This window comes from Pelodiscus sinensis, chromosome Z (assembly GCF_052426305.1).
Source record: "Pelodiscus sinensis isolate ZL-2025 chromosome Z, ASM5242630v1, whole genome shotgun sequence".
In the NCBI taxonomy this organism is placed as follows: domain Eukaryota; kingdom Metazoa; phylum Chordata; order Testudines; family Trionychidae; genus Pelodiscus; species Pelodiscus sinensis.
Genome location: NC_143085.1, coordinates 3,949,409 through 4,051,544, shown reverse-complemented (window position 1 = coordinate 4,051,544; position 102,136 = coordinate 3,949,409). Strand labels below are relative to the sequence as shown.

The window sequence follows — 102,136 nt, the reverse complement described above, 5'->3', positions numbered from 1 at the left end:
AGAATTTTTGCACAAGAACTCTTCCGCAAAAGAGTTCTTGCGCAAGATAATGCCACTGTAGACATAGCCTGGGACTTTTCAGCTTAAAAAAGAGACTAAGGGTAGATATGATTGAGGTCTATTAAATATTACTAGTATGGAAAAAGTGAATAAGGAAAAGTTATTTACTTGTTTCCATAACATAAGAACTATGGGTTACCAATGAAATTAATAGGCAGCAGGTTTAAAACAAACAAAAGGAACTTTCTTGTCACTCAGCGCACAGTAACCTGTGGAACTCCTTGCCAGAGGATGTGGTAAAGGCTAGGACTTTATCAGGGTTCAAAAACAAGCTAGATAAATTCATGGAAGTTAGGTCCATAATTGGCTATTACCCGGGATGGGTAGGAATGGTGTCCCTAGACTCTGTCAGAGGCTGGGAATGGGTGACGGGAGAGGGATTGCTTGATGATTCCCTGTTCTGTTCCCTTTGTCTGGGGCACTTGGCATTGGCCATTGGTGGCAGGCAGGACACTGGGCTAGATGGACCTTTGGTTTGAGCCAGTACGGCCATTCTTATGTTCAAACCATTTATGCAGGATCTTGCAGGTTGACAGCTAGCTGGGCTAGTGTGACCTCCCCCCCCCCCCCCCCCCGCTTGCCGCAGTCTGCTCCCAGATGTCCATTAACCAGTTCCCAGTGAGAATCACCCTCAGTAAGCCTCACCCAGTAAAGATGATACTTATCAGGTAATTAGCTAACTGGTTACTTTTTCACATCCCTGATTCAGGCCTGAGTTAAAAATCTGTTTCATTCTGGTAAACAACTTTAGGTAGAGATTTATCATTTAACTTTTATAAAGCATCTTGCCTACCATGGGGCCTATATAAATAACACTTATCCATTGTCACATGATAGTTGGCTTCTATACCGGGCTAGCTATTATGTTAGTCCAAGTTGCCAAAATATTATTTGAATGGGAGAAAGCTGGTTCACATAGCTTTGTGTAATCACTGTTCTTACTGCTGAGCATAAAATTAATCAATGCAACTTTGAAAGTGGTATGGAAGAGATGAAGCTGAAGGGCAAAAGCAGAATAAGAAATGTAGACTTGCATCGTAAACTTATCTGCAAAAGCCTTTAGGATATCTAGATTTTTCCCCTAGCTTATCCTCTCATATAGTCTGGACTACACTAGTCCTTTAGGTCAGACTTAGCCTCATTAGGATGATTTTTCTAAACAATTAGTCCACAACACCAAGCCTGTTCCATTGACATTAAGGACCATTAAAATCTGTTTTGGTACTCTTGCTTTTCACAAGGAGTTACATGCCAAGTTGACACAGGGCATGGCATGATGGAAAGAGGCTACACCAGGAACACCCAGCAGTGCTGTATAAAAACAAAGGAGCTCAGGGCAGGCATCCCAGAAAACAAGAGGCAAATGGATGGTCTGAGTCATCACTGGAAACATGCAGCTTCTATGAGCAGCTTCATGGGATTCTTGGTGGGGTGCGGAGGGGAGTCGAGGGCAGGAGAGAGAACCTGACCAGTTTCCCAAGCCATGATGGGACTTTTTTTTTCCTTGCCAAGCCTGGGCTCACAGGCAAACACACTTAATGCAACAGGCACCTTGTTAAGTGCAATGCACATGACACTTGTGTCTCTGGTCATTCACAAAACTGTTTTTCAAAGCCTCTCTGATTTCCAGTGCCACTTGCTGTGGTCTCCTTGTCCAGGTGTCTGGCTGCTCATCATTAGTATCTAAGCACGGTGCCTTGGCCACCCACCCTGGCATAAAACTCCCCCTTATTTTCACAGATATTATAGAGCACACAGCTAGCTGCCACAATGGGAATGTTGCTTCACTGAGATGTGACCTAATCTATAAACTGCAAAAACTTCCCTTTAAGTATCCAGAAGTACTTTCTACCACCATTCTGCACTTATTCAGCTTGTAATTAATCTGCTCCTTGTGCAGTCTAGGCTGCCTGTGGTCTATGTTCCCTAAGCCATGAGAGCAAGGTAGGCTGGGTCTCCAAGGATTACTATTGGCATTTCAGCATCTCCAGTGGTAACTTTCCGGTTTGGGAAGTAAATTCTATCTTGCAGCTTTCTGAAGAGAGAGGAGTTCCTAAAGATGCACGCAACATGAATCTTTCCTAAGCATTCCATGTAGATTCTGGTGAAACAGCCTTTGTGATCCACCAGTGCTTGCAACAACATTGACAAGTTCCCTGTGCGGTTATGTACTTTGGCAAGGTAGTTGGGTGCCAAGATGGGGATGTGTGTTCCATCTGTTGCCCCACCACAATTAGTGAATCCTATCACAGCAAAGCCATCCACTATGTTCTGCACGTTTCTCAGTCATCATTCTTCGAAGGAGAAATGTATTGATTGCCCTGGGTACTTGGATCACAACAGTCCCCCTTGCAGATTTACCCATTCCAAATTGCCAACTTCCAGTAGCTGTCTAATGTTGCAAATTTCCACAGCATTATTGCCACTCGTTTCTCCGCTCTCAGAACGGATCTTATTCTAATATTGCTGCACTTCAGAACAGGGAAAGCAATTTGCAGAGTTCCACAAAAAAGGCCTTACGCATGCGAAAGTTTGGTAACCCATTGCAGCTCATTGTCCCATTGCACATATAACTATGCGCTTGCACCAGTCTGTGCTTGTCCCAAAGCCCCAGAACCAGTGCCAATAGGAACAAAATGCTAGTGGCATTTGCTAGTCGCACAGTTCAAGTGCTTTACAGAAAGTCATGTTCATGGCCTCCCAAGATTCTTCCTCATTCCAGCAGGCCCTGGATACGCTGAAGGCATGAGATGGTTAATAGGATTGCCATAACACTTTGCTGCTGAGTGGGTTCTATGCTTACCTTACTATGGCATCTGCACAGGTAACCAGGGGAAAAAAGGCATGAAAACACTGCCATTGCTTTCAAGCAGGGAGGAAGGGAGGAGATGAGTGCTTTATGGGATGTTGATGACATGTACCCAGAACCATCCACTGCACTGTTTTGTTCCCCGTGTGCCCTGAGCATAACCAAGAAAGCAAAGGGGCAGGAACTGTGGGATAGCTACCCAAAGTGTCGAGGAGTCCTGTGGCACCTTATAGACTAACTGAAGTGTAGGAGCATAAGCTTTCGTGGGCAAAGACCCACTTCGTCAGATGCATGTAGTGGCTAACACGGCTACCCCTCTGATACTTGATACCCAAAGTGTGTCGCTCTCAGAATTGATGGTAGCCACCCTGCTGGGGATGAACTACATTGATCTATATTGAAAATTCTTGCTCCCAGTGGGGACATGCACCTTCAACTTTATGAAAGTGGGTGCTAGAAAATCGATCTTAATAAAGCTGACTTTGTCGCGTAGTGCTGACAAGGCAATTCGTGGCATTCTGGGCCAACAAAGGCAGCGTAGCTAGCTGTGATGTAGTGGGCAGACAAGAGTGAAGACCACAGAAGTCACTCTGTGCCGGCGAGTTGCTCGGTGCCGCTGAAGGGCATGGTGCTGAGTGGCGACTCGGTGCCGGCGGTGCGCTCCGTGCCGGCAGCATGCTCCGCGCCGCGGGCTCGCTCGATGTCGAGGTGGGAGCCGGTGCCGTTAGAGTAGCCTGTGCCGAGGTCACTTCCGGTGCTGGAGCGGCGGGTGTTTTCGGTGCCGCATGTACCGACGGTGCCGGGGAAGACTTCGGTGCCGACGGCAACTTAGCCGCAGGAATAGTTGCGGGCTGTGGAGCCGAAGTGCTACGGCTGTGCTTCGCCTTAGAAGGGCCATGCACGTCCGAGGTGCCCGGTTTGTCCCCCACACTAACCCGCGTCGGAGGTAGAGAGTGAGAAGGCGAAGGTCTTTTCTTGGCTCTCTGTGGGGATGGCTTGGCTGAAGGAGCAGGGAGGGATCCGGGAGTCGCTCCATCTTGTGGCTGTAATGCCCTGTTGAACAGGAGCATTTTAAGCCTCATGTGCCTGTCCTTCCTCGCTCTTGCGGTGAGTTTAGAGCAGTGAGGACAGTTCTGGGGTATGTGTCCCTCACCCAGACACCTGATGCAGAGACTGTGACCGTCGGAGGCAGGCATTGCTTCCCGGCATGAACCGCACTTCTTAAATCCAGACGAACCCGGCATGATGGCCCCTGTCTTCCTGTGACTGAGTCAGGGGGAGAAACTATTTACAGATAACTTGAGGGAAAAAAGTTTTTTTTTAAACTAGAATGACTACGACTAATAACTAACTAATTATCTGGAAGAACTAACTATTAAATAAACCAAATGTAACCAATTCTTCCTCTCTCTCAGTCTGACAGGGCTGAGGAGAAACGTATATTCCGTCCACAGCCGAGGACAGTCAAGAGGAACTGGCGGGAGCCGGACCGCGCGAACACAAACAGCACGAAAGAGCACAAGCCGCGCTTCGCGCATGCGTGGTCCGGCAGACTACGGCTACAAAAGTTCTCCGATCTGCGGTGCCGGGACAAGCCCGACACCTATAATGGAGCACCCACGGGACACTTCTCGAAGAAGTGAAGTTCTGAACAGCATTCCAACTGGAATAAATGTGCAGGGGGGGAAACTAACTAGTTCTACGACTAAACTTAATGGCTACGTCTACACTGGCATGATTTTCCGGAAATGCTTTTAACAGAAAAGTTTTCCGTTAAAAGCATTTTCCGAACAGAGCATCTAGATTGGCACGGACACTTTTCCACAAAAGCATTTTTTGCCAATCTAGACGCGTTTTTCTGCAAAAAAGGCCCGATTGCCATTTTCGCGATCGGGGCTTTTTTGCAGAAAACAAATCTGAGCTGTCTACACTGGCCCTTTTGTGCAAAAGCTTTGTGCAAAAGGGACTTTTGCCTGAACGGGAGCAGAATAGTATTTCCGCAAAAAGCGCTGATTTCTTACAGTAGGAAGTCAGTGCTTTTGCGGAAATTTAAGCGGCCAGTGTAGACAGCTGGCAAGTTTTTCTGGAAAAGCGACCGCTTTTGTGGAAAAACTGGACAGTCTAGATGCAGCCAATGAGTGTATGAAGGAGCTGGTATGGTGAGATTGTCTGTAATGGTACAGAGATCTTTGACAGATATCTTCTTTGGTCATCAATGGGGGAGGCTCTGATTCACTATAGAGAATTGTACCATGGGGCTATGTCTACACTGGAAGCTTTTTGCGCAAGAAAAACTGTCTACACTGCATGCTCATTCTTGCACAAGTAAATTTACAGTACAGTGTCAGAAAATAGGGCTTCTTCCGGAAGAGTTATTCTTCTCCCCACGAGGAATAAGCCCTCTTGTGCAAGAGCTCTTCCAGAAGAAGGCCGTGTAGACAGGCAACATGAATTTATTGCGCAAGATACCCCTATGGCTAAAACGGCCATCAGAGCTTTCTTGCGCAAGAAAGCGTAACAATCCACACCCCACCATCAATCTCAGCCTGGACCATTCAACACGAGAGATCCATTTCTTGGACTCTACAGTACAAATCACTAATTTAAAATTAAATATCACTCTCTACAGAAAACTCACTTACATGCTTCCAGCTTCCACCCAGGACACACCATACAATCCATCATCTATAGTCAAGCCCTTAGGTACAGCCACATCTGCTCTAATCCCACTGACAGAGACCAGAAACATCAAGATTTCTACCAAACATTTGTAAATCTCAATTACTCACCCGGGGGAAATAAAAAAACAAATCGAAAGAGCCAGACGAATACCCAGAAACCATCTACTTCAAGATAGGCCCAAGAAAACCAACAGTAGAACACCACTTGTCATCACCTATAGCCCCCAATACATTATCAATAACCTACAACCTATACTGGAACAGGATACTACACTCCGAGAGGCTCTGGGGAACAGACCCATAGTCTCCTATAGACAACCACCTAACCTCAGGAAGATTCTTACCAACAACCACAGGACATACCATATTAATACCAACCCTGGAACTTTCCCTTGCAACAAACCACATTGCAAACTTTATCCACATATTTACTCTGGTGACACCATCACTGGACCTAACCATGTCAGTTATATAATCAAGGACACACATTCCTGTTCGTCCAAAAATATAATTTATGCCATCATGTGCCAATGCTGTCCTTCTGCTGTGTATATTGGACAGCCTCTCAGACACTTCGCCAAAGGATTAATGCCCACAAATCAGACATCAGACATCTTCACAAGGAAAAACCAATTTCTTTTCATTTCAACCTACCTGCACATAGTCTTAACAACCTTACTATATGCATCTTACTTCAAAGAGACTTTAACACCAGATTACAGAGGGAAATTTACAAACTTTCTTTCATGCTTAAATTTGATACTTTACGAATGGGCCTTAACAAAGTGTTATACCAATAAAAGCAAGCAGGATCTTATGAGGGGGATAAGGCAAAAAGCCACATTTATTGTAAAGATAATAATAAAGAATAAAGAAAAGATAGACGCAAACAATGTTGTTTAACTACTTAACCCTTATACATATAAACATTCATTCATTCATTCAGGTTCTGTGTATTTGTTACAGTTACCAGCCTGGAAGTTGCTTGTGACAGAATACTGGCCAGGTACTCTGTACACAAGTGATGGTATTGGGGAGCGAAGTCCTGATCAGATGCGCATCTGAAGCTCCTGGTAGGCTGGCAGCAGAACCTTGGACTCCATAGTTTTTTAGTCCAGTTCTTATAGGAATTTCTTCCTATGCCAGTCTATGGAAATTGCTGCATCATTCTGATGTCCAGGGTGGCTGCCAGGTGCTCTTCAGTGATCTCATCGAGTGGACCTCCAGTACTTGTTTTTCTCCACTTGACACCTTTTGGTTGCACTGGCACCTGACGCCTTCTTCAGCCCTTTGTTACTGCATTCTCAGGCTGGCACCTCTCAGAACCATTCATTCATCGTCCAAGCACTCTATCTCTTACATACATTCCCTAATTAATGTTTCCCACACAGTATTTTGTATAATAACAACTTTACATATTCAAGAGTTATAGTTACAAAAAAGTCACAAGTTTCTGCCTGGCATTTCTTGAAACATTCTCTGTCTGAGTGCTGAGTTAGTTACAGTTACAAAATGCAGGACAGTGTAGCTAGTTACAGTTACAATGAGTTAGTTACAGTTGCTTTGAAGAGAACAGGCGTCAATTATGTAACAATGCCCTTAATCAATTACAGGGCTTGGCTCCCTGGGACACAGAGAGGGGAGCTGTTTCTGGCTACATAATTATATTTTTAACAGTTTTAAGTTACATGACCTAATATTACATTCCTAACAAATTATATTCTAAAGGGACAATAATAATAAATCTAAACATTTAACAATCTTAACAAATAATAATAATAATAAATCTAACCACTTATATGCTTATGCTACTTGGACTTTAAATTGTGGGGAACAAATTATGGGGAGTCACTTCTACTTGGGGGAATCATTTTCAATACATTAATATGTTATCCCTACATTTTGTTGGCCTCCGTCGGTTAGTTGACCATGGATGACGTATCCTAGTTCTCGTCTTGGTTCGTGTCGGATTGTCTGGGACAGCGTCGGGGACAGCGTCGCTGGTGGCTGAAAAGGCCAATCCGGGACAGTTGAAGCAAAATGCAGGACAATGTAGCACTTTAAAGACTAACAAGATGGTTTATTAGATGATGAGCTTTCGTGGGCCAGACCCACTTCCTCAGATCAAATAGTGGAAGAAAGTAGTCACAACCATATATACCAAAGGATACAATTAAAAAAAAATGAACACATATGAAAAGGACAAATCACATTGCAGAACAGGAGGGGGATGCGGGGGGGGGGGGGAGGAAGGAAGGTAAGTGTCTGTGAATTGATGATATTAGAGGTAGGGAGAGTGGGATGTTTGTGAGTTAATGGTATTACAGGTGATAATTGGGGAAACTGTCTTGGTAATGGGTGAGATAGTTCAAATGTTTGTTAAGTCCTTGTTGGAAAGTGTCGAATTTTAACATGAATGACAGTTCAGAGGACAGGCATTCTTTGCCGCAGAAGTCGCAGCTGTAGGTGGTTCCCTGGCTGTTGTTGTTGCGTAACTTCCTGCGGGCTCGCTTTTCTTCTGATGCACGCATCATGTTCGTTTCGCCTGACTTGAGCTGTGTGGTCAGGGTGCCCCTCCACTTCGGGCGGTCTGCTGCGAGGTCTTCCCAGGACTGCGTGTTTATGTCGATGGCTTTCATGTCCCTCTTCACAACATCTTTAAATCGCAGGTTCGAACGCCCTGTGGTTCTCTTCCCAGATGCCAGTTCCCCGTAGAGGATGTCCTTTGGGATCCTCCCGTCCTCCATGCGGCGTACATGACCAAGCCAACGCAGGCGACGTTGTCGGAGCATGGTGTACATGCTGGGGAGGCCGGCTCGAGTCAGAACTTCGAGGTTGGAGACTTTGTCTTCCCAGGTAATGCCCAGGATGCGGCGCAGACCTCGTAGATGGAAGGCGTTCAGTCTCCGCTCTTGTCTTGCGTATGTGGTCCATGTCTCGCTCCCGTACAGCAGGGTGCTGATGACGCAGGTGTTGTACACTGCCATCTTTGTTGTGGTTGTCAGCCTGGGGTTGGTCCACACTCGGGTTGTCAGGCGGGCTAAAGTAGAGGCTGCCTTCCCGATCCTCTTGTCGAGCTCAGCGTCAAGGGAGAGATTATCGGTGATGGTGGAGCCCAAGTACGTGAACTGGTGGACGACGTCAAGCTGGTAGTCGTCTACTGTGATGGCTAGTGGAGTGACAGTGTCCTGGCTTAGGACGTTTGTTTTTTTCAAACTGATAGTCAGCCCAAAGTCTTTGCAGGCCATGGAAAAACGGCTCATCAGCGACTGTAGTTCTTCCTGGGTATGTGTGACGACTGCTGCGTCGTCGGCAAATATCATGTCCCTGATCAGTGTCTCGCGTATCTTCGTCTTGGCTTTGAGGCGAGAGAGATTGAATAGCTTGCCGTCCGATCTGGTGCGGAAGTAGATTCCTTCCGTTGCTGAGCCGAAGGCATGCTTGAGGAGCAGGGCAAAGAAGATCCCAAACAATGTGGGGGCAAGAACGCAGCCTTGCTTGACGCCGCTGCTGATGCTGAATTAGCATACTATGCTAATTACCTTAACCATTACAAGGATAGCTTCCCACTTAGCACCCCTGATTAGCCATTCATGGACTCAAATAGCAATTCCCTCCCCCCTCCCCCACCCCACCTTCTGTACTAAATCTGATTTGTCAGTTTAATAATGTGTTTACTTTTTTCATTGTATTCCTTTGGTATACATGGTCTTGCCAATTCTCTTCCAGAATATGATCTGAGGAAGTGGGTCTGGCCCACAAAAACTATTAAACCATCTTGTTAGTCTCTAAAGCGCTCCCTAGTTTGTCCTTTTGTTTTAGCAAGATCAGCTAAACACGGCTACCTCTCTATTGCCACACTGCCATGGACGCGCTTGCGTAAAAGCACATGGCGGTGTGGACGTGCGCTTGGGGAAGACCTTTTGCACAAGAACTCCTCCCAAAACAGCTCTTGCCTGCAGTGCAGAGGTAGCCCAGGAGCGTCTGGTTGATGACCTCTGCCCAGGCCCGTGGGAGCAGGAAGTGATTTCCGGGGGGGGGGGGGGGCAGAGAGAGCTACAGCCCCTGCCTATGGGGGTGGCTACCCCCAGATTTAAGGACTGGGACCCAGCAAGGGGCCTTGGTGTCTATGGGCGGATATAAGGGATATGGACCATCAGCCCGAAGCGCGCTGCTCAGGGCCCCTCCCACTGCGGGGGAGAGGCAGGACGGTTCCATCCCCCACCGCTAGGGGGCTTCCCGCAGCGCCCCAGGCCCCACAGCTGTCCAGGCAGGCGCCTCATCGTGCGCATGCGCCGCTCCCGCTGCCTCTGGGGGCCACAGCGCGGCCCCTCCCCCGCGCGCTGAGCCGGGCCTCGGGCCGGCTCGATCCCTGGCGGGTGATACCACCCTGCCCCGCGGCGGGGGGAGACGGCTCCCCCCCTTCTCGGGTGAGACCATTGTGGGGAGGGCGGCGCCCGGGCGACCGGCCCTGCTACTGTGGAGTGTCGCTGTCGCCATGGCAACGCGGAGAGCCGGCGCCGGGCCTGCGGCGAGCGGAGCGGGGGGAGGCTGGTCCGGCCGCGGGTTCGAACCTGGGCCGGGCCGGGGCGGGGTGAGCGCCAGGCGTGTCCGGGGCGGGTGAGACCGGCGGGGGGTGGGGGAGGGGCTCTGAGCCCTAGGGGTGTGTGGGGGGGAGGGGCACTCAGCCCTAGGGGTGTGTGGGGGGAGGGGCACTGAGCCCTAGGGGTGTGTGGGGGGGAGGGGCACTCAGCCCTAGGGGTGTGTGGGGGGAGGGACACTCAGCCCTAGGGGTGTGTGGGGGGGAGGGGCACTGAGCCCTAGGGGTGTGTAGGGGGAGGGGCACTCAGCCCTAGGGGTGTGTGTGGGGGGAGGGGCCCTGAGCCCTAGGGGTGTGTGGGGGGAGGGGCTCTGAGCCCTAGGGGTGTGTGGGGGGAGGGGCACTCAGCCCTAGGGGTGTGTGGGGGGAGGGGCTCTGAGCCCTAGGGGTGTGTGGGGGGAGGGGCTCTGAGCCCTAGGGGTGTGTGTGGGGGGAGGGGCACTCAGCCCTAGGGGTGTGTGGGGGGGAGGGGCACTGAGCCCTAGGGGTGTGTGGGGGGGGAGGGGCACTCAGCCCTAGGGGTGTGTAGGGGAGGGGCCCTGAGCCCTAGGGGTGTGTGGGGGGGGAGGGGCACTCAGCCCTAGGGGTGTGTGTGGGGGGAGGGGCACTGAGCCCTAGGGGTGTGTGTGGGGGGGAGGGGCACTGAGCCCTAGGGGTGTGTGTGGGGGGAGGGGCACTCAGCCCTAAGGGTGTGTGTGGGGGGAGGGGCACTCAGCCCAAGTGGGGGGTGTGGGGGGAGGGGCACTCAGCCCAAGTGGGGGGTGTGGGGGGAGGGGCCCTGAGCCCTAGGGGTGTGTGGGGGGGGAGGGGCCCTGAGCCCTAGGGGTGTGTGTGGGGGGAGGGGCACTGAGCCCTAGGGATGTGTGGGGGGAGGGGCCCTGAGCCCTAAGGGTGTGTGTGGGGGGAGGGGCCCTGAGCCCTAGGGGTGTGGGGGGGGGAGGGGCCCTGAGCCCTAGGGGTGTGTGGGGGGGGGAGGGGCCCTGAGCCCTAGGGGTGTGTAGGGGGAGGGGCACTGAGCCCTAGGGGTGTGTGTGGGGGGAGGGGCACTGAGCCCTAGGGGTGTGGGGGGGAGGGGCCCTGAGCCCTAGGGGTGTGTGTGGGGGGAGGGGCCCTGAGCCCTAGGGGTGTGTGGGGGGGGAGGGGCACTCAGCCCTAGGGGTGTGTGTGGGGGGAGGGGCACTGAGCCCTAGGGGTGTGTGTGGGGGGGAGGGGCACTGAGCCCTAGGGGTGGGGGGGAGGGGCACTGAGCCCTAGCGGGGTGTGGGGGGAGGGGCACTGAGCCCAAGTGGGATGTGTGGGTTGGGGCGGCTGAGCCCAAGTGGGGTGTGGGGGGGAGGGGCACTGAACCCTATAGGGTGTGTGGGGGGAGGGGCACAGCCAAAGTGGGGTGTGGGGGGAGGGGCTCTGAGCCGTAGGGGTATGTGTGGGGGGAGGGGCAGCTGAGCCCTAAGGGGTGTGGGGGGAGGGGCGGCTGAGCCCAAGGGGGTGTATGTGGGGCAGGGGCAGCTGAGCCAGGGGGTGGTGGCAGGATGTATATGGGGAGGGGTGGCTGAGCCCAAAGTGTGTGTGTGGGCGGATGACCCTCAGGGTGTGTGGGGGGGCAGGAGAGGGTCTGAGCCCCAAAAGTAGGGGGTGGCTGACCCTGGGGGAGGGAGGACTGAGCCTAAAGGGGGTGTATGTGTGGGAGTGGGGGGCTGAGACCAAGATATGTGTATCTGGGGGAGAGGGTCTGAGCCCAAAGGGGGGGCGAAGTGGCTGACCCTGGTGGGGGCAGAGGGGCCGGCCCCGTGTATCTGGGGGAGTGAGTACAGGGGAGCTGAGCATAGGGTGGGTGTGTGTATGTGGGGTGGGGGGGCTGAGCCCAGAGATGTAAATGTACCTGCAGATGGAGGGAGCTGAGATAGGTGGGAGAGTAAGGTGGGTGAGCTGGGTGCATGCGATATAAAGGGTGACTGAACCTAGGTCCTGGGTTCAGCCTGCTAACTCAATGCTGACTTAAGTTCTTATTCTTTTGCCCTCTTTCCCCAATCCATTCTAGGTTGGCAGCTGTAAATGTGAGGCTCCTGCAGAAATGGCTAGTGATGGTGAGGAGTGTTGGGGCAGTGATACCTGCCTTATCCCCATCATCTTTTGAGGAAGTTACATAGGACAGAGGTGCACAGATCCATAGTCCACCTGTCCCCCTCAGAAACACTGAACAGAAGCTCCAGTGTTAGGGCCAAGTCCTGAGGTGACAACCCCGACACTGAAACCCATGATGTTAGGGTCACAGTGAAGGAGCATTTGCATGCCAGGGGTTCTAGACAAATACAGGGTCTGACCTAATAGAGATTGAAGCACATTAAACATGGTCACAACCCTTGTTCGCCTTCAGAGTATTTCTGGCATTTCGTCAGCTACTCTACTGAGGGGCAGTAGACTGCCTGTGTAAACCTAGCTTGAGTTAGGTAAAAAAAAGTATTTTTGTACCAGGACTTTTGGGGATGTCCAATACAAGTTTGCCTCCGTTGGGGAATCTACCACAGTGGTCAAGAGTAGGACGTCTGGATAAATCAAGCCATCTCCAGCTTGATAACCAGGATAATCTGGAACATCAGCCTAACTCTCAGTCCAAACCTGTTCAAGTCTGCAACAAAGACCGCGATAAACTAGTCATGGACTTGGAGAAAAGCCTGGCATTCTTGCAGCAGCAACATGCTGAGACCCTAATGAAGCTTCATGAGGAAATTGAGAATCTCAGAAGGGAAAACAAAGGTGAGGTGACTTTCCATGTATGACTTCCTATAGATTCTGAAATTATTATATGAGAGATTAGGTAATTGCTGCTGTAAATCAAGAAATCTTTTAACTTCTTTTCCTCACAAATGCTAAATTGTGAATGAATTACAATGATTGTAGGTTTTTTGATTCTGCAAAATCTGATTCAGTATCCCCCCTTTTTTTCTTTTTTGTCATCTCTTTAAAGACCACCCTGATGCCATTTGTTTAGGCCTACCATTCTTTGTGGTTTTTACAAGAGTTTTATTTTGAAATTGTCAGAACACATTTCCTAACATTGAAGATTATAACAGGAGATACAAGAAGGGAATGCTAATGATTTTGACTGAGGGCTAACAAAAGCTACATGACAAACCCAGTCAGACACTAGACTCCAAAGCCAGAAAATGCACAAGAAACTACTAGACAGCTTAAGGAAAGGCAATGAATAAAGTCTTTTCACACCTAGTAGGCCACCAGTTCCATTTATCAAAGGGTGGATACGTAGTACAGGTTGTACTTCTAGTTTGGCATCCCCGGGGCCCAACCAGTGCCAAACCAGAGAATTTGCCAAACTATGGGCAGTCAGTATTGTAGATGCATTACCAATACTTCCAATGCTTACTGGGTCTTAGAAGACCTGAGTTATGCTATACAGACAGTCCCCGAGTTACGCGGATCCGACGTATGTCGGATCCGCAGTTACGAATGGGGCTTTTCTCGCCCCAGAGGACGGGAGCGGCGGGACGCCCAGATGCGCTGTGGTCCGCCGCCCCCGTCCTCCAGGGTGAGAAAAGCTGCTCCCCGTCTCCCTGATCTGCAGGGAGACGGGGAGCAAAGCCTTGGAGCACGCCCGCAGCGGGACAGCCCAGGTGCGCATGAGCTGTCCCCCTGCGGGTGTGCTCCGTGGCTTTGCTTCCTGTCTCCCGACCAGCAGACCAGGGAGATGGGGAGCAAAGCCTCGGAGCACGCCCGCAGTGGGACAGCCGCGGCGAGCCTGGGCTGTCCCGCTGCGGGCGTGCTCTAAGGATTTGCTCCCCATCTCCCTGCAGACCAGGGAGACGGGGAGCAAAGCTGCAGAGCACGCCCGCAGCGGGACAGCTCAAGCATGCCCGGGCTGTCCCGCTGCGGGCGTGCTCCAAGGCTTTGCTCCCCGTCTCCCTGCAGACCAGGGAGATGGGGAGCAAAGCCTTGGAGCACACCCGCAGCGGGACAGCCCAGACGTGCTTGGGCTGTCCCGCTGTGGGCGTGCTCCGCGGCTTTGCTCCCCATCTCCCTGGTCTGACCAGCAGACCAGGGAGATGGGGAGCAAAGCCACGGAGTATGCCAGCAGTGGGACAGCCGCAGCGTGCCTGGACTGTCCCGCTGCCCGCGTGCTCTGCGGCTTTGCTCCGCATCTCCCAGGTCAGCAGACCAGGGAGACGGAGCAAAGCCGTGGAGGACTTGGGCGGTCCCGCCACCCCCGTCTCCCTGGTCTGCTGGGGGAGGGGGTGCAGCTAGTGCCCCCTCCCCAGCAGACCAGGCTTTTTTTGCCTACCCCTGGGGTAGAGCAGCTGGGGGCTGCCGGGTTGGTCCCGCAGCGCCGCTCCGGACCAATCCGGCAGCACCCCAGCTGCTCTGCCCCAGGCGTCCTGATTCAGCCGTTGCTGGTCAGTTTCAGCAGCGGCTGAATCAGGACGCCTGGGGCAGAGCAGCTGGGGTGCTGCTGGGTTGCTCCAGTAGCGCTGAGGAGTTGTGCTACTGGAGCAATCCAGCAGCACCCCAGCTGCTCTGCCCCAGGCGTCCCCACGTCAGCCACTGCTGAAACTGACCAGCGGCTGACTACAGGAAGCCCGAGGCAGAGTTGCTCTGCCCCCAGCTTCCTGGAATCAGCCGCTGATCAGTTTCAGCAGCAGCTGACTTGGGGATGCCTGGGTTTCTTAAGTTGAATCTGTATGTAAGTCAGAACTGGCGTCCAGATTCAGCCGCGGTTGAAACTGATCAGTTTCAGCAGCGGCTGACGCCAGTTCCGACTTACATACAGATTCAACTTAAGAACAAACCTACAGTCCCTATCTTGTACGTAACCCGGGGACTGCCTGTAGTTTGCCTTAAAACTACTGACATGTTTCTTCTGTAACTTTTTCCAATCTCTACTCCCATCTCAGTATTATTTAAATGTTATGAACTCTTAAGTTTCACATTATAGATGGTCCCTCACCCCTTGTACAATAAATATATGGGCTTCATAGTTCCCAGTAAGGTGTGCACCTGTGCGGCCATGCACAAAAAATTCTTCCCCTGCCCACCTCCTCTGGAGAGCCATGCAGCAGTACTTGCACAGCAGATGGCTGCTTCAGCAGGCGGAGCTGGCAGAGATGGTGGGGTGAGGGGCTGGGACTTGCTGCAGTCACTGGTGCTGGGTTTCTGCTCTGGTGGCCAGGAATGGAACATGTTGCATGGCTGAGGGAGAAGGCGGAAATCTGCTCTGGTGGGTGTGAATGGGACATGCTGCATAGTGGAGGGAGAGGAGAGGGTTTCTGCTCTGGTGACCAGGAACATGTGTATGTTAATAAATTGGGTGCTATGGTGGCACACATCCAAACCAGTGCACATGACCTGGTGCAGAAGCCAAAACTCACTCCACTCATGGTTGGCAAAATCTTAGAAGGAACACTCATGGGCTTATATTTTTGATGAAAAAATCTTCAGTCTATTAGAAATGTTGAAAGCAGATGTGAGGGGCATTCTCTAGGGACAAGCTTGGCTTACTCTACAATAGGAAAAGGGAAGTTGGGTTGGAGAGAGCTCAAACTAAATTGTGTTCTCATTTGATTACAGAGCTTCATTATAAACTCATAATGAATGAGTCACTGCACAGGAGAGGTATGCTATTCTATTTCCTGTTCTAGAAATAAGATTATATAATGTGTCTTGTCTGCTTGAAATCCCTTTTTTCCCCCTCAGTAATTTCATTAGTAATAGACAGTTGCATTGGTGCTTTGTCCATTTACCAGCTCCAAGAGAGGATCTTGGAAGTGTCAGCTTTCCCTTTGCAATGCAGAATTGTTAAGTCTCTGGTGACTGAATACTTCATACAATGAATGCAGTCTTGTTGCTTTCATATCAGAACTCAGTTTTCATGGGTTGGTAGGGAGGAATGGGGTAGCTAAACATGGCCTGAATTTCATTATTCTGATCTGCCCTAAACCAATGTGAAGGTTGACATGACTGACAGTTTACAATCTGAATGGGTTAGGATAACCAGGAAGCATACTAGTGATGCTGTAAGAACTTTAAACAGTACTTGCCAGCACTATAATTCACTTCCATTCAGCTTATGCTACAGTTAAGACCCTAAGGACCAGTTTAGACTAGAAGCTTTTTGCTGGTATAACAAGAGCAGTTGAATGTGATTTTGGGGGGGTGGGAGAGAGGAGTGATTTGGGGAAAAGTTTATACTAACAAAAGCAATTCTGTAGATGTCGTAACACAAGCAAACATATTTTTGGCAGTATAATTTATTTCCTCTCCAAACATAAGCTAGACTAGCTAAAACATTCTGTGGTTGGCATAAGTTGCATACTTTGCTAGGAGAGTTTGGACAATATAGCTACAGTGGCAAAACTTTCACAAGTACAGAATGTATCATAATAGTTTTTTCCTTTAAAGCTTGGGGTTCTGGCATGGTAATTACATGATATGTTGATTTAATTAAAGTTTCTAGCCCTCTTAGGTCTAGAGCAGAGGTTGACAACCTATGGCTTGCAAACCAAATATGGCTCTCTAGGGAACCAGATATTTTGGAGCCCCAGTTCAGCTCCCTCTTGCTCCCCCCACAGCAGGGAGCCTGTACCGCTGTGTGAGGAACAATCCAAGCCAAAATTGGCTCAGTGCGCTACAGTTTTCCTTGCCCTGGTGTGCGAGGAACAAGCGGAGCGCACTGCTGTTTTCCTTCTCCCAGCTGGGGGCCAGCCTTGCAGGGACACACTTCCTGGGGCTTCCTTCTGGTGAATGGGAGCAGCAGGAGGCTGTTACACATACGATGTGGAAGCAAGTAAGTGGCCGCATACACCCTCGTGCCTAGACCCTGCTACCCCACCTCCACCCCCCCCCACCCTACCCCCAGCCTACTCCTGCCTCCCCCTTGCTCCTGCTCCCTTCCCACGGCCAGACACTCCCAGCCTGCTTCTACACCCTACTTCCCACCCAGACCTCGCACCTTCACCCCCTCCTGCACTCCCATCCCTATCCCATTCACTGGCTGCCCTGTCCTGCACACTTAACCACTCATTTTTGGCCTCAGCCCAGAGCCTAGGGGGCCCATAAAATCCACTAACCGTGGAACCTCAGAAGAGCAAATCTTGCTTGATGCCTTGAACCTCAGTCCTCCCTGCCCCTACCCCCACCATGGGACTGGGCTAACGGGAGTGTGGTATTTCAGTTGGGGCCAGTGAGGGTTGGGTTTGGGGTTTTTTTGCTTCTCACTTGTGTGGTCCCAAATTGATTTTTCTGTGGGTCAGTGGCCCCTGACCCAGAAAAGGTTCCCCAATCCTGCCATAAGTAAAGACAATGATGAAACCTTTTGTGTTGGACATATTTTACTTTATTTAAAATGAAGCCTGGCCAACAAGCCCCCAACTGAGGTCCAGCCCCCATCTGGCTGCAGCATCATAACACTCCTGCACCCTCCCCCACACCAAACCTGAGCCCATCATACACCTGAACCCCATGCCTTGAGCTCTTTATACCCCCATCATCTCCAAACCCTTGCACCCCCACATCTCCAGTCCCTGCCATAATATACTTCCACTCCCCAACCTTTTGCCCTAATTCCATCATGCACCCAAACCCTCTGCCCTGAGCCTCTCACACACCCCAATCCAGACTCCTGTACCCCTACATCACCAGCCCTGCCATAAGATTGACCGAAGACAGCCTGAATGTGTTCATGAAGCTGGCTTTGACCAGTTATGTTGTAAACTTGAAAGAACTATGCAAAAAGATGCAGCAGCAGAAGCAACAGAAGCTTAAATAAAGTCTGTGAGCACAATGTTTCAGTTGTGCTATTATTAATCATTATGTCGATTAACAGTAATATTAGATTGCATCTTTTCAGTCATGCAAATGGGCATTCTTATATGGCTCTTTGTGGATGGATCACTTGTTCTGAATTTTGATGTAGTTTGGCTCTTTGGTTTGAAAAGGTTACCGACCCTTGTTCTATAGAAGCAATGTGAACAGGAGTCTTACAGGCTCAAAATCTAGAAGGGAAATAAAAAGAAGCCCTAATTTATTATTTTGCAAAGTGTCATGATGTGTTAGGGCTTGACTTACAACTTGAGAATGTTTGGCAGATAACAATACTGAATCTTTCACTCATGAGGCAAATCTATAGGCAATCCATTAACTAATTATATACAAGGTCAAAGTTCAGATCTTTGTGAATAAATAGTTATTACTTGTATGTATCCATCATGGACAACTGAAGGGATTTGTATCTCCACAACTTATCATAGAGATGATACATAATCAGATGTTCAACCTAAATTACACAATGTGCTTGCACTATGCTCCGAAGGTCAGTACTCACTTTGGCAACTAGAAAAAGCAAATTCTGCAGTTAGGAATCCTCCCCATAAAAATGTCTTGCCACATGTTCTCAATACTGCACATCTAAGATGTCAATGGGAGTGCTTAGCTTACCACAACTACTGTAGTGGTTTTTGGGAAAGAAGCATTCATGGAAATGGCTGGGTCCCAAGACAGGTTCAATTTATAGATTATTTATTTGGTGTATAAAATCCAGTCAAACTACAGCTTTTTTATCAACAGTGTAGAAGGCATGAAGACCTCCAGAAAGTTGAGACATGTTGCATTCCTCAAAAATGTGTGTCTCATATGGATTGTAGCTACCCTCGTTGATATAGTGGACAGTCTCTAAAATGCCACCAGAATTCTACTGTAGCACATATTCAGTGAAACTGGTTGAGACTGTTTTATTGCCTTTGGTAAATAAAACCCATATCGATATTAGAGTCCAAAACAAGATAATTTCTTACTTCCTTTGCGGATCATGAAGCTTACCACACGGTCTCTTCCATAAATCCTTCACCTGGTAAACTTATCCACAGTGGGCGTCATGAGGGCAAAAAACCATCGGCAGTAGATACAAGAGGCAATGGGAGGTAAATGCATTCCTTAGGCCTTAGTGCTCTCCCCTCTTTTTATCCCTATTCTGACAGTTCCTGCAGGTTCCCACAACAGGCTGTTGCAGCATGATGAGTCTTCCTGGGAAGAGGATCGAGTAACTTAAAAGTGAAAAAAAGTCTCAGAGGATGGCCATGTCAGTCTATAACCGAAAAAATGTAAAAAACAATTAATAGTTCTGCAGCACCTTAGTGCAGGCCTGGGCAAAATACAGCTCGTGGCTGGATCTGGCCCACAAGTGGCAGTGAGAAGCCCTATGGAGGCTCCCCTGCTTACTCTGTACGTGGCTCAGAAATACGGCTGCGTGGCACTTTCTCTTCGAGTCTGGATCAGAGGAGGGAAGATTCAAATGCTGTGCCTGTCCCCAGCACAATCCAATTGGCCGGTTTCTGGACAGAAACTGGCCAATGGGAGCTGCTTGTTTGTGTAACAGGCAGCCACAAAGCACAGCCCTCCTGCTCACTCACTCAAGCACATAGCCGAGCAGGCAGAAACATTTTAAGCTCTGCAAGCCTTTAGCTCTGCAGGCAGGTTTGGCTGATGAGTCTCCTGGCCAGAACCAGCCTCTGGCACCCCAGTCCCTCCCTTCCCCAATCCTCTGCTCCCCGTTTCTGTCCTGCTTCTCCACGTGCACCCATACCCCCTCCCAAATCTTTCACCCTAATCTCCTGCCTGAGATCACAATCCCCTCATATCCTAGGTCACATCCCCAAACTCTGCACCCCAGTTCGCTGCCCTAGGTCACAACTGCCTCCTTCACCCAAACTCCCTCCCAGACTCCAGACACCCTCCTGTACCCCAAGCTCCCTTCTGCACCCAGCCTTCATCCCTGATCCACAACTCCTCCATTAATACCATGGAAGAGTGCAGCCCTCAGCCACTTTCCAAAATCTTGGACTGGTCCCCCATCAAAAATTATTGTTCACCCCGCCTTAAAGGCTCACAAAAAATGTAGGTGGTATCATGAGCTTTGCCCATGAAAGTTCATCATACCACCTACATTTTTGTTAGTTTCTAAGGTGCTGCAGAACTATTCAGTGTTTTTAAAGTTTGTTTTTTTAAAGTGAAAAGCCTTCCAGCTTGCCAGACCTATAAGAACATAAGAATGGCCGTACTGGGTCAGACCAAAGGTCCATCTAGCCCAGTATCCCATCTGCCGACAGTGGCCAGCACCAGATGCCCCAGAGAGGGTGGACCAAAGACAATGATCAAGCGATTCGTCTCCTGCCATCCCTCTCCAGCCTCTGACAAACAGGCCAAGGACACCATTATCCCCTGGCTAATAGCCTTTTATGGATCTAACCTCCAGGAAATTATCTAGCTTCTCTTTAAACTCTATTTTAGTCCTAGCCTTCACAGCCTCCTCTGGCAAGGAGTTCCACAGGTTGACTACATGCTGCGTGAAGAAGAACTTTCTTTTATTAGTTTTAAACCTGCTACCCATTAATTTCATTTGGTATCCTCTAGTTCTTCTATTATGGGAACTAATAAATAACTAATAAATAACTTTTCTTTATCAGCCCTCTCCACACCCCTCATGATTTTATAGACCTCTATCATATCCCCCCTCAGTCTCCTCTTTTCTAATCTGAAAAGTCCCAGTCGCTTTAACCTTGGACCTGTGAAAGAACCGTTAAATCCTAATGAAGCCATTTAACAGGCAAGCCCCAAACTGGAGGTATGTACTGTCAAATTCTGAATTTACTGACAAAAATAATTGTGCATTATTGAAATATATAGAGAGGATCTCATTTTAAAATTTGCTTTAAATATTTCATTAATTTGTTGCTGAAGAAGATAAAAATCACATCTCTAAAAAGAATCCTTGCATAGATTTTTAGATGCACAATCTGAGTATTTAGCCTTAAATTCTTGTGTTTTCAGGCATAGTTTTTAATTGAATTCTTCCAACCGAAGCCAGAAATAATATGAATAAGAGAATTAAGTTGTTCATTGATCATCCTTGTGTGACATGAGCAAGTCCTTACCGAAAGAGTGCCAAGGCTGAAGTGTAACATTTGGACATCAGCCCCTCATCATTTTCTAGCCAATTTTCCAAGCAAGTTGTTGCACATTTTGACTTTAGTGGTTGTCTTTTTAAGATGGTCATGATATGTGAGAATTCTGTCCAACATGATGCCTAGATAGATGGTATGTGAACCATGCTTTATTTGCTGGCCATTGAGAATTATATTGAAATGACTATCCACTTGTGTGTCCAGTTCGTGTGCGGGGAGAGGGGGCACATTTCAGGAAAGACCTGAACAAATTGGAAAAAGTCGAGAAGAGCAACAAAAATGATTAAAGGTCTAGAAAATATGACCTGTGAGGGAAGAATGAAAAAAATGTGTTTGTTTAGTCTGGAAAAGAGAAGACTGAAAGGGGACATGATTCATTGAATGGTTTGAGACCCACGCGCCTTGAAGGGCCCCACGCGTCAGGGAAACTGGGGCCTTGGCGGCATGGGGGCCAGTGGCAGTCGCTGGGGAGAGAAGGGCACGGGGGCTTTAGGGAAGGGGCAGAATGGTGGCAGAGACAGGGTGGAGGTTTGGAGGAGAGCAAGGTGGGAAGGGGTGAGCCATGGGCAGGGACTTGAGGGAAGGGGTGGAGCAGGGATAGGGCTGGGGGGAGGGAAGGGTTGTCTCAGGCCCCACACCTGGTCTACGTGGTGCTGGGCCCTGCAAAGAGGTCAGGGGACTAGACTTGATGATCTCTCAAAGGCTATGTCTAAACTACACTCCTTTGTCGGCAGAGGGATGTAAATGAAGCACTTTGAAAGTGCAAATGAAGTACATATCCCGTGCTTCATTTGCATAATCGTGTCATGGTGAGTTTTTGAGGAGTATAGGATCTTTTGAAAAGGTGCCCCGTTATGGAAAAAAACCACGTCTAAACTGTGGTTTCAATTTTGAAATGGCGCTTGTTCAAAACAGTGCCATGACATGATTATGCAAATGAAGTGCGGGATATTTAAATCCCTGCTTCATTTGCACTTTTGAAGTGCTTTATTTACATCCCTCTGCCGACAGCGGGGTGTAGTTTAGACGTAGCCAAAGTTTCTTGCAGACATGTAGGACCTGAACCTATTTTTAAATTTTTCAACATTTTACCCAGTTCCAGACTAGTGAATGGATCTATCTTATTATTAGCTGGATTACTTAGGAAACGCTGCCACTTGTCATGTACCTTATTGTTTGGCAACTCTATTAACAGGAGTTTTGGTAACATTCAACTGCTGACTGGCAATCTGATTTGGAATAACTGCTGGCCTGCTTTGCATACATGGGCATTTGAGCTGCACCTAATCAATTCAATTAAGCTCCAGCTCTTCCAAAGTCAAGCATCATTGTTGCTGCCTCCCATCAAGTCCAGCAAGTGGCATCCAATGATGCTGTAAGATGGTCCATGATCTCCAGATTACCAGACTGCTCAAACTGCCTCATCCAGTCTGCACATTCCAACAGGAAATGTACACTGGTAGGAAGCCACATGGAATTGTTGCACTTGTATGTTTGAAAAGGACAACAGAAACAACAGTTTGTATCTTTGTTGGCGATTATATTTAATGGGAGTGTCATGATGCTCCCTCCTAATAAGTAGAGTGGCTGTGATATGCCTTCCAGAAGTTCCATTTAGGCTTTGGTACACTCCTTATAGTTGGCAGACTGAAGACACATTACCATCTGAATCACAAGACAGCATTGGTTATGTGGAAAATCATTTGGCAAACAATGTAATCAAAGACAGATCTGGGCAACAGAATAGTCCCTATTCCAACATGTTGAATAGAAGGTACCATACTACTTACGGTTATGGGCCAGTGTGAGATCATTATTAGTTGCCCACCTTTTTTTGTGTGTCTGCAGGCACATAGTCATCACAGCGAATGGGGTTAAGTTGCCAATATACCCAGCTGGATGCATAAGCCTTGGGAGAAAATGTGGTCTCCATATTTTATCTGGTGGCTAATGCATTTTTGACTTGAAACTCACCAACCTCAGTTGTGCCACAAAAAGGTGAAGATTCAATATGGACAACTGATATCAGTATGTGTGTGTATATCGACCATGTTTTGCATGAAGTCTGTGACATAACAGATTGAATCCAGTGATCTTAAATGACATGTTTCATTCTGCATGAGAGTTTCTTGTAAGCAAGTAATGTCAGCTAGGGACTTCCTTTGCCAGAACACCAACAAGTTCCCTCTTGGCAGCAAATAACCCTTCGGTTGGGAGACCTTAAGTGCCAGACCTATGACTAGAAAATCCTTGTCTGAAAGCTTTATAGATTAAAACGCACAACTTCATTCAGAAGTAAATGAGGACCGGTGTATTTCGTAGCATATTAATACACTCTTGCTGATTCACAATGAAGTAGATGATATATTTCACATTCTACCTTAGCTGAAGCTTCTAATGTATGCAAAAGTAATAAAGGAAAGTTGTCCAGATCAGAGAGGACAAAAGAAATGACTGATTGCAGAGAGATTAGCCTTAGTAAAAAAAGGCTGCAGCCTCTAAGTTAACTGCAGATGATATGAATCTCTACTGCCATCTAAGCATATAAATACCACCATGAGGCAGCAACCAGTCTTCAGTGTTCTTAGTTGCCTTACCTTGCCCCCGAGCTTCCCCCCTCTTCAGTGATTTTGTCCAGGTCTGTGCGCTCATATGACGAGTGTAGAAAACAAACTTTCACTGGTTAAACCAAACAGCTGTTGTGGTACTATAGGAAACAGTTACACTGCAGCTTGCTTTCAGCAATCCTACATGGAAAGAGCCTGGCTCTGCAGACCTTAGTTTACCTGTGTTTCCTGTTCTAAATGGAAGATAATATAACCTCCTTGTTGGTCAGCTTGATGACCATGATGCCTAATTCATCACTTGTTCTTCTTTGCAGATGGTAATTTAACTCCCGTCTCCTCTGACAAAGTCCATTCAAGGGTCTGTTCAGCAGGTAAGATAGCTTAAAACTGCAAGATAAACTTAAGGGTAGCAGGACTGTAAAAACTGGATATAGGAAAGAAAGCAAAGAAATTATTAACTGAATAGGTATGTAGACCCAGATAAACAAGCAACAATGTAAAAAGTCAGAGTCCCTCTGAGATTTGTTTTAAAATCTCTTCTTAAGGCTCTTGATAATGATCATGAGTCCTAGTATGCCTGTTTTCCACTTATTTGGATCATGAGTGTTTGCATACACATTCATCATCACTTTTACATTGTTAGTTACTAAGAAATTGGAAGCGTAAAGTCTAAGTCTGAGCTGCTTCTATTTGTGGTTGTTAATGTAAACATTGTCAAGAAATTCTCTTTACTATATGTTAAAGGATTAAAATAAGCTATACAACAAAACTGTCCAACTGCTCCCAAAGTAAAAAAGAGAGCATGGAATACTCTGAACTGCTGTGGAGATGAAGGTACTTAAAGCTAGTATCTACAAAGTTGTGAGGTCTCTGGCCTGTGATACAGGAACTTGAATTCCCCCCCCCCCCTTTCCTTTCCCCTTTTCATGTTTTGTCCAACAGCTGCTGCAGCAGCAGTTTTTAGGTCTTCACAGACAAGCAAGCCACAGATAGATCCATCCAAACAGCAAAAACAGAATGAAGAAGAGGTGGTCAGTGTGGTACAAGGAGAACCAGAGACTCTCAGTCCAAAGGAGGAGAAGCGACTACAGGAGGTTATTTCTAGGTAATAGCAGATTATTAGTACGTAGCAGTTGTAGGGGTTTCTGGGGTGTAAGCATGTGTGGGTTTTTGAGTCTTTGACCATGTGGATCCCATTGGTGGAACACATGCTCCTTGCCATTTCAGTCACATCAAGTACAAATTTCGGAGGGTTAACAATAGATTATTGTGAGCAACTTATTTTAGCAGTGGTGTTGAAGCTCTATGGGGATAAAGTCTTCAACTGAGTTGTCATTGTGTATTGCAGTGGGCACAAACAGAAGTACAGATTAATTCAAAGGAAAAACTCAGGACTAAAGTGTACTGCACTGCACCTTACTAGGCATAGAATACAAAAAGTAGTAGTTTAGCTACAGAGAAGGATATTATCTTGTGGAGCGAAGATTCAATGGACCTGCTTGCCATGTTTCCATTTCCCGCTTGTGAAATAAGTTTATCTACCTGTACCACCAAGCTCTTGATAACTGTAATCCATGTTTACAAATGTTTTGGTGAGGTAAATGCAATAAATGCTTTTTGCTATACCGTAAAATCTCGAGTATAATGCACACCTATGCATAATGCGCACCTACCTTTTAAACATCAGAAACCCTGAATAAACTGAACTCTTATCTATAGTGTGCACCCCAACTTTGCTGTATGTTGTCTTGCCTTTTTGTATTGCTGGGTATATAGTGAGCACACGAGTATATAGTGCACGGCGTTCCATGCTCTCTTTGGGATGCCATGAGTTGTCGGCGATCTTACACGACCTCTGAAAAACTGAAAGTTGTTAGCTGTGCTGAGGCTCATGGCAACAGAGCTGCCAGCCGTGAATTTTATAACATAGCAGAGTCTAACATTCGGCTTTGGAGACGGCAGAAAGAGCGCCTGCAAGCGCTGCCTAGGATGAAGATGGCTGAGCAAGGTAAAAGCACTGCATATCCTGAGTTGGAGGCCAAGCTGGTTGAATGGATTGCTGAGCATAGACAGCAAGGTGGTGGTGTTAGCATTGCGGAGGTTAGAATGAAGGCTTTGACCATACCAAAACGTGCGCTAACACAGCTGGGTTTAAAGCTTCATATGGCTGGGGTGATTGGTTCATAAATCGCCATGGCCTATCAGCTCGACACCGAACAACAATCGCGCAGAAGCTACCAATGGACACAGACACCAAGTTACTGCAGTTCCAAAACTTTATCATAAAGCTATAGAAGCAGCACTGCTACGACCTTTCATTAATTGGTAACGCAGATCAGACACTATTAAATTTCGATAATCCCTACGACAGAACGCTTGAACTGAAAGGTGCCAAGACAGTCTCCATTGCTACCACAGGCCATGAAAAGTCTAGGTTTACCGTAATGCTTGCTTGCATGGCCGATGGAACGAAGCTGCCTCCTTATATTGTGTTAAAGCGCAAGACAATGCCAAGGAATGTAATCTTCTCGAACAGTGTTCAAATGAGTGTTCACCCTAAAGGCTGGATTGATGAAGCTTTAATGCTTGATTGGCTACAGACAGTTTGGGTGAAGCAGCCAGGTGGACTTATGAGAAAGCGGTCTCTAATAGTTTTGGATGCATTTCGGTGTCATCGTATGCCATCTGTCAAGAAAAGGCTTCAGCAGGACAATACAGACTTGGCAATTACTCCTGGTGGAATGACCAAAATGTAGCCGCTTGACATGACAATTAACAAGCCAATGAAAGAGGCACCATGCAAGAAATGGAACACCTGGTTGTTGGAAGGTGAACATACATTTACTGCGGGTGGATGTATGCGAACACCAATGCTGCAAGATGTTACTCAATGGATAGCAGATGTCTGGCTTGAACTTGATCCCGCTATGATAAGGAAGGGGTTTCTGAAATGCAGCATCTCTAATGCCATGGATGGCAGTGAGGAGGATGCCCTGTGGATGGATCCGAGCGACGTGAATTACCGGTATGCGAAGATGACAATGATTTTTATTACCTGGATGAAGATGTCGAAGACCATACCCCGGAAGATATTGCTCAACTGTTTGAGGAAGATTCTAACAAAAGCGAATTTGAGGGCTTCGAAGATGAGTAGATGATCAATTAACATATTGGTATTTGCTTCTTTGCGCTGCAGTGTTGATTTCATTTGTTTAACTTACCTTTTTGAATAAGGTAAGCAACTGTGTATATAAGCAACTGTGTATATAGTTGCTTGTTGATGCTAATAATCAACTTAACCTCTGGTGTCCTGCGATTAATTAGTTGCCGCAGAACTGCCAAATGAAAACTTAAAAAAAAAAACCTCCTATGGATAATGTGCACCCTGACTTTAATGCTAAAAAAAGCCGGGAAAAAAGTGTGCATTATACTCGAGATTTTACAGTAGTATCACAAGGGAAATGGTTTAATTTATTCATTAATTGTGATCATTTTTCTAGGGAGGAAAGAGAAGTCTGTCATCAAATGACATCTCCAGTACTTTCACTGCCAAGTCATATTAGATCTAAACAAGCTCAGGTACCACCAGCCTCCTCCAACCCTTTCCTGGTGAACGTCCTCCCTTCCCACATCCGGAAACCACCTACATTGGAAGAGTGTGAGATTGTCATTCATCAGCTATGGAACATCAATCACATGCAAGCACAGGAGGTGAGGCTGTTTCACCCCAGGCTCACTATTTTATTCACAGCTTTTAAGATATGGTATGTTTGTGGTGGTGAAATAGAAAATAGATTTTCAGAGGCAAGTAGAAAAGTTATTTTCTCCTCTCTGTCCTTTAGCTAATGTATTTGAAATCCTATCTGGAGGACATCCACAAGAACAAAAGGATTCCTGAAGACTATCTGCTAGCCAGCCAGATTGGGTAAGCTGTTTTGAGTTACGGTTTCAAGGCTAGGCTATGGGCCAGATTCTAGCTGAGTCCACTGGTTCCCTTTCTATTTTGTAATAACGTGAATTTGCAGAATAGAGGCCGTATGCAAGATACCTAGATAGAGGCTGTTAGCAAGCTTTTTGACACTTTAGGGCTTCCCTCCTTAAGTCACAAGGGAAAGTTAACTTTGAGACACCCTTGCCCCTATCAAACTTTCCAAAATGTGACCTGTTAATCTGAGGTGAGAGGGTTTTAATGATATATGCCTTTATGTATGTCTACACACAAGGGGCCCCTGTGTGCTATATTATAACAAGATTACTGCACACAGCTGTTAACACCACTAACCCAAATGGAGGTAAGTGTCCATAAAACAAGGTACAGAGAAGACATGTCAGTTTGTTCTGTCAGAGCACTTAGGTTCATTTAGCAGGGCAAGCGTGGACCAGTCAAGGAGGTGTTGGCACATGGTTAACAGAATCCGCTCAATCCAACTGAGTCACGCTCTTCCACAAAGGAGATTTCTGAGAGATTCAGAGGACCCGTGCTTCACTGGCTTATGTTTAAGGAAAACAATCATATATAGAATGATGATATGTGCAGACCTCATTTGGGTTGAGGGCTGTATTGTAGCAGGCAGTATATTGTAAGTTCTTCAGGGCAGGAACTGTTACTGTCTAAACAATGAAAATGAGCAAGAGATTACTAGGGCAAAAGAGATCCTGGGTTCTCTTCCCTCCCCCCCATTATTGCCACAACAGTTCTCCAGTTATACTCTGGGAGGATGATCAATAAGTCTATTAGAGTAGCATTTGCTGCAGCCAATTAACAAGGGGTGCATATTCAAAAGATTCCAAAATATCATCTAGATTGGTCTGAATACCAGAGGTCATTAAACTTTACCATGTTACCCCTATTATTGCACCAGCAACTTGTTTGACTAAACATCTTTTCCAGAAAAGGTATCAACACATAGAGAATCCATCATTTCTGTTGTTAGTTTGTTCTCATAGTTAATCATCCTTGCTGTTACAAAATTTTCTGTGTTCAACTTGCAGCCCTGGGTTCTTGTTATACCTTTCATTGCTAATTGACGAGCCCTGTATGTGGTATTTTCACTTTGTGAAGGTATTTGTGCACTATAATTTAGTCACCTCAGACTCTGAGGAGCTAAACAACTAAGCTTTTTAAATCTTTTTCTCCAGATCTTTAATCATTTTGACTTCTTTCTACACCCCCTCCAATTTTCTCATCTTTTTTAAAAACATAGATATCAGAACTATAGAGGCATTTCTACGGAATATTCCCTACTACTCCCATGCATACTTCCAAAGATTGCACCGTAGAGCTCTTCCACAGCATTGTATGGGGAGCGCATGTTGAGTTGCATGATTCTTGTATCCTTTTCACAGGCACTGCTTTCTAGGATGCAATCCCCAGTTCTATAAGTATGGCTTATATTCTTTGTTCCTAAACGTATAGCTGTTTATTTGGCTGTATTAAGGTGCATTTTGAATGAATGGTCCCAGTTTATCACTCGAGCCAGATACTATTGTATGACAGATGTATCCAGGTGCTATTGTGAAGCTATTCCTGTTCTCCAAGTTCAGCATTTACATGCAGCAAGATTACATTGTTTTCAAATATAAATTACACAGACTCAACTCACACAATCTGTGCTCTGCTACTATTCTACAGAATAAAGTAGCCAAGGTATCACATCTACAAATATTTTTTGCTTTAGGAATAAAGAAGTTTCACGGTTACCCAGAATGCTAAAAGATACAGCTAAGAAATGGTAAGTACTTCTACTTTCTTTAGAGACTAACACGCTTCATGAGAAGCCATGCTAGCTACATCCACTGAGCCAAGCATGTGATACCTTTAGCAAATATTATTACATCATGAAGTAAAAAAAAACAACCCTATTATTGGTTCCCCCATCTTTCACCCCAATTCCATCATCAGCTATAAGATTTTCCCCACTTCTTTTGATCACCATTGCCTAAAGGTCAATCCATATGCTCTGCTCAGAACAGATTTTAGATTTCAGATTTTAGAAGAGATCACTGCAGCTATCTGGCTTATTTCTGTGCCCTAGTATTATCACAGAAGAATCTGCACAAAGTGTCAAATCATTTAGGCAGTGTTTACAAAACGAGATTTAGGTCAAATTTTTTTTTTAGCACTCAGTTTTGTAAAGCTGAAAGTGTATGTCCACACTGGGTGCAAGAGATCGACATAGTGCACCCCCAGTACAGTGGCTACCTTTGACTATGACAGCGATGTCCTGTGGATAACTCTCTCGGTTCCTGCCACCCCTTTTCATTATAGGTTAGACTTTCAGTGCCTGAGAGGACAAAACACAGTGCAACCAGTTGTTCATGATACATATTGTCAGCTGCCCCTGGTACACTTATCTTCACCCTCCCCCACTTGATGGCAATTGCAAACAGTGTTTTTGCGCCCACTTTCTCCTGGTTATCTGTGCAGGCGCCATAGCAGGGCAAGCATGGGCCATGTTCAGCTTCAAACTGCTGTGGCAAGAACACCTCACACTTTCTGCAGCGGTATGTCCAGGGCCTAGCCAGGAGCCAGGAAGAATGTAAGGAGGGTTTGAACACAGACATGTATGAAACCATTCAGTGGAACAACTGGCAGATGCTGGAAACATTCAATCCCGTTGGCACAGTGCCATGCCAGTTTTAGTACCGTGAGACAAGCTGGTGGGACTGCTTAGTTATGCAGTTGTGGGACAATGAGCAATATCAGACAGCTACCAGTCAGCTGGGAATTAATTTGGACTGGGTAAATATACAGTAGGGACTGCTGTAATTCAAGTAGCCAGAGGAAGTGAGCAGCAGACTCAACTGTTGCACTCACTGTAATGAAAAAAAAGGACAGACTTAGAATGCAAAAGTTAATCTCTTGCCGTGGATGAATGTCTGTCCAAAACTATAAGCGTGTGTTATGTACAAGTGCAAAGTTAATGTTTAAGCACCGAATAGGCAGCAGGTACAACACCCATCTTGGGGGAACAGCTGGACATGGTATGGCAGGTATGGTAAGGAACAGGCTGGGACTCTTGCTCTTTTGCTTCTGCTTTGAAAGCATGAGTGACCCAGTGGCTGCAAATTGCAGCTCCCAGTGAGGAAAGGTCAGCATTTGTAAAGAGGGTCCCCGGGCACAAGAGGCTGTGCTGGTGAGGGAGATGCAGTTGTGGTTTATGTAGTCACAGTGTGTTCAGCACCTCGTTTCCCTTGAGTGCCAGGGCGGAGGCTCACATGGCCAGCAAACCATGCTTTGCTGGGGATGAGCACACAGGTATAGTGCCCTGGTATCAATTAGTTAGTTTTCCCTTCTTCATCCAGGTCATCCTGTGCGATATCAGTTTTCTCCGACTCACAGAGGGACAGGTAGCAGATGCCGACTGAATGGGGCCAGAAACCTGGACCCTGTGCTGCAATGACACCAGACCTCTTACTGCTGGCTTCGCATGGCGAGGTGTCCTACAGTGCAGGGTGGAATAAGACAGGCGTCCCCAGAAACCTTGTGAGAAAGATTCAGAGATCTCATCTAGAGAGTTTTTCAGAGATGTGCAGGGAGGAATCCAGCTCCATCTCCACAGCCATTAAACTGTTCCAGGGAGCCCCCGCTGTGTAGGCAGATCATACCCAGTTGTCATAACCTACTTGGTAGCATGATTAAAAATGTGAATTGTCCTCCCTGTCACGAGTGCCCGGGAGTAACACATTCTGTGAGGAGGGGATTGGCTCCAGAGTTGACAAGGTCCTGGCTGTCGGTGGCCTGCTGACCATTCTTCTCCTCAACAATGTCCTCCCCATTGTTACCCAAGGCTGCCTGAAGAGTCCCTTGGGAAGTATCCACAGATGCTTGTGGGACACTGGGCGGGTCCCTGCTAAAATCCCAGGCAGCTGCTCATAGAAGCAGCATGTTTGCAGCTCTGGCCCAGACTGTCCATTTGCCCTGTGGAACTCCTGCCTGAGCTCCTTTACTTTCAAATGACACTGCTGGGAGAACCTGGTGTGTCCTGTTTCCACCATGCCCTGAGTGATTTTGACACAGTAGCAGCATTTCTTCGGCTGCTTCATAGGTCTGAGTTCAGAAATTTACTTTAACTGCCCTTAAAAGTCAGTGGAATGGGCTTGATGTTGTGATCTCATTGTTTAGCAAAAATCAATCTAATGTGTCTAAGTTCAACCTAAAGTCGTAGTGTAGACCAGCCTATTTCTTTGAGGTTTACTTTTGCATATCCACAGATTCTTCTCTAGCTCCCCCTTTAGAATGATTTGCTGAGAGTCAACTGCAAGGATAGGTTCTGCCCATAACATTACACACATGTATTGCCGCTGAGGAAGCAATCAGCAATTTTAGAGTGTAGTGGGATTTAAAGCAGTACTGTGTTTTGTAAGAATTGCATAAAAGGGAAATAGAAAAGTAATGCTCTCATCTTCCACAGTCATTTGAACAAGACAAATAGTTGGATTAGATTGTAATTATTTACAGAGAAACAGGTATGCAATAAAGTCATACAAGCCCTGCCATGAAACACAAAAGCTCAGTTCAGAACTCATCCTGTGAATAGGGTTTCTCCATTCCACCAAGTCAGAGATTACAAAGCCAATTAAAGTTTTCCACCTATGAAATAATGGGAGGAATAAAGATTCTAGATTTTCCAGCAGCTGCAACCACAACACAAACCCATTAAAACACACAAGTGACAGATACAGGTATGTCCCTTTAAAAAGCTGAAGTGAATTGTGGTTATTGGTAAAGGTTTTTCTGCAAGTTAGACTGCAGGATCCCCATTTCATGTAAAAGTTTATGGGGGTATTGAAAAAAAAATCAGGTCTCTGCTTTAGCTGTTCATTAACTACCTGAAGACAGGACTAGTCTCTTCTTTTAACATGAGATGTTAGCTACTCAAAACAGAGGAAGAAACCCAATTTCATGTACAGGCAGTCCCCGGGTTATGTACAAGATAGGGACTGTAGGTTTGTTCTTAAGTTGAATTTGTATGCAAGTCGGAAATGGTACATATTGTAGGGGAAACTCTAGCCAAACATTTCTCCAGAGCTCAGTTTTATTCTCCCACACCTCACTTCCCTCAGTCCTTTATTCTCAAGCTGAGGTGTCTGCTGAGAAAAGCCGCTCCGCATCTCCCTGGTCTGCTGAGGGGGGCGCTAGCTTCACGTCTCCCTGGTCTGCTGGGGGGAAGCAGCTAGTGCAGGGTTGCCTCACCCCGTTTGTAAGTAGGGATCCGATGTAAGTCGGATCCATGTAACCCGGGGACTGCCTGTACTCAGTGTTACAGGAAAACTGAATTCTGAACTTGGATTTTAGCAAGTAATGAGCCATTCCCACTTAAAATACCTATCTGACACATAGCACTTTTCATTTGTTGATCTCAAAGCATTTTACAAAGGTCAGTATTACTGCCTTCATTTTACAGAAGGCAATGGGAAAATGTCTAGCTGAAGGACTGTTATCAAAAAGGCTGCTATGTTTCTAAATGATCACTAGCAGGACACACACTCAAGTCTCATGGCACTTGTATTGAAAACCACTTCTTTTCCTCATTTTACTAGAGAAATGTAAGCACACTGAACGGTAGAGAGAGTTCTTACCACAGAAATTTCAGTCAATGCAACAGAGCGCTGTTAAGTCAACATGTAGAATCACTAGGATGACTAATGTGAAGAGTAACCGTAATGCAGGAGACCTTGGTTAAGGAGGAAGTGATTTTAAATCACATTGCCAATCATCCTTTGTCCCACTCTTCTCTCCAGCTTGATTTTAACTCCACTGCCAGCTGCTGAAAGGGCAGTTCTGCCAGCACTGAAGCAAACACTGGGAAACAGATTTGCTGAGAGACAGAAGAGAACTCAAGCTATTCAGAGAAGCCGTCTTCGTCGGACTGTGCTTTAGTCTGGTTGTTTAGTGACTGCATTACACATCTCCTCAAGTGATCCAGTAGCTATAGCACTCCCAGTACGTGTTTGAGTGTACATTGCAGTTTCAACATAGATTGGTTTGCTACTATTTCCCCCCATTTCAAGTAAAAATGAATTATGAAATCAGAGTCATTTATTCAGAAACAAAGGAGCTACTTTTCTTTTGTTGCAGCCTTGCCTCATTCATAAATGGTTTCTGTGGGTACCACTCTATTAGTTCCTTCAGAACTAAATTGAGAGAGTTAATTTAATGATGAAAGCCTGTAAGATTGCTGTTTGATAAGCATGCAATTTATCAAGCATGCCACAAACTTCTTTAAAAAACAGGACTATGTAGCACTTTAAAGACTAACAAGATGGTTTATTAGGTGATGAGCTTTCGTGGGCCCACGAAAAGCTCATCACCTAATAAACCATCTTGTTAGTCTTTAAAGTACTACATAGTCCTGTCTTTTGTTTCAGCTACACCAGACTAACACGGCTACATTTCTATCACAAACTTCTTTAGTTTGTCAGACTGTTTAAAAGCAACATACGTTTATATTTTATGTAGATACAGGCTGCAGTTTTACAAATAACACTAAATCACTGCTGATCCATCCATAGAAAAGCTGGAATCTACAAGCTACATTGTGAGACTAGCCAGAACAAGATTTCACACCCTTCCATGGCTTTTAGGTGAGAAATAACCTGAGTTTAGTAGTCTTTTATCAGAAAAAATTCTGATGCAGATCTAGAACCCTCTGATTAGCAGCAAGAGGCAGTCGAAATTACGGGGGCTCAGATATTATGTTGCTCTAGGTTGCTTATTCTTTACTCAGAATCTGTAACATTCCATAATTTCATCTTTGCTGTGGGCCAGTTTCCATTTCACTCACAGCAACATAGCACTGACTACACTGCAAACTAATATATGTATAGCCAGGTATGCAAAATCTCCTATTCCAGGCTACTGCAATGCATCACAATCTTATTCCCAATGGAGTGGTCCTATGTTTGTTGGCACCACAGTAACAGATACCTTAAAAATGTCTAAGAATGAGTGTCTGTGTTCATTCAGCTTCAGAGGGGTAGCTGAGTTCGCTGTTTAAGTTTTTCCAGTTACAGACTGGAATAGTTAAAAGAGGCTGGTAAGAACCATTAGTTTGCACTAGGAAAGGAAAAGTACTAACAACAGATTCTACTCAGACATCAAGAACCACTGGCACCTTCATTGTTTGATTGTTGATAATGTGCAAGCTATCCAATATTGCGATTTAAACCATTTTCATGAGTTAAACTTGAGAATGAAGTGGAGTTCCAATCCTTCTGTGTGTATTTGGCTTGTGGAATTGGTCTGAAACAAAACAGCAACATGGAGGGAGATCCATTAATGAGTGTCCAGGGAGGTTAAAGTGTTCCCCAACAGGTTTCTGTGTGTTGCCTTTTCGGATATCTGATTTGTGTCCATTAATTCTTTCCCATAGGAATTGTCTAGTTTGTCCAATATATATTGGGTTAGGAGGTTGTCTATAAGTGAGAATAGGGCCTTTTCCCCCAAGGCCTCTGAGAGTGAGGAGTCATTTTCCAAGATAGATTGTAGATTGTGGATAATGCATTGGAGGAGTTTAAGTTGAAGACTGTAGTAATAAGTGGAATTCTGTTTTCTCTCTTGGGCCTTTCTTAAAGTAGCTCATGTCTGGGTACTTTTTTGGCTCTGTCAATCTGTTTTTTCACTTCTCCAGATTGGTATTTCAATTTTAGGAATGCTCTGTATAGTTCCTGTAGGTGTTTCTCTCTGTCTGTGAGCAGTTATCAGCCTCTTTTTTGTTGTTTTTTAAGTTTTTCCTGTTATAGACTGGCTCAGCTGTCCATTTTAAACTTATCTACCCAATGTCCTAATCTCCCTCCCCCTTTCCTTATTTATTCTTGGTTCTGGACTTCCAACACTTCAGTCATCTGCAGAAGTGGACTATGCCCACAAAAGCTTATGATACCATCTACATGTTTTGTTAGTCAACAAAAAATGGTCTGGCAGCATTTTATAAACTTGATTTACAGGAAAAACTTAAAGTTCCAAAGCTTCCCTGTGTATTTGGCTTATGGCCTGAAACAAGACAGTGACTGTAAGCTCCATTAATGAATGCCAGGCAGGTTAAAGTGTTCTCCAACAGGTTTCTGTGTGGTGCCTTTTTGGATATCTGATGTGTCCATTGATTCTTTCCCATAGAGACTGTCCAGTTTGGCCAATATACATGGCAGAGGGGCATTGCTGGCATAGGTCACATTAGTGGATGTGCAGTTAAATGAGCCCGATTTGGGGGCTGATGTGGTGGGGTCCAGTGATGAAATCACTTGTGTAGATGTGTGGGCAGAGTCGGTACCAGGGCTGATTTCAGGGGTGGGTTCCTGGATGATTACGATGGAGGTGTGTTGCATGGGTACTGGAAATAATTTGTTTGAGGTTAGGTGTTTGTCTGTAGGCAAGGTCTGGCCTTTTCCCCAAGGCCTGAGAGAATGAGGGGTCTTTTTTCAGGATCACCATTTCCATGGTCACCAACCCATGAATCGCGATCGACTGGTCGATTGCGAGGCCTCAACCAGTCGATTGCAAGGTGTTCCAGGCCCCCCATTTACCCCCACCTCTAAGAAGACCCACTACCTACCTCCAGCAATAATGGAGGTAGTGGCAACTTCCCGCGGAGTGGATGGAAGTCTTGTAGATGCGCATCACTTCTGGGGGTTCTGGAAATGCACTGGCTGCTTCCTTGCCCCAGGTCTATGGCAGGCCGGAAACTTACTGGGGGAGTCCCCAGAGATGCGCGCACGGATGCCCCTTGGCTGCAGGAGGGGGGAGTTGGGCCCAGAGGGGACGTGTATGTGGGCTTCCCTGCTCTGTGGGAGGCATGCACCGGCCCTGGAGAAAGCACATGATGGGGCTTCCTTCCGCCACAGGAGGGGCCGGGGGTCAGCCCTGGAGGGGCCACATGTGTGGGCTTCTCTGCTCTGTGTACGCGCAGGCCCCGGAGAAGGTGTGCAACAGGGCTTCCCTTGTCTGCTGGGAGTCCTGGGAGGAGGCAGCTGGAGGGGACTCTGCCCCCTGCTGAAGAACCCTGTCCCCTCTCCTCTGCCCCCAGCCACAGAACCCTGCCCCCACTAGCACCCTTCCCCAGTACTATGTCCCCTGCTCCCAACACAGTTGGGGCCACATTAGTGAAGCTTGGGGGCTTTGGGGAGGAGATTTTTTTCTTCATCTCACTTGTGTGGCCTCAACTGGCTTTTCTGTGGGTCAGTGACCCCTGACTCAAAACAGGTTCCCTGCCATGCTCAGAAATAAAGACAATGCAGAAACTTTGTGTTTGACACAGTATTTTATTTAAAAATGAAGCCTGACCAACAAGCCCTTATCTGGCCACAGCACTATAATACTCCTGCACCCACCCTTCCCCCAGACCCTAGATCTGAGCCTCTCATACACTGGAATCCCCCTGCCCTGAGCCTCTCATACCCCACCCAAATTCCTGCACCCTCACATTCACAAACCTGTGGCTTGCTTAGTATCCCAACCCTCCATCTGACCTCAACACTGCCCATCCTGGAGCCACCTCTCCAAGCCAGTGTCCCCTTCTCCACCACCTCCTGCATCCAGATTTCCTCCCAGAGCTTGCACTGCTCACCCATTCCCACACCCAAATCCCTCATTCCCACCCCAGAGCCCACACATCCTGTCTCAACCCAGTGAGGCTATGGCTAGACTGCAGGAGTTTTTCAGGATTCCAGAGAGATCCCAGAAAAATTATTCTGCATCAAGGGATGCATTTGTTCTTCCGCTTTTTTTAGTGGAAGAGCAAACATGCTCTTTTGGTCACCCCTATATTCCTCTTTCCATGAGGAATAAGGGGGCTTCTAAAAGGTTTTATTCTGACATTTGGTCCAGTCTAGAAGGCCAAATGTTGGAAAAACCTCTTCCTACAGAAGAATTGGGGGGAAAAGCAGCAGTATAAGGGTTGGGGATAGCAAGTGATGGAGAGGAAGAGAATAGAGAGGGTGCAGTGGGGCTTCAAGGACAGGGCACTAGATCGTGGCTTGTTCTGTCATTTAAAAAGTGATCTTGGGTGTAAAAAGGTTGGAGACCACTGCTGTAGATTGTTGATAATGCGTTGGAAGAGTTTAAGTTGTGGGCTATAGGTGATGACAAGTGGAATTCCGTTGTTTTCTCTTCTTGGCCTGTCTTGAAGTAGTTTGTGTCCAGGTACTCTTCTGGCTCTGTTGATCTGTTATTTCTCTTCTCCAGGTGGGTATTTCAGTTTTAAGAATGCGCTATATAGATCCTATAGGTGTTTGTCTGTGGGACTGGAGCAAATCCGGACGTACCCTAGGGCTTGGCTGTAAACAATAGATTGAGAAATGTGTCTGGGATGGAAGCTAGAGGCATGAAGGTAAGTGTAGCAGTCAGTAGGTTTCCAGTATACGGTGGTGGAAATGTGTCCGTCATGTAATTGTACTGTTATGTCAAGGAAATGGATCTCGCCTGTGTTCATTCAGTTCTTGTCTTCTCACCTGACTGCAACAAGCATACAAACTAAGTTGTTGTCTTTTCTAATATGAACATCTGTCCACTAATCCATTTCACATAAGCACCTGCACCTATATTAAGTTAGTGAACTGGGTTAGATCAAAATTAAAAGTCTTTCACTTCTATATAACATTTCTATTAGCAATCTTTTGAATCTCTCCTTCAGTCGAACTCACTTCTGGGAGCAGAGATTACAGCTTCTGCTAGGACATATGAAGTAACCACCAGCCTTTGGTCATTGCAGGGCTGTTGCACAAAGACTAACATTGGAATGAGAGTAGGTTAGTTTCAAACACAGAAATAATAATAAATTTATTATGATAAAACAAACAGGTAATGCATTAGTTCATGTACAAAATATTGATACCACTCGGCTGCCTCAATCAGTGCTTACTAAGTATCCACATTTTAAAACATCCTAAAACTGATGACACCACACAGATTTACAGGAGGTCACAGCAATTTCTTGACACCACTGTAAGAGTCCAGCTGCTTGTCAGGGACTGTTGCACAATACTGGGGGATGGAGCAGGGTGTGATATAAATACTTTAGACTTTGAAATTCCCTTACATCTGGGAATTAAGAATGAATGAACTACAAAGAGAAGGCCAATTTAAATGTAATCACATTGCATATAGAATCACTGTGACTTATAGCAAGTGACTTCATTTGCATTGCCTCACAACATAGCAGCTGATAATCAGTCTTCTGATCCTAACTGAGATTACCAGTAATACTTTCATAGTTAGGTGCCCCTCAGTGCCTGAGGCACAGAAGTTCAGCTGTCAAGTCTCTGACCTGAGCTGTGTTCAGTTTTTTTTTTTTTTAAACTAAACATTTCCCATGAGTTGCATCACTTCCCAAGAAAGCCATCACCAAGAGAATTGCCAGGTAAATATAAATGCAGATAAGTAGCTGAAGCCCACTGGATTCATTTACAGTGCTGCTATGATTAAATCAATTGATTTTCCCTGCACTCACAGGGAAATCAGTCAGCATGCACACTGAACACACTTTCTTCAAATTACCCAACCTTCTAAGTGAGAGAAATGTATGGTCCGTGCTAACCGAAAACTGTTTATACAAAGTAGTGTTTAAAATAAGCTATAAAAATTTTCCTATGGTTGGTTTTATTCCTAAACATAATTATTCAGATTAATCTGAAACAGTAGGCAGGCCCTAAAAATGCCCTGATTTCTTCCTTGTCTCCAAATTAAATTACCAGACTCCTGCAACCACAGGAAAGTTTGTGAGCACATTCTAGTTGCAGCTGATTTATTCTTGGGGCAATATCAAGTCACACAACAAAGAGTGTGAGGAATACTGGCATCAGGCAAAGTCTGAAGCAAATTAGGACATTCTCTCCTCTCCCAGCTATACCATTCAGACTCCCTGATGGAAGTCTACAAATAATTTCTTCTCTAAGAAGACAATAAAAGCCCCTTCTAATACAGTCTCAAGAACCATATATACACATGTTCTGTATATGTGAAAATGCTGGCAAAGTCCACAAAGGCAGAAGATAAAAGCATGAAATCTAAATCTAACGCCAGGTTCTCTATTGAACCTGACACCTAGAAACAAAACAGTATAAGGCTTTTTCTGGAGTTCCCTCCCAAAATGCCTGTGATTCTTCTAGTGGCCATGGGAAAGGCCAGCTGTTGAGACCCAATTTCTTTACTTCATGATTTCACAAGGTGAGGGTTGGGGACAGTTATGCAGCTGAGAGGCAGGCTTGACGAATACTCTGTGCCCAGGTGTTTAAGAGTGCTGTGACTGAATGCTTGTCTGGAAGTTGCAGCAATTTTGATGTCATGTACTGATATACCGATTGCAAGAAGGGATTGGCTGCTGGAAAGAAAAAAAAGGAGACAGCCCAGATGAATACAGTTGCGTAACTGATTATCACATATTGATCCCCCACTTTTAAAAAGCAATGCCATCCTTTTGTCCCCATACCATATTGCCGAGAGTTGTCTATCCACAGAGGACTCTGATCTGGATAGTCAGCTGGAACACTGAGCTGTAGTGGTGGGACATTTGGAAGGTTCTTGTCATCTAGGATTCAAACATACTTACTTTAACCAAAGATATTTTCCATCAGGGCATCAGAGTCTTCCCTATGTCTGTTCATTAGATCTAGTCTCTTCCTATCCAGTCCAGTATCTAATCTTTGAAAAGAAGCAAGGCTAGGAGTCTTCATTTCTGAAAAGTTCACTTTAAAAATGGCCTCTGCTTGTTGGAAGCACAATATAAGACTTCCAGCTCCACAACACATTCCCACTCATCAGTCTCAGTCTTTCATCTGAATTTGGTTTCCTAAATTCAAAACGTCTAGGCAAGGGTGGGGAATATTCTTTGGGTCGGGGGCTGCTGACCCACATAAAAAAAATCAGGTGTGGGGGCAGTGTGGGCTCCTCAGTGCTGGGGGAAGAGCCCTGAGGAGCCAGATCTAGGCAAGCCAGGGACAACATATAGCCCCAGGGCATTACTTTCCCCACCCCGGTCTGGGTACTGTCCATAATACACACAGAAGTCAAGAAGAGAGCATTCCCATGTTTTGTCTTGTACACATTAAAACCAGGGATGTAAAATCCCAGTTTAAAAGTTAAACATTAAGTTTAACTGGTTAACCCACGATGTGGGTGGGGACTGCTCCAGTCAGGCTGGGCGAGCCTGCCACATTGCGGGCTGCGTAGCTCCGACTCACCACCACCATTCCCACTCCAACCTACCAGCAAGCACCACATTATCTTTTTCAGTTAAAGGGCAAAACAAGTTCACTTGAAGATATATTCTATTCTTGCTTGTTTGAGAAAGAAGGGCAAAGACTTACACCCTTCCTCACTTACAAGACTAGCTGTGACAATTAGTGGTGAACTAGGAAAGACATTTTCAATTCCAAAAAAACCAGACCTAGTTCCTCTATGTCCCAGTATCAGATTTCAAGGTGCTGAAGGCTTTTGTCCAGACTACACAAGGCATCAAACCATTTTCTAATACCAGGGAAGGTTGAGCCAAGGGTGAGAAATTGTTATCAGCAAAGTACACTTATCATTGCAAAAGGCAGGATTTTTCATCTGGGGAGCAGAAATCTAACAAGATCCAGTTGTACAATTAAATACTGTACTGTTTCATTCTTGGGATTCTCCCACGTGGCAACAATTACCTGGTCCTATTTATTTCTCACATCCCAAACAGCAAATTTCTTGAAATACAAAGAAAAAGGAATGTAGATATGTTTATAAATAGGCTACTTCATACTATCAGGAATTCAGATTACCTGGAGAATTTGCTTGGATCCCAACTTAGGGAGCCAATTAAACGCACACATTTAGCCACAAAAATCCACCAATATTCCAGTTTAAAAGTCCCCCACCCCTCCCCCGGGGTTAGAGGGTGCAGAAGAAAACAATGATTTAGCTTTAGAAAGATTATTTCCCAAGCTCCACAGAGCACATAATGCACTGCCACAACTCTGGCAAGCTGAAGAAACACCATGATGAAATTGCATGTTGGCAGGATTTACAGTTGTACATATTAACAGGAGATAAAAAATTAATACCCCTTAAATAGTCTTCATTTCTTCTCAGCTTACCTAGTTTGCATATGAGGTGGACTGTACCATTATTACTGCAATGGGAGGGATCCAGATTCACCAAGAATTTAGGATTTAATCTTGCAACTTCCCCTTGTAATACATTTGGTATGGTCTGCCTTTCATCCTCTTCATATTTACGCTTTCGAGGCGAAGCCATTTGGGCTCTGCATAAAATACATCCACAAAAGAACTCAGAATGGGCACCATGTTATGCCACGTCCATGTTTTTCAATCTAAGATGATTTTTCAAGTACCTTACAGATGACGAAACAGCCACCTATCCATCACCCCAGTCCATCATTCCAACATTTCAACCAAATGATTAATTTCGCTAAAGCAGATAACAGGGCAATGATACATACGTGATTGGAGGGCCATGTATTGCAGTCATAGCTGGTACAAAGGTACGATAAAGGGAATGGTTGAAGACTGGTGAACGAATGTTTGCCAAAACAGCATCCAAAAGTGGCTGGCACAAGTACTGCTGTTTGGTAGGGGGCACTGGTGGAGGTGGTGGTGTGGGCTAAAGTACAAAGAAGCATATCTTATTTATGTGCTGTAGCAAATATTTTAGACATCTTGACATATAATTCATTACGCAAACTTTCAGTTCAGTATTTCTAATACACAGAAGAATTCCTTGCATTCTTCTAACCTGTTTTATGCTACTCTAGAAACATTAAATGCTTGAATACATAGGGATACTCAGGAATGCAAATTCAAATTTAACTAGTGATAGAGATGTAGCCGTGTTAGTCTGGTGTATCTGAAACAAAAGACAGGACGATACAGCACTTTAAAGACTAACAAGATGGTTTATTAGGTGATGAGCTTTCGTGGGCCAGACCCACTTCCTCAGATCAAATAGTGGAAGAAAATGTGACAATTTTCTTCCACTATTTGATCTGAGGAAGTGGGTCTGGCCCGCGAATGCTCATCAACTAATAAACCATCTTGTTAGTCTTTAAAGTGCTACATAGTCCTGTTTCAAATTTAACTGAAATTTTAAATGGATTAGTTAAATTGTATTAAACCTCTTTACGGGTACACTCACTCAGCTTAAACTCTGAAAATCATTAAACTAAACCAAATTAAGACCACTAACTCTGAATGGGATTGTCCATAAAGATATTTAATGCAGTTTTGGATTCACGCTTTTAATATTAATTAATGGTCTTGATTGTCCTCATGTAGACAAACCCACAGTAACCAAAAGTGACACGTAAGAACAGCCAGACGGGGTCAGACCAAAGGTCCATCCAGCCCAGTATCCTGTCTACCAACAGTGGCCAATACCAGATGCCCCAGAGGAAGGGAACACAATAGGGAATCCTCACGTGATCCTTCTCCTGGCATTTCATTTCCAGATACTGTCAGTATCTTTCATGTAGAAAGCCTTGTTGGCAACATCTGCTCAAGACAAGAACAAGAATCATTCCTAGGTGCTTGTACAAGACAGGAATACCTGAAAAGAATACCTTGTACAAGAAAGGAATACCTGATTATTCAGTAGAATAATCTTTAAAAGGTGTGCAAAAGACACTTCTGTTGAAGGGTTTAAACAGTTTTCAATTTACTTGCTCAGTCCAGCACTAACACAAATAATCCTGTTGTGACCATGAAGAGAAGGGAAACAATTCTGCTAAACTGGTGCCCTCTGTGGAATACACTGCCAGCCTGACTCTCCAGTTAGATTAAAAGTAACTCTCATTGCTTACTACAGCCATGTCATTCTTGAGCTTCTCTAGAGCAATTTCACATTTCTGTAGCGTCTTCAGAGGGCATCTGAAAAGAAAAAGGAAAGAGTTAGCATAATCCTCTCTACTGTTCAAGATGAGGATTTTGTGATATCTGAGCCACCCATCAACATTATTTCAATGCTGATGTGCATGAGTGCTATTCAAAACAGGAACTATAGCTCTGCCTCAGGGAGCATAAATTCTAAGTTAGATAACATGATTCAGACCTAACATTCTGGCAAAAAAGTGCCAGATCACAAAGTACTTAGATTTTTAAATAACTTATCTGGATCCTTTAAAGGATTTGCTGAAGGGCAAGAAAGGGAGTGATATAACAATGAAAGACTGCAAAAACAAAGACATTCTGATTAGAATTAAGAACTCCTAATTTATTGCTATGTCTAGATACTAATATTGCCACAGAATGGCAGACTAATGTCTGGGACACCACTGGTAGCCTAGGTATTCTCTCAGACTCCTTACAGTGGTCTGGGAGGAACAGAATTCACTGGGGAGGTGCTGATACAAGCTGAACAGAAAAGGAAGTCACCGTTTTGAAGGATCAGTCAGGATATCCAAGAGGCTCTTCATCTTACTTAGGTCCTTCTTCCTATCTGAAAAAAAATAAAAAGGACTCATGAGAAATGCATGCAATGACTGCAGAGCTGGAAACTCTGACCACAGTCATTAACACAAAAATGAGGAAGCTTGGGAAAACCAAAAACATGACCCATATAAGGAGAACGCAGAAAAGGATCTATGATTCTCCATCTTTTCCTAAGGAAGAGTGGATCAAAGAAAGTGTAGTTATAGTAAAGAAAAACAGAGGTCCTGAAGAGAAAGGGATTTGGAGATGTTGCCATGCTTCAGAATTAAGTCACTGCAACCATGAGCGAGGAAAACAATAGACATAGGCCTGGTCCTGCCAGAACACCCAAAAGAGCAGTACACAGCTGTCTCAACCAAAGGCTGACAACTGTACAGTGAAATACAAGGGGTCACACCTTCATTTTTATCAATCTTATTGATCATCCTCCGGAGTGGTTCAATGTACTTTGACAGCTGTTTGAGTTTCTCCAGGTACTGCTGTTCCTCAGATTGGCTGGAGCTTGCTGGACTCATGACAGAATTTGGATTTCCTGCACAAGGCAAAAAATTGAAAATTATACATCACTTGACAGAAGGGGTCAGGCAAATCAGCACATTGGTTTATAAACCGCTAGCAATTTCCAGCTGCATGAAATCCCAAAGCCAACAGGCTTTACATCCCCTTAAGGTTATCATTTTTGTTTTGTCAGAAAGTTATGAAAACCCTCATGTAATTCAATGACCAAAAAACAAATCAACAATAACATCAGATTAGAGAATCCCAAACAAGCTAAAGACCAGAATATCCTCCTTGCTGCACATGTAGTGCATATATCAAGTCAACCACTTGACTACTACTCACTTGGCAGAGCCTCCATAAAGCCAAAGGCACAACTGTGCAACTTTAGATTTCTCTGTATATGTTTTATTTGCTGAGATGCATCACTGGATCATGCTGTGCAGCACAATTCTCATGGACGACCACAGGAGTTACCTGGAGTGTTCAAAGGACCTGGAGATGGGACACTGAAGTTTTGTGGTGTTCGTGCAGCTGCTGGGCTCTGGGATGGTTGAGGAGATGGACTAGGGAGGAAGCTGCTAGGAGATGGGGCTGGACCGGAGCTGGAGAATGGAAATGAAAGTCAACTCATCACTTAACATGTGGATAAAGCAGCCTGTAAGATGCTAGCAGAGAAACAGTCTTAGCAGGTGTGTTTTACTAACTGCTGCTGCTGCGTTCTGCAGTCCCCACGGGCGGTTACTATTGGTGAGTGCCTATCCCACCCATTTGCACTGGAATGAAATTTACAAGTGTTCACACTGACCTAGCCCTGATCCCAGTAAACTCTGTGGTTAAAATATCATTGATTTCAATGGGAGCAAGGTTAGATAGATAATGCTGACTGCTTTTGAAAATCCTACCCACAGTCAGAACCAGGGCCCACTGTGCTGATCAGTGCAGCACAAACTGGTCTCTTCCCCAAAAAGCCTACAGTCTAGAACTGACCCAGTTTTGTGGCAGTGTCAATGCCACTGCTGCAAGGTGAAGAGTCAGAATTCCCTGCCAGATAGCTTTGATTACAACAATCAGGAAAGATTCCAAAGCTAACAACATTGAATCGTGGCTTAGTGAGAGACTCACAGCTCTAGGGAGACTGAATTGTTATAGTAGGTTTTTAATAACTCCAGAGGTCTCTGCATACCTCCTCCATCAATCTAGGAGCAAGATGGGGCCTTTCTCTGCAGACCAAGCAGAAGCCTTGGATTTATAGCCACTGCCTTCTGCTTTTGGCATTCCATTCAATCCTTTAACTCCTGCCTTCCATTATGCCACACTAGGCATGGGAGTGAGTATCTGTATGTGGCTAAACACAGAGTAGCCTCAGAGAAGGTGACTAAGGAGGGGAATGGCAATATGAGCATGACTCCTCCTGGTTCCTATGACACGAAAGGCCAACAAGTTCTAGTGTATGCTATGCTACAACCTCAAGGCATCACTAGGATTAGAACCCCTTCTGGAAAACGCAGGAGGACAAGCACCTATAACCACTTTGTTTTAACATTCATTCATGTTCAATTGCCACCTGGTGAGAGCATCTGCAGCTGCCACTCATCTTAGGTGGTTGCATTCCTGCTCACCTGACATTTGAGTTTGGCTGGGAAGTTGGCTGCCCTGGTTGGGGCGATGGCTGTGGCTGAGGAGGCGGTGGCATTGACTGGGGTGTCTGCACTTGCTGGACAGGTGAAGGAGACGACATCATGGTAATGCTACTCTGATTGACCTAAAGTTGGAAAAAATACAATCAACCAAGAAGTGAGCTGGCAATGGGAACCTATCTAAAAAGGCTTTGGCTATGGTAAGAAGAGCATCCTTTGGACTCTATAAGAAACAGAAAGTGTTAGTTTCCTAAACCCTTCCATAAAGAGATCACTGCCAGTATCTCACATTTCCTTTTGAGGTCCCCAGAGGAATGTTACATACCAAGATTTAACAGTTAAAACTCAAAATGCAAGCATTATTTGAGTCAGAGATTGCATTCCTCCTTCCCTAAAGCAACAAGCTTAGATTAAAATAGCAAGAGTTTTATCTGAACTGGCATTTCCTTTATTAAAGCTACAATGAACAGAGTCATGAAGAACTGGCTTGAGAATTTGTGATCACAATAAAAAACCCTTCTTTATTTTGGCTTTCAACTTAAGTCTTCAAAGCCTTTTCTTATTTTTTGGCTACTGCCTCCAAATCTGTTTTCTTTCAGAGAAGGGGTAAGGAAAAGGCAGTATATGAAGAACGAAACACAGGACTCTTACTATTCAAATTTGGGGAGCCAGAAAAGATTTCAAGGGTTTGGGATGGGATGAGGAGGGGGCAAGGCGTGTTTATTTATTGGTCTTATAGGTGGGGTTGCATAAACCTAAAGGATGGAAGGTCAAGATGGGGAGTATTCTAAGATGATGCAACAACTTCAAATCTACAGTCCTTAAGAGGAGAAATACTGGGTACAATAAAGTTTATTCAACTTGTAATGGTAAGATGATGAAATTAAGGAACAGAGACTAAAATAAAACAATTTATTCCTACTGTCTCGGAGTGTTAACTCAGATAAAAAAGGTGATTTGATCTAGTGTACAAGACAGCATATCATTAATTAATTTACCATGTGGTCTTCTAACAGGATCTTGATAATAAGCCAACTTCTATCATATGGAAACCAAAGAACACAAAAATACTATTCCACACACTACAGGGGCTCTGTAGATTTGCTCCTTTCCCTCATTAACTCCTAGCCACTCCATTATTGCTACAGGCCATATTGACTCTGGCAAACACAGTATGGCATAATTCACCACATGCACCCACAGGTAACCAGGTATTTTTGGCCTGGAACATCACATCTGCAGAGTACAAAGAGTTGAACTTTTATTATCTCTCCTCTCACATTCTCTACCACCTCTTACACAGCTTACAATGAGCCATAACATGAAAGTTACTATAATCCTATATGCAGGGCTCGACGATCGCAGCGAAAACCACTCGCCAGCCCCGCACTGCGCATGCGCGAGACCCGCATTGCACATGCGTGAGACCCGCATTGCGCATGCGTGAACTGCCGGTGAACGGGGCGACCGGCTGAAATCTACTTGCCACAGGCGAGTAGATAAGCGGATTTGTGGAGCCCTGCCTATATGTGGTTCTCCAAAGAGTTGGATTTTAGTAAAGTGTGCTCTCCACCCTTCAGCCAGCGACAGGGCACAGCAAAATAGCAGAGAACAAACAAAAGCAAAACTGACAGTTCTGGGATTCCAGACAGGCAAAAGTAATGAGCCCAAATGATTAAGGTAAGTGGAAATCCAGGGCCTCTTTGAATGGACACTTCAGTTGATCATCCACTGAAACATAGCTTAAGGGTCATGGCAATGCAACATGTTACGGTCTCATTTCTACTTCCAGTAACTCCATTCCTTTCCCACCCACTCCCCCATGATTTTAATACATGTTTTCCAGGCCTCTCTTCCCAGATGCTTTGAGACAGTTACTCCCCTTTCCTCCAAAACAAACAGTGAGGCTGTGCTCACTGGTTTTCTTGGAGAGGAGGGGGCTATTTGCCAGGTTCCCAGCAGCTGAAGAACGATACTTGGAATTAAATGGCGTAATTCTGCCTCTGTTGGTACTTGTCCCCAAAAGCTCAAGCAAAGGAAGAAAAACATTTCACAGGGGGTTCCCTTTGTTTTAACTTCCAGTCTGCCCCAGTGCAGAGCTCCTCTCTTTCTGGCAAGTAATCCTTCAGACCACATCAAATACAACTGTCGGAGAGCAAAGGACCGCATCTGCAGTGCTCTTAGCTCAGGATCACATCCTCATCTCCTATGTATGGGGTCCTTCTCTAAAAGACTGTATATCCATCGTACAGTGCCCCTACAACACAATGGAAAAATGAATTAATGCTTATATCCCGTTTCCTTTAATAGCATATCCATTCCCACAAGTTGCTCAGAGGGTAGCACCCTTTATGGGACTCTTCCCAAGGAATGAGGATACTTTTGGTGTAAAGGAAAACTAGCAATCAGTTAACTACCAATATTTTTATTTTTAATGCTTTGCCAGTGAACTCATGTAACCTGTAGTAAACTGTTTTGACGTTCATCACCAGGGGCCCCTGAAAATTCTGCAAAAACTTCAAATAAAGCTTACCACACAGGTTTTCATATTCACAGCTGTATGAGTATCTGATCTATTTAATTTCATATTCAATTCATTTTTACTTTAATCCTAAATTTCCAGTGTGCTCAAGATTTCTGCACAAACACTTCGTAAGTGCTTTATAGCAGTCAAAGCTACTGAAGATTATAGAGGATCAGGCAGGGAAGATGGGGATTTTGACACCAAAAATATATATTACAGACTCTGCTTGGGATGAGTACACTGGCTCTTATATTAATAGAAAGCTTTGGCTAAACATTATTAAAATAGAAGAAAGCTATTTAATCTGACATTTCAAATACAGTCAGTAAGCTTCACAGTCAACCCAAATGAGGCAAATGGGGAAGCCCACACTTCTTAGTTATTGTTTTAGACTTTGCAAGATGCCATTAGGTAGGGATGTGGAAGTATAACCATGTACATGGCTAATCAGCGAGCCTGGGCTCGTTGGTTAACATTCACAGCATGTTCACTCCTAGCACACACTGGCTTTCCTGAGCATATTGCACCACCCTGCGTGTAACTATGTAACTGCTGAAATTTTCAGCAGTTACAGTTACAGTATTTTCCGGCGTATAAGGCGACTGGGCGTATAAGACGACCCCCTAATTTTCCAGTTAAAACACAGGTTTTGGCCTATACTCGCCGTATAAGACTACCCCCCCTTCCGAGGCAACACCATTTAATAACATCAGATTTGATTTAAATAATTTTAATTAAAACGGTTTTGACTTACCGGTACTTAAAATCCTTCAAAATCCTCATCATGTTCATACAAAGCCTGCTCGGATTGGCAAAGGTTGTAATAGCCCGCCTCTCTGACTCAGCCAATCCGAGCAGGCTTTGTATGCATTAATAGATGACACCGCTTGCCGTGATTGGCTCAGCGCGGTACATACAGTATCAGCACAGGGACGTTCTGTATGTAGCCGAAGCTACAGTACTGTATTAGGGCACATCCAGCGGGCTAAAAGGTAATAATAGGGACGTTCTTTATGTAGCAGAAGCTACAGTATGTTTTTACCCGGCGTATAAGACAACCCCCGATTTTTGGGGGATGTTTTTTAGTATAAAAAGTTGTCTTATATGCCGGAAAATACGGTACTTAAACGTTTTGCAATGTCCTTACCACTGACATTCAGTTTGTGCTTCATAGCCCTTCAGTCACAAGGGCTAGAACAGGTGCCTAACTTTTTTTAGATGAAAGTTTAAAAAAAATTGAGCTCAATTCTGAATTTGGCAGCAAGTTCAATTAGGGATGTTAGCATGCAGTTGTTTATATGATTAATTAATATGCCTGTATCAGAGGCAACAAGGGGGGAGCTGATGCATGCAGAGCTACCTGCCCTCCCGGCGCTGCTACCTCTGTGGCACACAGGAAGCCAATTTTCAAGCAGGCTCTCCACACATTTTGGCTCCTGCTGAGCCGCTTCTTTATCTTTAAAAGCCAGCTCCCCACAAGCACTGGCTCCCACCTCCGCCCCACCCCCAGCAAAGAAACGTGTAACCGCTAAAAATCCAGCAGTTAGACGTTTACGCAAAAATACACAAATACATATTAACATCTCTGAGTTCAACAGCCATGAAACTGTTGAGTATTAAACCCTAACAGTGATTAACAGTGCAGCTGCGTGCTGAACAAGATCCAGAAGGGACTCTGCAAAGAGTCTATCAAGCCTTATAGTGACAGGGGCATGTGCAGGTTTTGTATCGCGTAGGATAAAAAGAAAGCACAGCCTGGACAACGAATATTTTTATACCAAGTCTACATTTAGCCCTTTCTTGGAAAAGGGGTTATCAAATAGGATACCAAAATTCTTAACTTTAGCACTGTTTCCCATTTAATCTTTCAATTACTGAGATCAAGATGATAGACTTATACAGTACCAATAATCAGAAACAGCCATAAGCTATTTCTAGTGCTGCTTTAACCAAGAGCAAGATGTCTGAAGACAAGATAATGGCGACACATTCGAGTTCAACTAACAGTATTATTCGAGCATTTCTCTAGGATACAGACCAGAACTATGTTTTCTGCCATCTGAATTGAATTTGGGGGGATTGTTTTTACTAAAAAAAATTCACACTTTGGGTCTTAAACTACCTAAACACCTGCCAAATCAGTTTGCTTTTTAAACATTCTTCCCACCACTGCTAACCGATTGGCTGTTCGTCCCACTATTTTCATTGCAACTAGTGCCACACATACACATTCCCCTCTTTCACTGACCTACACTTCTCCAGTAGACAATACTACAGGACATCATTTTTCATGAAACTGACATGTTCTGCATCTGGTTCATTTCATATCAAGAGTTAATGCTTCCCAGCAACCACTAGCACAATATTAAGAGATCAATATGTAGAACAGACAGTTGGAGAGACAAGTTAAGGCTCTCTCTCCATTTAATGGATGGATGAGAGATTCAGGGCTATTAATGTAGCACCACCTACTGACATTCTTCTTTGACTCAAGTAATCCCAACTACAGAACAATTAGGAGGAGTAAAAATTTCCAGCTCAAAACCAAGGAAAAAAGGCAATGAATAAACATGCCACAGTCTCTGGTGTATTTCTGGTCACTGCATCTTGCTACAGCACATGCCACCTTCCCGACACCTTACTTTAACACTAAATGTACCTCATAAGTGTGAACTTCAGCAGCAATAAATACACCATGCTAAGGACTCAGGGTCTATGGGTCTCACACTCCAGAGCTCCCAGGAAACTCAACTCACAACACTGGGAGAAATGGGAGAAGCCATTTGTCACCTGTTAATAAGAGAAAGCAATATGGAAACTGGAGCTTCTGGGCAGGAATCAGTCTGTGAAGGTGACAGCATGAACATGTAAGACATGCAGCTCATGGAGTAGTCTGTCTTTATACATGCAAAGCCAATCAAGCACTGGATGAGCAGTAGAAAGAGTTGATCTCCGCTTCAGGGTCACTGCATAAAATAGCTTTAAATCAAGAGATTCGGATAGAGCTGAGCACTATGGAACAGTAGTGCATGGTTTTATAACCAATTCATAGAGCTGAAGAGGGACTTTGTTATTGTGACAATGCTAATAAGTAGATGTACAAAGAACTCCCTTTCTGCTTCCGTTTACTTTACCTCCTTTCATTCCTGGAATGACATATACTGGGGCAAGTGAAACAAATGCAAGAAAGGCTAGTGTTGGTCCTATTCTGTTACAGGAGGTATAATAATAGACTCATATTTCAAAGGTCAGAAGGGACCATCATGATCATCTAGTCTGTCCTCTGCAGGCCACAGAACCTCACCCACCCACTTGTGTAATATACCAGGGGTTCTGGGTCTATTCTGATCCAAAACATCTCTCAAAATCAACGGGATAGGAGCCTTGTGAGCCTCTTCATTATTGCAGTTCCCACAAAGTGCAGCTATGCTAATTCCTTTTTTGTACCTCTGAAAGGATAGGAAGAACATGGACAATTGTCCTGACTGTGAAAGAGAGGTAGGAAATGTAGCAGAAATCTAGAACTGTGATTTGGGGGGCATAATCGTGCTGTTTGCCATAGGTCCATATTTTATTTTATTCAAAGATTGTTTGCAACTTGCAGCTTTGCTAGGAATTTTTAAAGTATTAATTTTTTTCTTCAGTTCAGGGTCATTTCAATTAGCTCTGTATTTCCTGCATCATGTCTTAATCATCTCAAACTGAAATTAGCCAAATTTGATTGCTCGTGAAAGGGTTGAATGTTAGCTAGCATAATGCATAACATGAGGAACTATCATGCAAGCTTCTTAATACAACCCAGCCAATGCCCTAATACTCCTGACCTATGACACATCAGTCCTGGGCCTCTCCAGAGCAAAAACTATCCATGCAGTGGTTTTGTGATATGTGCAAAGAATAAGCAGAGACCAAAAATGGTGATTCATTTGAGCCCTGAACCAGATATGAAATGGAAAAGTTTTAAACATTCAAAATAATGTGAATTGTGTAACTCTTGCAAAATGTTATTTAATAGCTCAAGTTCTCAAAAAAATCTTCATTTAAAGGGAGGAAGGTACACTTGGACTATCGTATTCCCCCCTTCTCCCTCCCCCAAAAAGCCCAGCAGTCAGTAGCTAAGAGCAATTATCTGCACACAGTATCCTGAGGAAGATAAGTGAACTTCTTTTAGTCTGATGAGCACTAAATATAACCCAAGTACTGAACACCTTGTATAATTCCTGACACAATGTGCTTTGACTCAGTAAATACCTGTGGCATTTGCTGTCCGCCCAAAGGAATGGAGCTTGGAGGCGTGGCAGATACAGCGGTGGTAGGCGGGAACCGTGGTCTTATTTGCATCCCACCTCTGGCCATAGTTGCGGTGATCATCTTTGAGGACAGAGGGACAACAGACAAAAGTAATCGCAAAACAAGAAATGCAGTGCACTGGCAGGATGAGAAGCACATGCAACCTCCGGGATGGGACTTGAGTGAACTCTTCTCCTGACAAGCCTAAGGAGCTAGTTTATTGACCCAGTTCCCTGCTTCATACCCTATATCTCCACTGTAGAGGGTATCTATTGGACCCTAAAAAATTATGTGGGGTGACATTTAGATTAAGATGTATGAGAAAGGCCAATTATATAGAAGTATGATTTAGTTGAAGGGGTTTCCCAAATTTTGCCTGACATCTTGAATTTCTAACTTAATATTAGAATTAAAGGCTCTAAGACTGCTATCAAAAATGCTTTGTTCAAGCTTCTTCAATCATGGACTGTCGCAAGTCTTTGTTTCTCATGTCCACCACCACATTCTGGATTCATCTGAGGATTCATAGTAATATTGGTACGTTACCGCTTTCCACATGAATGGAACTGATTGGTATGTCAACAGTACAGGCTGCACCTCTATAAACCTAAATGTTATGGTCCAGCAACATCAGTTAAGTCCACCAGGACCATGGATGTTCCAGGATCAAAGAGTCCCACTGCTGCAGAGTGTGTGTGAGAGGGGCCCTGAAAGCCTGGCACACAGCCCAGCTAGATTTAGAGGGGAAAGGGAGGGCAGGAAGGCCATGTGCAGCTCAACTGGGTTGGGGGGGGGAAGGAAGTTGGGGAGGCCGGTGCCTGGCCCAGCCAGGCAAAGAGGGGATCAGAAAGCTCAGCATGCAACCCAGCTGGGCCACCTGGGGAGCTGGGGGGCCCGGTGGGCTGACAAAGCAGGAAGTGGTATCAGCAGCAGGGACCAGAAAAGACCTCCCCAGGCTGGTCCCAAGGGTGCCAGAGCAGAGATGTCCAGCCTGTAAAGGATTGATAAGAATCCTCAAATGAAGCCTGTGATTTAGTGAACAAGACTTCAGAACCAATCAACCTTTGGCAGTATAATGATTCTAAAGAAAAGACTTTCATCATTCCAACAGAAAGGACTTCTAGGATTTAGATAAAGTACTTCCTGCCACCTCCAGAATAGGTGAAATTAATAGTCAAAATTAAAAGTTTGAGCTCCCCTAGGATGAACACCTATTCTCTCTCTTAAATCAGTAACCCCTTAAGGATGAGGGCCATAAAGTAGCCTTTCCTCAGGTACATTTATCTAAACCTTTACTCAGAAGAATCTGTTGGAATATAAATACTACTAAAGACCAATTACAAAGGTCAGTGCTACAATTAGGAATGTGAATGTGTATCTGAATATACGGTTAACTGATTAGCCTGGATTCATCAGTTAACCCTCTAGGTTATATGCATCCTGCCCTGCTGCATGTTCCCACAGAGCTGCCTGTCCCTCCCAACCCCATGCTACTGCCTCTGATAAAGAGGTAGCAGCAGGGAGCAGGAGGGGGCATGCAGGTGGGAACCAGTACATGCAGGGAACCAGGAGGCAGCAGTGCATGGAGTGGGAAGCCAGTACTCGCAGAGAGCTGGCTTTTAAGCTTCTCTTAAAAAGCTGGCTCCCCACAAGCACTGGCTTTCCTCCACCCCTTGTGTAAACGTGTACCTGCTGAAAATTTCAACAGGTGCACATTTACACAAATAATGCATTTCAACATCCCTACCTAGAATGCATTTATTTTTAGAAATGGTCTTAGGGATGAGCTATTCTTGGTTCCACAATATTCAAACCTCCTTGCAGGCTGCTGGTTCTAGAAACCAGCCAGTTTTAGTTATGTATACCTGCATGTTGGTTTTTGTTTAATAATTGCTTTCAATTCTGTAACTGCACAGAATGTGCTATAGATCAGAAGTCTGATACAAGAAGTGAAAATTTAGCATTTTGTGGCACATTGTGCTATTGATATTCAGGAAATGAGGGCTATCAATGGGGAAGAGCTCTTTTTCACTTCTTGACAGAGAGCTCCAAGTTCCCTTTCTCTAATCTGCATACTACTAGTGGTTCTAGCAGGACCTAACTAATCCAGGTATGAAAAAAGTCTCATTTTATTTCAATGGCTGTGGGCAGTTTTGCTTAGTTTCTGTGTCAATGGATTGAAGCAGCCAGCAATATGTTTCTAGAGAGTGTCAGAGAATGCATGTGCTTACAATTGTTAAAATAAAATTAAATTACAACACAAAGATTGAGAAAGGAAAGCAATAACTGATAAAAAAACCAGCATCAAATTCAGCACAGCTGTTAGTTCACAACATTAGAGCAATGACATCTCTTTCCATCCAAGCAATGAAAGATGGCCAGAGACAGTATTTCGGAAGATAAACAAATGAGAGAATTTCAGACACTACACACACACATGCACATGTACAAACACAGCATGCAACAGCCACCACAAGCAAAAAACTGAGCACTGGCACAAAGCACAGGTGGATGCTACAGAGTGCAGTGAAGAGCTATAGTATCAACGTAAGAGTGTGTGGAGCAACACAACCCTAACGAAAAGGTAAGTGCTGGCAGAATACATGTCCCTCGAAGCCCAGTCCATACATCCCACAGACTCACATGTACACACAGGAGGATCCAGTAACATATGTGAAAACCCATGTATGCCATGCTGAACTGCATGTACCATCTTGGTCTTACGTCTCATCATGCCAAACCACCAAAGTGAGTGTATCATATCTCCTTCAGAGTCAATGAAATCAGATGCAGATTCATGGTTAAGGCGTCTGGCTAACCATGAAGCAACAAAAGGGAGACATTCTGATTGAAAGGCTCACAGCTGTTTGATGATTTGTTTTGGATTAGTTTGTTTTTTAAGCACATGTTGCTGGAGAGGAAGGGAATGTACTGTTAAAATTATACCAATTCCATGACCAGGTGCTCACAAAGTTCATGACAGTATTTCCAGCGGGCATGTAAGGAACCGCCACCCTTGAGGATATGAGGGAGGGAAAGCAATTCAAGAGACTGCTGTTGCTTTGTGCAAGCAAATACAGGACATCAGCATCACAGTTACAAGACAAGATATTGCTGCTCCTGAGACAGTGCTCCGGGACTTCTGGAGAAAAATGTATACTGGAGGCAAAACAAACTACTCTTGAGATACCCTCACTGTAAAAATCAGGACAAGTTAGCTTGAGGGAAGGGAGAGAATCCTTCTTGAGAGAAGACAACAAGGATAATAAAGAAAGGATTCTTCCCCCAAGACACAGATGAGCCAGATCCGGCCCACAGCCCACCCAGCAGCACCCTCGCCTCCAGGCTAATCGAGACCGGGAATGGGGGAGTGCACAAAGTCCTTCACCTCCCCCTACCAGGAGTCCATGGCATTCGGTTCAAAATGGCTGGCAGTCCCCTCTGGTGCTCCATGCCCCTGGTGGGGTGGGGGCTGGAGGGAGAGACTTCCTGTGGTCTCCTGCCCCATGGGAGAGCGCACAAAGCCTCCTTCCCCTGACTTGTGCGCAGTGCCTAGAGGAACTTATTGCTCTGCCCAAACCCCAACCCCTTCTGGGGCTGGCCAATATTGGTGAAGTGGCCCCTCTACAAAAATTACTGCCCACCCCTCTCTTAAGATATAAATCCCATGATTTAATAGTATCAGTCCAGGTATAAGAACCCACAGATTTGCTCCAGATGAAGTCTTGATTCTTTCGTTAGAGGAAGGGGCAGCAGATTTAAAACAAAAGGACGTTCTTCTTCACACAGTGCATAGTCAATCTGTGGAACTCCTTGCCTGGGGAGGTTGTAAGGGCTAGGACTACAACAGGGTTGAAAAGAGAACTAGCTAAATTCATGGAGGTTAAGTCCATCAATGGCTATTAGCCAGGATAGGTAAGGAATGGTGCCCCGAGCCTCTGTTTGTCAGAGGGTGGAGATGGATGGCAGGAGAGAGATGGCTTGATCGTTATCTGTTTGATTCACTCCCTCTGGGGCACCTGGCATTGGCCACTGTCGGCAGACAGGCTACTGGGCTGAATGGCCCAGTCTGGCCGTTCTTATGTATTCAGAATTCCCCAAATGTCTAAGTTGGCATGATGTTGGGATTACTAGGATAGCTCCTTATTTTCAAAGAGCAACAAGCAAATCTGCATTCTGAGCATTAACGTTTGGAATAAGTCAAAGCAGAACAAGAGAGGCTCAAACTTTAAACTTAAGTTTAGGTCATGATTCCTTTGTGTGGTATCCAGTGTGATCTCATAGCACTTCATGTAGGCTCTTGTCACTAGAACACTGCTTACTTCACTATCCGCTCGATCTGTGAGCACCGTTACAGTCTCAAAGGGTTGGTTCATAAGCAGCAGAATGCTTGTGTCTGAACAAAATCAGTGAACTTTCACACTTGAGGCATGTTAGAATTTAGGAATTACTTTAGTTTTACCTCACAGAGACTTAAATGAAAATGACACATATACTGGTTGGTACTCCTTGGTGCTAAAATACAAATAATAGCAGCATTGATCCCCGAGTCCCTGACCATTTGACAACTACAGGACATAGGGTATGTTTATAATAAAACTTCCTCACAACAGACTCTAGAATTCAAGGAAGCCTTACAGAAAATTTTAAGGAAGCATTGTTAATTGACTAAAAGTAATCGATAAAATTTACTCCCCAAAAGATGTTATTTATAAATCCAGGAAAATCCAATCAATGCTCTGAAGTCCACAATTATATGGAAATAAACATTTTACTCTACAAGGTACATGAAAGTAAAAGAACATGTTTAATTACTAGACAGAAGAGAATTAATTTAATTTATTTACCTTGTCTCAGTATGGCTATACATGGAGCTTCATGAATAAGCTTGCCAGGGGGATTCAGAGAGCTTTCAGCAGCCCTACTGTTGTGACAGATACTGAATTACACCTTAGTTTAGTTTATCCCATATGTTAATGTAGCGTGGATGCAAAACCAGCTGTCAACCACCATCACCAGAAGCTTTCTAGATGCACTATGGTATTAAGTCACCTGTATGAGGAATTCATTTAACCAGGGCAGGAAGTAGAATGCCCCCCATATAAACACAACCCATTTGACGGACAGCAATACTAAATTAATGATATGACAGCTATCCTGCTTGCAACCTTAACTCCCTGTAGCGCCCACCTGGAGATTATTCACAAAACAAAACAAAAAACTTTTATAAGCACATGTTTAAACTGTAGTGAATAGGTTCGGTGTCATTGCCACTGTACTTACCATTGTTCATCTTTCATCTGGTGTCAACATAACGTAAGAAATATAAAAGGCCCAGTATAGAAACAGAATAATGGCCTAGCAGAACTACAGCATCAATAAGAAAAGTGGCTTTCAGTTATCCTATTCCTAGCACAAATCCTAAGGGATACAGGTGAGACAAGCCACCAACTGTTACAGCTCACCATCTACACAAACTTTAAACACTGACAGGGTATAAGATCTCTAGGCCATTACTTTTGCACTGGAGACAGCATGATACAGTAGACAGGGAGTCAAGGAGAACCAAATTCTATTCCCATCCGTGCCACTGACAATATGAACAAGTCACTTCATCTATGTACTTCAGTTTCCCCTCCTGAAAAATGGTGATAATTATACTTACCCACATCAGTAAAACAGTACAAATGACAAGCACCAAGCATTATATGAGATCCCTAGGGAGGATGGGAAGCATGGTTCAACTCAAGCCCAGATAGTCTTCCCTTGGTGCTGGGCACACACGGGAGCACAGGCATTGAGGCTGGAGTATACTGCAGGTTAAGGAAACTGAGTTGTGCACTGGACAAGTTTTCATCCAGCACTTCGTGCTACTCATTTACATGTACCATTTATCTTGAGCGTTCACATTCAAAACAAGAGGTAGCAACATCTGTCCACTGTACTAAGAATGACAGGGGGAAGGAAATAATGGAACAAGAAAAGTGTGGTTGGGGAGGGAGGGAAACATGCCAGAAATTCCTGTATTACTACTGTGTGTTGAAGATGGGGAAGAGAAATCACATCTGAGTATAGACCAGCAGTCACCAGTTCACAGTAGAGAAATAAGTCTACATGACAAGACAGTCTCCTCAGAAACAGTTTTGGAAATAGAAGTGAAACACTCCAGGAATAAAGTTAGACTTATCGCATGACCACCAAAGACAGTCTTAATGTGCACTGCTAGGTCACTCCAGGCAGCAGTATCTGACCTACTAGGGACAAGCGTGCACAAAGAAGATGTCAACGAAATCCTGCCTCTGACTCACTCATACCTCCTTTGTAAAGACAACTGATCTTAGAGTCCTCCTCAGACAGCCACCAAAAATCCACCTCCATGCTCAATTTTAGCATGCACTTGCTACAGGCCTGCACTACTAACGGTGACTCCATGGGCCCTTACCTGTCCTGACGCTCCCATCTGAGCAGCCTGGGCCTGAGCTGCTTGGGCTGCTGCTGCTGCCTGCTGCTGCTGCACCAGTTGAGCTCTTACCTGGAACGTTAAAAAGAAGTCGGGAGTAAACATGTGTGCTGATTATGGGAGATGGAGCAGCCTATGTCCATGGGGAGGTCGGGACCAGTTGTGGACAGAGGCTGCTTTGCAGCAGCCTCCCCTGCTCTCCACACCATGTGCTGCCTGATCGAGCAAGCACTCAGGCGGCGAGGGGGACAGGCAGCACTACAGCGCCTGTGCTGGGGGAACCAGCTTTTAAGTAAGCTCCTCCCAGCACCAGCTCCTGCTTCCCCCCCTTCCTGTCTCTGATACAATGGCAATGGGGGAGGAGGGAGGAGAAATGTGCATCGTCAAGATTAACTGATAAACCCAGGCTTATAGGTTAATCGTCTAGTCAACATCCCTAACATGTATTAAGGCATTCGATTAACTTTGCTCATGTTCTAGCAAGATCAGCATTCATCAGAATTTAATGTTATGTCTATATAATTGAGATTTCTCATCTTCTTGTCCCACCAATGGCAACAGAGGAACTGCATTTCAAACACTAGCATCTCTCTTTAATACACTGAACAATTTCATAGACTTGCTCCACAACTGTTAGCAAAGCACTATGCTGAGCTGGCAAGCAATAAAGCAATGCAAGTTAGTGGTTAGCACTCTTAGGCATGCACTAGGTTAACAGGTAGCCTCTTAACATGTCACACGATTTCACACCTCAGCTATTCACACTAACAAGACTTATTATTATTTATTTTTCTATTTCCCTAGTGGCTCTCAGAGCACACAACCACTGGCTTTGGGTCTTTAACGCACTCACCTGCATGGCTTTTAACTGCTGCTGGGTAAAAGTGACAGGCATAACCTGATTAGGGAGCTGTCCTGAGATTGCCTGTGCTTGAGAGACCATGGGCTGGGGCTGTGACTGCGGTGGAAGCTGAGACTGCTGAGCCTGAGCAACCTGCTGCTGCTGCTGCTGCTGCTGCTGCTGCTGCTGCTGCTGCTGTTGTTGCTGCTGCTGCTGTTGCTGCTGCTGCTGTTGCTGCTGCTGCTGCTGCTGCTGCTGCTGCATCTGTTGTATCTGCTGTTGCATGACTTGCTGAGGTGGCTGCTGCTGTATCTGTTGCTGTGGAATTTGTTGCTGCTGCTGCTGCTGCTGCTGCTGCAAAGCCTGAGCTGCCTGCTGTTGCTGTAACTGCTGCATTTGAGCAATTCGCTGTAGCTGTTGTTGCTGCTGCTGCTGCATCTAAAACAGGAAAAGCCAGGGTGCTAAAGTTTCCAGCAGTGTCTTTGGTTTTAGAATGAAAGCCAGTGGCAGGCAGCATACTAACTTAAAGCACTTAGCCCAGATGAAGAATCCTACACTCTGAAGCCTTAGGCTTCAAACACCTCACCTGTATCCTGTTACTATTCTCAGTTCCCTTTCCAGATGGGCACAAAGCCATTTGACATTTGTGTACCTCAATTTTTTTTTGAGTTACAATGAGTAATTCACACAACTGACATAAAACAGCTCCTATTTCTAGAGGGAACTTTGGGGAGGGGAGGGAGGGAGGAAAGCAGGTTGTCCACTATTGTTCTCTTTAAGCTGAGCACTTGTCCGGCCACCCAGGAGAGATTCAAATGCCACCCAGCTGATTAGCAGAGCGCCCACAGCCAAAGGTGTGTGTTTATATTGGTGGTGCACATCCACATATACCTGAGTACACAGAACTGAATTCATTTTGTGCATCGTGACACTTGGACTCAAACAAGAAGGCAACAAAATCCTTGGCTTTTTCCTTGCTATGAAAGATCAGTCTGATCAAGAAAAGAAAGAATCTCTCTTCTCTAGAATAGAGCACAATTGTTGCCAATGAACTCTACTAGCCCAAGCTGATGCCTTGACCATGAGCAGAAGCATGTTAATTCCCTTTGGGTATGTCTACACTCACTGCTGACATCAAAGTTCTGGTGTTCAATTTAGCAGGTCTGATTTAGGCCTGCAAATCAAATGCTGAGCGAAGCTCCAACCAGCTCTCGTATTCCTCGCAGTCATGAGGAGTAAGGGAAGCCGCCCCTCACTGTGGGGACGCCGCCAAGCTCAGTTTACGGTAAACCGACTCCAGCTACGCATTCTACATAGAGTAAGCCAACCTGCCTGGTCTAGTGTAAACCTGGTCTTAGTGTGGAAAGCTGATACGTCATATGGCTATGCAAGCCAGAGCTCTGGAAAGGGTCCATTTGACAAGTGGCTGAGGGGCTTTATTGGTCATCCATGTGACTGCTTTGCTGTTCATTACCTGTTGCTGATTTTGCTGCTGCTGCTGCATCTGCAGTTTCAGCATATGCTGCTGCTGCTGGACTGCTTGCAGTTGGTGCTGCTGTTGCTGCTGCTGCTGTGCAGCTGCTGCTGCTGCCGCTTGCTGCTGCTGGACCTGGAACTGCTGCTGCATGACTGACTGTGCCTGGAACTGTTGCTGCTGCTGCAAAGCCACCTGCTGCTGCTGAAATTGCTGCTGCTGCTGCTGTTGCTGTTGCTGCTGCGCCGCCATCTGTTGCAGTTGGAGCTGTGCTGAAAGCCAGAATGCGGGTATACAATGTGACAAACGTGGACAGCTATCTAACAGATTGGTAATCTCAACCTAACTATTTTACCGGAAATTTAAGGTACCTTGGTTTCTTTTCCAGCACACATTCATGCTAGTAGCAACCGTGGATAAGCTAGTCCATTAACTCATTATAACCCCTCAATTCCAGATGTATGTTATAACACATCTGAACAAACTGTTATCTGCACTGTCATGGCATTTCTTACTTCTATTTCATCTAAGCCTCGATGCTTTGGCTGACTCTACAATCTAATTCAATATATTAAGAACTGCAGTAAGGAGATGGAGAAGCGTGAGCTCGTTCATACCCTTGAAAGGAACAGAAGGAAAAAGTCTCACACTGTTCTACAAAGAAATCTTTGGTCAAAGGAGGAGCAGTTCTGATGGGCTCAGAATACTCCACTTCAGTCTCAAATGCAGTAGCAAATGAATCCACACCCAAGTGGAAAGCCACAAATGTTACATATGGATAGACAAACAAGCTGAGTGAGGTAATCTCTTTTATGGGACCGACTTCTGTTGGTGAGAGCCAAGCCTTCAAGCTTACAGAGAGCCAAAGAAGAGTTGGTCCAACAAAAAATACTACCTTCTTTCTCCTTCACTCTAATACTCTGCAACCAACACAGCTACAGCACTGCAAGCAAGTCTAGGCAGGACATTTATTGTGGGAATGGAGGCATTGTAAGGCCACTATCTCTTTCCTCAGCCTGATTTAAATCTGTTTTTCCCATATCAGTGTTTTTCCCATATCATATTCCCCAAACATCCTGCCTGAAGCAATAAAAACAGACCTAAGGAGTATTTTGTAATTTTTTCCTCCTTTCAACCTAGAAAAGGGTTCTGCACTGGAAGCCTAAACTAACTTAATTTCAGAGGATGGGAGCATAGCATATACTTACTCTGTTGGGTAGCTGCAGACACACCAGTCATACCATGAGGGGCCATCCCAGAGGTTCCAGGAGGCTGTTGCCCTGGAAGGCTCATCTGTTGCCCCATTGGCCCAAGTCCACTCAGCCCACCCATTGGTGCTCCTGGAGCTCGTGACGCCATGCCCATTCCAGCTGCTCCTGCTGGGGGGCCGCCTGTTAGATTCTGCAGTGCATTCATAGGATCTGCCAATACAACATCAGTACTAAGTGAACAAGATGAAGACTTGTCCACAGAATAGTGCTCTGTGCTGCGGAGCCATAAGAAAGTTTTGGGCTAGAGGATTCAGCATCAGACTACAGGTCCAACTTGAATTCTACACTCATAATTCTGCCACTGAGTCAGCAGCTCTACATAAGTGTTGCCATCTGTAAATTGTGGACAACAGTGTTTGTGTATTTAAATCACTTCACTAATTTCTAAATAACCCTCAAAACACCAAACAAATGCTAAATATATATAACAAAAGTGAAATCATTAGTCACTTCTCAGATATCTAGGTATACAGACAAGACATGGCAGCCACAGCATGCTATCAGCAGAGCTCTGTGCTACCACATGGGATACGTTGCCTTTAACTCCAGGAAATAAGAGCACTCTGATGTGATGGCTCCCATTTAGGTCCCTTCTGTCCTGGGAAAGGAGTGAGAGTGTTCAGAAGACCAGGTGTCCAGCCTGAGGCGCCTTGCAAGGCATTTCCTCTAAACTGCACACTGAAGCTCCTTACACTCCTCAGATTCCTATGGTCAGCACTCCTTCCTCAGAGAGAGGGTGATAAACTAGGGAAAAGCATCACCAGCTTTTCAGAACAACATCACTGTTATTTATCAAGTAATATATGCCTGGTTTATAATAATATAAGCAGCCTGGGCTTTTCCTGTGTAATATGCGCCTTCCTCCAAGGGCAGAGATCGAAGTGGACATAACTTTGGAGCACCTCCAAGTGCTGGCATTACCATTACTGTGCAGCACATCTTCCATCCATGCTGGGAGGAAACAGCAACAGACAGTGCCTTGCTATATATTCCCTTACAGGAGATTAACAATTCCAGAGGAGACTGTTTTAGTCATATGCAGAGTCCACCAGGACATGTTCCAGTTGATGGGACTACTCCACAGACTCGTGGAGGTATCAGGTATCAAACTCAAATACCAATGAGGACTGCAGGAAGGTAAGCTGGGAGGAACTCAGCTGCTCCCTGCTGAAGAGTACATATCACAATATTGGCATTTGTTGCATAGGTTTAATAATGATAAACACTAGTAGACAGTACAGAGGTAGAATCAAAGGCATGTTCCATGCAACAGCCATATGTGAAGAGTCCAGAAGGCTCACTAGAACTTTCCTCCTCATCACAGTATGATTAACAGTTTCAGTTGCCCTCCTTTGCTGCAAGTATGCAGTATTCCCTCCCCAGTTTATACGTCACCAAAAATATTGACAGTTTTTTTTTTTTTTTTTTTTTTTTTTTACTTAGACTGAAAAAATGCTCTTACCACTGACTGAGGCCTGAGATTTCTTATTGACTAGAAAATAGGAATGAAAACATACACAAGTTATACATTTTGCTGTACTGCATTGAACAGGTGATCATAAATACATGGCAATGTAAACTTTTGTTCCCAACAACCAATACATTACCACCACAAAAACCTGCTTTCTGTTAGTTAGCCCAATGCCAATATGTCTCCAAACATTTTACCTAGATTCCTTAGCACAGGCAGCAAGCTACAGAGCTTGTAAGGTTACTTCCTCATCAGGGACTTAACATCCCAGCTGAGCACAAAGTGCTGCTGCAGACAGCTCTGTAATGTCAATTATTGCTACCAATATCCCACACAGTTTGTCAATTTAAGAGCTCTACAAATCAGATTTCACACTCAGGCTTCAAGACTAACGCTTGTTTTGTGAAATTGTCTATAGAATGGGACAAGCATCTAAAGCAGCTACTCTAAATAGCTTCCTGGTTCAGTGTATGACAGGTGGCTTCCTATAGCAGTTCCACACAGAGGAAGACTCATAAGCACTCTGAGATGTTTGTTCCATTCCAGAAACTTATTTCAGAAGGAACAAAACTCAAAGGAAGGGCAGATACCCTAACTACAGGGTCCATGCCAAGGAGAAAATGTACTTGATTTAAAAAGCACCCAGCTGTGAAACATTAATTTGTAAATCAAAGTAAAGCAAATAAATGAAGCACAACCACTTTGAAGCTCTTCAGCATTCTGGCCATGATGAAAACAAGAGAGGGTAAGCTGAGAGAAAATATTTGGTAAAATGAAAATGTTGCTTATTGATAACTTTCTACTGGGTTCTTTAGTTCTAGACATCGTGAAGATGGTTACACATTCAGGAGCTGGGCCCAGACCCCATAGAGAAACCACTAGAATAACTCCTGCCCCAGTCAGAACTGGCAGATTCAAGCTACTCATGAACCTAGCTATAACTGTAACAAGAAAATCCAAGGATTACTTACGAATGTCTCGAAAGTGGATAATAAGTCTGGCAACAAGAGAAAGATATTCCTCCTAAAATTGAAAACAAGTCATAGATTAGCACAACACGGGGAAGCAATGCACTCCATCCCTCAGTGTTTCCCTTCTTCACATTCTTACACTGATGGAGTGGCAATGTCCATCCTCCTGCAGGACTGGCATACTTTAACAACAGACCAGGATCTACTCAGGCTCTAAAATGGACAGTTCTATTAAAAAAAGCATTGTGTTTAACTATGCAGGACAGGAGGAGAACAGTGAATGCTCAGTAGAAGGTGGAGACAATTGCCAATACAGTTACATACTGTAGGTATGTTTATACAAGAACAAAGGCTATGCCTACACTTCAAGTGCTATTGTTGCATTTTCAGTGTAGACACACTATAGCAACCGGAAAGGGGTCTCCCATTGCTGAAATTAATTCATCATCTAGAGAAGCGGCAGTGCTGTCTACATTAGGGGGTTACAATAGCATAACTACATCTCTCAGGGGGTAGATTTTTCCTCATGAGAGATGTAGCTATACAAATGTAAGTTTTCAGCATAGACCACCCAATGCCTATACTTAAACCAGATCTACACTTAAAAATTATGTTAATCCAGTTACACTGCATGGGATGGCAAAAATCCTAAGCAGGGTAATTAAGTCATGCTAAGCTGTACATAAAGTGCAACCCCCTTTGGTTTCCTTGAACATTAAATGGCTCCTGTTTACATTTAACCTCGTTTATGCAAATGTTCTGACCAGTGTTGATAGACTGACAGGTTTTGGGCACTTGGCTTATCTACTCCCAGAGACAGACACAATTGGAAATATACGGAAGTGCCTTACCCGAGTTTTGGCTTTCATAAAAACATGACTCTCCATATCTTTGCTGGATTTATTGTGGGCTACACCAGCCTTCCTCATGGCCTCATCGCTGCAAAACAAGAGACAGAATCCATGAAGCCCATTAACTGGGGCCAGCAGAGTCATCTTGACCTACCAAGGGAACAGATAGATGGCAACTTTTCACAATGAAACACTGACAAATTCATGCATACATCACACACAAAGGAAAGCAATACTGTTGATTTACATGCACATAAATCTGATTATCAACAGCAGATAACCAGGCTAGGGATGTTACATGTTGAGTAACTGACCAATCGAATAGTCGATGCATTTAGTGTAGCAACAGTCCTAGCTGCCCTGAAGTGTAGCAAAGGCAAAAGCGTCATGTGGAGCCCAGGGTCAGCTGAAGACTTCCCCACTGATCCTGGGTTGCATGGGGCGCTGACGCTTTGAAATGGCACGGGGCCCCAGTGTCAGACTCCACGTGGCGTTTCAAAGTGGTAGTGCCGCATGGAGCCTGGGATCAGCAGGGCAAGTCCCCAGCTGTCCTGGGCTCTATGTGGCACTGCCGCTTTGAAGTACCCCTCCCCCCCCCGCCACTCTCCCCCCGGCTGCTTCTTTCTCATAGAGGCAGCAAGGGGAGAGAGAGCAACTAGTTGACTAGCCTGTAAACTATCTGATAAGCATTTGCTTATCTGGTAGTTGACTAGTTATTCTCATCCCTAAGACACATAGACAAATTAGTTATTTATCTCCTTGATAGAAAGGAAGAAATGGAGGTTAGAAATACCTCCAATCAGATACAGATGGTATGCAATTCAATAACTGATTTCATTTCAAGGTGTATAGGAGATCATCATCTACGGTCAGAGGGATAACATAAACACCTTCTGTGGTATGGGGGCTGCATACTACTTTCAGCCCAGTGCCATTTAAAGACACTAATTTGGAAGTAGAAATGTTAAGATGTGGTTAACAGGCTAATCAAATAGTTGATAAAAATTCTATCAACTACTCAATTAGTTGATAAGGGAAGGCAGCCCGGCTAGGTCCTGGCTCAGGCCAGGTCCGGGACCTACTCCTGCTGCAGCTCTGTATTTTAAATGTAGTAAGAGCCAGACTGCCTGCCCATCTGGCTCTTAGTACATTTAAACTGCAGAGCTGCAGCAAGGGTAGGCCCTGGACCCAGCATGCGCCGGGACTGAGCTGGGATGCCTGCCTGGCCAAAGCAGCCTCTGTCCACAGCCGAGCTGCCACGGACAAAGACTGCTTCACTTCAGCAGTTCAGCAACAGGGGTCCCAGTGGGAAGCTGGGACACTCTACAGTCAGGGGCGAGGGAAGGCACCGCGGAGGCAGTGCTGGGGGGAACCAGGTTTTAAGCCGGTTCCTCCCAGTACCAGCTCTTGTTTCCCCCCACCCTAGCTGCCTCTGATACAGGGCCGGGGGAGCAACTAGTTGAGTAGATCAGCAATTCCCAACTAAGGATGTTAAATATAGGGTAATTGACTAATTGAATAGTTGATGCATTTTTGCATCAGCTATTCAATTAGTCGATAGGGTGCTTCCGCCTTTGAGGTGTAGCAATCCTAGGGCTGTTGCTATTCTTCAAAGGCGAAAGCACCGAAGCCCAGTCAGGGTATGTCTACACTACCCTCCTAATTCGAAATAGGAGGGTAATGTAGGCATACCGCAATTGCAAATGAAGCCCGGGATTTGAATTTCCCGGGCTTCATTTGCATAAAGCCGGCCGGCGCCATTTTTAAATGCCGGCAGTTCAAACCCCGTGCCGCACGGCTACACGCGGCACGGAGTAGCTAGTTTGGATTAGGCTTCTAATCCGAACTAGCTGTACTCCTCGTGGAATGAGGAGTACAGCTAGTTCGGATTAGGAAACCTAATCCGAACTAGCTACTCCGTGCCGCGTGTAGCCGTGCGGCACGGGGTTTGAACTGCCGGCATTTAAAAATGGCGCCGGCTGGCTTTATGCAAATGAAGCCCGGGAAATTCAAATCCCGGGCTTCATTTGCAATTGCGGTATGCCTACATTACCCTCCTATTTCGAATTAGGAGGGTAGTGTAGACATACCCTCAGTGGGGAGCCCTCAGCTGCTCTCAGGCTCCACACAGCACTGCCCCCTTTGAAATGCCACCACATGAAGTGCCGATGCCGCACAGAGTTCTCAGCTGATCCTGGGCTCCAGGTGGCACTGCGCTTTGAAATGCTGGGAGCAGCCCGAAGCCAGGCTCCCCACAGCATTCAAAGTGGCAGCGCCATACAGAGCCGCTGACCCTGGGTTCTGTGCGGCACTGCTGCTTTGAAGTACTCCTGTCTTCTCCCCGCAACTTGCTGCCTCTGTCTGATAGAGGCAGCGGGAGGTGGGGGTGATGGGCGACTAGTCGACTAGCCTGTCGACTATCTGATAAGCATTTGCTGGTCTGCAGCAGCAGCTGGGGATTTTGCCCACCAGCAACGCTGGGGCTGAGACAGCGACAGAACAAGAGGAGCCTCCTTTCCTCGTCCCACGCAGGTAAGATGGAGGACTGGCTGCGACTCCATGCTCTCCCCCACCCCCCGCCACCTTTACTCATGGGGGCATGAGATGTGCTTGGGATGGAAGGGGGGTCAAAGGAGGAGGGAACACGCCTACAGCCACTCCCCCTGCCCGCATGGCCAATTTTGTCCAGTGGTAGCGTTGGGCTGAGGTGGCACCAGGAGGCACCTCCCTCCCCCTCTCTCCAAGTTAGATGGTGACACATCCGGGACTCTACACTCCTCCACCCCCGGTCTCTACTGCAGAGGGACATGGTCACAAACACGGAAGTGACTGAGGAGTGTAAGTCATTGAGAGTCAGTAGGTCGGAGGCTCCTAAGTGCCTCAGTCACTTGTGAAAATTTTACCGTAAGTGACTTGCCAAAGGATATGCAGGAAGTTTGTGGCAAGACAGGGAATCCAGCTCCATAGGAAACCTTTGCTGCCTGGAAGGGGCGTTAAATATGCTTGGAGAGGTAGGGGGCGCAAAGGAAGAGGGAGTCATGCACTGCCAACAGCCACTTCCCCTGACTGTGTGGCAGCAACAGCCTTGTTTCTTAAAGGCAGCCTTGCTCCAGGGAGTGCGGGGGATGGGATGGGGTCAAAAACATGTTGGGTGAGGGCATGGTAAGGTCACGGGGCAGGAGGATGTTGGCATGGGCTTGCAGCTATCTACGTTGCCCAATGCACCTCTATGAGAAGCACAGCAGTGTCACAGATGCAGTGGTCCCTGTTCCAAAGGGTTAATAATCAAAAGAGATAGATGATGTTGGAAAAGTGGAAGGAGGGGTACAATCAGTGTTCCAAAGAGGGATGTAATTCATGCTTATATTCGACACTTTACGCCTTGGTCTAAACAAAGACATTAATTATCTTACCCATTACAAAGATAGCTTCCCCAATTATCACCTCTAATATCATTAGCTCACAGACATTTACCTCCTCCCCTCATCCCCCTTCTGTTCTGGAATGTGATTTGTCCTTTTCATATATGTTCATTTTTTTGATTGTATCCTTTGGTATATATGGTTGTGACAATTTTCTTCCACTATCTGATCTGAGGAAGTGGGTCTGGCTCATGAAAGCTCATCACCTAATGAACCATCTTGCTAGCCTTTAAAGTGCTACATAATCCTGTTTTTTATGTCAACTAATCTCTGATGTGTAGACTAGGCCTGACTTTTTGTTTCTTTCCAACTTCTCTCAGATTGGCCACCATCTGTTTCCTGATAAGTTCCTCCCTAATTCTAAACAGCTCCAGTTTCTTAGAGGATCCTATCAATAGTTTGGTATGGAATTTATTCTATTCTAAATGTAAGGACTGTTTTGCACTTCTATTGTTTAGGATTGCTTCTTTTCGGCTTGTGAAAATGGCCAAACCAGAGCACAATGCCAAACATGCTAAGGCCTGTACCTTTCCACAATCTCCCCATGCCTTTTCAGTAAAATAATGCCTCAACTTATCATAGCCCTGCACCAGCAATGAATAATCTATTATCTTTGATTCAATCTAGGGAAGATCAAAGAGTTGGGATAAAGAAATCTGGTTTCCTAGACAGTGAACCTCAGTTTGCTTAAAGCAGAGGCGGGCAAAGTCCAGCCTGCCAAATTGCTGGATCTGGCTTGCAGCCCAGTATGAGCCTCAGGCAGACTCCCTGCCTGCTCCATCCCTGCACACCGCTCTCAGTGGCTGGACGTGGGAGCCACATCCTCTTTGCATACCACTGGGAGAGGGGCTTTGTGCACTGCCTATGTCCCCAAATCAATACTCCAGCTCCCACTGGCCAGTTTCCAGCCAATGGCAGCTGCCTGGGCTGTGCTTACAACAGGCAGCGTATGGCAAGTCTCTCCAAAAGGGCACCCAGCATGCAGAGAACACGTGGCCCCTGCACCAGGTCACAAACCCCACCCAGAACATGCATCCCTATAGGCAGGGCTCGCCGAACCGCAGCGAGCCCCGCTTGCCAGCCACGCTGTCCAGTGATCTGCGCATGCGCAGCTCGCCCGAACCCGGCTCTTCCGGGTTACAATCAACTCACCCCAGGGGAGTAGACTGTATTATTTGTCGAGCCCTGCCAATAGGCATGTTAACGTCTATCTGTTTACACCATTAACTGATACGCCTGGGCTTATCAGTCAATATATACACACACACACACACACACACACAAAACGCCTTTATATCAGAGGCACCAAGGGTGAGGGGAAGATGGGAGCCAGTGAGGAGCAAGCTTTTAAGCTCCCATAGAGGCAGCAACGCAGAGAGGCAGGCAGGAACCAGAGTTCAGAGGAGCCAGCTTAAAAACTTTCCACAGAGGCAGCAGTGCAGGTGGGGGGAAGAGCAGGCAGAAACTGGTACGCATGGTACCTCTCCTCCCCCTGCATTGCCATCCACAGAGGTAGTTGGGGGGTAGCTGGGGCCAGTGGGCACCAGCTTTCAAGCCAGCCCCCCTGCACATTCTGGTTCCTACAGAGCTGCCTGCCCCCAAATTGCTGCCTCGCTATCAGAGGTAGCAGTGGGGGAGCAGGTGGGAACTAGTGCTTATAAGCCAGCTCTTCTCAAGCACCAGCTCCAGCTTGCCCTCCACCCCACATGTAAACTAGCTATGTTAGATAGTATGTAATTGAATAGTCATGTAACCGCATGTAAGGCAGAGGCAGCAGCGCCAACAGAGGCTGCACCAGCATCCCGTGGAACATAGCTCCACCCAGTCTGTCCCGCAACCCGCGCTGCTGCCTCTATCCTGTCCGGTCTATGTGCATGTCAGGCTGCTGAGAAACAGAAACAAAAGACTCAGCTTTCAAGAAGCAAGAGTTGGTTGTTAGGCTGGACAGATCATTAGTTCATTTTTATGAGACTATACGTGTAGATATAGCATATTTGTGATAAGATTTCATTGTAACATTTTTTTAAATAAGAAATGTAGCATTTCATTGATAATTAAAAAAATAAAAACAATTTAAATTAAAAAATCCAATTTTTAAATCTCTCTCTATAAAAAATGTTTCAGTGAGGTGACAGAATGCTATGTCAACAGGCGAGGTTGGGGGCGGGCAAGAGGGAGATTTTCCCTAGTGATGCTGCAATGCCGGGGAATAAGGAAGCGAGGCGGTCCTTCGCTCAATTTGGGAAGGAGCCCTGGCTGGAGCAAGTTGCATCCCGCTGCTGGGGGAGCCAAGGGAGCTCAGAGCACCTCAGAGAGGAGAGGAAAGCCCAGCTTGGCCGCAGACCACACACTGTGGAAAAGCCCTGGGTGCAGGGCAGCAGCCGTACCACAAAGGGCTCTTTGTGTACTGTCTGTCTCCCTTGCAGGCAAAGTCAAAGAGGAGGGAGCCCTGTGGGCAATGACAGAGGACATGGCAAGCTCCCCGCTCACCCTACTGTTGGCTTCCTTGCTCTTGCCCCTCCACCCACCCCCTTACACATGAGCTCAGCCTCCCCTGCTCCCACATGAGGGAGCCCATGCTGGCACTCCAGCCTCGCCTCCCCACAAGCTGAGACGCTGTACTTCCATCCCCCTCACTCACCACCCTGCCAAGCAGCAGGAAAAGCCTCCTTTAAGCATGTCTCTGTGCCGCTGTTCCCTTCCTCCTCTCTCGGCTGGAGGAAGAGGCAGCGCGCAGGGAGCCTCGGGGGTCTCCCCAACCCCTGCAGGAAGCTGGCACTGGCACTTCAACCTAATGGGGCAGGGCAAGGCTGGAGCGCCAGTGCCAGCTTCCTGCAAGAGGCAGGGGAAGAAAGCCCCAAGGCTCTTCATATGCTGCTGCTTCCATTCCCCCCCCCCCCCGGGGGAACAGCAGCGCAAGGACGTGCAAGGCTTAGCCCACTGCTTGGCAGGGCAGTGAGGGGGTGGGGTCTCAGCTTGGAGAGGGGGCAAGGCTCAAATGCCAGTGCAGCCCCAACCCACTCACTCAACACCCTGCATGACCCCACACCCTTCTCACTCATCCCCTCCACTGAGAGCTACAAGCCAGGCCCTTCATTCATCCACACCACTGAGACCCTTCAGCCCCAACCCACTCACTCATACCCCCCAAACCGAGACCCGCACCCCCAGCCCCTTCACATACCCCCCTCCACCAAGACCCTGAACCCCCATCTGACTTACTCACCCCTACCATTAAGATGCCTACCTCAGCATGCTCCTGCACCCTCCCCTGCTCTTGCACCCTTTCCCCCAGCCAGATGCCTACCCCCGGGGAGGAGGGGAGGGCCTGACAAGCATAGCTTTCATGCTCTCTGGCTGTGAAAGCCTCTGGGGGAGGGTGTTGGCAGGCATAGTGGCCAGGGGGCACAGGGCCCAAGCTTTTTAAAATAATTTATTTTTATCTACCCTGCTGATGAATTAAACATAAGCACCCTAAATAAATAATACAGATACATTTTAAACAACTATTTATTTGCCACCACCATACCATCACCTATTCCTTTTTATTAATAAAGGCCAAGGCAAAGTGCAAGTAAATATGTTTTGTAATGTACCAAGTCTGAAGCAAACTGTTGAATGGTGTGGAGGTCTAGTGATGCAAGTTCTCTGAACACACCCTGCTGCTGGCCATAGGAACTCTCTGACAGGAATCTATAGTGAGAATGGAACTTGCCAATAAGAACTCCGAGAACACACAGAGGCAAACCATGAGTACCATCTACCCAGGTATTTACAGCGTAGAAATAGTAAGTACAGTATAATTAAGTACCATACAAGGCACTTGGAGACCCCTGACATATTCTGTTTACATTCATCCCATTCCAGTTCTACCTTACACGAAGCAGGAGGTTTCCAGTGTAGTTCCAAATACAGCACACTGTAATATTCTCATTACAAGGGCATGTATCCAAGTACCAAGACATACAGAGAAACTGTCTCTGCTTCCTGAGTAGCCATGGGTGGAAAATGACACATCATGATATTCTCGTCTGATGGCCAAGAACAGCAACGGACTGAGAGTAACCCATAGACTGAATCACATTGACAAGTGCAGGACAAACACTTCAAACAGAAGACACACTCAGCCCCCACTCACTTCTCTAACTTTTCCATGTACCTAGGAGCACAGCCTCCAACATATCCAGGATGACCCTTAGCCTTCTCTCTCATGTACTTCCCCAGTGCTCTCAGCAGAGCGCTACTGAAACTGTAGTATCCAAATTAAATCAGAATGAATTATAAAGCCTAAGTGTCATCCATCGTCGTCAATCCTACAGTCACTACCAGTTGAAACATGCACATCAATAAGATGGAACCATGCACAAGACAAATTCCTGAAGGGAAGAATAAGCACCTATTAGCCTTTGAAGCCACATATTCACTCTACTGATACCATTACTGGACATAGCCAAGTGAGTTATAAGATCAAGAACACATATTCCTGCGCATCCAGAAATATAATTTATGCTATGATGTGCCGAAAGTGTCCGTCTGCTATGTACATTGGACAAATGTCTCAGACACTTCGCCAAAGGATCAATGCCCACAAAACAGATATCAGATGGGATCACAAAGAAAAAACAGTTTCTTACCATTTCAACCAGAAAGGACATTGTCTCAATGACTTGATTACCTGCATCCTGCTTCAAAGGCCCTTTAAGACTACACTTGAAAGAGAATCCTCTGAACTGTCATTCATGCTTAAATTCAACACTTTACACTTAAGTTTGAATGAAGACACTAATTATCTTACCCATTACAAAGACAGCTTCCCCAATTATCACCTCTAATATCATTAGCTCACAGACATCTACCTTCCCCTCTCCCCCATCTGCTCTGAAATTTGATTTGTCCTTTTCATATGTGTTCATTTTTTTTAATTGTATCCTTTGGTATATATGGTTATGACAATTTTCTTCCACTATCTGATCTGAGGAAGTGGGTCAGGCCCACAAAAGCTCATCACCTAATAAACCATCTTGTTAGTCTTTAAAGTGCTACATAGTCCTGTTTTTTTATTTCAGCTACACCAGACTAACATGGCTACATTTCTATCAAAAGAATATACTGAGTTAACTTCCCATTCATTCCCAAAAGCTTAGCAGAAAAGTCAACAAAATGTGGTGGTCAATAGTATCCAGGACTATTTACAATTGAAACAAGACTAGCATGGATGTTTTGCTTATGCCCATACTATCATTTTGCAATAGCCATGACATGCTCAATCTCCAGCAAATGCTTAAAATCAAGACTCAGAGGGAACCCCACATTTGAAGTTAAAGCAACAAAAAGTAGGAATGTAAGTGACTAGTTGACTACCTGTACCCAAAAAGCATGTGCTCACTGGGTAATTGAGTAGTGACTTGACTAGTTGCATTCCCCTCCTCCCCTCACCCTTTGCTGCCTCTATCAGAGGGAAGAGAGCAGGAGTCAATGCCGGGGGGGAAGCCATCTTAAAGGCCAGTTCCCCCCAGAACTGTCTCCGCAGAAGGGGCAGAGCCTAAGCCAGGAATCAGCACCCCAACCAGCTCGCACCCCAGCCCCGCCTGCTGCCCCTCTGTTTTCCAAAGGTATTCAGAGGCTGGCACACAGGTCTTAATACATTTGAAAAGCTGAAGTGCAGTGTCTGGGACCCACCAAGAGTGGAGACAGCTAATTCCCGGCTCGCACTTGGTGTTGCCGCTCCTCCTCCCCCTGTTGCGCCTCTGCCTTTTAAATGTATTAAAAGCCTAAAGACAGATCCAAAATGGGGTTAGCTCCCAAAGCAGGAAGCTAACCCCACTGCAGTTCTGCAGTTTCCCCCCATATCAAGTAGTTGATGGAAATTCCATCAACTACTCAATTAGCTGATTTAACATAATTTAACATCGCTAAACAAAAACAGCCTGTTACTACTTATGCAGCTATGCTACACATGTGTGTCTCTAACAAGAGGTCATCTGAATACTTTCATACAAGTTTAATTTATTTTAAATTGTTCTTAATAGCATGACTATTGTTAATGGGAAGTAAAATTAGTTTTTATCATCTTATAAAGATGAACTTAGATTTGTGCCTAGACTAGTGAACTTTCATATCTATTTTGCAAGATCTTGTTAAACACTTTCTATGATTATAGAACATTTTCTAAAGGAAATCTACATAGTAATTATTTTAATTATTTCCTTTCCATGTCAGTTACTTATGACTCATTGAAGGTAAAAATGGAAGCACAGAAAGAAGAACCAACGTGTGATCAGACTTCAAAATCATTCCTAAGCAACAGCTCCCAACCATGGTGCTGTATTTCACACTGAGCATACCTCTGTTATAACCCCTGGTTGTGGCAAGTCTCATTTCATTCTATTGTCAACAAGATGAAACTGACAATCTGTAATTTCAGATTTGACACGTGAACTCAATCTTAGTAAAACCATTATATTGATTCACCAATACCAGCACCTCATTTAAAAAAATAATATATATGGTTACTTTTACCTCTGAGATATGCTATGCAGTTCAGGGCAGGATTGTCACTTGCAGAATACAAAGTTTAGAACCTGAGAAAAACTGTCATTGATTACAATGAGAATCCAAACCTTGGAAACACAGAGTCTATGAATCAAAAGCGTATTTTAATATTATCTACTTTCCAGTTTTCAGATTTTTAAATGTTTAAGTGCCATTCTTTGTATATAGAAATTATATTTTTAATTAAGGTTTTGTCTGCTAAAATGATGCATTTACTTATTCTATTATCCTAAGCTTCTCTTGAAGGTACTGATCCATTTTTTAAAAATATCACTGACAGAAGACTGCTACAGACTGCAGTGCACAGACAGCAAAAAAGTTAACAGCACTGCAGGGGCAAGGGCACTTGGAGCAGATTGTCTCTGTGCAAGATAGGTGACTTGACAGAAAAAATTAAAAGTGTAACATATTAGGGCTGAGCATCCATAAAGCATGCCAGGACCAAGCAAATACACTTCTTGGCCTGAAGAGTTTATGACCTAAATTCAGATATGGGACTCAAGGAAGACCACAACAAATAAAACAGGACAGGAACAAAAGTTACAAGAATACGGCCAGGTAGCTAAATTGTGAAGCATCTTTGCATCCTGATAAAAAGTGTTAAGATTGTAATTATTTGCTTCCCATAAGCAACAAAACAGAGAAGTGTAGTACCCACACAACCAACAATTTGTTTCAATAGTGCTCTGAAACCACAGAGGCCACCAAGTCGCTCAGGAGGCTGCAGCAGGCAATGCTCCCGAAGAAGAGAAAAGAAGGGAGTATGGATGTGAAGGACTAGTTGACTATCCGATAAGAAAATGCTTATCAGATAGTCGACATGATATTCGATTAGTCACTTTGCCCTGCCGCCACTTCCTGCCTCTATCAAAAGGAGGCAGTAAGGGAGGAGAAGAGAAAGTGGTGTATCAAGGTGGCGAATTGGCCCCGATGTCATCGGGGGAATCCCCAGCTGGCCCCAAGCTGCATGTGGTATTTCAAAGCAGCAGTATCGCATGGAGCCCGGGGGTCAGCTGAGGAGGCCCCAGACGATCCTGGGCTCCATGCGGCTATACCACTTTGAAACGCCATGCTCCCTGACTCCCAGGATCAGCTGGGGACTCAGACTCCCCCACGACTCCCCAGGCTCCATGCAACGCTGCCACTTTGAAACGCTCCGGAGACCAGGGGGACTGCTTGAGTCCCCCGCTGGTCCCGTGCTCCCCGTGGTGCTTTCGCCTTTGATGTGCAGCAACAGCCCCTGGGGGCAGACGCTACGCCCCAAAGGCGGCGCTGCTGGCTCGGCTCCCCGAATCACTGGGGCGAACTGCATCGAGTATTCGATGAGCCACTTCTCGGAAATGCTACATCCCTGGAAGGGAGCTGGGAGGGGCAGGAAGCAGCATGGCCAGGCTGCTCCTGAGAGCTTCCGTGGTGGGGAGTGGCGAATGGGCACTGGGGGAGCGTGGGGGAGGGGAATTACCAACCCCCTCCCCCGCGAGCCACTGCTGGGGGGAAGGGAATTACCAACCCCCCCCCCGCGAGCCACTGCTGGGGGGAAGGGAATTACCGACCCCCGCACCCTGCGAGCCACTGCTGGGGGAAGGGAATTACCGACCCCCCCCACCCCGCGAGCCACTGCTGGGGAAAGGGAATTACCGACCCCCCCCCCCCCCCGCGAGCCACTGCTGGGGGAAGGGAATTACCGACCCCCCCCACCTCGCGAGCCACTGCTGGGGGAAGGGAATTACCGACCCCCCCCACCCCGCGAGCCACTGCTGGGGGAGGGGAATTACCGACCCCCCCACCCCGCGAGCCACTGCTGGGGGAAGGGAATTACCGACCCCCCCCACCCACGAGCCACTGCTGGGGGAGGGGAATTACCGACCCCCCCACCCCACGAGCCACTGCTGGGGGAGGGGAATTACCGACCCCCCCCCCGCGAGCCACTGCTGGGGGAGGGGAATTACCGACCCCCCCCCACCCACGAGCCACTGCTGGGGGAGGGGAATTACCGACCCCCCCACCCCGCGAGCCACTGCTGGGGGAGGGGAATTACCGACCCCCCCCCGCGAGCCACTGCTGGGGAGGGGCCGGGCGGGCGCCGGGGGACTGCGTTGGGGACAGGCGGGGGGGGCAGCGCACGCGGCCTAGCAGCGCCAGAGGCGGGAGGCGCCTGCGGGGAGCCCCGGGCGCTGCCCGGCCGGTGTCCCTGCGCGGGGGGCGGGGCGGCGGGACTCACATCTGGCTGACCAGCTTCTGCCGGAAGTTCGCGCTGCGCCAGTCGCTCTCCTGCCCGGGCCCGTCCATCGCCGCCGCGCAGCCCTGCGCCACTGACGACGGGCCGCCACAGGTTAACCCGGAAGTGACATCGACTTCCGGCGCGGCGGGCGCGCCGCGGCGCTGAAAAGCGAAATCTCCGCCGGCCTCGCTCTCGCCAAAGGCGCTTTCCCCCTCCCGCAATGCATGTTGGGAAACGTAGTCCCGCTGTTGCCATAGTCACAGCGGGGGGGGAGGGCCCGATGCATGATGGGAGATGTAGTTCTGATGCCAGCTACATGGTTTGTGAGTCTGCAAAGTGCTCCCAGACCACGTGCTTGCTGTGTTTTTGCAGAGGCACTGGTGTGGGCAGCGCTGCTCGGAGCCAGCGAGCGGCGCAGGGAACTGGCCTCCTAAAAGGTCCCAGAACTAGAGGCTTCGTTTACAAAAACAGACTCTTCTGTCTTGCACCTTACTTTGCTTTTAGTCAGTGTGCTTAACTAAGGCAGGAGTAGTGTCACAAAAGTCACTAGAACTAAGCACATGCTTAAAGTTAAGCACAGGGTCAGAGTTTTAGTTCCAATTAGCACCGTTCATTTAGCATAAGTGTAACCCACACACCTAGGCTATACACTGGCGGCTTCTTGCGTGAGAAATATGCAAATGAGGCTACCCGTGGAATATCGCCGGGCCTCATTTGCATACCTAATGAGCCACCATTTTTGCAGAAGAGGCTCTTGCACCAGAAGGGGCTGTCTATACAGGAACAGGATACTAAACTCGGAGAGGCTCTGGGGGACAGACCCATAGTCTCCTATAGACAACCACCTAACCTCAGGATGATTCTTACCAACAACCACAGGACATACCACACTAATACCAACCCTGGTACCTTCCCTTGCAACAAACCCCGTTGCCAGCTTTGTCCACATATTCATTCTGCTGATACCATTATTGGACCTAACCAAGTGAGTTATAAGATCAAGAACACATATTCCTGCACATCCAGAAATATAATGTATGCTATAATATGCCGAAAGTGTCCGTCTGCTATGTACATTGGACAAACGTCTCAGACACTTTGCCAAAGGATCAATGCCCACAAAACAGATATTAGACAGGATCACAAAGAAAAAACAGTTTCTTGCCATTTCAACCAGAAAGGACATTGTCTCAACGACTTGATTACCTGCATCCTGCTTCAAAGGCCCTTTAAGACTACACTTGAAAGAGAATCCTCTGAACTGTCATTCATGCTTAAATTCAACACTTTATGCCTGAGTTTGAATAAAGACTCTAATTATCTTACCCATTACAAACATAGCTTCCCCAGTTATCACCTCTAATATCATTAGCTCACAGACATTTACCTCCCCCTCCCCCATCCCTCTTCTGTTCTGAAATTTGATTTGTCCTTTTCATGTCTTAATTTTTTTAATTGTATCCTTTGGTATATATAGTTGTGACAATTTTCTTCCACTGTTTGATCTGAGGAAGTGGGTCTAGTCCACGAAAGCTCATCACCTAATAAACCATCTTGTTAGTTTTTAAAGTGCTACATAATCCTGTTTTTTGTTTCAGCTACACCAGACTAACACAGCTACATTACTATCACTATAAGAGATAAGTAGCTAATAGAAAGATTCAGGGAACACAGCTGGAATGATGGGATAAGAAATTTAATTTGGCAGCCTCATTTGTGAAGACTTCAGGAGGAAGAGGTGAAAGACATAAAGGCCAGGCAAGCCAGTTACAGAAATTAAGGCTAGATGGGAACAGAGAAATTTAAAGAGAAGGAAATTCTTCAGGTTAATTTAAATTATTTCCTTCAGGTGCTTTTAACATCTATAGTCCATTTAAATTGAAAACTGAAAACGGAAAGACCCAAAGGACATTCTAACAATTCAGAAACATTCCTAGGGAGCAACAATCAACGGTATTTTTATAGTTCAGGTTCCATGTACTTTTCAAAATGAAATTCTAGTTATGCAAGTTCCAGTTGATTTAAACACAATGGCTACATCTAGACTGGCATGATTTTCCGGAAATGCTTTTAACGGAAAAGTTTTCCGTTAAAAGCATTTTCGGAAGAGAGCGTCTAGATTGGCACAGACGCTTTTCCGCAAAAGCATTTTTTGCGGAAAAGCGTCCGTGGGCAATCTAGACGCGCTTTTTCACAAAAAAGCCCCGATCGCCATTTTCGCGATTGGGACTTTTTTGCGGAAAACAAATCTCAGCTGTCTACACTGGCCCTTTTGCGCAGAAGTTTTGCGCAAAAGGGACTTTTGCCCGAACGGGAGCAGCATAGTATTTCCGCAAAAAGCACTGATTTCTTACAGTAGAAAGTCAGTGCTTTTGCAGAAATTAAAGCAGCCAGTATAGACAGCTGGCAAGTTTTTCCGGAAAAGCGGCTGATTTTCCAGAAAAACTGGCCAGTCTAGACACAGCCAATCAGGATGAAATTTAAAGACATTTTAAAGTGTAATGAGCAACAAGCCCAGTCTCAATAGACTCCCCCACTCCCATACTCTGCCACAAAGGATATTGTTTCAAATGTTCTGAGACAAGCAGCCATACATGTTGCACCTTGATAATGTTATAAGTATGAGCATCCACATGCATATTACAAAATGGAAGCCATACAAAGCTTTCAGAGCTATAGCTGTAGGCAGATAGCATGTTAATAGATTTGTAATTATAATACATAAAAATATGAAAAAGGAAACGAAAATACATTCCCTGGCAGGCAAGTTGGAAGTAAAGAGTGATAATCTTGTAATGGGATTTTTCTGACGCAAATAAGACACTGTAGAATTAATCTTTGAGGAAGCAGAGGGGGAAAATGTCACACTTAAAAGCATATTTCATAAGGAAAATGTCAACCAAATTGCTCTGACTTTGCTGGTCATTCACTTAAAAGCAACAGCAGCATATTTAGGAGTAAGGCACCTGTGGATAGGACCAGTCACTGTAGAAACTTCGAACAATAGAATTATAGGTAATGGGTGAGGTTTTGACAAGAAATTAAGGGATTTGTGCATAGCTTCCTTAGGCTCCTTTGAAAATCACAGAGAATATCTAATGTCCCAATTCTTCATACACACATGCTTATTGTTACACATGCAAATTAGTCACACTGAGCTTAATGTGTTTTCATGCCTGTGGTTTTAGATTATTAAAACTGAAAGACATTAGAAAGAAAACCTATATTTTTTTTTCTTTGTGCATAGGACACCATTGTCTGCATTGTCATTTTCACTGTTTCCATTCCCCAGTAAGCATGTCAGTCAGTTTTTCCTTTGCTAGAGACTCAAGGGGTCAGGAAACAACATCATGATTCCAAAAATGGGAGAAGAGAGGGACAAAGTAAATGGTTGGCAAAGACAGAGAACAGAGGAAGTTGTGAGAGAAAAAGTGAAGCAAAGATATCTGTTTGGGAACATTCTGCAGGGCTTTATGTGGATTATGTAGGTGAAGCAGACAAAGAACTTTAATAGGATGCTGTAAAAAGAACAGATTTCAAAAGATGTAACTAGTAGTGTTATGTCTAACAGAGTAGAAATAGAAATCCAGACAGGAGATGATTACATTAAGACTAGCATGACTCAAGCAATGCGTTCACACAAGTATTCATGCATGCTGAATTAACATGCAATTAATTTATTTTAATTTAATACACACCAGCAAGTGAATTATTCCATACGTATTAACTAGCAAGTCAGTATGCTTTACGAACTGTGTGTACTCAGGTCATTTTAATCCATTGGCACAAACTAAAATTAATGTGTAATAAGCCTCTGCTGCAGAGAAGCTCTTAAATATGTAGATCACCTCAGTCCCAATAAATCTACTCTAATAACTGCATGTTAATAAAGTGCATGGCTGCTTATTTCAGGATGTTCTGAAATAAGCAGCCAAGCACTGTGAAAATATGGTGTGTTTGATCCCAGGCAGAACCCAGGGAGAAGCTATGAAAGTTGTGTATGAGAGGACAACAGCATGCTAAATGAAAAATGCACTGAAAACCACGGACCTGGAAGATAAAATACACTACACTTCTGGCAAGTTATTTCCAGAGTCAATGGACAGATAGTTTCGTCGTGGGGAGATTTCTGTGACTCTCTGCACCCCCTCTTTACAAATCAGTTACGGGCATTCTTCTCTTCTGTGGGGGGGGGAGAAGGGGCTGTGGGGCTGGCAGGCAGGCGCCTTTGCACCGCACCGCCCTTGGTGTGGGGACTGCCACCCACAAGTCTCTGCTCCGCTGGCTAGCAGCCTGCTGCGGGCGAAGGGCCTGGGTGCATGGGGTCTATTTGAAAACCATGGGAAGGTGGGCAGGCGAAGCCCGCCCACATTCTAAAAGTCCCTCCCCAGCCTTACAGGAGGGACAACTGGACCCATGTCCAACGATTACAGGGGACAACTGATGACGAAAGGATCAAGGGGTGCGGGTCACAGGTTCAAACTAAGGGAACCAAATGGGGACATCGAGCAGAGAACTCCGGACAGCGCCCACTGCTCCTCAAAGCTGTCGATGGAGCCAGTGGACGCCGCCCAGAGGAACTCTGCCCGGATTCGTGACACGAGGGAGGAGCGGAAATAGGCCCCACAGTCGCAGAGACCCCCCTCGTCTAATATCTTACTCCTGGTATTATATATAGCGGCTTTTGCTAGGGCCAGGAGGAGGTTGACGAGGAGGTCTCGTGACTTTGTGGGGCCACGGATAGGGTGTGCATAAATGAATAGGTGGGGGGAAAAGTGCAGCCAGAACCTCCATCAGAGGTTCTGGAGGAGCCGGAACAGGGCTGCAGCCTGGCGCATTCGAGATATGCGTGCACCAGGTTCTCCCTCACGCCGCAGAAAGGGCAGGTGTCTGGGATGGGGGTGAACTGCGCCAAGTACACGCCCGTGCTCACGGCTCCGTGAAGAAGCCGCCAACTGATGTCTCCGATGGGCCGCGGGATTAAGGTGGAATACACACTGGCCCATTGGGGTCCCCCACCCTCAACGGATCTTAGATAGTCCTGCCACTTGGTATCGGGGCGGGACACGAGGGTGGGGAAATGCAGAGTGTGCAGCACGAATGTGTACAGCTGTTCCCTAGGCGCGGTCCAAAAACAGACCGGCTGCAGATTTTGCAGCCGGCTGGGAGTCCAGGGGTGGAGATGCCGGGGGGGGCCCGCGGAACAGGGGCCCAATAAAAGGGGCGGAGGCTTTGCAGGAGGGACGGGGCGTACCCTCTCGCAGGGACCGCTGCAGGAGGTCGAGAGCGGGTCACGACAAAGCCGCCTCCACCTCCTGGAGTATGCGCAGGGGGGTTCAGAGGGTGGAAAGCCCCATGCACCGAGCGAGCACTCAGGGATCCACCCAGTCTCCCCGTCGTAGTCCAGGAGGTCTCTGACCATGGTGGTTTCTGCCAGGATCAGCCTCCGGCGCACCGTGGGAGACCCCACACCTGCACGCACAAGGCGGGATTGTGGAGCAGGGGCTCCGCGAGGAGGTCTGCTCCCTGGGCGGCCACAACGGACCAGGTGGCCGGCCAGCGCTTCCAGGTCGGGAGGCGTTCCTGGTAGAATTCCGGGGGCTTGGAGCGGCCTCGCGGGTGGATAAAGGGAGCGGCCGGCGGAGGGAGGCGCTCCCTGCGGACCATGCACCGGGTCCCCGCAGGGCCTGGGGGCGGAAGGGCTGGACCCGGCTGTGCACAGACCAGGCCCTGGCCCCTCCTGCAGGGGGCGCCGCACCCGCCCCACACGCGTTCGAAAGACACGACACGCGCCAGGGGGGCGGGTCCCTTTAAGTGGGGGGGGAGCGCGCGCTCCGTTCGGTCACGTGGGAAGGGCGCTCTGGCCCGACTCGATGGTGCGGGCGAACCCGGAAGCGGGCGGCGGGCGCTGGGGCAGGCGGAGGCTCGGGGTCGCCGCTGCCGGCAGGTGAGCGCAGCGCTGCGGGGGGAGGGGCGCCCCCCCCCCCGGGATAACGGCGCCCCGCCCCCCCAGTGCTGGCCCCGCGAGTGACTGACAGGCCCGGTGCCGCCCCCCCCCCCCCCCCGCGGCGGGAGAGCGGCCGGCCCCGCTGGGGGGGGGGGGCTGCAGGGGAGGAGCCGCTTCCCGCCGGTTCTGCCCCCCCCCCCCCCCGCTTTACACGCGCCCCCGCGGCCGCAGGCGGGTTCGGGCCCCGCGGGGAAGGGGCGAGTCAGCGGGCTCCTTGCGGAACAACCAAAAAGAAAGAAAGTCAGGCCGGGCCCCCAGCGCGCCGCCGGGCATGGCCGGGCCCGGCTCCCACAGCAGGCACCAGGAGGCGTCTGGCCGCGCCTGAGGCTGTGGTGAGACGCGGCTCGCTCCCTCAGCCGCCTGCAGGGGAAAGAAACGGCAGGAGGCGGGTCTGGGAGGGTGGCAGCAGCGCCAGTTACATCCGCGTGCATGTGGCTCCTCTCCAGCAGCCACGAGATGGTACCTCCCGGGGAAAGTGCGTGTGGTAATGTGAGAACTGCTCCCGGTTTCTATTTAAACCTCTTCTCAAGGGGTGTGAAAAACTAACAGGCCGTGCTCCCCAGGGCCTCTCAAAGCAGGCCTGGAATAGGTTTGCAAACGGCGTGGTACCGCCATTGAGCGGACCAGCTTGTTGAGTGCGGTAAGAGTTAAAATGCTGTTAAGGAATCAGCACACGCAAACTTCGGCTATTTCTGTGGTCTCAGAACTCCTCTTGCTGTAACTGGTAGCTGTGAGGTGCTGAACATTTCTACTGGTGATGGCAGAAGATCAGGAGCTGACTCAGACATGCAAGACTCCCTGGGAGACCTCCCTCCAGCAATGCAGCAGCCACACGTACCGCAGTGCACAGCATTCCCAGTCCTTACTCAGCGGCTTGGTCTCCCTCCGAGATAGTGGCATCCTGTTTGATGTAGTCCTGGTAGTGGAAGGGAAACCCATTGAAGCTCATCGGATACTTCTGGCTGCATCGTGTGACTATTTCAGGTATGTGCCATGTCACTGGTTAATCTTTAACCAGCATCTTTCTCCATGACTCAAACCTTCTGAATCCTGGCTGGACTTCTGTCTTTTCGCCCTTGGGACTCCCCATGCTTCCCCAAGTCTGGAGTAAGGTCACACTGGTCCAAAACACACACTCCCAGATTTCAGCTCTGATCACATCTAGAGCAAATCGGTTTCTTTGTACTCAAAGAGTAAAACAACGCCTAGTTGTTCAGTCCATAAAGCCTGACATAACAGCCATTATCATTCCAAACAGGGATTGCATGGGTCTTCCTTAGGGACCCCGTCCACTCAGCTGTGGGTAGGTTGCAATTGAACGATGTAAGTCACTCCTTTCTCCTCCTAGCAGCTCAGAGTATGCCTACGCTGCATAATATAACTGTGTCTGGGCACCTCTGCCTGTGAGGCTGTGTTTGTCCATCTTGCTGATACGCGTATGCGCTATAGTGTTATGCATGCCCATGCCTTGTCTATACCATCCGTGCATTGACAAATTTCACATCTCTGGAAGCTGGGGTTGCTTGAGGTGAGTAGGGGCTTGGGAATTAGAAAAACCAGCACACACAGGCCCCAGGAATTGTGGGACAGCTTTGATGGACTGTCTCAGCATGAACCTAGCTACGCAAACTCTTAGCTCTGTCTTCAACACAAAGTGGGAGGGTAGAAATATGGTACAGTGAGACAAGCTTATACCTGTATCCCTGGATGAGCCACCAAGCGCACGTGCTGAGAACATACAGGCACGTGCCTGAGGACTTTGTGGATGGGAGGCGGGATTGGTTTCAACGTGTCAAAGTCTGTCAGACCTGCAATGTAGACACTTAATGGGCTTGTTCACCTCTGAACTCAGTGCATTCACTTCCCTATCACTCCAGCCCTCTCTGGATGAGAACGCAAGGGCATCTGAATCAATAAGTCCTTTGTAGCTTTAACGGCGAGGAGTCCTGTGGCACCTTATAGACTAAATGAAGTGCTGGAGAATAAGCTTTCGTGGGCAAAGACCCACTTCGTCAGATGCAGGTAGTGGAAATTTCGTCTTTGCCCACAAAAGCTTATGCTCCAACACTTCAGTTAGTCTATAAAGTGCCACAGGACTCCTCGCCGCTTTTGCAGATTCAGACTAACACGGCGACCCCTCTTATACTTGTAGCATTAAAGCACTGTCACCAGGCTAGCACACTTCCACATATGTTTTAAACTTCTTTAAAACAAGGGCTTATAACATGAGCCCTAACATCTTTTAAAGACAACGACCCCGTTGTGGGATGCAGAAGTCTATATTGCTTTTATTCATTTTAATTCATTTAATGAGGGAGATTTTTATGCTTTCCAGGGTGCCCAGTGATGTATGAGGAAGCCATTTATAGGTTAAACTAATGCAAGGATGCACAAGGAGAATAGGTGTACAGCTGGTTATCCAAAGCTTGACTGCCTTCTGGATCTTCAGAACTAGCTGGCTGGTGTGTCTTCACTGCATTCTGAAAAGGCTCTGCTCTGGGTTTCCAGTTTGAAAACTGTACTGCCTGGCATAATTCCTGGAGAACTGGATTTGGCAACAGACATGGAGGCTTTGCAAAGCTGTCTGTCCAGTTGTCTGTCTGACTCTTTTGGGTGACCCCAGAACAGTATGGCTAAGATGGGTTGAACTGTACATAGCTTTGGCACGTCTCCAGTGTCGTCTGTATCTTTTTCTTTCTACAGAGGCATGTTTGCTGGTGGGCTAAGAGAGATGGGACAGGAGGAGGTTCATATTCATGGAGTTTCCTACAATGCTATGTGTAAAATCCTGAGCTTCATTTACACCTCTGAGCTGGAACTCAGCCTGAACAATGTGCAAGAAACCCTAACTGCCGCCTGCCAACTTCAGGTGAGGGACTGGGAGATGGATCAAGAAGTCACAGAAAAAAATGGGACAAATAAGGAATGGCAACACTCTGGGAGAGGTTGAGGAAATGAGCAAACACAGTAGAGGAGGAATAAAGGGACAGGAGCTTTTCTGTCTACATATGTGGATTTGATTCAGATTTTTGTCCTGTGTGCTCTACGCTGTGGATTCAGGGCTTTTCTACACTTCCAATGCTGTCATGGCAGAGCAGCACTTGATGAAGATGCTGTTCCACCAGCCCTCAAGTGGACATAGCACCATCTACACCAGGGGTTAGGTCAGTGTAAGTATGTTGCTCAGGCATTGTGGGTTTTCCACACTCCTGAGTGACGTAGTTATAGCAACGTAAGTCTGTAGTGTAGACCAGGGCTTTCTAAGTAGCTAGAGATGTGTCTAAATTGGATTTGGATGAATGGATGTGTTGTTCCTATAAGTAGTTTTGTTTTTATTTATATTTTTTCATTCTTTCCATAGTGTGGCTCTTCTAGCAGTTGACTTCCTTTGATGTGCTCAGTAACCCCTTCCTGCTAATATCAAGGAAGTTTCTGCTAGAGTTCTTAAATTATGATCTACATTCAAGGACCCAACTTCCCTCTCCTGACCTCACTGGTGCTGTTCCCTCCCAGGCTCTCATCTACAGCATAAAGGCTGGTTCACAGTAGGGATGTGAACGACTAGTCCACTATCCCATAAGAAAATGCTCATTGGATAGTCAACAGTCTAGTCAATTTCCGCCCCTCTCCCTTGATGCCTCTATCAGAGGCAACAAGGGCGGGACAGGAGAGGGTGCTTCAAAACAGCAGTACCATGTGGAGCCTGGGGCCAGACCCTGGGCTCCATGTTGCACTGCTGCTTTGAAATGCCACATGCAGCCCAGAGTCAGCTGGGGAATCACCTGCTGACCCTGGGTTCCATGTGGCATTGCCACTTTGAAACACCGCATGGAGCCTGACACCGGGCTTCCCGCGGCGTTTCAAAGCAGCAGTGCTACATGCAGCCTGGAGTCAGTTCGGGACCCTGGGCTCCATGCAGCTCTGCCACTTTGAAACACTGTGGGGAGCATTGGGCCAGTGGGAGACTGCTTGAGTTCCCCTGCTGTCCCTGTGCCCCCTGCAGCGCTTTTGCCTTTGAAGTGTAGCAGCAGCCCTCGGGTTGTTGCTGCACTTCAAAGGTGGAAGCGCCCTTATCGATTGCTTGAGTGGTTGATGCAAATTGCATCAACTATTCAATTAGCCAGTTAATCTAAATGTAACATCCCTGGTTCATAGACTCACTGTGAGTGGAAATAAGATCCTAGTTTCTATAACTACAGTGGCTCTTGTTTTGCCGTTGAAACAGTTTTTGTTTTTCCCATACTATACATGTTGTGGTACTACATTACATATCAACCCTTGTGGAGTTAACAGAAGTTCATAAAGATTAGTAAAGAATTTTCCTGCTATCTTCTGATGTACAGAAGGAAATGCTATACTAAGTAAACTACATAAAATACCTTCACTTTTTTTTTTTCCAAAATGTTTCCTCTCCGTTTGCATGATACAGTCCAATTTACTATCTTGTGTCTGCCTTTTGCTCGCTGGTTAATCTGTCTGGAAACAAAAGAATTATATTCTGTTAATCAATAAGACCATACCATGCCATCTTTCTTTCTGCATTGCTTCTGATGGCAACCCTGTCTTCAGAGCTGACCTCCGGGCCTGCATTAACTACCACTGCCAGCAGCAGTGCAGAAGTAAGGGTAGCAGTACTACAAGCCACCTACAGTAATCTTGTGACCCCCGCAAAACTCCTTTTTCAGTTAGTACACCTACAGTTACCACATGTGAAATTTCAGATTTAAATAGATGAAATACTGATATTTGTTTTTTTTAAATCCTCTGACTATGAAATTAACCAAAATGGACTGTGAATTTTGTAGAGCAGGGGTGGACAATAATTTTTAATGGAGAGGCCACTCCCAAGATTTTGGCAAGTGGTCAAGGGCCACGCTTCTGTGGAGGATTCGTGGGGTCTGGGACGGAGGTTGGGTGCAGAAGAGAAATTGGGGAGAGGACTGGGGTGCAGAAGAAGGTGTGAAGTCTGAGAAGGAGGTTGGGTGAAGGAGGGGGTTGTGACCTGGGGCAGGGAATTAGGGGGCCAGGGGCCAGGAGTGGGTATGGGTGCAGGAGATGATTCTGGCCTGAGGGAGGGGCTCTAGGAGGGGGGGCAGGGTTTGGGAGGGAGGTGTGATCTGGAAGAAGTTGTTGCAGAGTGTTTGGGCGATGTCCATGGGCAGAGGAGTGGGGTGCAGAGTCAGGGAAGGGGTATTGGGGCAGGAGAGGGTTCTGGCCTGGGGAAGGGGTGGAGGAGTGGGTACAGGGTCTGGAAGGAAGCTATGACCTGGGGGAAGGGGAGTCAAGAGGGTTGAGGTCGTGGCCTGGGGCAGGTAGAGTTGGGGGGAGGGGGAGGTGAGGTGCCAGAGGCAGGCTCTGGCTTGGAGGTGCTTACCTAGGCAGCTCCCATCCAGCAGCCCTCCAGAAACCTGAGGCAGACTCTCTGCTGAAGTCTGTTTCCTGGGTGCTCCATGTGGGGTCTGCTCTGGGCATAAGGAGGGGGGAACAGTGGGAGAAGACTTCACAAGCTGTTCTTGGCCCCAGCAACATTTTTCAGCTCCTGTTGTCCAGAAGCTGGCCAGTGGGAGCTGAGAGATTCTGCTGCGGGCCGGGAGCAATGCGCCGAGTCTCCCTCCTCCATCCCCAGCAATCCAGAGTGGAGAGCAGCCTCCTGTTTGAGTGAGCTGCTCTCTGCGTAAGGGTTCCGGCAAGGCAGCCCTGGGCCGGATCCAGTGGCTTGTTGGGTTGGATGCGGTCCATTGGCAGCCTCTTCCCCATCCCTGTGGGTAGAGCCTGTTTAAGAATCTGGTCTCTCCAGGGTAAGACAAGAATTTTTTTAAAGTAAATAAACCTTCTGCTTTCTCTTGCAGATTCCAGAAGTCATTAAGTTCTGTTGTGATTTTCTCATGTCTTGGGTGGATGAGGAGAACATCTTGGATATATACAAATTAGCTGACCTCTTTGGCTTGACCCATTTAAGCGAGCAGCTGGACTCCTGTATTCTCAAGAACTTTTCAACTTTTTCAAAGACTGAGAAATACCGCCAGCTCCCCTTGGAGAAGGTCTACTCCCTCCTCAGCAGCAACCTCTTAGAAGTCAAATGTGAGGCTGAGGTTTACGAAGGGGCACTTTTATACCATTACACCCCAGAACAGGTGGAAACTGATCAGATTTCATTGATGGAGCCACCTAAGTTACTGGAAACAGTGCGCTTCCCCCTGATGGACCTCCAAATCTTGCAAAGGCTCCATGATAAACTAAGCCCATGCCCGTTAAAAGAAACTGTAGCTGATGCCCTAATGTACCACAAGAACGAATGGCTTCAGCCCATTCTTCAAAGCTCACAGACACAGGTGAGATCAGAGTTCCACTGTGTAGTGGGCTTTGGAGGGATGCATTCTATTCCGTCCACAGTCCTCAGTGACCAAGCGAAGTTCTTGAACCCCCTATTGGGGGAGTGGAAACACTTTACTGCTACGTTAGCCCCCAGAATGTCCAACCAAGGGATTGCTGTTTTCAACAACTTTGTATACTTGATTGGGGGAGATAACAACGTACGAGGCTTTCGAGCAGAATCCAGGTGTTGGAGGTAAGAGGAGACTACTTCTGCCCCCGTTCTTTTTTACCAGCTAATTACTGTTCCCTGAGTTGGGCAGCCACTTTCACAATCCACATTCTGCCTGGCCAGAAACATTGGGCATCATACTGAGACATCATTGAAAGAAACTTTAAGGACTAAGGAAGACCACCTGATTGTAAAGGAGGAAGTTTTCTGTTTGTGTGTGCTTCATTTACTAATCAATCACAAGGGGAAAGCAAATGTAGCAACATTCCAACAGCTGTTGAGTTGTGGTAAGATATTTGTGAGTTCTGAGCACAGGAATGGGAGTCAGGGAGTCCTGTGTGCTGTTGTTGGCTCTAACTCCCTTTGTTACCTGGGTTGATTTTCTTAACTTCTCTCACTATGTTTTTTCTCATATGTAAAAATGGGGATAATATTTACCGCCCTGTAGGGTCATTTTGAGGTTTAATGAGGTTAATATTTGTGTAGTGCTTTGAAGTCAGACCTGCTACTGAAGAAGTGGGCTGTGCCCCAAAAGCTCATGATACCATCTACATGTTTTGTTAGTCTGTAAGGTGCTACAAGACTATTTGTTCTGTGTTAAGTTTTTCCTGCTATTTTGTGTGTTTGCATGAATGGTGCAGGAATAGAAGCTTGTTAAGAATTTCTGAAAAGAGAGCTCTTCCTCATATCTTAGAGGGAAAATGGCAGCAGGATGGTCAAAAATTCAGATTTGCAGTGCACGTGAATCTGATATAAAAGGCAAGTGATTTAATGAGCACAGTTATCCAACACTTCAAATAAAATGGTAACATTGATTCATTATTTTGAATTGGTGTCTATAATGCCATTAATGGGACTCCCGTTACTCCCTAAGATTGAAGCACAACTAAATAATCATGTAAAAAAAAATCTTAAATTTCAAGTTAGAAAATTATAATTGAGCATGGTAACATTTTGGGGATTTTTTTTTCCAAGTTCCATTGAGATCAGTCTTTCTTAAAAGTTCTTTGTCTGCAAACTATTGTTATTGGACAAAAGGATGTTATTTACAGGTTTAGTCCGGTTGTTATGTTTGCACATGCAAGATAGATTTTAAGTGCCTGCCGTTGCATTCAAGTTGCTCCAGTAATTAAGATTACCGTATTTTCTCTGGAATTGATACCTGGGGATGAAAGCTAAAGTTGAAAAGGGTGAGGTGCCTGTGATGGTTGCCCCTCCCTCCCAGGTGCAGTATGGGAGACACTGGCATTGCTGTGCCCCCTAACAATTCAGCTAGATTGGCCTTTCTCACATTGCTCTACTGATACCCAATATCTAACATTCCTAGTACTTGAATAATCATGTAAACCACATGAAGTCTTAGTGGTTACACAACTATTCAATAGTCCTGAGAGGCGGGGATGACAGTCAGTGCGTTCCCGGCCCCACTGCTGGCATGCCCCCTATCATCCCACACTGCTGCCTATGTATCTGTGGCAGTGCAGGCTGGCTTGCACAGCTTCCTGTGCAAACTGGCTGCCTGCCACCCTGCCCTGCTGCCTCTGATAAAGAGGCAGCAGGGCAGTGTGGCAGCAGCCTCTGTCTGCAGGGCACTCAGGCCCACCACAGTGAGAGGCTGTTTCACAGCAGCCTCCTCTGCCTCTCCCAACTGCCACTGCTGTCTCTGATAGAGCAGCAACACAAGGGCTGGGTAGATGGTACTGAAGAGCTGGTGCTGGGGAAACGGCATGTTGGCATCTGTAACTGATGCACAGCCAATAAGCCAGCCAGTGTCCTTGCTCCGTGACCTTGCACCCTTCCTGGAGTATAAATCAGAATTATACTGTCTTGCACTGCACAGGGTAAGCTCGTTAATATAGTTAGCTTTCCCCTCAGTGCGGGGAAGACAAGCAACAAGTCTGTTTCCCAAGCTGAGATTTTTTCCCAAATGCTTCACCCAGAACAGCATAAAACAAGATAAAACATAAAACAAGTTTAACTACCGAAAGATTTTAAGTGATTATAAATGATAACAGATCAAAGCAGGTTACATAGGAAATTAAAAATGCAAACTAAGCCTAATATATTCAATAGGATTCAAATCAGCATTATCTCATCCTGACTGATACAAGCAGTTCATCAAGTTTCCATACACAGGCTAAAAATCCCTTTTCCTGGGACCAGTGCTTCTCCCAGTCCTGTCTCTGCTCCTCAAGTGCTCACTTCTGGGCCTTGCTCCTCATACCAGAGGTGTCATGCCCCATCTTTTATAGCCTGTCCATATGGTGGGAACTCTTTGTCCAAGCTAAGTCCCCAGCCCAGTTTATGGACAAATCCAGGTACCAAAATGGACTTCATGATCATGTGGTCTGGTCACATGCTCTTGCATGCCTTGAATCACAGTAGCCATTGTGCATAGGCTGTCTGAAGTATTCTCAGAGAGTCTCACCAGGTGAGGAGGGAAACGCTTCTCCCAAAACCTGTTGTTTTTCTTAGTGGCCTTTTACCTTGTTTAGCCCTTCACAAATCAACTATCTAGACTGGAAGCATCTTGCCTAGAGGGCGTCACCCATATGTAACCACATCTGAAATACAGATACATTGAATATTGAATGTGTAAGTCCAGATACAAAAACATGCATATAAATGGGATAATCGTCTTCAGCAAATCACAGCTTTTCCAGTGACCCCTACTCTGTCACATTCTCTATACGTGCATTGTAGTTATGACATCATTGCATTAGACTTGTACTACTAAGAGGAGTAAGGGTTGCAGAGGTACCCTCTGCAGTTCCCTTTTACCAGCAAACATCTGAACAAATCAAAGAAGCTCCAAATACTCATGCTCTTCCTGGCCTTTTGAGTTCCCAGGTACAATCTTTGTGAATCTCTACATTGTGGAATGATTGCAAACTGACAAGATTGATGGTAAGTAGCCTGGCAGTGGTGTAAGGAATGCTGGAAATAGTAGACCTGTGTAACATGATTATATTTGCTAATGCATTCTTCAGAATAGATTATCAGCTCTGCTTTTACTTGTGTTTTGACATGAATGGCCAACTTTCACTCTAGTGAATTGCATCTACTTTTACACTAAAGCTGAATTTGGGCCAGAGAGAATGCACTGGTCTAAATCTATGCGGTGATGACCTCTTGTTCCAGTAATGACAATGTCCGTGTTTTAGTGCTCTGTAGTAGATTTGAGTTAGTAACCCAGTTTGGTATTAATCCTTAAGGTATGACCCACGGCACAACAAATGGTTCCAGATCCAGTCCCTACAGCAAGAGCATGCTGACCTCTGTGTCTGTGTTGTGGGCGAATATATATATGCTGTCGCAGGGCGAGACTACCATGAAGACCTACGGGAGGTAGAGAGATATGATCCAAAAACCAACACATGGAAGTACATGGCACAGCTGAGGAAGGAGGTAAGGAATGCACGTGCCAGCAAATACTAATAAGCTCCCTCAATAATTGTCTTCATCTTTCCTAAATGCTTTTTGCTATTATTTCTCAAGCATACTTCTCAAACTGCCAAAAATGCTGATAGTGGCATCTGTGTGTGTGATAAAAAACAGTAAGAAGGATGCTTAAAATATCCCTGGGTCTTCATCTTTGTTGTGAATGTTCTCTTGAACTGATACAAAATTCCAGGCTTTAAAAATTAAATCGCATTGAGGAAATGAATTCTTCACTTGCACATGACAGAGGTTAGTTTGGCTGTAATATTAAGCTAGTCAACCTCTTTCTGAGTACTTTGTTTTGGAGGTTTTACACTTCCATTTTTCTCATTTCAATCGCCATGTAAAGGGATTGTTCTCTGGTTCTCTACTGATGCTACCTTATTAATAATATTGAATTGACCAATTAGAATACACTTTCCAAAGAAAAGTAGTTCCTAAATAACATAATGCAGGGTTACTCTACTTTGGAAGCCCTGGGGGCCGCAATGATATCCACAGCACATGCTGAGGGTCGCAATGTAAGTGTGGTTGCATAAATATGTAAATATTTATGTAAATATATGCAAACAGCTACTCTCACACTGACGGTCATGAATACAAAGATTAAGGCAAGACTGTACAACACGCAGGCCCCATTTAAGACCCAAGCAACCTCAGCCCCCCGCTCTAACCCAATGGCCTTTCTGTCCCGCAGAGCTGGGGACAAATCTAGCAGGGCGGAGGATAACGCCTGGGTCTCACCGAAGCCATCCTCTTTTCCTTCCAGGTGCTGGGGCCGGTGCGCAGAGCAGCTGTGAATGCTCCGGGCACGTGGCTCCAAACATTCCATTGAAGGCATGTGTCGCCATCCCCTTCCCGATCCCCCTTGCAGAGCAAAAAATCCCGGACATTTTTTGCCTTTTAAAAAACCTGTCTGGATGGTGATTTAAAATGTGAAAGTAAGGGCATGTCCGGGGAAAAACTGGACATAGGATAGCCCTAATCCAAGCCCCAGCACAGAGCTGTCTCACCTCACCCTCGCTGCCTAGCTCCGCCGCTGCTTCTTGCCACCTCTGGCAGCTCCTGCGCATGTGGCCTGGCTCAGTGTGGCACTACGCTGCTCAGCTCACCAGGAGGCGCTGCCGCTGGAGCCCACAGCAATGAGGCAGGCAGGCAGTGTGGGAAGTGGCTCAAGGTGCTGCGGGCCACATGTTGAGTAGCCCCAACATGAAGTATGATCCTGAGAGGTAGTGAGCACCTTCGAGACTTAGTTAGACAGAGTTGCAAGTGCTCTATCCCTTTCACCGGTTCAGGCAGAGACACAAGAAATGCTTCAGTATACAAGAACCAGAAACAGTATATGTATCACTGCCTATTGAAATTACGCGCTTGTCTTCCTGTTTTATTCCCTCCCTTTAAATATTAATTGTATTATTTTAAAAAAATAAACATTTATATTTCATGCTGGTGAGCAGTGCCTGATTCATATCCTTAGAGAACAAAGGACTCTCTATTTCCAGAATGGATACAGCATGGGCCACAATAGTGCAAACCTCCCTGTTTCAACTCTGATCTGAAGGGACCACCTCTAGGGTGTTAGGATAAGTCAGTCTCCATGGCCCTTTAAGTCCTTGGCCTGAGACTGCTCTGAGGCTATGGCTACACTGCCGGTTTTTTGCAGAAGAGGATATGCAAATCGCACGCTCACCTGCATATTTTCTTCCAGTTCTTTTTGCGGAAGAGGTTTTGCCAATAAAAAGCCCCATTTATATGGGGCCATTGGTCAGAAAAAAAAACCCTCTTTCACAAGATCCCGTAAACCTCAATTTTTTGAGGAATAAGGGATCTTGCAAAAGAGGGTTTTTTTCCAACAAATGGCCCCTCTACATGGGGCTTTTTATCAGCAAAACCGCTTCCGCAAAAAAAATCGGAAGAAGATATGCAAATGAGAGTATGATTTGCATATCTTCCGTAAAACAATGACAGTGTAGCCATAGCCTGAGTCTGCATGGAAGGGTGACTGGTGGAAGTGTGTGATGTGACCCTCAAACAAGAGTGGCAGAGGTGAAGGTTTATGTGATGAGGCCATCAGCTCTTGGTAAACTAAATTGAGACCATGTGCTCATTCGATATAAGTCACTGAACAGCTGCTTATATGGTATTTATCCTTCTAAGTTTTCTACCTAACCAGCCCCGTTGTGCTGTTTTTAGTTCTCTAAAACTGCCACAAAACAAGGAGGAAATAAATAATTGCCTGCAAATTATTGATGCTTAGGAAAGAGAAGTAAAGTTCTAGTTCTCCTTTTTAAAGAAACTATGTTAAGTCCTACTGTAACTTATTTTGTGTTGTTAATCTTCTACAAAACATAAGATCACTTCATAATGCTTATCTAAAAACCTCAAGCCACTTTACTAATGTGTAAGTATTATTCCCATTTGACAGATGGGAAATGGGGGCTCAGAAGTCAAATTACTTGCCTGAAGTCAGAAATAACAAATCAATGCTGAGAATAGAGCCCAGGTCATAAGACTTGCTCAAATTCTACCTACTAGCCTGCTCTGCCTTTCTGATAATGTTGCTAAAACTTCTGTAAGACTTAATTTCCATATAGGGCTTCAGAAAAGGCAGTGGAGGAAAGCAGTAATATTTTAATTAAGAATTAATGAAGATTGCCTATCTCTGAGAACTGGAAGGGACCTTGAAAGGTCATTGAGTCCAGTCCCCTACCTCCACAGCAGGACCAAGTACCATCCCTGACAAATATTTGCCCCAAATTCCTAAATGGCCTCCTCAAGGATTGAACTCACAACCCTGGGTTTAGCAGGCCAATGCTCAAACCACTGAGCTATCCCTCCCCCTGGAAGAGCTGCTAATTCAGGAGCAATAGGAAACATGCTCTGTAGCTGTGGAGGAGTCTGTCCAATTTTACTGAATTTCAGTTTGAAGAGTGATCTTCATACCTATGGAATAATAGCATACGCAGAATCCTTCCAAATGTTGACTTCTAAGTAAGCAGAGGAGGACGCTTTCTCTAATGTCATATATTGCCAGGAGATTGATATTCCAGCCTTACTGTGCTTCAAGCTGGAGAAAACACACAAGTAAACCCTACCCCCTTATCTTTTTTTGTCTTTTGTTTTTGTGATGGGGCAGGTGTATGCTCATGCTGGAGCCACACTGGATGGGAAGATGTATATTGCATGTGGGAGGAGAGGAGAGGATTATTTGAAGGAACTACACTGTTACGATCCAGGGGCTGACCGCTGGGACAGCTTAGCTGATAGTCCAGTCAGACGTGCCTGGCATGGGATGGCTGCACTCCTGGGAAAACTGTATGTGATTGGAGGTAGCAACAATGACTCAGGCTATAGGAGAGATGTTCACCAGGTAAGATGATGTCACAGCTATTTCTTGCCGGCCAGGCACATGACATTCATATGTTCAATGGGCGGAGGGTGTTATTGCACATACACTTCACTACTAGGTTCCTCCATCTCAGTAACTGCTTTACTCACTGCTCCCACTCCTTCATGCCTTCTCTCCGACTCCACCAGCTTTACAGCTCCTAATCCTTCAGTCATCTTGTAATTCAGAAGGGTGGTGGACATTCAGGTGGACAGTGCTCTTTCAATAGCAACTAAATGCTTTTTCTAGCAAGGCTAATCTAAATTCTGTAGCACTCTGGTGTGGCAGACTAGAAAGTTTGCAGCAGCTTCATTAAAACCAAAGTTGTGGGTTTTTTTGTTTTTTGTTTTCTAAATGAGATGAAAGGAAGTCAATTATCATTTAATAGTTTTGATTTTTTTCAAGTCAGGGTTTTTTACACTATCTCCACACTTTCATGTTTTGATATGCATCGGACGGGTAGCCATGTTCGTCTCAATCTGCAAGAACAACGAGGAGTCCTGTGGTACCTTGTAGACTAACAGATTTATTGGAGCATCAGATGAAGTGGGTCTTTGCCCACAAAAGCTCATGCTCCAATATATCTGTTAGCCTATAAAGTGCCACAGGACTCCTCGTTGTTCTTGCATGTTTTGATAGATGTTAATTGCTTTGGGACTAGCAATGTGTAACCGTTTCAGAGACAGTGTTTTGAGGAAGATGGAGGTGTACTTGACTGGAAGCAGTTGACTTGCAGAATGTGTGGTGGCATGGAACTGAGAGAAGCACATTTGCTAGATATTTCTACTAAGAGCAGCAATGAAAAGTTGGCAACCCTGGATTTATCTTTGGCACTTATACAGAATGCCTCATTGTGTCACGATATTGTACTCTATGGCAGACACCCGTTACATGCAAACATTTTAATATTTTATTTTAAAGAAAAAGTTGCCTTGTGTTTTGTTTATATTCTTGCAGGTCTCCTGTTATAGCCTAAGTACTGACCAGTGGACAAATGTATGCCCTTTACCTGCAGGGCATGGAGAGCCAGGTATTGCTGTCCTAGCCAACAGAATCTACGTCTTGGGTGGCAGATCCCACAACCGAGGGATTCGGATGGACTATGTCCATATTTATGAAGCTGAGAGAGACTGCTGGGAGGAAGGTCCCCAGTTGGAAGATGATATTTCTGGGATGGCTGCTTGTGTTCTCACTTTGCCTAGGGCTATTCTAATGGACACAGAGAGATGGACTCCTGAGTGGTATGCAGACCGACTACTGCATCACCCAGACGTTTCCTCTGAGGTCATGAGTGTAACAGACTGGGAGGAATTTGACAACTCAAGTGAAGATTAAGGACCTGAGGATATTTGTCTTTTTTTCAGGGAGAGAAGGAAATGTAAGGCAAGGGAAATTTAGAAACTTTCTAATGTCTTTGGCATAACGTTAATTGAATGAATATTTATTTAAATATTTGGAAACGTAAATGTTCTGCATTCTATTTTGCCATAAAGCTGCCATATGAAAGCAACCAAAGAGCTTTCTTTTTCAATTAAAATGCAGAGGTTTTTGCTCTCTTCTCAACCCACAGCATGGACCGAACAAGCATAAAAGACCTAGCTTGGCTAGCTCCTTTGCTTCAGACTTTGTGTGAAATCACTTCTTTGTTCCTCTGTAATGATTTTGTCAGTTTAAAACCTAATGGCCAGGAAGATACGACCTACTGCCTGCCTCCTGTGTAAATTGTCAGTCCGCTCAATAGGTCAGGCAGTGAAGGTGAGTGCTGTAACAGTGACAACATTAAGGAAGCCAAAATCCTCCTGGCATCTGGGCATGCAGCCATTGTCGTAACAGGCTTAGAAACTGTGATCTGACGTCAGCTCACTTCTGAATCATGTTGCAGATTTTATCAAAGAGGGGGAAGACTTTTAGAAAAACACTTTGTACTGGTTATGATTCTCTCTCTAATCAGATGAACTCTCACAAATAACATTTGTTCACAAATGAAATAATAAATCCTTGTAGGAACTATTGCTTTTGCTTTTTTTTTTTTCCATCAGAATGTGGGGGACTAACAGGGCAAGTTCATTGCATCATTGCAGTGAAGTTACACCAGTAACTAATTTGGCCTAGTGATGCTGTTGTTTTTATTTTCAGTTATATGTTTAGAAAGTAAAAACAGAGATGGCATAAAGAGAAGAAGAAAAAAACCTCAACGTGGGTAACTAAAGGTTTTGAAAATTACACTGGTTCAAGGTCCAGTACTTGTTAGAATAGTGGTAGGAAACCAATGTTAGACCACTACAGCAATAAACAAATATGCATATCAAAGCATTCCTTTATTAACTGACAGTTTGTAAAAATATTTACTTCTGATGTCACAGATTTCTTGATGTTAAATTAATAATTTAGCAGCTGCCATAAAACCCAATTCTGTGACACCAAAAACTTTCTGTGCCTTAAAATAGGCATAAGGGAACCAATTCCTTCAGTTCAGTCGATATCAGGTGATAAAACCATGGGGTCCAGCCAGTTCTGAAGCAGTAGCCCAGGGATAGGCAATCATTTTTGAAGGGGGGGGTCATTTAATGGATTTCAGAAATGGTTGCGGGCTACCCTGGAAGGAGTGGACCCAGAAGACTTCACATGCTATCCTGACCACAGACCCTGATTGGCCTAGGGGCAGGGAAACGCATGGAGTCTCTCTCCCTCCTCCCCCCCCCCCCCCCCCCCCCGCTCCACATGGGCATGTATCTAAAGGAACCGCCAGCTGTTTTGAACAGCTGGCAGTTCCCTCTGGTGTTGTGCAGGGGGAGGAGACTTTGCACTCTTCCCCTCCCATTCCCAACTCTTGATTGGCCTGGGGACAGGGGCGAGGCAGAGTGGCAATGGGTTGGATCAGAGAGCTTGGCGGGCCAGATTCAGCCTTCAGAGGCGGTCTTGCCCACCTCTGGAGTAGAGTCTAGGGGGCTACACTATTGCATCCCTAATAGCAAACTAGCCATATTATTCTAAACAATTAGCCACACTCATCCAGCCAAGCGTGTTGGATACTGCTGTGTTAAAATAATATTGTTAGTGGGATAATATAGAAGGGAAGGGGCAGGACTGAAGAGACAATTATCGTGATTTGATCTTAAGTCAGGTAGGGCATCACATAGGGGCTATGGAGGTTGAACATAAAACTAGTACTATAAAGAACTGGAGGGAGCCAGTGGAAATTAACTTCAACTTTGGAACCATCGCAAAGGAAACAGATAACATGTAAAATGATCTAGATGATTCCACATTGGTAAATAGGATTTCTAGGAAAGATTATTAAGGCCTCCACACAGTTACTTCAAAACACTAAACTTTCAGGATCAGAGTAAAACTAAAAGAGCTGAAAAAACTAAACTGAGTTTCCTTGGCTAAGCCAGGCTAGGTCTACAGTGCAGCTTTTTTTTTCAGAAAAAGCTATGCGAAATGCACTCCGCATTTTGCATACCTTTTCCTGATTTTTTTTTTTTCCCAAAAGAGGCTTTTCCGAAATTTGGCCCGTCTACAATGGGCCTTTCTTCCTCGTGTAATGAGGAAGACAGGGCTTCCAAAAGTGCGCATTTGCACTTCCGCAAAAAAAAGTGGAAGAGCAAACACATTCCCTGGACGCGGTGGAGTTTTTCCAGGACAACTCAGATATCCCGGAAAACCTCTGCAGTGTAGATGTACGCCCAGTTTAGAGACCCTGCCTGCAACCTGAAATGGGTGTGCTATACATGAAGCAAAAGGGCCGTGGAAGAAGATCCAGGAAAACCATACAGATGAATCCCTTCAGAAAAGGTCCATTCAAGAGGTAATGAACCTAACGCCAATACAGGCACTCCAGGACTGGAGATTGATGGCTCTTTATTCTGTGTCTAAGAAGATGCTTTGAATAAATGAGAGAACTAAATTAAATGTGGATCTTTTGTTAGTTGCATTGATTGCTGTGTACCTACTAGGGATGTAATAGTGTAGTTGATTAACTGATAAGCAGAAGCTTATAGGTTAATGCTATAGACCACATGCATTTTCCCTCCCCTGAAAGTAAATTTTTTAGCAGGCTGGCCAGTAGCCTGGCTCAGTCCTGGCTCTCACTGGGTGAGAATAAGGATGCTAAGTATCATGTATTTCACTAATTGAACAGTTGATGCATTTTTGCATCAACTACTTGATCAGT

At 45.9% G+C, this 102,136-nt stretch overlaps 3 protein-coding genes across 12 annotated transcripts; 2 read left to right on the top strand and 1 right to left on the bottom strand.

The window, feature by feature from the left end:
* Positions 1-9,832: 9,832 nt before the first annotated feature.
* LOC102446353 (coiled-coil domain-containing protein 74B-like) lies at positions 9,833-33,713 on the top strand. 4 transcript variants are annotated; one of them, XM_075897971.2, is made up of 9 exons: positions 9,833-9,980; positions 12,189-12,904; positions 15,728-15,772; positions 23,996-24,052; positions 24,624-24,786; positions 27,182-27,392; positions 27,524-27,606; positions 29,360-29,413; positions 33,426-33,713. In XM_075897971.2, the coding sequence occupies exons 2-9, from the start codon at positions 12,634-12,636 to the stop codon at positions 33,562-33,564; spliced, it is 1,023 nt and encodes a 340-aa protein (XP_075754086.1). In that variant the 5' UTR covers positions 9,833-9,980; positions 12,189-12,633; the 3' UTR covers positions 33,565-33,713. The 4 variants fall into 4 exon arrangements, with proteins under 4 accessions (XP_075754086.1, XP_075754084.1, XP_075754085.1 ...); XM_075897969.2 differs by lacking the exon at positions 9,833-9,980 and adding an exon at positions 10,000-10,116; XM_075897970.2 differs by lacking the exon at positions 9,833-9,980 and adding an exon at positions 10,017-10,144.
* Positions 33,714-38,427: 4,714 nt separating this feature from the next.
* On the bottom strand, positions 38,428-78,740 carry MED15 (mediator complex subunit 15). Of its 5 annotated transcripts, none has more exons than XM_075897963.2 (18): positions 78,580-78,740; positions 66,385-66,472; positions 65,534-65,585; positions 64,554-64,583; positions 63,029-63,241; positions 61,821-62,092; positions 60,359-60,784; positions 59,488-59,577; positions 53,007-53,126; positions 46,214-46,356; positions 45,069-45,196; positions 44,491-44,625; positions 44,037-44,100; positions 43,466-43,532; positions 42,110-42,270; positions 41,745-41,911; positions 40,106-40,204; positions 38,428-39,997 (listed from the first exon to the last, which is right to left on the bottom strand). In XM_075897963.2, exons 1-18 carry the CDS (start codon positions 78,645-78,647, stop codon positions 39,861-39,863), a joined length of 2,460 nt encoding a protein of 819 aa, XP_075754078.2. In that variant the 5' UTR covers positions 78,648-78,740; the 3' UTR covers positions 38,428-39,860. The 5 variants fall into 5 exon arrangements, with proteins under 5 accessions (XP_075754078.2, XP_075754079.2, XP_075754080.2 ...); XM_075897964.2 differs by having other exon boundaries at positions 38,428-39,994; XM_075897965.2 differs by having other exon boundaries at positions 66,385-66,534; positions 78,580-78,729.
* A 5,667-nt stretch (positions 78,741-84,407) lies between these two features.
* On the top strand, positions 84,408-99,972 carry KLHL22 (kelch like family member 22). Of its 3 annotated transcripts, none has more exons than XM_075897958.2 (7): positions 84,408-84,526; positions 85,291-85,570; positions 87,290-87,455; positions 90,436-91,154; positions 94,346-94,538; positions 97,708-97,941; positions 98,917-99,972. In XM_075897958.2, the coding sequence occupies exons 2-7, from the start codon at positions 85,344-85,346 to the stop codon at positions 99,292-99,294; spliced, it is 1,917 nt and encodes a 638-aa protein (XP_075754073.1). In that variant the 5' UTR covers positions 84,408-84,526; positions 85,291-85,343; the 3' UTR covers positions 99,295-99,972. The 3 variants fall into 3 exon arrangements, with proteins under 3 accessions (XP_075754073.1, XP_075754077.1, XP_075754076.1); XM_075897962.2 differs by having other exon boundaries at positions 98,975-99,155; XM_075897961.2 differs by lacking the exon at positions 84,408-84,526 and adding an exon at positions 86,922-87,048 and having other exon boundaries at positions 85,434-85,570.
* The last annotated feature ends 2,164 nt before the right edge of the window (positions 99,973-102,136 follow it).

Coding starts and splice junctions, on each gene's coding strand:
- LOC102446353 (XM_075897971.2), top strand. CDS start 12,634: ATGTCCAATACAAGTTTGCCTCCGTTGGGGAATCTACCACAGTGGTCA. Junction 12,905..15,727: donor TCTCAGAAGGGAAAACAAAG/GTGAGGTGACTT, acceptor ATTTGATTACAG/AGCTTCATTATAAACTCATA. Junction 27,607..29,359: donor CTGCTAGCCAGCCAGATTGG/GTAAGCTGTTTT, acceptor TTTTTGCTTTAG/GAATAAAGAAGTTTCACGGT.
- MED15 (XM_075897963.2), bottom strand. CDS start 78,647: ATGGACGGGCCCGGGCAGGAGAGCGACTGGCGCAGCGCGAACTTCCGG. Junction 46,357..53,006: donor GCGGACAGCAAATGCCACAG/GTATTTACTGAG, acceptor TTCCAACTTTAG/GTCAATCAGAGTAGCATTAC. Junction 45,197..46,213: donor CAGCCAAACTCAAATGTCAG/GTGAGCAGGAAT, acceptor TCCATTCTCCAG/CTCCGGTCCAGCCCCATCTC.
- KLHL22 (XM_075897958.2), top strand. CDS start 85,344: ATGGCAGAAGATCAGGAGCTGACTCAGACATGCAAGACTCCCTGGGAG. Junction 85,571..87,289: donor GCATCGTGTGACTATTTCAG/GTATGTGCCATG, acceptor TTCTTTCTACAG/AGGCATGTTTGCTGGTGGGC. Junction 87,456..90,435: donor CTGCCGCCTGCCAACTTCAG/GTGAGGGACTGG, acceptor TTTCTCTTGCAG/ATTCCAGAAGTCATTAAGTT.